Here is a 138,111-nt window from a genome sequence, read left to right on the forward strand (position 1 = left end):
GCTGCTGAGGTCTTAGGAGGAATTCTGGCCATAGGGAAGCCAGTACCAAGTGAGAATATGCAGCCAACCTCCGATATCTCTTGTTTGGAAAACAGCAGAGTGGTTAGCAGAGATGATGCACCAGGCAAGCAGAGATGAGGGGTGGGCCTAAGACTGAGAACCTAAAAGAAAAAAGTCCTAGTCTTAAAAGACCTCACGCACTAGCCATATCTTGTTTCCCAACAGTGTATCAGGGACTTGCAGCCAAGTCGGTAGCTGTGGTGGTGAGGACTGTTATCAGGGTAGGTTTAGGGTACTACTGAGAAGCTATGACCACTTTGGTACAAGGATGGGGTCAATAAGAGCCTCTCCTAGAGAGGGAACCCCTAGGGCTGTGGGGCCCAGAGTGAGAAGATAGGGAATAAGGTTAACCTTATGGGCACATGCTCACACAAATGCATACACACACTCAATGGTGGTGGTATTTTGATGTGCACACCCACACATTGACTTGCCTGCAGGTTAGGATCAGGTCAAGATGGACCCCACTTACTGCCCTTGACAGTGTAGTCTGAGTTTTTCCTATACTGGCTGGAGCGCCTCCAAAGCCTGGTCCCTCTGTCAGCAGGGAGTTGACTCCCCTGAGGTCAGGCCTGGCAGAAGCCTAATAGATTCCTAAGGTCTCACAGCATACTTGCCTCTGGACATTGACTGCTCACTGGGGAGCCTTGGTGACCTCAGAGCTTGGATATTCCCAGGAGCCCTCTGAAGGTTGTTCCCAGAGCATCTGAGACTCTAGCTTCCTAGAGGCAGCTGTGACACAGAGTCACACTCTACACAGAACACGTGGACTGGGCCCTCAGCAGCTCATGCCCTCTACAGTCCTGGTCCCTTCAAGGACACCCTCCTTAGGTACCCACCTCCTCTCTGGACCTCCATTTTCCTTTGAGCCCCTAATTCCCTGGGCCCCATTTTTGATTACTAGTACTCATAAGAATTAGGCAGGAGAACCTCAATTCTTCCAATGCCCAGGCCCCCTTCCTCTGATAGGACATTGTCCCCAGGTTCCCACAATCCCCCATATCTTAGCTCCCTTCAGAGTTGGCCTTGATCATACAGATATCTAAGAGCAAAATTATGGCAGCCTTTGGGGATCTGGACCATTGGGTGGTCAGTGGGTACTTTTGGGTAGGTGAGTACAGCTATTCCTTCTATCCTCATGAGGTCCCTCCCAGCAACATACCCTCCCCACAATCCTATGTGGGGGCTCCCATCTCAGGACCCCACAGTTCATTGTGCTTGGTCAGAAGACAACTAAATCTCAGGGATAGGGAAGAACTGGCCTGGCCAAAGTGGGCGGAGAAGAGAAAAGACCACCGGTGTTATTGCGTCTGGTCAGCAAGAACATCTCAGCTCATTGGCCCTGGAGCAGGCCAAGAACTGCCTATGCTCCTGCTCAGTGTCCAGTTCATCCCACTCCAGTGTGGCACTCCCTACCCCATCCCTAGACACTCCTTGTCCATCAACTCTTTGACCAATACTTCTACTGTGTCACCTGGGCAAAGCTTCTTGAGATTCCTTCTTTCCAAGAACACCTGATCCTTCCTGAAGTCTGGAACAAGCAGGTACTCACAAACTATTGTAGCCAACCTGGGCTCCTATTTATTTATTTATTTATCTATTTGTTTATTTGAGACAGTGTGTGTGTGTGTAGCCTTGGCTGTCCTGGAACTAGCTCTGTAAACCAGCTGGCCTCGAACTCACAGAGTTTCATCTGCCTCTACCTTCCGAGTTTAAAGGACTAAAGGTGTGCACCACATCCTCCCAGCATCCCTAATATTCTTAACTTGACCCACCATCTAAGCTGTTGCCCAGGCCGGCCTAGCCATGACCTTTCACCTCTATTCCTGGGCTCCAAGACAAGTTCCCCAAAGGCAGCAGGGTGCTGGAGCAGCAGCAGATGAGGGTTTTGCATGAAGCAATTATGAGAATATAGGTGAGATGGGAGAAGAAAGGGCAGGACATTGATGGGACAGAAAAGTGCAAATTGAGTGTGTCTGAGTGTGTGCTAGGCTCAGTGAAGGGTCCCTGCTGAGTACACTTGGGACCAGGTGGGCACACTTGCTTTCCAAAGGAGAGGGGATTTATCTGAATACATGAGCCTCTACTCTCGGTCCTGAGCCCTAAGACTCAGCCTGTGCTGATCCTGGACCTATTCTGGCTCCACACCCATTCTGGGCCTGCCAGGGAGAGACCAGCCAATCTCTGATGTCTAACGTGTTCAGGGCCACACCCCCAGCTGCTGTTACCTAGAAGGTATAAATAAACCTGCTTCAAAGCTCATGGCCTGAGAATTCACACCTGTTGCAGTCAGCCAGCTCCTGGATGAACACACACATCGTACCTTCCATTCCCACGTACACAGAAGAGGTGCGCCAGCTGGACCGGTACCACAGAAGGCTGTTGGCTGCTGGCCTGTGGAGGAACACTTGCCAGGTGGAGCAGAGGCTGGGCCGGACCTGAAGGAGGGGGAACAAGTCAGCCTAGAAGCGCAGAGCTTTGCTGTGACCAGGGAAGAGGATCATGCTCAGGAACTGCTGACTCCTGGCTACCAGGTAAGGTCAGCTCAACTTTTCACCTATACAGTCTCGGAGTGAGGCCCCTTTACGGAAGGTGGGGCCTGGTGCCAAGGAATCAATCATATGAACAGCGCAGGTCAGAGGAGGATAGACTTTGTCAGACCTGTCAAGGCTGCCTCCAGGAAGTGGTGACTTCGAATGCCAGAAGGCTGGAGCCCTCCTGATGTCACAGTGACGTCAGATGACTCACGTGGACCCAGTGATGACTCAGCAATCCTTGAGCCGTTTTACTTACTCACCCACTCACGGTTAACCAGTGAGGCAGGGAGAGGGTTTATCTCTGCCATGACTGCTGGGCTCCATGGGTTATAAGGACAATGCTTGTGCTGTGATCAGGATGCCTGTGGCTCCTGAAGTGGCAGCCTTGCCCAGGGGAGGTCAGTGTGTTTCTAGCATTCCTCCCAGGGAAGTAGGAGAAGGGGTCAAAGAAGGCCTGAATCTTCCACATCCCACTGGACAGGAATCTGTATGATTCTGATATTGGCAGAACAGGGCAGGTGTGTGTGTGTGTCTGTCTGTCTGTCCGTCTCTCTGACTGCACAAGAGTGTGAGTGGGCATGTCTGAAGCAGCCTCATTCCTCTGGCCATTGACTAAGGATCATTTATAACCCCTGGCACTTGTTTCTGGGTTCTGGCACTTGTCCTTATCCCTACCAAACAAGATAGCCCTAGATTCCAGGCTGCAGCTGTTAGAAACTCAGGCCTCTGTTTCTCAGAGCTTTATGGGCCCACGTGTTCTCCCAACCACCCCAGAATCCTTATATATCTGCTGGCAACTCAGACACTGCCATACAAATCAGGGACCCACACTGGGACCAAGTTCAACCCCCCACTCCTTGTTCCAGAGCCACAGGTAGCTCATGAACCTGCCAGGGCCCAGTGTCCAGTTGGGTCTGGTACAGAAGCCCCTAGCTAAGTCACTCTACTTTGGAGATGACTTCTCCATATGGGACCTGTTAGTGTTCTTTGGTATGGGTTCAGCCTTGTAGAGCATAGACATAAATGGTAGCCGTAGTGGGCGACTCTCATCAACATGGGTAAGGATGGGCAACAGGTGTCCAGCCACCATGTTGGCCATCCCTAGCACATGGCCTCTATTGAAACCCATCTAGACTGTTCATGCCTGGCATACCGTGGGATTGTTGACCTTGTAATGAATGGAGCAGGCTAAGTTACAGATTGGCCATGGGTGGGATTTTGGAGGTGCCTTTAGGTAGATAGTGTCCTTCATTGGAATCTTTGGGTCTGATGCAGGGGAAGAGAAGAGGTTGGTGTGACAGACTGACTTTCCAGGAAAAGGGCAGCTCGTGACGGCCTGTCTCTATTCCACAGCTCAGAATCATGTCATCAGGCCGGCGGGTGTGGTATACAGCTCACCGCCAGAGCAGCTCCACAGCCACGGTGCCCAGGTCGCCCGGCCCAGTTGGGAGCCCCAGGTCGCCCGGCCCAGTTGGGAGCCCCAGGTCGCCCGGCCCAGTTGGGAGCCCCAGGTCGCCCGGCCCAGTTGGGAGCCCCAGGTCGCCCGGCCCAGTTGGGAGCCCCAGGTCGCCCGGCCCAGTTGGGAGCCCCAGGTCGCCCGGCCCAGTTGGGAGCCCCAGGTCGCCCGGCCCAGTTGGGAGCCCCAGGTCGCCCGGCCCAGTTGGGAGCCCCAGGACCCCCAGTACTCCTGGCTCAGAGAAGGTGGCCTCCCCACTGGAGTGTTCCATCTGCTTCTCAGGCTATGACAACATCTTCAAGACACCCAAGGAGCTCTCCTGTACTCATGTCTTCTGCCTTGAGTGTTTGGCTAGGCTGGCAGCTGCCCAGCCTGCAGGCCGTCCTGGCAGAGAAGCTGTACCCTGCCCATTCTGCCGGCAGCCCACCACTGTACCTGCTGCTGGGGCTCCTGCGCTGCGTACCAGCCGTCAGCTGCAGGCCAAGATGCCAGTGCACTTGCAGAGAGAGGAGCCCGTGTGGCTTGAGGGCACCAAACTGTGTTGCCGCCCCTTGTCCACCACTTCTGGCCAAGGGGCCAGTGACTTTGTGTGTGTGGATGTAGGCCTGAGCAAACCAGCGGAACCCACACTGCCTGCACCTATCCAGGACCCCCCTGAACCCAGGCGAGGCTGGCTGGCCCGCTGCTGGACACGGTTTGGAGACTGGCGTCAGGTAGCACTAGTTTCTGTGTTGTTGCTGTTGCTATTTTGTGTGGTCCTCTGGCCTGTGCACTGTGCATTCAAAACTGGAAATCTGCGCTGCATTAACCGGCCATCTGTAATCACTGCTGCTGTCACTTCGACTACTGACACGCTCTTTTTTGGGCTCCTAGCCAACAAATAGGGTCAACACTTTGTCCAGGCCAACTGTCCTGCTTGCTCCATGGATGGATCCTGACCTAACAAGGTCAAGGACACAGCAGCTTTGGGAGTTGGTTTCCCAGAACCAAAGACATGTATGTGTCCCTCACTCTCTAGGGCTAGGTGCCAATAGGAAGAAAAAGGTCTTCAAAGCCTCTAAGAAATACAGGCATCGGGCTGGAGAGATGGCTCAGTGGTTAAGAGCGTTGCCTGCTCTTCCAAAGGTCCTGAGTTCAATTCCCAGCAACCACATGGTGGCTCACAACTATCTGAAATGAGGTCTGGTGCCCTCTTCTGGCCTTCAGGCATACACGCAGAAAGAATATTGTATACATAATAAATAAATAAATATTTAAAAAAAATAAAAGAAATACAGGCATCTAAGGGCTCCAGAAACTGCCTTCTGACCCTGTCTTACAGATGGGGAAAGGAACCTTCCTGGACACACCGAAGTCCCCAAAAGGCAGAAGTTTGCCATCCTTTCCTTTTTTAAATTAAATTTATTTATTTTATACCCTGACTGAAGTTTCCTCCCCCGCTCCTTTCTTTCTCAAGACATTTTACCAGGGTCTTTCCTAGTTCCTTTCTTTGGGAAGGGCTGGACCCTTCCACTCAGTGGGGACGCTGAGCAGCTAGTTCTCTTAATAAGAGTGACAGTGGAAAGGTAGGGCACCTCTGCCCATTCACAGCAGGGACGTGTCTTCTGTCTCTGGCCATTATGAACAGTACATTTCAAAATAAATTATTTTGTATAAATACTGTTTCTCTGTGTGCCTCTTCTTCATCCCCCACCATTCAGGTTTGTCCTGTTAGTCTCCCACTCCATATTCCCACAATCCAACCTCCACCCAGGTGACCTGACTGGATCGCAGTAGGACCAAAGCTGGGAGGGGGCAGGAGCCAGCATTCATCCTTACTGGCTTCAGAAGGGCAAGGACAACTCTTGACTTGGCTGCTACCCAACACCGTGAAGCTGAGAACCTATAGTGATCCGAAAACCTATAGACCATAGGACCCTTCCAGCAGACCCCAGCCTTCTTTGGGCAAGCCTGGATACTGAAACAGCAAAGTTTAATGTCATGAGGGTCACAGCCACCCAGGTTCTACCATTAGCCCTAGAAATTCTGTACTACAAGGTTGAGTATGACCAGGAGAGCCCAGGCCAGTTCCAGCTTGGGCAGGTCTCAGCCTCCTCACCTCTAACACCAAGGTCCAGCTACTTCCTCCTCTAACCAGCTGTGCTTTTGTTAGGGCAGAGAGGAGATTTACAGAGGTCCTAGAGAATCTGGATCCAGCTGCGGGGAGCAGGGGAATCCTAATACACCCCTGACCCCAATGCCAGTAGATACAGAACTGAGAACTTTACTGAAGATGCCAGAAAGCCACAGACCACCCGTGACGGGGAAAGGTTCTCCCGTGTCCCATGGGCTAGTGACATTGCATCCTGTCATCCATAGTGATGCACACATGTGGAGTCACACTCATGTCACTGGGAGGGCCAGGTATGTGAGAATTTCCATATGGTCACATGAGCATCTCACATGTCACATGCGCTGTCATTCCACAAGCCTTATGCCCTGTGACCAAAACAATGCTGAATCATCACACGGACCAGGTTAAAGGACAGGTCAAGTCAGGCTCAGACTATCCCTATCGTTGTCGCTAAGGTCACACACAGAACTACACAATGTCGGAAACTGTGGCACACACAGGTCCACATGTAGTCACTTATCACAATCCTGGAACCGGGCCAGGACCCTGGGATCGCCAAATGCTCCTCCCACGGCTGGCACCCAGGCTTGTCTGGATTGAGGAGCAGCTCCTGGGATGCTTTTCACAGCTTCAGTCATGGTCAGGCAGTAAATGGCACCCCGGGTTTCCCTAGCCCAGGTTATGATGGTCCTGATCCCCGTCGAGATCCCCAGGCACCCAAGATGCTGCGGGCGGCAGGTACCACTCGGGTTGGTGGCTGTGGCTGACCTCAAGCCGCCATTCAGATACTCTGGCTCCTCCCAGTGCTCACTCTGAGGCAGGGACCTGGTGCCGGTACACCTTTGCAGGCTAGCGCTTCCCCTCCCCACCCGTTCGCGCGGTCTCAGCTTCTGGTCTTCGGTTGCCGCTGCCGCATCAAGATGCAAGCTTTCCTGAAGCAGCCTCAATTTGAACCGGTGGCCGGCGCCCGCGGTGGTGGTCGTTGCTCGCCACCAACTGTGTATCGTTATTCCATAAGGCAATGTCTCAGTCCAAGCCTGGGTGTGGCCTAAATGGCGAGGTGTGTTTCAGTGGGTCCCAAAGGGAGGCAGGGAGAGGAGGAGTGCAGGGGTGGAGTCGGGGAGGAGGCGGGACCCAGAGAGGAAGGCGGCTCTTTGGGGAAGTGGCCAACTGGCAAAGGTGAGTCTGGAGGTGGATTCGTAGGGTGGAAGTGGGAATTGTGCCGTGCAGCTCAAGTGACTGCGTCCGCAGTCAACCGGAACATTAGACGATGCTGTTGGTCCTATGAGGGCCACTGGCGGCTTGTTGGACCTGTATGGATCCCGGTGGCCCATCCCCCGGACACATCTAAGATACACTACACACTACTTCTGACTCTGTTTCGCCGCTATGGACCAGGCTCATCTCCGGGAATCTTCAGGACGTCAGCGGGCTCCCGCAGGACTTTTCCAGCCAAAGTGGAGCCCGCTGAGGTACTACTACCAATGCTGGAGCCGCCTGCTCGGTTGTGGAGTTCACGGAAGAGAAACACGGATTGCTGGGACCCTCGTGGGTGGACATAGAGCTAAGCCAGAAATGATCACTTGGAGGGACTGATGATTCAAGACCAGAGTCAAATAGGAGAAGCAAGGAAATTCTAGGAGTGGGACAGAGACCCCAAGTGTTTTAGGTTCCCAGGGAAGGAAAGAAAGGGCAAGATGGGTAACATTGAGTTCTATTTGGGAAAAGTCACTCTTAGGGACTTCTGAGGAGCAACACTTTCCACTGCTTCCACCCACAATGCAGGCAGAGAGAATCTGTACTATTGAACACAAAAAGGATACCAAAGCTGATTTGGGTCAGGAAGGACATGGGAGGAGGGGAGAGCTAGGTCTGGAGTTGAGAACTTATTTTGGCTTCCCTTTCTATGATCAAATACCACGACAAAAAGCAACTTGGGGAGAAAAGGGTTTATTTCAGTTTACAGATTATGGTGCATTATGAAGGGAAGTCAGGGCAGGAACTCAAGGCAGGAACCTGGTGGCAGGAACAGCAGATCACAGAGGAATGCCGCTTACTGACTTGTTTCCTATGTGTAGGCAGAGACTGCGCCTTCATTTCCCAACTGCCCAGACCCAAATAATCACACAGAAACTGTATTAGTTACAACATTGTTTGGCCAATGGTTTGTACATATTTTTACTAGCTCTTATATCTTAATTTAACCTATTTCTATTAATCTCCTTTTTTCTGTCTAAATAAAAAGAAAGGTTTTAACTTTAACATAGCAAAATTACATATAACAAAACAGTTATCAAGCAAGAATTATAGTTACAATATTTAGTCTATTTATATTTGGTAAGTGAAGGAAAATACTCTGCTATTTATCCTATCTTTGTGAGTCTAAAGCTTTAAAGCTTTATGTTTAATTTATCTTTCATCATAACTAAGGAACACTAACTATAACCATCTTTTTTTTTTTTTTTTTTGGTTTTTCGAGACAGGATTTCTCTTTAGCTTTGGTGCCTGTCCTGGAACTAGCTCTTGTAGACCAGGCTGGCCTCGAACTCCCAGAGATCCGCCTGCCTCTGCCTCCCGAGTGCTGGGATTAAAGATGTGCGCCACCACCGCCCAGCCAACTATAACTATCTTAACTCCATCAAAGACCCTAGAAGGATATAATATTATCTAAGTAAACAGGAAGTGCATTGTAAACAACTTCCAAAGTTCTACAATTGGCAGAGACTTCTTGCTGCCTGGACAGTCACCCAAAATTCTTCTGTAACATTGGATCATCCATCTTCAGCCTACAGGCCCATAATATCTGGCAGACTTTTCAGTGAAGCAGGAAATTTGAAGACCTGTTTTGCCTTGTACTGGCCAAGTTCGTCAGTTTCTTTCTTTCTTTCTTTCTTTCTTTCTTTTTCTTTCTTCTGTTTTCTGTAGAATGTCTGGCAGGGTGTTTTTGGTTTGGGGGGGGGTTTGTGTGTGTGTGAAGCAGGAATCCTGAAGGACCGTCTTTTGGAAAGTTCAGCAGTCACTTTTTTGTGTGTCCTGCATGTCCAGTTCATACAGCATACCATCAAGCAGTTTCTTGCAAAATAGCTAGCCTTGTCATATTGAAGGCAAATTCCATAATGAGTTTTTTCAATCCCCATCAACCTCTCTGAAGTAACTGGTGCTGCCAGAAGCAGACATGTCTCACTGTCAAGAAAAGTCTAAGTTCTTAAAACCTTTTAAATGCCATATTCTGTAGGGCTTTGAAAGATTTGAAGAATACCTATCCATCTGAAATATATCTCTGTATATCTAGAAAACCTATCTAATATGACTACAAGTTTGACTATTATAGATAATTATCTATTTTTAATTATATGTATTTTTAATTATACATTATATTTTTAAATGAGCTGTATAAACATAATACCTTAAATAAGAGTAGAAATATACATATACAAAATTGATCTTAAATTTGTGTCAATAAACCAAAGTCCATACCAAGGTAAAGTGTTCATTCCTATATTATATCATACACCCCCCCTTTTTTTTAATCAATCCCCTTTAAACATTTATAAACAATCATTTTGGAAATTGGGGCATAGTTCTTTCCAAACTTCTTCCTGCTGTTTGTTGGGTAGTTTTAGGGTTCATGGAGACCTTTCAGGGGTCTTGTTCCATCAAACCATACTAGTCTAGAAGTAATCAGCAGGTTTTCCTCTTCTGCGGAAGCAAAAGCGGAACCACTTCTCCAAAGTAGCATATCCTTAAACTCAAATTTTGAAGTCAAGATACCTTTAAAATTGTTTCCCATGAATTAGACAGAAAGATTTCAATAATGACGACACAAGTCATTTTACTGCTCGTCAGCCAAAAAAAAATGAGGGCTAGGGTGTAGTGGCCTTTCATTTGTATTTTAATAAATAAAGCTTGCCTGAAGTTCAGAGAGTGAAACAGCCCCACTGGTCAGCAGTGGTAACACACACCTTTAATCCCAGTAGCCATACTAGTTACCATAGAATTTGAGCAGTGTATGTTCACCTTTAACCCCAGAATTATAGAGGATTATAAAGCAGGAGGAGACAGCTCTCAGACACAGTCTCATTCTGAGATTCTTGGAGACAGGATCACCATTTCCAACTGAGGTAGAGGTAAGAGCCAGTGGTTGGCCGGTTTGCTTTTCTGACCTTGAGATTGAGTATCTGTCTCTGAGTTTTTGTTAATTGTGCTTCACTGGGGTGCTGAGAGGAAGGACGTGAGTCCAAAAGACAAGAAGGCACGGAGGCTGAAGGGCTGAGCCTGAAGGACACTTAGACCTAAGAAATGAAGGGTTGGGTAGGCGGATTGTTGGGACATGGAGTCTGAAAGACAAAAAGCCTCACTTTTGGGGAATTCCCCCAGGTGATTGTCAGGCGAGAGCCAACTAGGAGGAGGGGTTCTCACCAATTGTTGCCAGCTAAACAATATATAAAAAGCAGTGAGAATAATAGGAATTGTTCATTTTTTAAGCTCTCAAGTAAGTGACTTTATTCCTGTCCATTATCACAGACATTTACAAAACCATAACGTGACTTCACCTTAAAAAATAATCTGTAAGAGCCGGGCGGTGGTGGCACACGCCTTTAATCCCAACACTCGGGAGGCAGAGGCAGGCGGATCTCTGTGAGTTCGAGGCCAGTCTGGTCTACAAGAGCTAGTTCCAGGACAGGAACCAAAAAGCTACGGAGAAACCCTGTCTCGAAAAATCCTTAAAAAAAAAAAAATCTGGAGGAATGGCTGGGGCTGGAGAGATGGCTCAGAGGTTAAGAGTACTGGTTGCTCTTTCAGAGGTCCTGAATTCAATTCCTAGCAATCACGTGGTGGCTCACAACCATCTTTAATGAGATCTGGTGCCCTCTTCTGGCAAGCAGGCAGAACACTGTATAGTAAATTCTTTTTTTCTCTGATTTTTTTATTACTTTATAAATAATAGGAATCAAAATTTCCACTTCCTACCCTCTTCCCACTTCCCTCCCACTCTCCAACTCCCCCTCCCCACTCTAAAAAAAGACATATAAATTGCATGTGGTAGCATATGCCTTTAATCCCAGCAATTGGGAGGCAGAGTCAAGTAGATCTCTGAGTTTGAAACCATCCTTGTCTATAGAATGAGTTCCAGGACAGCCAGAGCTATACAGAGAAACTCTGTCTTAAAAAAAACAAAACAAACATATAAAGCTATAAAGCAGTGATATACACAGCACAAAATAGTTCAGCCAGTTGCAGAAGCAACCTTTAATAATCAAAATGGAAAAGTGAAATAAAAGGATGTAGCAAAATTCCCAACCACTTCTACTTAAGACATTATGTAGTCAGGCACCAAACATAGTGGTGTGTGCCTTTAATCCCAGCACTTGGGAGGCAGAGGCAGGCCAATTTGGTCTATATAGTGAGATCCTGTCTTGAAAAAAACAAACATGTCATGTAGAATCTTACAATGCCCTATAGATTGATGCATACATGTGTATATGTGCATGTAGGTCTACATATGTGATACATTTTCTTTCCCACACATATTACACAGAAATTATTTGCAGTTCAGTTTAGGACATGCTTTTTTTTTTAGATTTATTTATTTTATGTAAGAGTCCTCTATCTTCATGTACGCCTTTATGCCAGCAGAGGGCATCAGATTGATCCCACTACAGATAGTTGTGAGCCACTATGTGGTTGCTGAGAACTGAATTCGGGATCTCTGGAAGAGCAGCCAGTGCTCTTAACCTCTTCTCTCCAGCCCTAATTTAACAATTCCACCTGGTTGATATGACGTCATGATACTGCTAGCTTACTACAAGACCTGTTTTGAGTACCAGCTGCACAAGACAGTTCCAACTTGGTTAGCTGAAATGGTGCACATCTTTTACAACATTCTGGCCAGACCTGCACAAAATGCTCAGAGACTATTTGCTATCTTACCAGACATTAATCTTGAAATTTAACCATCATTTTACTTTCACAGGATTCCCCCAGAAAGAACGTCACCCCCATGACAGCTGGAAGTAATTCTAGAGGACAATGCCCCCTCTCCCACTAAAGTTTGTCCTTGGGTTTTGGGACATCATTTAGGGGTTGATTATAATTAGTATACGGTTGAGGGTTGGGGGAGGAAATTTTACAAGCCTAGGGATCTTTTAGGGAAAAAAAAGAGGGATAATTGGATGATGGGATAATAGATAGATTGGTACTTGTGAGTTATTGTTTTTTAGACAATTATATTGGCATCGATTTTTGTATATTGATGCAAAGTTAAATTATATTGACTATTGTATGCATGCATGTTTCTACCTGTTTTAAACATTTTTTGTGTATTGATATATATTGTATTGATATATGTATATTTACCATATTGCAGTGTACATTTCTACCTCTGATTAAGATACTTATATATTGTTTATGTATTGATATATATTTACCATATTGCAATGTATATTTGTACATTGTTTACATTTGGAGGTCATTGTCCTCATTTATTGCACAGTTGTTTATTGTCTTAGTCTTTAAGTTAGGTATTGAGAATTATATAGATTAATAGTCATCTATGTTTGTCATTTATAATTAGACTAATCAGGTTCTTTAGATATATAGAGATTATATTCAGTATACATAGATAATCTTCAACCTCTTCAAAGAGCTGTAGAAAATGGCCTTTAATCTAACTCAGAGTTTTGTGGTAGAGAGACACAATCGCTCCTGGCAACACTGATCTACTCCCAAGAGAATGTTGAGCACCAAAGACACTCCACCTGGATCCTTTCTTCTTGGCAGAACTGGCCTTTGGGCAAAGAAATACCCATACCTCAACCACTGACAGAGATACAGAGTATCCGTAAATAGATAAAACAGGACTGTCATATCCTGTCAAGACAGGGTAAGATAGTTTTGAAAAGTTTCTTGCCTTTGAAAATGGTATGTCAGTTACGTTAGGCCTTAGCCAAAGTTGGTTGCTTCAACGCTGCAAATGTGACTTTGGGTGATTGCCCAGGTAGCTAGTTGTCTCTGTGATTTGTTGCATGTTTTGGAAGTTGTTTGATTGCACTTCCTAATTACTCAGGTAACATTATTTCCCTTCTCAGATCTTCGATGGGGTTGAAGACTATATAAATGTAGTTACTTTCCTCTCATGACTTGGCCAAGTTATTTATTATACAAGACTTAAGCTAGTTAGAATAGGATATTTGTACTTACTGTATATAATTTCGTAGTAGGTTTAGAACTCTCTTACTTAAACAAAAGGGGGAGCTGTTGCAGGAGCTCCTTCAGCCAACAGCCGCTGAGTAGGACAATTCTAAAGTGCTACGCCACTGAATCACATTCGGACCTGCTTTCTTCACAAAAGGTTGGTTTGGTGTGACTGAGATTCCCTTTTTAACTCCACACTGATGAGCAGCTTTCTGTAGTAGTTCTGTGAAGGGCTGACTATGGTGGTTCTCTTGAAATTTGGTAATAACTTACACATTCATGTCATGCTGGCGGAGTAACTCTTACTCTGAAAATGATTTAAGAAATTTCCTCACCCCATTTTGCTTCATGCCTTGGAGTGCCCAGCAGGTTACTCAAACTCATATTATTCGGATAATTCTTGGAAACACCATCCATATCTCCTGAGCCTAAAGAGTCATTCATGAGATTGGACTCTATTCCTCCTAATCCACCATGGGCCCATCTCACCCAGGGACTATTGGAAAATTAGGCCTGTTAGGCCCAGAAGGTACTGCATCCTAGAAGACCTATTTGATTCCCAGGAGACACTAAAGAATATGGTATTAAATTGGCATCTGTTGGGTTTGGCCAAGGTTTACCATCTGGACCCATGTTCATTCCATGCATTCCAGGGTCACCTGAAGTATTCAGTAGGACTCTCATCACATCTCCATACTTCTATGATCCTAAAGGCACCACCATTCCTCTTGGAGGAGTCAAACCCATGTTTGGATGTCCATGTCCTCCTGAGTGCTGGCATTAAAGGGAGGTTTTTTGTTTTTTTAAGTTTTATAGGGAGTTTTTGGAGTTTTAGAGACTTTTGGTATTTGGAGACGGAACTTTTATAAGTTTGAACATTTTATATCATATGTGTAGGTGCTACTACAACATGTCCCCTGGAACTGTAGTTACAGGCAGCTATGAGCCTTCTGACATGGGTGCTGGGCACCAGACTCCAGTCCTCTGGAAGACCAGCAAGTGCTCTTAATCACTGATCGATCTTTCCACCTAGCCCCTATTTTTGTTTTGTTTTGTTTTGTTTTTTGGTTTTTCGAGACAGGGTTTCTCTGTGGCTTTGGAGCCTGTTCTGCCTATTTTTGTTTTTAAATAGGGTCTCATTATGTAGTTCTAACTGTACTGGAACTCACCACATAGACCAGGCTAGCTTTGAACTCAAAAAGCTCTATCTATGCCTCCAAAGTGCTGGAATTAAAGGCATGTATCACTGTGCCCTAGGGTTTATGTGTTTGAACGTTTGCCTGCAAGTACACATGTACACTATAAGCATACCTGACGCCATCAATGATCCCCAGGAACTGGAGCCACCATGTGGGTGCTAGGAACCGAGCCCTGGTCCTGTGCAAATGCTCTCAACTGTTAGAAGTTGGAAGCCATCTCTCCAACTTCCTCCCAACCCCCAGCACCCTCCCCCTCTTTTTTTTTGGGTCAAGGACATTATAATATGTAGTCCTGGCTAGCCTGGAATTTGATGTTATAGACCAGGCTGGCCTTGAACCAACTGAGATCTGCCTACTTCTGCCTCCGGGAGAGTTGGGACTAAAGGTATGTGGTCCCCACTTTTGAATAAAGGATGTATATAGGCTTCTAGACTTAAGAAAGGCATGGCCCTTAACCTGCTGGGCACCCTCCTTACACAGTAAGCTTGATGAATATAGATTTCCCCTGCCCCTCACGCTTGAGGCTCCTTCTGTAATTATTAACATTCTACTGTTCTGTTTCCACCCTCAGATCCCACATCCTCACATAGCCACGGAGAGCAAGTTCACTGTTATTTTATCTTTCTCTCTTAGAACACATGCCTTTAGTCCCAGTACTCTGGAGCTGGAAGCAGAGGCAGGTGGATATCTGAGTTGGAAGCAGCCCAGTCTACAGAGTGAGTTCCAGTTCCAGGACAGTCCGGGATACACAAAGAAACGCTGTTCTCTCTTTTAAAAAATATTTATTCGCCGGGCGATGGTGGCGCACGCCTTTAATCCCAGCACTCAGGAGGCAGAGGCAGGCGGATCTCTGTGAGTTCGAGACCAGCCTGGTCTACAGAGCTAGTTCCAGGACAGGCTCCAAAGCCACAGAGAAACCCTGTCTTGAAAAACCAAAAATAAATAAATAAATAGAAATAAAATATTTATTTATTATGTATACAATATTCTGAATATTCTGTCTGTATGTATGCCTTCAGGTCAGAAGAGGGCTGTGGTTGCTGGGAATTGAATCAAAAAAAAAAAAAGTAGTGGCTGCTTCAGAGAACCTGGGTTCAATTCCCAACACCCAGAGGGGGGCAGGTGTGGTGGCACACACCTTTAATTCCAGCACTTGAGAAGTAGAGGTAGAAGGACAGCCAGGCTGTTCCATAGAGAAACCTTGTTTTCCAGTCACAGAAATTACTTCTTGGACAACCCCCCATCTCCTGGTCTTCCAGGCTGGCTTTCCGTTTTAGTCTCCTTTACTTCCCACATGCTATGGATAGGTATATACTCTTCCGTTCTCTGCAGGGTCTCAAGTTCTCTCATCCAGCCCCCTTTAGACCGTTCAAATGCCCCTTCCAACCTGCTCACGCCCCACCTTGCCATGGAGGACCCCACCTTACTAAGTGGTGGTTTGAATAAGAACAGCCCCACAAGTTCATACAGTTGAGTGCTCAGTCATGAGGGGTGGCACTGAGGACTGGTGTGGCCCAAACCAAGGGCTCTCTTCCTGCTCTTTGTGGATCCAGACACAGGACTCTCAGGTACTTCTCCAGCACCATGTCCACCTGCATGCCACCATGCTCCCTGCTGTGGTGATAATGGACTAAACCTCTGAAACTGCAAGCCAGCCCCCTCTGCTTTCTCTAAGAGGTGCAGAGACTGGGCAGTGGTGGTTCATGCCTTTATTCCCAGGACAAGGCAAAGCTTTGAGTTTGAGGCCAGCCGGGTCTACGGAGTGAAGAGACAGGCGAACAAGGGTTGCCATGGTCATGATGTTTTTTCACAACAACAGAACATGGACTAAGACAGGGGTGTCCCAGTAACACAAAACCAGAATAGCATAGTTTTAAACTCACAAGTTCAATGAACCGCCGGGCCAGCTGTACAACCATTTTTCTTCTTGCTCTCAGGGGAAGCCTCAACATTTTGAAGAGTTCCTACTTATGTCTTTTTTGGGGTGCCAATGATCGTTTATAATTTCCTTCTCAGGACTTCCTAGTTAGTGTCTTCTACCATACACACATCTGAACCAGATAAAGGGGCTGCCTGCCTAGCTCATATATTTCCACCAAGGTATTCTCATCCCGACTGGTTTTGTCCTCAGTGCAACCACTAGCTCCCTTCTTTATAATCAGATTGGTACATGCACACACAGAGACACACTGTAGCCTTGTTGCCCAAGGACAGTGGCTTTTTAGTTAGCTTTCATATTCCCCTCCTCCTTCCAAAAGTATGCGTGTTCACCATATAAGACACCTCAGCCAAAAGGAACCATGGACTCCCAGCTCAGGTTCTACTTTCTCCATCAGGCTAGTACAAACACAGCCCCTATTTTAAAGTTTTCACACTTTATTTTATGGTATTTGACACAGACACATACTGGAGTTAGTAACAAGATACCATGCAGCTCCCTCCAGCCTTGGACCACCACAGGAGGAAAAAGGTCGGGCTGCCCCATCCCAGATCTGTCTGGTCTTTCTTCCAACATGATTGTGCTGGACATTAAGGACAGGGAGTGAAGAAACAGATGGTTGCTGCAGTTTAAGGCAATTTTGGCTCTATAGCCACCTCCGCTACCCCCGTACATGCCCTTGGCTGGACACTGGGCAGAAAAGTCACTCAGATGAGGGTTGTCCTCACATTGGACCGATTAATGGTTGGTGTGAGTTAAAACAGGAATGACAGTACTTCCACATCAGAAACCAAGTAAAATCAAGGCTTGAAGAATATGGTTAGAAGTCTGGCTTAGATGTCCTTCGAGAGACAGGTGCAGCTGGCTGCTCAGGCAGGGAAGCATGGAGGTCAACGTCCCACAGTGACTCATTCCTGCCTAGGGGCTCCTAAGTGGTCTGGTATTTGGGGAAAGGTTGGCTACGTCCAAGAGCGGCTGGATAGGTGGGTAGGGCAAACCGAAAGCCAGTCAAGACAACTTAGATGGAGCTTGGCTTATTTCCAGCACCCTGGGACAGGCAGACACATTTGTGGAAGTAAAATGACGCCCCAATATTACAATTTTTCTAAACCACAGCATTGGTACAGGAAGCACTAGGGGTCCAGGCTAGCCTGAGATGAGGCTGGTCCTGGGCACATGCGGGGGAGCAGCATAAGTGGAAACCGACAAAAGGTCCAGTGGTGCTTGCTCTAATGAAGGGCCTCTTCAGCTCCAACAGCCCCTCCTGCTCAGGGACACAGTTCTCATTCAATAAAGCATTAATAACACAGGAGTAGGGTTTGCCAATGGGCTAGGAGACCCACAAGACCAATACAAACAGACAGGTAGGTACGTACAGTGCAAGGGGCCGAGACATGGTACCTTAGGCAGAGGAGTGTGTCCTAAGGCTGCCTCCAAAGCCCTGGGCTCTTAGTTGCCATGGTCTACGTATGAGTCCCTCAGCACCACTTTTGCTTCCGCAGCACAGCTGCCTGGACGGAAAAAGAAGCCAGGCCAGCAGTCCTTCTGGCCAACGTGCAGGCAAGAAAATCATATAAAAAAAAAGCAACAAGTTTACAAAAATAAAAAAATAATTACAGTACGGAGAGTGGGAGCTCTGGTAGCTCAGGGAGTGGGGCAGGGCCTCAGCTCTGGTTTGGTGACAGCGTCTTCCAGTAGGTGTAGCTGGCGATGGCCTACCACCACGTCCCGCAGACAGCCTACAAAACCTGTGCCATAGGCCTTGGGGAGAGCCTGTCCCACAGGCAGCTTCTGGAGGCCTCCTACAGGACAGACAGTAGATCAGTAGGCAGTGATGCCAACATATGGGGCCCCCCAGCACCTGAATACAAGTGGGGGTGCCACACATGAACACAGATCCCTATGGCCTAAGATCTGCAGAGTTAACACAGAAAAAGGTGCTACATTGCCCTGGCTAGCCCATCTGTTATCCAGATGGGGTTGATATGGGTGTCAGCTCTAGGATAGTCTATCCCTTATATAGTTGGAGACCCTTGGGTATCTCCTCCCCTGTCACCTCCAAACACTCACCAAGCCACAGGGCTCCATCTGTGTCCAGTTGTGTGGCACCCAATGGGGAAGAGCCAGTCACAGGGGCCTCGTTGCCCACCTGAAGAGAACCTTCCCTCTGTTCCCTAGGGGATAGGTGGGGCAAAGCTGTTAAGAGCCCCCTCCCTCCCTCCCTTCTCTAGGACCCAGGCCCCACATTTTCTCTATCACATGCCTTGTAGATACCACACTCTGGAAATGACATGTATATTCTCCCAGGCTCCCAGGAGACAGTGGTTGATTGCTTCTCCTGCGTCTGTTTGTAGCTCCCCCTTCCCCTTCTCACTAGTCAGGCTACTAGTGACCATGAGTGACTGGGTATCACTACCCACTGTTATTCTCAGTGGGCTCCACTGACCTGTGAGCCCTGACTCGAAGCCATCGGTTGGTGTTGACCTTCACAGTGGAGCGCAGCACAACTGGCTGGGAACCTAAGTCATAGCTTAGCTGCAGGTATCCGTCCACAATGGCCAGAGCCACATAGTCCGCACGTTCTGTGGCTTTGCCACTCCACAGTACCAGCCCCTGTGTGGCCTCGGTGCGCAAGCTCAGTTCAAAGTGGTTGCTCTGTAGGGCCTTCTCACTGAAAAGTGAAAGGACGGGTCAGAGGCTTCCAGGAGGGTGATTGGTAGGTAATGGAGGTGGGGTAGGTGTGGGTGTTGTTACAGCACAAAAGCTTGAGCTACTACCATGGAGATCAGAAGCTGGTGATCAGACCCAGGCAGCTGGGTGGGCAGGGGGGCAACACCAACAGTGAGACAAAGGAGAGAGGGAAGACACGATCAACTAGACAAAGTTGATCGGAGAGGTGGCAGACAAGAGGCAGGCACATGGCAAGGTAATGTGCTGGGTCTCTCAGGTACTGCCATGTGCTTACCTGAAAAGGGCCCCGGAATCCAGAGTTTCAGGGCTTAGAAGCAGGAAGAGAGGGAAGCAGTAAGCAGGAGACAAGACAGGCTGAATGCAGGCCAAAATTCCCTTTGTCAACATGTGCAGGTGACAGGAAGAGCAAGCATGACTCCAGGGGACCAATGGCCTTTCCCACAAAGGGTTTTGGCAGTGACCCTTATGTAACACTTATGTTGGGCACATGCCCTAGTGGGTAGTTCAAGGAGAGAAGCATTGGTGATATGGGATGGACATGAAGGGTCTTCTGATGGCAGCAGTCGTGGAGATGCCCTAGCACATATATGATCGTGTCTGTCTCACACACACACACACACCCCACCCACATTTGCATACATGTGCACATATCTACACAAACTCACATTTACATTTGCACGTTGCACACACATACAGGCATATATAGATATAATACGAACATATATACCCACAAATTAGATATACACCCAAGTACATAACTACACATAGAAACGTGTATACATATATATATATATACAAGCACAAAATCACACTTGTACTGGAGCCTACGTTGTAGGTGATGGCCCTTGGCAGGTATATCCTAGGAAGAGGACTGACCATTTCCAAGGTAGGAAGCTGGGCCTGACGGTATATAAACAGGCCCCAACCCCATCTTCCATCCACGGTAGAAATTCCACCTTTACTGGGGCTCAAGATTGTAATGCTGGGAGCAAAGCATGGATATGAGTGAGTGCCAAGGTATGAGTGGAGCCAAGGGCCTACTTACGGTGGAATCTCATTGGTCAGCTCGCTTGCAAACAAAGAGACAGAGATAGTGAGAATGAAGGGGGTAGGGTAGATCCTGGGCCTTCCCTCCTGGCCAGAGCTGAGAGGGGTATGGAGAATCTAACACCTCTACCCGGAATGGCATGCACGAACAGGACCAGACAAGACAGCCGAGGGCGGAGGGAGTGCCTGGCTCCTGACTGCATGTTACCTCTCAGTCACGGCATTGAGGTATTCGACGTAGGTCCGCCCGTCAAAGGCCAGCGTTTCTAGGTCCCCCACTGACTTCTCAACTAGCCCTGGGAGACAGATGGGATGAAATGGGCCTCAGATGAGATCTCCAGGCCATGTCAAGTCTCAGCCCTGGGCTGCCAGTGCTCACCCTTCTCGCAGTGCAGCCCAGAGAAGCCCCCAGAACACAGGCATTCGTAAGTGGCTTCCCTCGGGATACATGAACCCCCATTAAGGCAGGGGTTGCCCGAGGCCTGGGTACAAGGGTGGTCTGTAAAAGGGGAGACGTCCACGGCCTGCAATACATGCTCCCGAGTCAGCAGCTGGTGGCCACTTAGAGACACCTGAGGAGGAGAGGGAGTGCCGTTATCTATCACATCTGCTCCTTTCTCTGATGAGACAGCCCTCACCCAGGACAGAATCCACATATAGAGTGGCCCTCCTCTGTTGCACCGTGGAGAACCCTGGCTGGTACTCGCCCCCATACCAGCTGGATGGCTCCATCGAAGCCAGAAGACACTGCAGCTCCCCGGGCCAGCTTGCTGAAGTCAGGAGCTCCTCCGACATAGAGGGGCTCCTTGAGGTTGAGCATGGTATGAGGCACCTATAGGAGGCATGGGGTAAAAGGTCACGAATGATCCACCCACTGGGCCAGAGTAGGCCAAGCCCCAGGTCAATACGCCCATTTTCTTGATGCCCCACATCTACCCCCTCACTATCTAGGAGGCAGCATTAATCACACAGAAATGGCAGATGTGAATCTTAGTGGGAAAGTGCTACTCTAGGAATGGGTACAAGAGATGGTGAGTTGGGTAAGAGGCCAACAGTACCTTGCGGGATTTCTGACATCCGGAGAGCAGGTGGGGGGGTTGCAGAGCAAGAGCCAGAGAGCAGTGGGGGCAGAAAGGAGACAGATTGAAGCACAGGGCAGACAGAGAAAACAGTTATGTGAGACGTGGCTATCGGGGGCTACGAGCCCCGAGGGAGGAGGAAGGGAGGTGGTGGCGATAGGGTGTGGGAGGTCTGGGCCTTCCTCATGCACTGGATACTCACCGGAGACTCCCCTAGCACACGGGGCCCATCACCCACTCGAAGGGCACCCTTGCGGCCATTTCGTTCCAGGGATACCCTGATCCAGGTGCCCAGGGCTATCGGCTCCTTGCTTCTGCAAAGAGGTATGGATAGGTTCTGGGCTCTGCTCACATCCCTAATATACACACTGACATCCCAGCCTCAGGGTAGTCTTTTAGGTCCTCCCTGTGATCTATGCAGATGGTTCAGAGACAACCTTGGCTAATGCCCAGTCTAGTTACCATATATATGCCCACCTGATGACCGCAGCCCCCTTGCCGAGGTCATAGCGGAACTCCAGGTGCTGGTTATGCAGGGCCAGGGACACAAAGTCCCCTTTGCCATCTGTCTTTTGCCCATTGTAGAGGAGCAAGCCACTGGCCCCACGAGCCAAGAACACCACCTCCAGCGCCATCTTCTCCCTGGGGTCATGTGGGGTTGTGAGAGGGTATCACTGTCTCCTCATCAGGCTGGCTCCCTTCCCTTAACCTTCCTGCCCTACTAACCCCAGGTCTCTCTCGAAGGTGTGCAAGCCTTTTAGTTCCAGGTAGGAGAAGCCACTAAAGTCAGCCAGGAAGGGCCGGGAGTCAGCACCAGTCTCCAGGACTATAAAGGGCCAAACAGATGTCAGACAGGATTTCAGGCTCTGGTTTCCCTACTAACTGGATGGTACACCTGACCCCAAATCAACCCAGGAATTGACCGTCATCTTTCCCCAGCATCTCCTTGACCTTACCCGTCTGGCAGAAGGCACCTCTGCGTCCCAGGGGGCACTCACACTTGGCCCCGCCCCTGGAAAGCACACGACAAGGAGCTGCCCCGTGGCATGGGTTTGGCTGGCAGGGGTTCTTTTCATCTGCACAAGTCGGGCCTGAAGGGAGATTGGGTAGGGGTTCCAGGGAAACATGAGACTCCTCCCACAACACCTAGATACCTGCCCAGGTACCAAGCTAATTCTCACCAAAGCGGTCAGGTGGGCACTGGCAGAGGAACATGCCAGCCTCCAGTGCCTGGCACATAGCCCTGCCATGGCAGGGGTTAGGCAAGCAGGGATGGTCTCCACATTCTCCCACACCCGAGCTTAAGACCACGGCTTCCTGCCAGTTGCCAAGCTCTAGCTGCTGGTTGTTGATGTCCAGTACACGGATGCATCCTTTCAGGCCGATGCCCACAGAGGTCCGGTCAAGCACCCTGACACCAGGAGGGGTCAGAGTCAGAGGCAGCCCTTCATTATCAGCTGTAATACTAACACGCTCCCTAAACTAGGGCTAGGGATTGGGGGTGCCCCTACGCCTACTGTGTTCACAGGGTGGTCATTTCCATAAACAAGACAGAATCAGGAGGTAGGGGTGAGGGTCAAGTGTCAGGGGTAGCCATCTTCAGAGGTTCTGTCAAAGGCTTGCTACCACAGATAGCACAGCAGGAACCAGTGGAGGGTCAGAGGCTGGGTTGAGGTCAAAGTTAGAGCTACAATCCACCCCATTCCTGTTACCCAGAGCCAGAGACCAGGGGCCCCGTCAGTCCCAGCCTATTCCTGCTCACATGGTAGCCTGTTCTTCCGGGACACCACCCACATAGAGGTACGTGTCCAAGTTGAGGCCATCAGTGCCACTGGGACTTTCGCCCACAACAGGAGTCTCGCCATCCACAGAAAGTGTGCCCTGCCGCCAATGCCGTGACAATTCTAGGCGGTGCCATCGTCCTGGTTCCACCGGCACTGAGCTGGTTAATATTCCTGGCCCTGACCCTGTGTCAAACCTGGGCATGGGAACAGGTGCTTAGGATGTTGGTCCAGGCCTACGTCACTTCACCCAAGACTTCACACCCTGTAGATTCAGGTCTGAATTGCTCTCGGCCACCTACAGAAGCCATGCCCACCTGAACTGTACATGCCCATCCAGCAGAGCCAGAGCCAGGAAGTCCTTGCCGTGTGCATTGCCGTTGTAGAGGAGCAGTCCCTCAGTCTCCAGCGCCCGGAATTCCAGTGCCAGGCGCAGCGTGTGGTAGGCCCGGAGGGTGGGGAAGGCCAAGAAGGAGTGGCCCTCGAAAGCAGGAACAGAGGGGAATTGTACTGCAGGGAACAGATAGAGCTGAGCTAGAGGAGTGCCTGACACTCTGCTTCACCCTCTAGCCTAATCCCCGAGCCCTCCAGCATTGAGTAGCCTTACCCTCCTCACAGACAGTGCCACCCCTGCCTGCAGTGCAGCTGCAGGTGAAGCCCTTGCCAGAATCCTGGTCCTGGCAGGTGCCTCCGTGGAGGCAAGGTTGGGAATCACAGGGCTTGTGTGGGGGCTGTTGAGGGCCTGGGGTCCGAGGTCGGTGAGTGCTGGGGGCAACTGTAGGAGGTCGGCGTGTGGTTAGTGGTGCTGTGGTTCTGCCAACAGGCCAGCTGGTGTGACTGGGGTAGACTCGTGGGGTGACGGAGGCAAACAGTCGGCTCACGGTGGTGGCTCTGGCCGTGGCAGCTCCCGTAAAGAAGGTGGGAAACCAGTCTGCAGGGAGGATAAATGTTAGGTAGGTGTGAAGAGCACACTGAGGTACGGAGGCTAGAGAAGGCAGGACAGGCACTCACCAAAGTCTAGGAACCGCACGTGATCCTGCAGAGGCCTCCTCACTGCCAGGGCCCATGGTCTGGATACTTGGATCTGTCGGAGCAGGGCCTGGCCCACATCTGGTGCCTGGAAGGTTGTGGCTAAGAAGAACAGGGCCCTGAGCATGGCCTGGCTCCACGTAGCCCATACCCAACACCTCCCATGAGGTCAACAGGGGCTTACTAGGATCAAAGTGAACGTCCACAATGGCACGGACTAATTTGCCAGGCCCCAGGTCCCGTAGGTGGACACTCCAGAAGTCCTTCTTGACATCTGAATTCCGGAACAGGTGGTCCAGCTGTAAACAGGTAATGGGTGAGGGCAGTAGGCACTGTCTAAACTCAATTACGATCGATTCAGTTCAGTCAGTCATCCGGGTCTGTCCTAAATGGATACCCCACAAACCCTCATACCGTGCTTTCAATGCTCCTTGCGGTCTCCCCAAACAACTCTGACTTGGGGTCAGCCATCTCAGGTGTGTAGAACAGCTCCTGTCCCTCGACCCCCTCAAGCTCCAGCACTCCCTGGAATGCCTTGGTAGCTGTGGGGGAGGGGCAGTGAGGCCCTGCCAATACCATCTAGCCTCCTAGGCAGCCACAGAAGCAAGCTCCACAGCAAGCCACGTGGGGTGCAAAGCAGGGTTGTTAGTCAAATGATCATGGGGTTAGTGAGTGGGGACCCCAGGGTAGGGCTGGTGTCAGTTACCAGGCAATTCCTAGGAGCAGGCGCCCCAAGCTGGCTTGCAAGGAGAAAGATGGGTTAGGTATAGGGTCCTTGGCATAATCTCATAGTCAGTGGTTGAGACCAGAACGCACATGTGTGCCAAATCTCCAAACCCCCCCCCCACACACACACACTCAAGTGCTGAAGCCAGAATATTATAACCTGTTGTCACAAGATGAAGACTGTACTCCTGGTATGTCTGCACCATCCCAAGCTCACCCCCTTCCCCGTTCTCCACTTACCAGGACAGTTGGAGCCTTCTGAGTCCAGTGAGGGTGTCTTGCCATCTGAACAGCAGCCCAAAGGTGAATTGTAGCAGGAAGCCCTCTCAATTGGTGGCCCATGGGTCACCACAATGTTGCCCACAGGGGGCTCGAGTCCTGGGGAAATGTAGTCTAAGCACGGCCCTGGGTAGGAGCCACTCGTGGGCTCTACCCCACATCACCCTCAGACCTGCCCACACGCCCCTGAGGCCCTGCTCACCCCCAGACCCGCCCCCACTGGCCTCCTCATCTCCGCTCAGCTCCTCATCGCCACTCCCATTGGCGCTGCCAGATTCACTGAAGATTGATGTGGTGAGACCGGTTACATCGGTGGATGCTAATGGAGGCACAGTCAGCACAGGCCATGGAGTGCTCCTGGGGATGCTGACTGTGGTCTGAGGTCGTGATGTGGGTAGTGGGGTGGGCCAATCACGGGTGGTACTACTGGGAGCCAGAGGAAGGCCGCTGTTGGGGGATGGAAGTGCCTGGCTCAGGACATGCCTCGGGGTAGTCATAGATGCAGACGCTGGGGGAGTTTCAGGAGCAATGATCTCTGTAAACAGAGGGATGTTAGGAGCTGGAGTCAGGACAGTCAAGTCCTGGTTTGTTCTAGGTAGTTGCTCCAGGTCCTTACCCTGGCACGGGCCAAGACTCTGGGTGAAGATGTCCAGACCCTGACGACAGGCAATAGTTTTCAACTGGCACTCGTTGCCATATGTGACACCATCTGATCCACAGACCTGGGGTGCAGGGAAAGGATGCTCGGGAAAGGTCTCCTCACCCCCACCGCTCTCCACATATTTCAGTCCTTACCTTGGTAGAGTTAGCCTCTGGGCACGTGAGGGTTGGGCAGACACAGTGGGCAAACCCGGCCTCCTCTACGCAAGAGGCACCAAACTCACAGTGCATCTCCACACAAGTCACAGGTGTCGTGGAATCTGCGGTAGGCAGAAAAGATCCCTTCCAACTCAGAAACTCCCACCCTCAGCATAGGAAGTCCTGGGGTCAGCACCAGTCCTGGTCCTCACCTGCTTCACAGCCAGTCTGGCCCAGGGCTTGACCATCTGGACATTGCCCACACTTGGGACCAGCCACACCAGGCCTACAGGAACACAGTCCAGTCATCTGCTCACAGTCATCTCTCACAGCACCCCGAGGGTCACAGCTGCAGGCTGGGGCAGTGAGAGGGAAGAATCTACAGTTTAGTAGCCCCCCTCACACCTGCCGCCCCACAGCCCTACCAGGTATTGGTCAGGCCAAGATATGAGCAGCAATGGGGTGGACAGGCAGGAGTGCTTGGGGCTCTGTTACTCACGAGTGCAACCACTGTGACCATCAGTGACAATGCCACGGAAGTTCCAGAAGCCAGGCTCACAGCGATCACACCTGAGGCCTCCCACACCTGGTCGGCAGGAGCACTGGCCTGTGGCTGGGTCACAGGTGCCACTGTAGGAGCCATGTGGGTTGCAATGGCAGGTGCCTACAAGAGGAGAAAGCAGCGGTCAGGGAAGACGTTCAGCTCTGTCAGACCATGGTCAGACTAGGTTCAGGTACTCACTGGGACAGCCAGCAAAGCCTACACCCTGGGCAGCAGTGACATTGTCTTGGCAGCAGCCATAGGGGGTTTGGGCACAGTGGGGAAGGGCCATAGGTAGCAGTGGAGCCAAGGTAGGACCTGAGGAGAGGTGTACAGAATTCAGATTTGATGTAGTGCTAGATGTTTATCCTAAACTCAATTATTTTGTCTCAGTGATTCCTGCCAAACGAGTCATCCTTCTTGACATCAATTCCCACTGGGAACCCAAAATCTGGGGCTGTCATAGGTGAAATCAGCATATCACATATAAAGACAAAGTAAATGTAGAACCCGAAACCCACAAAACGTAAGAAGCCACATACATACCCCCATGCACACATACATTACTGGAGTCTCAAACACATAATAAAGATATAAGAGTACATAGAAATGAAGACACATTTATACGCATTCACTATATTCCTCAAAACATTATTCCTGTGCATATACACGTGTGTATATGCACAAACATAAATCAGCACAGTCTCCCTCCCTCCCTTCCTTCCTTCCTTCCTTCCTTCCTTCCTTCCTTCCTTCCTTCCTTCCTTCCTTCCTTCCCTCCCTCCCTCCCTCCCTCCCTCCCTCCCTCCCTCCCTCCCTCCCTCCCTCCATTTCTACACAGGAGTTCTCTGTGTAGCCCTGGCTGTCCTGGAACTCACTCTGTAGGCTAGCCTGGAACTCAGAAATCTCAAAGGCAAGCACCCTTCCCAGCCTGTCTTCAATCTCTTTTCTATAAGAACGAAAGTGCCTAGTGGTAACTCTCTAATTCCCTGTGGCCTCACATTTAGAATCCTAATCTGGCTCACAGAAAGTGTTTGGTGCACACCTTTAATTCTAGTATCCAAGGAGCAGAAAGCAGGCAGATCTATGAATTCAAGGCCAGCCTGGTCTACATAACTAGTTCCAGAACAGCTAAGGCTATCTATGTAGAGAGACTCTGCCTCAAAATAAATAGATAAATAAATAACAGCAAAAAGAAAACCAAAATAAATAAATAATTAAAAAACAAAAGACAAAGCTACCGTCATCATCAACAAGAATAATACAAGTCACCACAGAACGTGAGCATGCCCATTGCCTTAAGTCTCTGTCACGCACCATAGAACATGTACACACAGTGAAACAGAAGCACAAATGCATAGAACATGCCATTACATGCCGAATGTGTTTGGCACAGCTACTCACCACGGCAGGCTCCCTGAGCAGTAACATACAGTTCTTGCTGTGATTCACACCTGGCCTTCTTCAGGTCACACTCAGTGTTATAGGTGATCCCATCTGAGCCACACACCTAGAGGAATGGGGTCAATGAGGGCAGCCTTGACCCCCTCCTCAGTGCATCCACCCTGGAGCCATGGAAAGCTGTGTTACTCACTGGGCTTCTAAGAACACTCTGGCAGCTGAAGTCGCAGACACATGGCCCATCCTCCGAGTCCTCATCCCAGATACCACCACGCTGCCGGCACAGCTCCTGCTCACACTCATTGTCTTCCCCAGAACCGGAGCCCCCTGAGCCACACTCAGCTGCAGGAAATAAGAGCAGTCACCTATGAGGTCTCCATCAGAGACTGAGGTCTAGGGGTTCACACTAGTCACCTGAGCTTACCCTGCTCACATGGCCCTGCACGGGCCTCTTCTATTTGTACCTGCTGCTGACAGGCAGCTTCTCGTAGCTCACAGGCACTGGGGTAGGTGACGCCATCACTGCCGCACACAGGGCCGGGTGGGGGGTGCTCACAACGGGGACACACACACTGTCCAGCTGAGCACACAGCCCCAAAGGCACAAACTGTATCTCCACAGGTCTCTACAGGAGACGGTAAAAACAGGAGTAAGCGTGAGTCCCTGATGGATGGAATCATGGGAGCTTATCCCTTCTGGCCCCACTCACGGCAGTGTCCGGCTGAGGCCACATGTAAGCTGATCTGGTGTGTACAGGCGTGGACATGCAGCTCACATTCACTAGCATAGGTGTGTCCATCGGAACCACATACAGGCTGGGCTGAGGCCACACACTCAGAGGGGCACACACAGCGTCCAGTCTCCATCTCGCACAGGGATCCAAAACGGCACTGCCCGCATCGGTCTGGGGAGGAAGCTCTATCACCACGTTGACCAAAAGCCTCTTCCCAACCCAACCCACTTGCCCACCACTGACCACAGGGTCCTTTGCGGGCCACCCGGATTTCCCTCCTGAGGGCACAGGCCATGGATTCCAGCTCGCACACGCTGCCGTAAGTGACATTGTCGCTGCCACACACAGGATCATAGATACCGGAGCACACCTGCTGGCACTCGCACACAGCTTCCCCGTTCTTCACCGTGCATACTGCCCCAAATGCACACTGCACTCCATGGCATGGGGATGGAGTCTGGTCTGGGGAGGAGGTGGTACTCAGTCCACATTCTTCTCCAGATGTGGACAAAGCCCACTCCCATGCAATAGCCCCTCTTCAGGGTGGGAATGGTGGAGGAAGACCTAGATGCACAGGACACAGCAGAGAAAGGGACAGACACACAACAGAGATGGATGGGGACATATGAGTTTCTGACTGTCCATAGCAGGTCACTGACCCTGGACCACCAGCAGCCCTGGGATATCATGCACATGGGGTTGAAACTTTTCCCCCATGGATGGGAAAACCCTGTACCCCACAATCACAGACTACACAGGGAAGAGGGTGTCTGTCAACTTGCTCTGAGGACCAGAAGGCCAGGCAGTAGCAAGCCACTCCCCCCAGCCGCGCCGGGGGCAGACCTCAGGCTGTGGGCTCCTGGCGGGCAGGCGCGTCACCTCATCCTGCCAGCAGATCAGGCTGGAAGACACAAGAGTCGGAGCCGAGAGGGAAGGAAGGACCAAGAAGAGACAGATGCAGAAAGAAAGATGGACAGAAGACTGACCAAGACAGACAGCAGAGGCAGGCAGGGCCATATAAGCCCACAGCCCCAATGGGACCTGCGGGCCACTGCCCAATTTCCTCTACCCTCTCCACTGGTCCCTCAAGTACCAAATTACAATCAACATCTACAAGGCTTGGGACTGCACTGTGTTCCCAGAACAAGGAATCTCCAGCACCACATCCACTCCTGCCCACCCAAGACTGATGATAACGGACCAGAGGACCTGCTGGTGTAGCAAGGCCAAGTGCACACTGCCTTTGTCCCATCTCTTAGGTTCCCCGGTTCCCCTCCTCACAGCCTCCACATGCCAGCAACCCCCCCACAAGTGACCCCAGCCCAGGACTCCAGGAGGTACATGACAAGGAATGGACATGGTGTATGATTGGGGACAAGGAATGATGCAAGACCAGCTACTCCCAGCTGGATCCCAAGTTGCTCACCACACGGGCCCTGGTGCTTGGGGGGAATGGCATGCTGTTGCCGACACTCAGCCTGTTGGCGCCAGCAGTCATTGTCATATGTGTGGCCATCCTGAGCACACACGGGCCTGTAAGCCCCATCACAGATGACACGATCACAGGAGCAGTGAGGACGGCCACGGCGGGACAGGCATACAGAGTTGAACTGGCAGGTCTCTGGGCACTGGTCTGGGAACGGGAAAGGAGATCACATCGGCCAGAGTATCACGCCAACTGTCTACTATGTACAGAGTCCTCACGGGCACCTGACATGGTGAGTAGGGACATGGAGTATGCAGGAGTGAGCCCTAATGAGGCACAGTGGCAGGGCTGGATCAGTCCCCTGGGAGCACGAACCTCGAGTCTGGCACTGGCCAGAGCGTACTTTCTGGAGGAGCAGGCCACGGGTTGCACCAATACGGCCCATGACACAGTCATTTTCATAGGTGACTCCATCATCTCCACAGATAGGTGTGTGCTTGGCAGGGCAACTCTCTGGCCGCAGAAGCATCTCTGGGAGCCGTGTACGCGGGTTCACACGGCAGATGTGGTTCGGGTCTGACAAGCTGTCCTGGCAGGGGTCTAGGGTCCGAAGGTAGAAATGAGGGGCTGTCACCAGCGCACATAGGAGAGTCATGTATGGGAGAAGCAATGCATAGTGCTTTGCTTACCACAAGGGCCATCAAACTTCTTGAAGATGTGCTCCTGGCGGGCACAAGCATGGCGTAGCAGCTGGCACTCACTAGGGTAGTCAATACCATCACTGCCACACACAGTCCCAACAGGGGCCCCAAAGCAGGAAGTGGGACACAGGCATGAGGCAGTCTGTCCATCGGCTGAGGGTACACAGGTACTACCGAAACTGCAGGTCACATTGGCACAGGGGTTCCGGGACCCTGTGGGTTTACAGGTGATGTCATGTTGATTTTCCACTGCCCTCCCCCACGCCCACACTCACTTACCGCATGGTCCTTGGCGAAGCAGGCGAATGCGCCGTTGCTGGTTGCACTGTGCGCGCTGTAGCTCACACTCATTGCTATAGGTGGAGGCATCCGAGCCACACACAGGAGCCACAGTAGTGGGGCAGACATTCTTCTTGCACACACAGGAGGCCTGGCCTGGATCCTCGACACTGGGCTCACATACAGCACCAAAGCCACATAACATTCCCCTGCATACTGAGTTTAGATCAGAGGAAGGATATTCAGAGGCAGGCTGGCCAGAAGTCACTGCTAGGTCCACACACCCATGAGTCCTCGAATCACAGTCTGCTTGTGCCCAAATCTCATGGGAAGATCCATATTTAATTATTCACATGGCTAATCTCACCCCAAACACATAAGCACCTACATCCTACAATTGACAGAAGCCAACGCACATGCTCAACCTGGAAGGCTCCTAGAACTTTCCTTTATGGGAGAACAGTTTCCCTCACCCCACACTCTACCACTGTAGAGTTCACATCCTGACGCTAGGACAAAGCATTCACTTCCAGCACACTAGACACACCATAGAAGGGCCCCAGCTGTGCATGCCTTAGCTCCACCCACAGCGCTCAGCTCCAACGGAGGCAGGTTCCTGAGGCTGAGCTGGAAGGGTCTTGAAGGATCTGTGTGAGGACATATACTGAGGTGTCTATGAAGTCTCAAAGAGCCCTGCCACTGTTAACTCGAGGAGACCGAGAGGCGTGAATAAAGGAAGCTGGCTGTGGGTGTTACATCTGTCTGTTTGTACTCACAAAACTCAGACTAACCTCATCTTACGTTTCTTTCTGAGGGGTTGCTTCTGTATCCACCTGACACCTCCCAGGAAGGACCACCTTCACAATCTTCTGAGGACTCCCAGCCTCTTTCACTTTCCTCCAGGACTCAAGGGCACTTGGAGTCTGGAACCTTGCTCCACATAGACCCTTTCCTCTTTTCATTGCTCCCTCCTAGACCACCTCTCTAGTAGGTCTCTCTTGCCTCCAGAAGTAGTGTCCTGCCTGCCTGCCCCAACCTGTACTCTGTTTCTATCTTTTCTCCCTCAAACTCTTTTCTATGCTTATTCCCCTCACCTTCCAAGGCCCCCATAGTCAGCTTCTCCCATTTATAATAATCCTATAAAACTTCCCACCCAGACTCAAGTTGGAGTGGCATAGGTCTCTCTGGAAGCACACCTTCTGTCCTTCTGGGCCCTTACTTCAAAAAAAAAAAAAGTCCTCATTCAAGTCCTGAGTCTTGTCCCAATGCAACCACTCTCTATATTCAGCTTCACACACCTATTCACACAGGAGTTTCCTAACATTGTAGTCTCAGGGTTGCAAATGTCCAGATCACATATTGTTGCTGAACCTCTACAACAAGCAGCCTATGAAGTTGGCTCAGGGGAAGAGCTAGGTGTTGTTCACTAAGCCTACAAGAAAAGTGGATACTGGTGTATTCAAAGTTCAGATACCCACTGGAGAAGCCTTCCTAAGGACAGCATTGGGGCTGAAATCCTCTGAGAAGATGAACCATGACCTGGGTAGACCTGTTAAGGGCTACAACTACCTACCTATATCTACTAAGTGTTTAATTTGGTATAATTATCATGACCTCACATCATGCTCAGAAATGAACCAGAAGCAGTCTTGGATATCTTCTAGGACGGCAGGGTACACTGGGGGCTAGAGCCAGCCACTGTCATAGCAATGGCTTACCCAGCCTCTCTTGATTGTTTGAGTAGCTTTGCCTCTACCAGAGAAGAAGGGTGAAATTACAGGAACCTCTACCTGCCTTCCCTAGGACCTGCTTTGTGTTTGGTTTACCCTCCTTAGCTCTTAGAGCCAGGTGTTCCCACACTGCGGCCCCTTTCCTTTCTGTAAATGGGGACAATAAAATAAGTATTTACTCCCAGAGCTAGAGATTTGCCAATATCTGCAAAACTTAAGAGAGGGGGCCCCGAACAAGTACAGGGAAGAGCATACAGTAACAGAGTTGTTAGTACCAACAGCCTTCCCCGTCTTGGCTCAAAATAAACATATATTATGTGCACCAGCGGTCTCTTTTCATGGCTGGCCAATACTTCTCTCCCTATTACCATCCTCACATTGGGCTTTCTCTAACTCAAGTCTTCTGGAGGTCTCATACAAAATTCAACAAGCACTTTCTGAGGAAGAGCTTTCTGGCTGTACTTTTTGACTGTTGACCAAGGTGCCCCCTAGGTTCGGTCTCTGGGTCTGTGCCTGCACCCAGTTCCTTGGATGACTGATAGTTTCTATACTTCTTGGACCACTCTATCAGGTTATCTGGCCTAGTCAATCTCCCCCAGGTCTCAAACCCACAGCCAATGGTAGCTATTCATTCCTTCATTCACAAGACCCACAGTTAACTCTACAAGTATAAGATTCTGCCTCAACAAAACAACAATAGGAAAGAATGATCCCTTAAGCCAAGGCGATACCTGTTTTATTGAAATTTATGTGCATTTCTTCCCCACAGCATTAAGAGTTCACACACAATTTTTTTTTTCCCTGACACAGGTTTCTCTTTACAGCCCTGGCTATCCTGGACCTTGTTCTGTAGGCCAGGCTGGTCTCACACTCAGTGATCCACCTGTCTTTGCCTCTTGAATGTTTGGATTAAAAATGAACATTAATCCTAGCACTTGGAGGCAGAGGCAGGAGAACCTCTGAGTTGGAGGCCAGCCTGGTCTACAGAGCAAGTTCCTGGACAGCCAGGGCTGTTGCACAGAAAAATTCAGTCTTAGAGGAAAAAAAACAATAGCGCACACCACCACATATGGCCAAGACAAGTTTTTTCTTTTTGTTGTTGTTTTTTGTTTTTGAGAAAGTATTTCTCTGTGAAGCCTTGGCAGTCCTGGAATTTGCTCTGTAGACCAGGCTGGCCTTGAACTCAAGAGATTTACCTGTCTCTGCCTCCAGAGTGCTGGGATTAAAGGTGTGAGCTACTACCACCTGGCTCCCAAAACAAGTTTCTTAACTAAATGTTAGAACAGTCCCAATCTGAGACGACCTACATACAGGTACGGATGAAGTGATTTACACACATGCACATTACTATAGCAGGCAGTGCTGTTTTAATAGCTCTGGACCTCAGGTACCACAAGTGTCATCGTGCAATTCCACACACGTATCAGGAAAGGAAGCAGAGGCTCAGTGAGATTTTCTGACAAAGTCATATCCCTAATAAACACCAGAGTTTAACTCAGTCCTCATCTGTGCTCCTGGTCCCTTTCCCACATGGTCTCTCATAAATACAGGTGGACACCTGGACACCTATGATTCAGCAGTCTCTAATGGGGCATATCGGAGTCCCCCAAGTGTCCTCCTTAGCACCTGTGGAACTTCTCCATGGCCTCCTAGATTTCCATCCAGGCATCTTTCCATGTGGTGCTGGAGGCGTCCTGTACTTTTTATATCTACCACAGTGGTAGAGAGTAAATTTAACTTCGCTCCTAGTCTTTGGTAGGTTGGAGATGGAACAGATGGATGCCCATGAGCCATGGCCTGTGTCTAAAGTGTACAAAGTAAATGCTGGATATCAATAAGGGGCCTGCACGTACCATTGTGGGGAATGCAGTTTATGTAAGGGAAAGAAGACATCTGGCAGTTTGGGGCTTTCAGAAGAAGCTGAAATCACCAAGGAAGATCTCGTCCCTCCTGAGCCTACCTTGAATGTAGACAGCGCTAGGCCTCTTGCCCCTAGTCGATAACACTCAGACCTAACCTCATGCACCATACTGAAGGACACATTGTACCTACTAGCAGCCCTCCCCACTGGTAGTGATGTGGTCCGCTTTTAAAAATGAGGAGAAAAAAAAAAGGAGAAAAAATAAATAAATAAAAATGAGGAGAAGTGAGAGTTACTTCCTCCTGCTTCCCAGTCCAACAGGCAGCCTGCCCACTCACCCACCAACCTCTAATAGATGGCCTTTCCCCATTTGGCCATCAAAAGGGAGGAGAGACCCTCTGATATCCTGCAGCTGTATCAAGTTCCAACTTTTGGATGCCTGGGCTCCCCATTCCCAGGGAAACTGCCTACCTGGTTTTACATGTGGTTGAGGCCCTCAGAGAGCTCTGACTTCCCAGTATAGGACAGAAGGAGGGAGGCCCTGCCAGCGCCAGGATACCTCCACTACTCTCAAGACCCAGGAAGTGACCCTGACTATGTAACCCAGGGCTGCTTCCTAGAAAGAGAACAGGTCTATTCTCAGAATGACACCCACACCCCAATCCTAGGATTCCTTGATGTTCCCATAACCCATATTCTTGTCAAAAGAGAAACCATGGCTGGGCGTGGTAGCATGTGCCTTTAATCCCAGGACTTGAGAGGCATAGGCAGGTAGACGTCATGAATATGAGGCTAGCCTGGTCTACAAAGTGAGTTCCATGACAGCCAGGGCTATTTAGAGATTCTGTCTTAGCCGCTGACCTCAAATCAAAAACTCCAGAAACCATGGCTTTGTCATACATGAGATAACACCAGACATATGATTTCAATAAAAACTAGTGGGGTGCCCAGGCAGCACAGTTGATGGGGTGGCAGGCAACAAGGACAGAGCTGGGAACTGTACCCCACTTGCAGTAAGGAGCCAGGCTGGGCCAGCTGAGATACAGTCTATCCCTACTAGTCTCTGCTTTCTTTGTAACATGGTCAATTCCTCTTCTCTTTATCATTAGCTTAGTTACAGAAGCCCACGTATTAGCAGCCCCTCTGGGAGGGCTGGCCCCAGCCCACAACGCCCTAAGAAAGGTCAGCCTGCCCCTTCTACCATTCGCTTCCTCCCCCACCCCAGGGGCAAACCTAGGCCCTTCAGCACTAGAACAGCTGTCACTGGCTTTACTGAGCCCTCCCCCCCACTACCCAACCCACTTTCCCTTCTGTGCTTCTCTCTGTTTCCAGCCCCACCCTTTCCTGAATAGGAAAAAAGACAAAGGAAAGAAATCCCTCCACAAACAGACTGACTTCAGCAGAGCTCCATCCAGACCTCACACAAATCCTCTGACATCATCCCTCCACTCGTAGGTTCTAAGACTGGCCCTGCTCAGGAGTATTGGCCATCACCTAAAGGCCCCCGTGGAGTCCCTGGAAGGGATCCAGGTTCCCTTGTCCAGCTTCCCGCTCCAGTTACACCTGGTGTACACACTAAAAGACAGCCCTAATCCCGGCAACCCTGTCCATTTTCACCCCCATTATCAGTATGCCAACCACCTGCCCCACCACTGCTACTCACCATCAGGAGGCATAGGAGGCGCTGCTGTGAAGTGGGTTCCAGGTTTGTCTAGAAGGGGAAAAAAAAGTTAAGCTTCTTTGAGCAGGTACAGTGCCCACTCACTCCTCAAGGTTCTAGTTATAATCACCAACGCTCAGAAGGTCACTGACCAATGCAGAACAGACAGAAAGGCCCTGGACTTCTCTCTGCCCCTTGAACTTCACAGTCACCTGCTTTCTCTGGGTAAATCCAGTTCTTGCCCCTACTCCCAATCCCAGCACTGTTGCATCTTTGCCTACTCCCACAGTTTTCTTCAACTCAGGTCGAAGGTCTGCACCATCAGAAGTCTAAGACTAGGTTATAAGAGGCCCTGGAATTTAGTGTGACCTATCCAGTATCCAGAAGGAAAAGGTACCCCATCTGCAACAACCCCTGAATTTGATATGACCCTGCCTGCCCTGAAACCCTTGGTAACTGAGATGAGGGGCTCAGTGAGCAGAACAGGGGTACATCCAGCAGCCACGTACAGTTGCTGAGGAAAAGTAGCACTGCAAAGCCCAGCGTGGAAGTAGCCAACAAGATCAAGCAGATGTTGCAGGGGATCATGAAGTACCGAACCAGCAGGGAAGCACCAGGCTGCTGCCTGGGTCTGTGTTCCAGTGGTAGAGGAGGCATGATACAGCTCTAGCCCACTTCCTGGGTGTGGGGGTCCTTATGGAGTGCCCTTAGGCCTCTTCGGAGCTACTCCCCCCATGCTGGGTGCCCTGGAGCAGCAGATGGCAGCTGTGATCTCAAAGTTTAGCCAGTTATGGCTGGGGGAGCACCAGGCCCTCCCCAGTCCTCCAGGATCATGGTGGGAGATAAGCAGAATTCTCTCCAAGTAGAAATCCCAAATGTGAGCTCAGAAGCAGGCAAACGAAGATGGAGAGCCAAGGCAACCCCTGTTGGCTACAATTCTTCCGCCCACTAGCCAGTGCTGTCCTCTGTAGCCTCTGGAGTCTGAAATGCAGGGAAGGCCCCAGAGACCACGGGTGCCGGTGCAGGGCCTGTCTGCTCCTGCCTAGCAGAGGCGGGAGCACGATGGCAGCAGCGGGAGGAGCAACCGCTTGGCTTTGAAGCGAGAATAAAGAATCGCGGAGGCGCCTGCCCACCTCCAGTAGCAGTAGCAGTGGTGGTGGTGGCGGCGGCGGCGGCGGCAGCAGCAGCAGTAGCAACAGCAACAGCAGCAGCAGCAGCGGCAGCAGCAGCGGCAGCAGCAGCGGCGGCGGCTCTTGTCCTCACTGGGTTGGGGCAGTGAATGAGGGGCGAGGGAAGCCGAGGGGGCGGGGGCGGTGAGCAGAGACAAAGGAAGATGTCTCTGGGGACTTTAGCGTCCACAGGGAGTCGCAGTTGGGAGCAAAAAGGCTGGGGTGGATTAAGACCAGGATGCAAGATGTACAAACGGGCCAGAGCAGCTTAGGGTAGAGGTAGAAGCTTGGAGAGGGTTGATGGTGGTGGTGGTGGTGGTAAGAGGGCAGAGACCAAGGGAGGGGCAAGTGATGGGAGGGCAATGGGTCTGGAAATCGGAGAACAAGGGAGAAGTAGGAAAGCGCTAAGTGTTTTCATAGGGGAGCAGAGGCTGGGCCTGGAGAGGAGGCAGTTGCTCGGCCCCCATCCCATGACGGTTACAGAGGAAGGTGGGCAGCAGGCAGCCAAGTGGGAGGGTCAGCTGAGGCTGCTGTGCTGGCAGACACAGTCCTCCCTTATCACTCTTTATGCCTGGCTGGGTTGAGAGGTCTGCTTGTGTTTATGCATGCATTGTGCTAAAGCCTGTTGTTTCTGATCCTGCAGGCTCTGTCCTGGCATGGAGGCGGGGGTCCCCCAAGTGACGTGTAAGGTGCTCAGGTGGGTTACAAGCTGGAGAGTGAGGTGATGGGTTCAGAAATCATCCCACCTACCTTTCCCCTTGTAATTGAAGGTAACATCTTAAGCCACCCATTCACTCAGCTCCCCAGCAATGAGAAAACATGCAAATAAGTCCATGCAAATGGCTGTGGAATTCCTGCCATCCCCAAGCTACTGTGCAGACTCCAGCAGGGTCATGTGGGGCAAAGGGTTTGGGATAGGTTCTATGAGGGAGCTCCTTTCCTGGCCTGTGTGGGAAAAGATCCCCAGCTGTCTACAAGCTTGGGGAGTACCCAGGTTCTGCACCATCCCCACTTGCTATAGCCCCCCCTGCTAAGTCTTCATCTCAGCTGAAATCACACCAACAAACACCTGGGTTACACTAACTGGAACACAGTATTCACAACTCTAGTCAGGCTCCTGTACCTGCTGTCAGCAAGTCCCACTTTTCGGCCAACCAGCCTTTCCTGGGGCACTAAGACCCTACATTCATTCACATGTTGACAGGAAAAGGCCCTACTTCTATATTACCTACAGCTGAAATCTCTCCCAAGACCCCCCTGGCCAGACACTTGGCACTCCCACTGTGCCCACACCCTTTTGATTTGCCAGACAGGTTTCTCTACCCCAGTTGATAACTGTATCTTTCCATCCTCTGGCCAGGCACAAAATGCGATCCTCCACTGGGTCATTCATTTGTCACCCATGATAAGAGGTTTTCCATCCTTTGTGGCCCCCAATTCAATCTTCTAATGAACTCTTGAAGGAAACTCCACTCCCAGACGGCCTCACCCTCTCCACAGGGGAGCTCTGGCTCCTACTGGACCTTGGCCGGTGACACAGAGGTAGTCTCTGTGATGCTAGCTCCCCGGGTACCGGTTTGGCCTAGAAAGCCAGGGGAACTTCGAATCGGAGAGCCCAGTACAGCCCATACACATCTTCGGTTTGCTTCCCCGCCCCATAGAAAGTGCCAGAGAACAAGCACCCTAGGCAATCAATGCCCAACAGGCCACACGACACTGCTGGGTATGTTTCAGCCCTGGGATGTCCCAAGTGTGCCCTCTGCAGCAACCACAGGAACCAGGGTCTTGGAGGGCTGGGTCCTACTAGTAGTAGGAACTCCAGCAAGAGCTGGCAGAAGAAGCCTCAAGTGACCTTGGGAAATTTGCTGTAATCTTTGCCTGCCCCCTTTCACCAAGCAGAAACCCTGAGATCTGCCACTAAAGAGATCTCAATAATTTTTTCAGTGCTCATCTGGGGCTCTAGTCAGTCCTGGGCAACACGGGAATGGGGCTTGAGGTTTATTGGGCCTAGCCATGGGAAAGGGAACTAGGCAGGCTGCCTGGCCCCACCAAACCCCAGTCAGTGTCTGAGCCCCCTGCAGGGGCAGGATGCCTTCAAAAAACAAAGAGCCTTTGAGGCTCTAGGCCAGTGGGGGGAGGGGAGCACAGGCTACTGGAGTTATTTTGGGATCTTTAGACAAAATCATTCAGCCTAGACTGAACCAGCAGTCTCATGCCCAGGAATGAACAGGATGCTGATCCAGGCTTACCCCTCTGGGCTAACACCCTACCAACATGAAACCACATATATGAGCCAAGACACTAAGTACTCCCGCCTTCCAGCAGTCACTCAAACATGCATGCAGGAATGGCATCCCCCACCTGTCAACATACACACTAGACATTCTTTGTGTAGCACAAAGCTTGTCCCTCATTCCCAGGCATAATGGGTGTGGCACTATGCTCTGGTACTTCTCAGGACCAGAGGAGGTTGGGGGATGGGGCCTGGAGAGGGTACAGAGTCCAGCGGTTAGCTCACTGGTCCCATTCTCATGCAGATAACCCCTTCGCCCTTCCTAGATAGCCTTCAACTCCCTTAGAAAATGTTAGAAAAAGAGTTTGAAGTTGGCTGGCAGAGAGGAGCCCACGGAAAAAGCTGCCTATCCGGACATTCAGCACACATTCATTCCCCAACGCACAGGTCTCATCCAGCCAGTAGACATGCCCCACCCTCTGACCTCTGGTCAGCCGGGGTGAGGCTCACACTCTCTTTGGTGGTGAGGAGTTCTTGGCAGGTATTGCTCAGGTTAATAGAGGTACTTGATGGAATCAGTTCTGGCTGCCCAGTGAGGCAGGGCAGTACCGCCCTAGATCTCTGGTGTTTGGTCTTTTCTCTCTTCTCTCCTCCCCTCAGCCTTAGACAAATAAGCACTTTACAGCAGGACAGAGGCACTCGGCCCTGCTTCTCCAGAGTTTCTCTTGCCAGCTTCAGGCCTAGGTCAGATCTGTCTGTACCCACCCAGCCACCCACCTGGACAGTTATCCTGCTCTGCAGGGTATTTGGATTAAATTAAAATTTGGAATACAATAGTGTTAGGAATATGCTCCCAACCTAACAAATAGGGCTGTCTTTTAGGGTAGCCAAGATGCTGCCAGATTGCTGCCCCTTCTCTACTCCTTGGCTAGCTAGGCTCCTCAACCTAGGGCCGTTCAGACAAACTAATCAACGCATCTCTATCTCTCTGAGAAAGCTAGGTGTGTCTGTCTGGCTTCTGGAAGACATCATGGCAGTTTCAAATGAAGTCAGATGGGTGAAGTGAAACCTACACATCGACCAGGTAATGAGTGGAGCCACAGTCACTGGGTCAGAGTCCTTAACGCTGATCCTCAACCTTTCAGATTTGAGAAATTCCACCACGGACCTGGGAATTTTCCAGAATGACCAAGAGCAGGCAGCTGAGCAGGCACTGGTAGAAAGGCAGTGAGGGTAAGAACGGTCATGCTGTCCCTCCTGTTCCTTAGCTGTACCCAAGCCCAGCTTTGCCAGGCCCTACCTATCTCCAGGAGGAAAAAGGAAGGAGCTAGGTGACACCCACATGTGATCAGTGCTTGGTGAGTCAGGAGACTTTGCCCCCTGCTCAATATTCCAGCTGTGCTGAGTTGGATTAGTGGCAGACAGGAGAGGGGATCAACACAGCAGGGGTCCTACGGCCCAGGGGTACAGGTTTAGTTCTAGATGGGCAGCCAATGAGGATGAGAAGGAAAGGCAGTAAGGAGGGGGAGGATAGAGGACTAGAAGTGGAGGAAGGAAGAAGCAGAGACAGATCCAGAGAGAAAGGAGGCTGGGACAAGCAATAAGGAACTTGGGATCAGCAGATAGTTAGGAAGGCCAGCAAGGAATGGGATTAGCTTGCTCTCTCGGCCAGGGGACAGGCTGAGTAGTGGGTACTCTCCTTTCCTCACACTCACAGCTCTTTCCCAGGTGGCAGCAACCACCTTTCATTCTTGGGAAGCCACCAAGCAGATGCCCCATGAACCCTATAGGGAATGGTTGTAAAATGGTGACTGGACATGTACAAGAAGGAACCGATGGAATTAATGATGAAAAACATCCTTATACCTGACGGCTTCCTTTTCTGAGTAGGGGATAGATATCTCAACCCTTCTACCAATATCGTGCCTGTGCTCTGTTTCTCCATATATGCTGGAACCTCCAGTTGTGGGTACAGGCACCTGCACAGGCAGATGCTAGCCTACATTTTCTGGGACTTAGGGCATGGTGGTCAAGGGCGCTCAAACTTACCTCAGGCTAGCAACAGATAGAGGTCAGAGGGGCTGGCTGTGTCAGCCTCAGGGTCTGACAGGCTTGTAAAGGTCAAAGACAAAGTTCCCTGATCTACTGTCCTCACAGCAGCTCACCAAACACATCCCTCATTTTTTTTTTAATTTTTCAAGACAAGGTTGGTTTCTCTGTGTAATAGTCCTAGCTGTCCTGGAACTCAATTTGTAGACCAGATCAGCCTTCCTTTGCTTCCCAAGTGCTGGGATTGCGTTTGACCGCTCAGCTCCCATCCCTCAGTTTAAATGTTTACAATACACGTCAGCCACTCCTAGAGGTGACCCGGGCCCTCCTGCACAGCTGGACCCAACAGAACCCATAGCAAGCAGAGGTTGAGATTCACACGCACTTTAGGACAGCAATAGGGACCTGACCACTTCGACTAAACCCAGAAAAACCAAGATAGTGAAACCACCCCACCCCCCAGCTGCCGGCCTAGGCATACATATGTATATAAAGTTCGCACAGTTGGAAACAGCCTGGTGAGGACAGAGCATCCCTGTCTTCCTTGCCTCCAGGCCTGGGAGGGGCCATCTCTATTCCTTAGTAAATTGCCCCTGCAGGGGGTCTTCCTCAGAGGAAATTCTCAGGACCTGTGCAGAGGATGGGAGGGGTGAGATCCCTTGATTCCCAGATCCCCCACCAGCTGTCTTAGCTTCCAGTGGCCTCCTCCTGAACCCCTCTTCTAGCTGGTAACTGCCCCAGATGGGCAGGATTACTATGAGCTGTTGTGGTAGCCCCTAGTCCAGTCTACCAGGGCTTCAACGGGTTAGGATTCTATGTCCACCCTGCGGTAAAGAGCTAACCTGAGTCTCACAGGAGGAGAAAAAAAAATAGCTGTTTTCTACCATTATGTGACTTCAGCCTCTTGGGCATAGCAACCAGGCATAGGAAACAACAGAGTCCTTATCAATCAGTGATCCAGGACCCTCTTGAATCTGTGGTCCTCAGTGTATCCTCCACCTCCTCTTTGAATACCTCCACCCTATTCGCTCCTACTTTACCTTGTAGGAAACCAATGAGTAACCACAGACCTGAACTGGGGTGGGGGTAGGCTTAGACTTGGGTCAGTGTCCGGTCTCTCAACTCCTCCGGTCTGCAATGGGAGTCCCATGCACACAGGATTGCTATAAGGGGCTCAAGCAGGTAGGAACAGAATTTGCTTTGTCCAGAAAGATCCATGTAACAGACATGTTTCAAAACACCCCTCCCCATTTCTAATTGACAAGGAAGATGGGGGTGGGCATTTTCTCTGGGTAGGGATGAGTCTGGAAAAAGCCAGGAGTAAATTCCATCAGCTTCATCTTGCCTATTGCCTGCCCAAAGGGAGGCCATCTCCACAGAACCAATAGTGTCCTGACTGTCACCCACTGATTCCAGCAAGCAAAGTCCACCCCCCACAAGGCTGCCTCAGTGAGCCCAAAGATGAGACAAGTCTATTCCTGCTGCCAACTTCTTACTAGACCTCCCTGATGTGGAAGAGAGGAGGCCCTTCCGGAACTACCTGGGCAGGCCCTTCTCTCTGGGCAAAAAGCAGTTGGGGTAGCAAGTAACCTCCAGCTCTAGCAGCCTCCAGCCTGGACATGCCTGGGGGAGGGGCCCTCAAAGGACTGTGGGTGGGGCTGTGGAGTGGTAGAGAACCTGGAGTCCAAAGGGAGGGCCACCTCCCCCCTCAGCAAAAGGAATGTGGGGGAGGTGAGGGGAAAAAAGTGGCAACGGGAGTCTAAGCCTGGCCTGGAGGGCAGTCCTCCCAACAGTCTAGGGACCTTCGCAATATCCTAGGCAACCCAAGGACCAGCAGCCAGCCTTAGTTGGTTAGACTGCTCCTGTCTACTATCTTGGGACCTAGAGCTCCTCTACTGTATCTTCCTGAGAACCCTGGATAGCAGAGACATAGGGGGCAGAACCAATCTGGCCGGCCCAGGACAAGGGAGTCACCAAGACCCCAGTTTCAGAATTGAGAAGGGCCAGGCTGGTCAGATGCCAGGCTCACTCAACCAGGGCCCCCTGCCCTGTACTTGTGCCAGGTTTTGGCTAGAACAGACAATACTGTCTTTCTCTGCTCCTGGCTTTTAATAGGGAAGTGTAGGTCCCCAGCCAGGCTTTTGTCTCTCCTGGAGGCCTCTGGGAGGTGCCAAACAACCTTCTCGAGACGGGGTGAGGACAGTGGTATGCCTATGTTCAGTGCCCTTAGCTTTGTCAGAGTGAGAGGTCCCTTTCCAGAAGGAGCAGCAGCCACTCTTGCCCAAAGGTGATGCAAAGGGAGGGGCACATACCTGCCCCAGTTATGCCAGGAATGTGGCTTCCCAGGCGGAGGACCAGAGGAGCCTTTCTGGGGGGTGGGGGAGGTGCTGGCTGGCTGGGGGGGGAGTGTTCCAAGAGTGAACAGGAAGTTAGAAGTGGCCCAGATTTCACCCAGTTCCCAGCGTGGGATGGTGCAGGTGTAGGGGACCTGCAGGCAGACTGGGAAGTTAGATTGGAGGGACGGGCTTGTTTCTAAGTATGAGAACCTCGGATGAGGCTCAGAAGCCTCATCACCTACAGATCAGGAAATGGACCCAGTTTTGGAGGAGTAGGCAAGAAGCTGTCTCATTTCCATCCTATACCCTAAGCCCTGATGGCTCTTTGGGAGTTCTGACATTGTCTTAGCACCCAACTTATCCGATTGCACTCTGGTCTGCTTCCAAGACAGATTTAAGACACCATTTCAAGCTTCTTTCAGTGGTGTACAAGCTCCTTGCTCTGCCCCACCCTACCTTCCACACACCTTCACACACACACACACACACACACACACACTAAGCATCCCTAAGTGTCAGCCACATACAAGTGCACAGGAAGGGAGGCCTTCTTCTTCCTAGCTGTACTGCTCTACACTGGGCTCTGCCAGCAACAAACCAGAGTGCAGCATGGGCATAGCTGGCTTTGGTGAGATGCTAAACCTTGTTCTGCCTCTCCGGACCTCTGAACTCAGGGAAGTCCTCAGTTACTGACCACTAGATCCACCCAGCTATTAATAATTCACCCTCTTGATCTTGATTCTTCTCAGCCCCCTACTCAACCCAAAGTTGACATATCTACGTTTGGCCTCACATATAAATCCTCCCCCTGCCTTTCCTGCCCCCCATTTCCCCAAAACACAAACTTCCACATTAATGCTTGAATCTCTGGTTCTTGTCTAGATAGGGTCCTCACAGCAAGAGCCCAGGAGCTGGCCATACCTGGCTGAGAGGCTACAGGGTTTTCAATTCTGGCCCTGCCCCTCTTACACCCAAGGCCAGCAAGGAGACAGGATTCTAGAGACATCTCTCAAGAGCCCAAACAGTATCAAAGCAGAAAGACAGATGATAAGTCTTCAGGGCTCGCAAATCACATCACATCAGAGGACCAGAAGTCATGACCATTGCCACGGCTCTGAGAGAAGGAAGTTTCTGTCCCCAGCCCTACATCCCTTTCCAGGCAGCCATGAGGGAACAGACAGGATGTGGTAGCAATGAGAGAAAAAAAGTCTTCTTTACCACATTTCCCTTCAAGGGTCTCAGTCACCAATTGGGGCTGTCCTGAGGAGAGAGGGGAGACCTGGGTGGTAGTGTGATTCTAGTCACCTTCTAGAAGATGGCAGCCTAACCCCACAGAGTTGTTCTTCCACAAACTGTGGGTCTCTGGAACACACAGGCCAGCCCTTCACCTTCCAAATCCCCACACAGGGGTTTACTCAAATGTATGGATCAAGATAGAAGTTTGGACTCCTATAAGGATAAGACAGGTGGGTCCCAGCTTGTTTCATAGCAAAGGGCCTTTCACGGGGAATGTGGAGTGTTGAGGAAAAATTGAGAGAACAGAGATACCTGTCTCTTTGCAGGGCAGCGGCTTGCTTACGGTTCCAAGACCAAACAAAGACAGCTAATATCAGAAGTTAGGGTGTCTAATCTGTGTAGCTAGAGATGTAGCCAGGAGCAATATTACATCATCAAAGCTAGGCAGCAGAATGGTTACTCTCCTGCCCATGGCAAGCTGTCCTCTGTAGTGTGTGCCCCCCCCAAATATCCCATAAAATTTCTGTCACGATCAGCAAGCCACTGGCTCTTAAAGGTACACCCTCACCTGCACGCACCTTCTACACAGAACTCCACCTCTTCCAGGTTCCTCAAAGTGATCCGCATAAGACTGGAGTTGAGCATCAGTTCATTCTTGTGGGCTGGCCACAGGTAGGGTGGTGCTGGGTTCACAAAAAAGATTCTAGTGTCCCCAGTGGATACCTGGTTGTCACAGATAAGGGGGTCTCCGAAGCCACCAATCACCACCTTGTTGCCACCATCTAGCAGACTCTCCTGGGCCACCACATCTTTGCCTTTCAAGTACCGCCACACTCGAACCTGAATGGACATGGGAGGTAAAGGTATTGGTCCTATAGGGACAGGGTGCCATACTAGACACCTGAGCCCTTTCTCTTCTTCTGGTCTCACTTTTTCAAACCATTGCCCACAGTGGACTCCAGCCTTGGGCAGAGATGTTCAAAGTTCTGTGAGTCAGCCCCTCAGTCAAGGCTGCAGGGAAGTACACACCTACTGGATACAGGACACATAAGAAGGTATACCACCTAACCTATATTCCCACCCCAGATCTAACCGGCCCAAGTCCAACTACAAGGGTCCATCTCAGCCAGGGCTTGTCTGGCACGCAGTACCAACATTCTAGACCTGCTAGCTCACTACCACTCAGGACTAGACACTTCAGATGGAGGGACTTACTTAAGAGTAAGATCCCAGTTGGGATCTTCACAACCCTGTGTGTGGGCTGACACCTCCCCCAGGAAGTAAAGGCCCACTTCTTTGCTCCACAGTCTGCCTGAGTCTGTACAGCCAAGGCAGCTCTGAACCACAAAGTCAAGTTTGGGCAATGCAAGTCGGCCCCACCCTCCACCTTCTTCTTTGGGGCCCTGAGGGCACCCCCTCTGACAGACATGGCTGGAGGATGTATGTAGCCAGCAGCACCCATAGGACAAGTCCAGGAGCCCAGACAGTTTTTGGAAAGGAATTCTAGGAAGGGGTCCCTTCTTCAGGTTCTGTGGGGGTTTAGGCTCCTGGAATGGAGCGAGCAAAACGACAATGGACAACCTGTCCACCTGCCTAGCTACTGCTAGGCACCTTAGAACCGCAGCACCTACAGGACTTGAAGAACCTCATTTACCTGCCACCCCCCAAGACCCCCCCCCCCGCAGTAAACTATTGAGGGAGATAATTCAAATGGGGGGGGAGCTCAGTTTTCACACCTCCCCCACCCCAGCCACACCCATGAGCAGCGGGGAGGAAGTCGGGAAAATCCTGCAGGGACTTGGCAAAGTGCCTTGGCAGTGAGAGGAGGGGGCCCAGCCGGGGGAGCCCATGAACACACGCTACTCTGAAGGAAGTCACCGTCCTTCCCATCCCCAAAGAGCAAGAACAATCCTATTTCTAGTGAAGTGATTTGAGGAGCTAGGAGAACCAGCAACGGATGTTCTGAGGGTACCCATTATACCTATTCCAAGGTGCTCTCAAATCCAGCTTTAGTGGAATTAGAGCTGACTCTTCTACTGTATGGTAGGGAAACCCAGGTCTTCCGAGAGAACGGGGCACCTGCCCCTGCTCCTTGTGCATGGGAGACTCAGTTGTAACCCATCTCTGCTCTTGCTCCACCGAAACCCAGTCACTGCAGCACCTTACGCAGACTCCTCGGACTTGTGGATTAGACGACGCACCCCTTCCTTTCCGCGGACCACCCCTTCTCTCCCTCGTGGAGGCCTCATCACAGTCTGTCCCCAACTCACACCTCCCCAAACCCTGTATCTTCCCTTTAGCGAGGGTGTACACTTGTTTCCCACAAGAGGGGCTTTGGACAAGGGTGGGGGGGGCAGCCACTACTGCAACTGGGGCCTGGGCACCTTGAGAAGAACCAAAACGGCCCCGCAGTAACTTTCGCCCTGAGCTGCAGAGTTTTCCGGGACCTGGTGCCCCACCCGCAGACTTGGCTGTAGCCAAGGGAGCTCAAGCTGGGGCTACAGGAGCGTTCTGGTCTCGTTTTCCACGGCTTGGGGCCGGGGTCCCAGCAGGGCGGCCGGCACGCGAAGGGCGGGCCTCGGGGCTGGAAACCACGGGGATAAGGGCCCCCGGCTGGGATTCCAGAGGGCTGGGGTCTCGTGGGGTCTTGCCGGGGCCCACCTTGCACGAGTACGTGTGCTGCACCGGGTCCACGTTGAGGATCTCCTCCACAGTGCCGGTGAGCACCACATTCGCCTCCTCCTCGCGCCGCTCCAAGGCGCGCTCCGGGCACGTCCCGCTGGCGCCGGGCAGGGTGCGCTCGGCCACCACCATGAACAACAGCAGTGGGAGCAGCGGGGCCGGGCAACACAGCCGCAGGCTGGCCATGGCGCAGCCGAGAACGGCGGAAGGCGGCCGGGAGAGCGCGCGGGCTGGACCGTTCAGGGGGCAGGACAGAACTGGACCGCAGCTAGGCGGAGGAGGTGGGAGGGCGGACGGCGTGGGGGCGGGCCAGGGGCGGGAATTGAGCAGCACCGCCCCTCCCCCTGGGAGCTCAGCCCGCCTCTGCTCCCTACGACCCGCGCGGGCAGCGAACAAAGCCCGGAGACTGCGGCGCCGAGCTGAGGCGGGGGCCCCGGCTGGGTGGGTGGTGGGCCGCCCTGGGGGGAGGGGAAGGTGGGGCGCCGGACGCCCCTCCCCCCATCCGCCCAAACTGTCCTTCCACCAGGAAATGCAGCTGAAATCAGGTTAATGTATAATCTAGGAGCTACGTGCCGGGACTTCCAAGGGGCGCGCCGGGAGCGGCCGGACTCTCTGGATGGGAAAGGCTACCGGAACTGGACCTCCGGTTCCCCTTGGGTCGGTCAAACAGCAGGATTGCTCACAGCTCCCGCAGCAGTATGGGGCCTTCTATAGGCTTTAAGGTGGCCCAGTAGGGCTACACCCCCTGCCGGTGGCCGATCGGCGGTGACTGGTCTGAATTCCGCTCAGACCCGCCTACCTGCCTTGGCTGGGTAGGACAGTGGCCCCTTGTCGACCAGTGGCTACCTTCTCTTGTCTTGCTGCGGAGCCTACCGCGGCCCCGCCTCCCTCACCACCACGCCCCCGCCCCCCCCCCCCCCCATCCCCGGGTACCAGCGTATCTCCAAGTTGGCCTGGCTAGGTAGGTACACCGTATAAACTGAGGCCCAGAGGAGCCAAGCTAGCTCCGGATCTACAGAAGGTTGAAGGAAAAAGAGAAGACTGCTTTGTCTTCGCAACACTGGGATTACTGTGCCTGGACCCCAGGCCTTTGAACCAGAAGCCAGAGTGAAGTGTGGGTGGCAGAAGCTCTTCCTTCTGAGAAAGACTCTACCACTAGGACCCTGGCAGCCTTCAAGGAAGATGGTGGTCAGTGAAGATTTGAGGTCACATCTACACAGTGGACAACAGCATTGCTAGATCTGGGGTCACTCAACCAGAAGTGGGGGCTTCTGAGTCTCCACTTAAATTCTCTGTAAAGGTCTGAAGGTTCAAAGTGTTAGGCCCCCAGGGCCATAGAGATACTTGTCCTGACTTGTTGTGCCTTAGGCTGCCTCAAAGCCCGAGTAAGTAGATAGAGTAGGAAAAGACAAGAGATAGAAATATCAGGCAGGAAGGGGATGAAACGTTTCCAAATTGTGTGCCTCCTATCTGAGATATGATTTCCTTTGTGGGCATGTGAGCCCTCAGTTCCAGGTACCTCCCAGTTGTGGCCTCTTTGTAGCCCAGAAGAGGAGTATTTACTAGCCAGCAGTTGCTGCCCTAAACAGCAAGTGACTGACGGAATGAGAGTGAAGCCCTGTCCTGCCCTTCTGTGAACTAGTGCAGGGGGGACTAGGAGCCCCCACAGAATCACCCTCCTCCTTTGCAGCCCACCCAGGCAGGTCCAAGAACATTCCCTCACTATTCCCAAGGTATCTGGGGAGCAACTAGTCCCATTAGGTTACTGGTAGGACCTACCCAGACCTGTCCCTGAGCCAGATACAGAGATGGGGACCAGTTGTTGAGCGGCTGAGCCTCAGAACTGGGTCCCAGAAAAAGTCTCGTTCTCTAGGCGTGAATTACCCAAAGGGTTTGGAAGGTAATTCTCTTAGGAGGCTTTAACTGTAAAATCCTTGTCCCTAACTTGGCAACCCAAAGCCTTGTCACAATGGATGGACCTGGGTTCTTTTACTTGACCTCAGCAGGGTTGTAGAAGGGCAGCCACAGATGGGCATTTCTGAAGGAGGACAAGCAAACAGGAGGCAGAACTTTACATTGGATCACTTTTAATTACCAACATTGGCTCTGGATAGAGGCCTTAGGCATAGCATTCCCCTCCCCGCAGGCGCAAATTCATGAGCACTGTGCACTGGGGCTTTAGGCCGTACTCCCCCAGGGGCTCTCTGTCCTCCATGGGTCTTCCCTCAAAGCTCAGCCAGAATTGGTCTTCCTGTACTTGCTCCTTCTGGGACACCTCCCTCTTAAGCTCTGCTACTGTCTGTGTCAGCCGGACCTCATAAATGGTGCTGCGGCCCCTGTCATTCTTCACCAGGATGCTCAGAGGGTTGTTGCAATTCTGCACCAACAGCATGACTGTGCTGCCAGGGACCAGGCCCTGGCTGATGAGAGTACCGCTGTCTTGCAGCACCTGGCCACTTTGGTTGGCCAGGCGCTGCTGGAAAGCTGCCACACCAGTCTTCCGAGCAATTTGCCTCTTCAGTTCCGACACTGTTGCGGAGTCAGTCAGGGACACCAGGAACTCTTCACTCAGCGTCTTCACCTTCAGGTTCCAGATCTGCAGGAATCACATGGTTTTAGCAGTGGTTCCCAACCTTCCTGATGCTGCTACCCTTTAATATAGTTCGTCATGTTCTGGTAATCCCTAACCATAAAATTATTTTCATTGCTACCTCATAACCAATTTTGCTATTGTTATGAATCATAATGGATATATCTGATATGCAGGGTATCTTATATGCAACCCCTCTTGAAAGGGTCATTTGACCCCAATGGGGTCTCAACCCACAGGTTGAGAAGCACTGGTTTAGAGTCTCATCTGGCACCAGTACCGGGAGTTACTACATTCAAAGCACTGGTCACAGGACCAGTTCCCATAGCCCACCCCCATCTAAAGGGCCAGCCTCCCAGAGCCATCACGTTTCAGTTCACCCACCAAGATATCCTTCTGGGTCAAGCCCTAAGGGATCTAGTCCCTCCCAAGTAGTGATCTTTGAGCAAATATGGCTCAAATTGTGACTATTTTGCCTCTGGAAGATCCTATCAAGGAATGAAGGAAAGTCAACAAAAATCGAGTCCATCTGCCTCTGTCCCAAATCGGACTCACCATGGCTGTAGGCTTTAGCACTAGGCCCCCTTGCAGGAACTGATGCTTGTCTCAGCTTCTGGCTGCTCCCTGGCACAGCCAGAGGCTGGGTCAGCTCTTTTAAGTGTGTGAACTGTGGGTGTCAAGAGGCGGAGTCTCCGGAAGTCAGAGCGGCTTTCTGTTTCGGTTTCCGTTTCTCAAGGCATACCTTAAATGAGTGGAAAAAACAAAACTGAATGAAAACTCTGGCTGGGAATGAAAGGGACTGGCTCTCAAGGGTCTGCCTGTGCATTTTGAAACTCCCTAAATATCCAGCATTTCAGGTCCTTTACAAGGCACGTAGAAGTTGTGACAGGAACTAATGAGAGAAAACTTATTTTCCATTTATCAGCATCTTGTAAAATGTCACAATAATTAATTCAGAAACTGCACAAAGTAGTGGCAATCAGAACTACCCAAAGACAATAACTGTTGGTTATTAGTTTAGGACAATATTTATCAGAGTGTGTCAGGCGGGGGCAGGGGTTGTTCATAGGAAGCATTTTATTGTTCTTGATGTTGTTATTTTCAGGACAGGGTTTCTTTGTGTTGCTCTGGCTGTCCTAGAACTCGCTCTGTAGACCAGGCTGGTCTCGAACTCACAGAGATCTGCCTCCTGAATGCTGTGATTAAAGGTGTGCACCACAGCCACCACCACCACCCAGCTAGTAGGAAACATTTCTATCCTAGAAGAGTTTATTAAGGCATTATTATGTACATAAAGAGGCATTGATACTATGAAACTGGCCTTAAGATCCTCCTGTCTTTCCTGCCCAAATTCTGAGATAACAGTTGTGCATTTTCTGTGCCAGTTTTTGGGGATGGAACCCAAAGCTTCGTGCGTGCTAAGTAAGTACTCTAACAACTGAGTTATATACTTAGTCCTCAGATTATTTTTTAAGGTTTATTTTTAACTATGTGGCTATGGGATGGGGGTTTGTATATGTTTGTGTATATGTGAGTGCAGGTGCCCTTAGAGTCTAGAAGAAAGAATCGGATATATAAATTTTGTTTATATATTTATTTTACATGGATGTATGAATACATGTGCTCGTACACCTGGAGATCAGAGATTAATATTGTGTCTTCTTCAGTCACTTCCCACATGGCCATCTCCCCAGCCCAATATCAAACATTTTTAAAGGAGTAGGATCTTATTTTTCTTTCCAGTGACTATACGAACAAAGACAACCCATTTCACAAGCTAAACTTAACCATCAGTAGGGCAACCAGAGAGAGGATGGGGTTCCCTCTTTGTTCCCTGCTTGTCTAGTCTCTGCTAGGCAGAGGCCAGGAGGATTCCACATAGACCCCTTCCTAAGGCTCAGCATAAACCCACAGTTGAGAACGTGACAGTCCAGCCTTGCTGTAAACCCCCAAGGCATGAGTGGGTGGTGGTGTGTGTGTGTCATGTTGGACATCTGTTCTCCATGCATCTCCAGTCGTGGAAGGAGTGACTTTCGAGGTATGGTTCAGCTCTGTGGTCATATAAGGTCTTCCGTACTGAGAAGCAGAATTGACCAGACTAGGATTGGCCTCAGAGAAAAAGGCAGCTTCTGGAAAGGTACCTAGTATGGTCCTTTTCAGGGATTCTGAAACAGTCATTGGTTAGAGGCCACCTTCCAGCCATCAACCCCACACACTAGGTGAATGAATACTTTTTCAGCACCGCTGGCTTACTCTATTATCCAGAAAAGCTCCTCAAGGTTCCCCAGATCCATCCTGGCCCCAGAAGCCCCTGTCCTGCAATCCCTAGAATACCCTTTCCCTTCTTCACTGTGTTCCCTTTCTAGAATGCTCTGGGAGTGTCATTCCCTCTTCCTGGCCTCTTGAAAACTTCCTTCCCTCTGAAGAACCAATTGTGAAGGCTTTGGAACCACCCAATAGAGGGCGTTTTCTCTAACCCAACAAACCAGTCGCTTATTTTCTCTGATTTACTAAGACAGATTTGAGACGGAAGTAGGGTGTCTGGCGTCCACTGTGGTCTCAGGCCACCTCCATTGGATGAATACATGCAGGCAGCTGCCAAGCTATGCTGCAATTCATAACCTGAGGTGTGTGATGTCTGGTCTGTATGTCCTGCAGTGTAATTCAGAATGAAAATAATAGCAACCATGAAGATAATAATGGCCCTGTTTTCTCATTCTCCTTTGGGAAATAAAAACAGAAAGATTTTAAATTTGCTGTAATTTTTTTTTTCAGGTGGGTGTTTTGAGACAGGGTATCACAATGTAGCTCTGGCTGTCCCAGAACTCCCTCTATTGGCCAGCTGGCTTCGGACTTACAGAGATCTGCTTGCCTGTGTCTCCTGAGTGGCTGGGATTAAAGGCATGAGCAACTATGTCCAGCTTGCCCTCATTTTTTTTTTAAGTTCTTTGCTGGATTTAGTTAGTAGTGGGCTAGTCTAGAATATATCATTAGCTCTGTGACATCATCCTGGTCTGTGTCACAACTGATATCTTTATCTTTACGTTATATGAAGTTGTCCTTCCTCTTGCCCTGCCATATAAGCTGACGTCATCTATCAGGTAGTTGACAGGGACCAGCTGACCTCCCTCTAGTCTCAGTGGCTGGTGTTGGTCCATCTACCCATGTTTGTCCCTAAGTGTCTGTGTTTCAGAATCCTTGTTGGAAACTGCTTTGCACATGAGCATTGCAGCTGAGTAGACAAGGGGCCGGCTTGAAACTGCTGGAGCCTTGGGTGGGACCGGGAGGAGGTACAATGGGTTCAGGCTTCACAGTCCTGAGAATTTGTCTTCTAGCCTTTGGAGAAATTTCCTTCTAGATTTCCTATGAGGCCATCATGAATAGCATCCCTTATCCACCGGGTGCTTCCTCTCTGAAGGGAAGTAAGCCAGGAGCCTCCACCCGGCTCACACTGCGCCCTCTAACCAGAGGGCTCCTTTTGGTGCTCTTCCCTTGCAGTAGTGGACTTTGGCGGCCGGTTCACCTTTGTCACTGGTCAGGCGGGGGGAGGGGGAGGGGTGGGGAGGTGGTTGAGGGGTTGGCTGCTGCACGTAACGCCAGAGAGGCCGGCCACAGGCCGGGCCAGAGCCTGGCCCTCCTATTGGCTGAGAGGAGTGTGGGAACTGAAACCAAGTAGAATTCACAGGCCCCGCCGCTCCCCTGCCTTTTTAAAGCCCTCAATGCACAGGCTCCAGGTTCAAGTTTGTAGGAGTGCATTACGCCGGTGGACATTCCAGGAAAGCCGAACACTTGCTTCACCCCTCGCAGGAGCTCTGACCAGCCCTAGGTGGATCCAAGACGAGTCGGACAGCGCATCCCAAAACCCGCAAGGTTGAACGTGGGACAACTAAATACCACACTTAGCCGCTGCTCCACCTAATAGACCTCCAAGCTGGTCGTGGAGAAGTGGCGACTAGCGCGCATCAACGCGAGCCTGGTTCAGCTCCAGACCATCATCCTGAACGCGCATGGGAAAGACGTGAGCCAGGCTGGGATGAAGCACCAGTTCTCTAGACTTATTGTGGTCCTCAGATCCTAAGATCTAGAGTGCAGGATACCTCTGGCTTGCCTCCCATCCTGCGTTCCTGCTCCAGAGCTTCCAGCACACAAAACTAGAGACGGCTGACAGAGACATCTGCAGAACCTACATGGCCCAGTGACAGACAGGTGGGAGGTGAGAGGTGTGTAAGTGAGGGGTGTGTAGGATCGCCACTGCAGGAACCGATTCCTGCTTCTGACCCTGTAGCAGCGGCGCTCCGCCCACTCTGAGATTCTGGGCAAGTACTGGGCTGTTTTCAAAGAGTGCTTCTCCAAGATGAATTGTTTCCTCACCGGCTGTGAGGGTGTCCCAGCCGGCGTGTGCCCCCACTTACTTGACCACCTGGTGGCCTGCCAGCACCAGTTGGAACTCAGGTCACTCGGTGGGCCCTCACGGTGTTGCTTACCTTGGTGTACTTGTGGAAACTTTGACTAGAGCTGACTCCAGTAACCTCCTGTTGCTTGCAGAACAGATCCTCGGGGCCAGGATTGATCATGTGTGACAGGGACTTCAGGCTTGATGCTTACACTGTACCAAAGAATATTTACAGAGTCATGTGTGGTTTTGTTTTGTTTCATCTTGTGATCCGTGTGGTTCAGTCGTACCACTTCCTAGCTCCAGCAGCCCTGACCTGGTTTGTTTCTCAAGCCCCACTAACTGCATCCAGTTTGGGCATATATGGATGTACCCGGGTACTCCAGGGTTGGCTTTGCCTTGTTTGATGGTAGAGTGTGCAACTCCCTCAGCTATAATAGGTGCCCCAAGAGGGGCAGCCAGGAAGATGACAGTCACCAAGCTTTGCAGAATGTGTCTCTGTGAGGGAAAATTACCGGGGAAAGGATTTTTTGCTAATTAAACAAAAGTGTGTGAGCCAGTCATGGTGACGCACACCTTTATTCCCAGCACTCAAGAGGCAGAGGCAGGAGGATCTCTATGAGTTCGAGGCCAGCCTGGGCTACAGAATGAGTTCCAGGACAGTCAAAGATACACAGAGAAACCCTGTCTTGAAAACAAACAAACAAAAAAAGTAGCCGGGTGGTGGTGGCGCACGCCTTTAATCCCAGCACTTGGGAGACAGAGGCAGGCAGATCTCTGTGAGTTTGAGACCAGCCTGGTCTACAAGAACTAGTTCCAGGACAGGCTCCAAAACCACAGAGAAGGGCTGGAGAGATGGCTCAGAGGTTAAGAGCATTGTCTGCTCTTCCAAAGGTCCTGAGTTCAATTCCCAGCAACCACATGGTGGCTCACAACCATCTGTAATGAGGTCTGGTGCCCTCTTCTGGCCTGCAGACATACACACAGACAGAATATTGTATACATAATAAATAAATATTAAAAAAAACCACAGAGAAACCCTGTCTCGAAAAACCTAAAAGAAAAAAAAAGTGTGTGTGTGTTACACATGTGAGTATGCTAGTATGTATCCATGGACACACATGCAGAAGACAGAGAATGACATTGAATGTCTTCTATGGTTCTCTAGATTATGCCTTGAACTGAAAGAGAGTCATGTTTGCTAGGCTGGCTGGCCTGCAAACTCTCAGAATGTTAATCTCTGTCCCCCATCCCTGGGCTAGGGTTCTAGGCAGTGCAGTAAAGTATGGCTTTTTATATGGATGTTAGGGGTTTGAACTCAGTTTTCCTTGCTCGTAGAACAAGTACTGGACCATCTCCTTCATCCTGGTGCTTCTGGACATGGTGGCACAAGCCTTTAATCCACACTTGGGAAGCAGAGGCAGGTGGATCACTGTGATTTTGAGGTTAGCCTGGTCTACATAGTGAGTTTCAGGTCAGTGAATTCCAGGCCAGCCAGGGATACACAGTGAGACCTGTCTTTAAAAAGAAGAAGAAGAAGAATTGTCTCACTCTTCTCTAGACCCTGGAAGGTGATCTGTGTTAAGTTGTGCTGCCCTTGGTAGAGGGCTGACCTCATCTTCCTTGAAACCACAATTTTGGCCATTTGGATTCCATTTTATTCTCATGGTTAAGCACAAAGATACCAGCTTCTAGCCAGGTTGAGTTACCCCTCTCCCAGCTTAAGTTCCCCTGCCTGCAATACAGGTGGGGATCCCCGGCTTGACACACTGTTAAGGTCGCCTCATTCCTAGACTCAGGAGATACTCTTGAGGTGTCAAGAATGTACTGCACACTCAGTGGAAGAGGACTGGGTTCCTCTGAGCATTATCTTGATCACTGGCACCAAGTCTAGAGAATTCACTGGACACTCACCTCACTCCACAAATTCAGCATTCTACTGCCTGTGTCTCTTCCACCTGCAGAGCTGATGCTGAGTGCTGTGACTTCCTTGTGTAAGGGGATGGCCCCATCACAAATTCAGCCCACAGAGTATCTTGTGAGCCATATGGAAGCTGCATCTAGGCTACCATGAAGTAAGGCAAGGAACTCTACAACAGGTTGATCTGTCAACTCCTCCAAGGCTGTCTCTGGATCTTCTTGTGCTGAACTGTACACCTGGGAGAAATCTGTAAGTCTTTGTCTTGTCACCCCTGTTTGCACCACTGCTTTCCATCTTCCTGAATTTCCAGGGGCTGGAGCCTGTGATCCTGAACAGCAGGTTCCATGTAGAACAGGTGTTGTACCCTTTAGACTTGAGCGAAGGGGACAATGGTACTAAGGAACTAAATGGAAGATATTCTTGGCAGAAAAGTTTGTGCGAGTCAGGCGATAGTGGTGCATGTCTTTAACACCAGCACCCAGGAGGTAGAAGTAGACAGATCTCTGATTCTAGACCAGCCTGGTCGATAGAGTGAGTTCCAGGGCAGCCAGGGCTACACAGAAAAACCCTGTAATGAGAGAAAAGAAATGTCTGCGTGAGGGGTAGGGAACTGCTCAGTTTAGAAAAATATACAGGGAAGGGGAAGTGAGGGCCTGCTGAGATCAGTCCTTATGGGGAGTACTTTCTGTGTGGCTAGAGGGAGAAGTATCACCTGAGAGAGCCCTAGGAGGTCATATTGGTCTTATTAGCCCCCTTCCAGAAGAGAATTCTGGAAAGAGCGCTAATTCTAACCAGACCCTGGCCTTCCTGCCCTACTTCTTGTCCTCTGTAGTTTGTTCAGGATACCCTTACCAGAGGGATCAGCTGATGCTGGGCATGGTAGTAACAGGTCTCCAGATCTTAGCACAACTGATGCCATGATGAAAGGACCATTCAGGCCATGAAACCCAGCAAGACCGCACCCATCAAAGTCCATAGGTTTTGGGAAGCTGCTGGAGTCCCTAAATCTACTAAACTTGGCTTTTGACTTCCCTAGTTTGGCTTCTGACTGAGGTATGTTAACCCACGATGTGATTTTTGTGCTTAAAAGCTCAATCTGAGAAAGATTTGGGCCAGGTGTGCTTTCAGTCCCAGCACTCAGAAGGCAGAAGCAGACAAATCTTTGTGAGTTCAAGGTCAGCCTGGTCTACAGAGAGAGGGGGGGGGGGAAGAGAGAGAGAGAGAGAGAGAGAGAGAGAGAGAGAGAGAGAGAGAGAGAGAAAGAGAAAGAGAGAGAAGGAAGGAAGGAAGTTAGTTGGGCGTGCACTGGGGTCCTGAATACCCAGTGTAGTTGCCGGCCAGCTAATAAAGACTTTCTATTGCCTTGAACATGTGTTTTAGTAGTTCTCTCTGGTAGACACCTCACAGCAACAAAGGGGTGACCTACACCTTTGATTCCAGAATCTTTTTACAGAGAGCATAACAGACTAGAGGCCTCCTATCAATATCAATGACAATGAATATAAGATGAAACCATACCAAGTCCTGCCCTGAAAGACTCTGTGTAAGAATTGAGCCAGGCTGGGCCTTTAATCCCAGTGCTCGAGAGGCAGAGGCAGGCAGATCTCTGTGAGTTCCAGGCCAGCCTGGTCTACAAAGTGAATTCCAGGACAGCCATGGCAGTTAAAGAGAAACACTGTTCCCAAAAACAAACAACAAAACTGCCAGCTGAGCCACTCCTTGATAGGTCCAATCAGGAACTGTGAGATCCTAAGTGTTTTTCATTTTTAGCAACTTAGTTTTTGTTATGTAGCAATGAAAATAATTTCAATATAATTCATTCAGAAACTGTAAAGAGCAGAAGTTGTACACACCAATATAGTCCTTGAGGCTAGATTACATGCCTAAAATCACCAGAGGTCGTGGGATGTGAAAGAAGTCAGAGTGGCTGGATCTGAGATAATTAGAGAATACAGATGAAGGGACCGCTAATGACAGGAGGATGAACACTTTCTGCATCTATGGCTACCACAGAGATGCCTGTGGCATCCAGACTGACTTTAACACCCGGTTGGAGGTTCAGATGCACTTTCTGGGTTGCTGTTAGCAGAGGGCCTGATTATTGAGCATCAGGTGAGAGGGTGACAGCTTGAAGTCCTATGCTTCATCCTCATCACATCTTGCTAAGCACTCACAAGATGAAGTACAAACCCGAGTCAACAGGAAACTTACCATTCACCACTTGTAGAATAGGAGAGTGGATGTACTGGTTAAAAGAAGGAGTTTCAGGTGGCCCACACCTTTAATCTCAGCACTCGGGAGGCAGAGGCAGGAGGATCTTTGTGAGTTCGAGGCCAGCCTGATCTACAAGAGCTAGTTCCAGGATGGGCTCCAAAGCTACAGAGAAACCCTGTCTCTAAAAACAAAAAACAAAAATATCAAACAAACAAACAAATAAACAACAACAACAAAACAAAACAAAAAAGAAGGAGAAGGAGTTTCAGGCTGGGCAGTTGTGGTACACTCCTTTATCCTTTAATCCCAGCATTCAGGAGGCAGAGGCAGGTGGGTCTCTGAGAGTTCAAGGCCAGCCTGGTCTGGTCTACGAAGGGAGGTCCAGGGCAGCCGTGATGGTTACACAGAGAAACACTGACTCAAAAAAAAATACAACAACAACAACAAACAAACAAAAAATACCCTCCAAACAAAAAAACCATACCAAAACAAACAAACAAACAAAAAAGGAGTTTTAGCCAGGTATGGTGGTGTACTCCTTTGATTCCAGCAACTGGGGGGGGGGGGCAGAGGCAGGAAGATATCTAGGTTTGAGGCCAGCCTGGTCTACATAGTGAGCTTCAGGACAGCCAGGACTATGTAGAGAGGCCCTGTCCACCTCCCGCCCCAAAGGAATTTAGCTGGTTGTGTTGGGACATGCCTTTAATTCTAGCACTTGGCAGGTGGAGGCAGGTGGATCTCTGTAAACCTAGTCTACTTAATGAGTTCCAGGCTAGCCTGAGCTATATAGTGAAACTGTGTCTCTAAAACCAAAACCAAAACCAAACGGAAGGAAGGAAGGAAGGAAGAAGTAAGAGCTACAGCTATGGGTGGGGGCACATATTTTTTGTTTATATTGCCCTTCTTTTTGAGACAGAGTCTCACTATGTAGCTCTGACTTTTCTGGACACTAGCCTACTAGAGCATATGCCTCAGGCAGGCTATATCCTTCTCCTCCATTCCCTCTTAAAAGCTGTTAGACTAGTATCCCTAAAGCTAGCCAAATGGTCTACTTCCTTATTTGGCCACCTCTTCCTCCTGAGGCTGACTACTAAAGTCTAGCCATCAGAAGCCCCCTTTGGCTCACCTAATTAAGATGCCCAGTTAAAATCAAACACCTCATCCTAGCTTGGGGTTCCCCCTTTACCTTTATGAACTGCCATTTTCCTGTTCACCACGTCTGTCTCCCCTCTATCCAGAGGCAGTACTTTGTCCCTCTGGGACAAATACCCCTTTCCCCTTTTTCTTATCCCTATCTCCTTCTCCCTTGTCCCCTATCTCCTTTACCACCACATCCTAGCCCATTCTCACACAGATCTCCCCTTCTTCTCTTAAAAATTCTACCTGCAAGATCATTTGCTGCTGATTTTCTGCCTGAGTCAGAAAGCAGGCACTTTAACTTTTCTTTCCTGCTTAATAAAGGATCTCTCTGTGAAAACAGGTGTTTTGGTGTGGTTTGTGCTTTATCTGTGGTCTGGAAGGGAGTCCCTGCTGTGTAGGAGTCCCCTTCACTTCCTGCCTCTACCTCCAAGCTCTAAGAGTGGTGTGCACCACAACACTTGTATTTCATGGCACGCATATGTAATCCTAGTTCTTAGGAGGCTGATGCAGGAGGCACTTAGTTCTGAGGCTTTGACTACATTGCGGATCTTGACTCAAATAAATAAATAAATAAATAAAGTTGCTTTCCAAAAGATATTTTAAACAATGAAAAGATAAACTACAGACTAGGAAAAAATTTGCGAAACACATATAATGCTATAGTTTAGGTATGAAATGGGTTCTGTTGTCTCTTTTACCTGTGTTGGCTTTATCTCTCTGACTGTGACATTACCGAAAGGCAGTGAAACATTTAAGAGAGGGCCACTATTGTGAAATGTTTGCTTCTAGATTGAAACATTCTTGGTTGTTCAGGGAAGTTTTTTAAACAGGAAGGCAAACAACTAAAAATTGATGTGGGATGTCCTGTATCTGTGTTTCTTTTATTGGCTGATGAATAAAGCTGTTTGGCCAATGGCTTAGCAGAGTAAAGTCAGGCAGAAAATCCAAAAAGAGATATAGAGAGAGAATAGGTGGAGTCAAAAAGATGCCATGTAGCTGTTGAAGGAGAAAGGTGCCAGAACGTTACCAGTAAGCCACAACCTCACGGCAATATATAGATTAATAGAAATGTGTTAATTTAATTTAAGATGTAAGAGCTAGCCAGGAATATGCCTGAGCCATTGGCCAAATAATGTTGCAATTAATATAGTTTCTGTGAGATTATTCAGGTCTGGGTGGCCAGGAGACAAAAGCGTAGTCTCAGTCTACACAAAATAGCTTTAGGAAGTCCCTGAAACTGACCAGATTTACTAGGCCAGAGTAAGCAATCAAAGTTGAGTCCCCCTCAGAGGTAGTAGAGCCAAGCTGCAAAGAAGATGCTCAGCAAGCTGAGCTGCAAAAGAAGTCTCTCAGACCAAACCAGTTGCTGAGAAGAAGCAGAAGTCAGCCAAGCTGTTTGGAAGAGGTTTAGGTCATCTGAGGCACCTGGAAAGGACACTCTCCAAATTGTTAGGCTGTCTGCTGGGTGTGCAGTATACTCCAGGTGCTTAGCTTTGTGAGCTGTCATTCATGCTGGGGGTGGGCTTTGCTAATGCAGCTAACGTCTTTGAGTCATTTCTGCTCCTGTAAGTGATCTCAATAAAACTCACTGATTCACCAAGGTGGACTTTGGTGGTATCTGCCCTTTGGTCTGTCACAGGTTCCATATCTGGGGTGAGTAGAAGTGTGTCGTGTCTCCCCAGGAAAAGTTTTGTCTCACAACAGCCAGTTTGTTAGCTCAGTGGGTAAGGATGATTGCCCCCAAGCCTGATGACCTGAGTTTTGTCCCTGGCATCCAGATGGTTAGAGGGAACCAATCCCATGAGTTTCCCTCTGACTTCCATTCACATGCATGCACTGGCATGTACATGCCCACACATACATACAAAATAAATAAGCAGGGCTGGAGAGATGGCTCAGAGGTTAAGAGCGTTGTCCAAAGGTCCTGAGTTCAATTCCCAGCAACCACATGGTGGCTCTCAACCATCTGTAATGAGGTCTGGTGCCCTCTTCTGGCCTGCAGGCATATACACAGACAGAATATTGTATACATAATAAATAAATAAAATAAAATATTTTTTAAAAAAATAAAAAAATAAATAAGCATAAAAACTGTGGGCATGGGGCTGGAGAGATGGCTCAGAGGCTAAGAGTACTAATTGCCCTTCCAGAGGTCCTGAGTTCAATTCCCAGCAACCACATGGTGGCTCACAACCATCTGTAATAAGATCTGATACCCTCTTCTGACCTGCAGAACACTGTATACATAATAAATAAATCTTAGTCAGGGTTTCCATTGCTGTGACAAAACACCATGGCCAAACGCAAGCTGTGGGGGAAAGGGTTTATTCAGTTTACACTTCCACAGCGCTTCATCATTGAAGGAAGCCAGGGCAGGAGCTCAAATAGAGCAGGATCTTGGAGGCAGGAGCTGATGCAGAGGCCAGGGGTGGCGCCTCTTACTGTTTACTCAAGCTGCTTGCTGACTTGCTCAACCTGCTTTCTTTTTTTCTTTCTTTTCCTTTTCTTTCCTTCCTTCCTTTTCTTTTTCTTTTTTTGCATATGTGCTGCCAGAGAAAGCGCACAACCTTTCCTATAGAACCCAGGACTACCAGCCAAGGATGGAACCACCCATGTGGGCTGGCCCCTCCCTGATCAATGACTAATTAGGAAATGAAGGTATTTTCTCAATCCAGTTTTCATCCTTTTAGATAACTCCAGTTTGTGTGTCAAGCTGACATAAGACCAGCCAGAATAATGGTACCACACCCACATTTAACCTCAGCATTTAGAAGGCAGAGGCAGGCAAATCTCTGTGAATTCGCCAGCCTGAGACCCTCTCTTTAGAAACTATAGAATTTGGGGCTAGAGAGATGGCTCAGTGGTTAAGAGCTCTGCTGCTCTTCCAGAGAATCTAGGTTCAATACCCACATGGCAGCTCACACCTGTCTGTAACTCCAGTTCCAAGGCTTCTGACACTCTCACACAGACCCAAATGCAGGCAAAACACCAATGAACATAAAATAATAATAAAAAAGGAACTATAGAATTTTATTTACTCTTTTTTAAAGACATGGGGCACTGTATAGCCCAGACTGGCCTGGAACTTGTTAGGTAGATCAAGTCAGACCTCAAAAATCACAGAGATCTGCCTGTCTCTGCCTTCTGAGTGCTGGGCCATTATACCTAGTCTGTCATGACCGCCTCGTCCAGCAAGGATGAGGCAACACCGGAACTCTTCTTACAGGCAGTTTTATTCAGGACTTTTGACAATCGAAGAAATCTCTCTCTCTCCCTGGGCAAACCTCCCCCAGCCCTTAAGTAGGCCTGGGCTACCAACCCTAGATAGCCACGTGGGCGCCGTTCATTGGTACACTCACGCAAGCAGGTGGTGATCATCGGGTGGTGATCACAAGCTCTCTACACTAGTCCCCAATTTTTAAACATGATAAATATAAACCAACTGTAGGGGTTCACATTTGTGATTTCAGAACTCAAGAGTCTGAGGCAGCAAGATTCCCTTGAGTTTGAGGCTATTGTCCACAATGTGAGACCCTGTCTCAAAAACAACTTTGATAAATGCAATAGTGTGGACGAACCTAAAAACAAGCAAAACCTACTCTTTCACACAGTATAAGCACATATATACTGTATATGAAGTAGAATAAGGTATAAAAGACCTGCTATCCGCTACCAGCTTACTGATTTACCTAGTGATTTACTTAAAGCACTGCCTGTACTGCGTATTTGCTGAGAATGACCTCACTTGACAGAATGACTTGAAGAAACAGCCGAAGCAATAGACTGTTGTGTCTTTAACAACCTGCTGTCAGTACGCTTCTGTAAAATCTTGCTTGTAGCTGGCCAGGCAATTGGTGGCACATGCCTTTAATTCCAGTACTTGGGAGGCAGAGGCAGGTGGATCTCTGTGAGTTTGAGGCCAGCTTGGTTTACAGAGGAAGTTCTAGGACACGCTCCAAAGCTACATAACCCTGTCTCAAAACAACAACAACAAACAAAAAACGAAACAAAACGAAATTTTGCCTACTTGTTTGCCCTGTGCTGCAGGTTTAGACTATAAAATAAGAGTGAATGCAAACTGATAGGAGACTTTCCAGGAGCTAGCACAGCTTCAGTCTACTGGTGGGTACATCTCTCTTTTCCAGGAGCTAGCACGGCTTCAGTCTACTGGTGGGTACATCTCTCTTCTCCTTTCATTGATGACAGAGTGCTTATTCCAGAAAGATGACCTCAACGTATGATTCCATTTACATAAAATTCTGGACAAGGTGACCCACTTCATAGTGACAGAAAATTGGCAATGGTGCCTTAAGGGGAGGGAAGGGGAGAGAAGAATCATTAGGGCAGAAATCAGCTCTGGGTGACAGGCTATTGGCTGTCTGGGAGATTGACATCTTAGCTGAATACCTGTGTAAAAATCTAGTAGCGTATACTTTAAACATGATGTGTTAAGCTTAGTAAGACTATTTTATTTAATTCATTATGTATTGTAATTTTTAAAAACTTAATTGAAAAAAATTTTTTTTGATACAGGATCTCATTATGTATAGCCTTGGTTGGCCTGAAACTGGCTATGTAGACCAAACTGACCTCAAAATCATAGAAATCCACCTGTCTCTGACTCCTGACTGCTGGGATTAAACACATTTACATAAACCTATTTTAAAAAGAAAGGCAGATATCCTTGCCTATACAGGGTCTTGAAGTCAATCTGGTACTTTTAGTCTTAGCACTCTGTGGGTAGACGTGAGAGGATCTCTGGTTTCAAGGCCAATCTGGTCTAAATGGCAAGGACAGGTTGGATTGCATAGAGAGTCCCTGTCTGAAAGCAAACAAACAAACAAAACAAAAAAAATCAAGAGAACCCAAAATATCAACAAAAGCAGAGACTGGAGAAATGACTCAGTGGTTTTCCAGAGGACCTGAGCAGAACCCACTTGGGCAGGCCCTTGACTCCAGCTCTAAGGAGCCAGTGACCTCTTCTGGCCTCTGTGGGAACATGCACACAAAAATAAATCTTAAAAAAAAAAAATCAAAACCACATTTATTTATTTTCTTATCTCTTTATTTGTGCACGCACATGTGTGTGTTTGCGTGTAGGCAAGAAGACAACAACTTGCAGGAAGGAACTGAATCTTCCCTTTGTGCACATGTGTCCCAGGAATCAAACTCAGGTTGTAAAACTTGGCAACGAATACCTCTTGAGCCATCTTGCAGGCCCAGCCCTTACTTTTGAGACCTGTCTTCTAGTCAATGTCTTGAAAGAAGCTGTGTAGCTTCATAAAAAGCCTTTTAGAAAACCCCTGAGAAACCCCTATCCTACTCTATTTCTGTCTTGGAAGAGTGGGAACCATACTAGGGACCACAGACCATGAGGCCCCTAGAACCTTCTGTCTTGTTTAGAGTAGAATTTTGGTGCCCTCTTGTGGCCCAAAGGGGCATTTCAGGCAAAGCTTTGTCCTTTTCTGTTTGGTCTTCTGCAGGAAGCTTTTTTCTTCCTGTACAGAGACCCTGAAGGCCCTCCTTCCTTTTGCCAACTAACCTCTTGTGCCTACTGAGTGGGCTTCTGTCACTATACATAACTACAGCATCTACAAGATAGCTATGTAGTGAACATGTTATCTTCCTGCCTAGCATGAGATGAGTTACAGATCCTTTCCCTTCGACAAATATCTGTTCCCGCCATCTCACCAAGAAGGTTTACAGTTAGGCGTGAGTGGAAGAATGGGCTTTTTCTTTCCTTCCTTCCTCCCCCTTTTTTTTTCTGAGACAGGGTTTTGCTGCAGTTTTGGAGCCTTTCCTGGCCAGGTTGGGAATGGGCTTTTTCTGAAGGCTGAGTCAATCAAGTGAAGCTTGTTACTCAAACCCTGTTTTCTTGGCCCCACACTAAGACCCTTTTCTATCCTAGTCCTGTACTCCAGAGTTGTCTTCTCTCAGGAAGTCCACGTAATGCTTGACTGCCATTTCTCTGGGCACACTCAGATTTGTGCATCTCCTGAACTACTATGAGGTAACACTGCTATCTTTGCAGGACACGATGCTGGGTGTCCTAGTCCCAGGTGGGAACAAAACATGCGCTGTGACTCACCAATACCAAGTGTCTGGGGAAAGCAAGGCAAACATATTTCCATGAGTTTTGAATCAGGCAAAGAAGTCTTTCCCTTTTTTGTAGACAGGTTCCTATGTAGCCCAAGTAGACCTAGAAGTTGGTATGTAATTGAGGGTGCCCTTGAACTCCTGATCTTTGTGTTTCTATCTGCCTAGTGGGATTGCTGGTATGCACAACCTCATCTAGGGCAATATTTTATGTTAATAATAATAATTATTATTATTTTATTTTCAAGACAGAGTTTCTCTGTGTGACAGCTCTGGCTGTCCTGGAACTTACTTTGTAGACCAGGCTAGCTTGAACTCACAGAGATCTGCCTGCTTCTGCCTCTGGAGTGCTGGAATTAAAGGTGTGCGCCACCATGCCCAGTTTAGAACAATAATTTTTTTTTAGATTTATTTATTATATATACAGTGTTCTGTCTGTATGTATGCGTGTAAGCCAGAAGAGGACACCAGACCTCATTACATATGGTTGTGAGCTACTATGTGGTTGCTGGGAATTGAACTCATGACTTCTGGAAGAGCAGGCAGTGCTTTTAACTGCTGAACCATCTCTCCAGCCCCCGAACAATATATTTTTTTAAAGAGGATAGGAGGTATCCAGGAATAGTAGCACATGCTTGTAACCCTAGAGATTTGGAAGCTGACATAAAAGAATTGCAAATTTAAGACTTTAATCCCAGCACTTGGGAGGCAGAGGCAGACAAATCTCTGTGAGTTTGAGGCCAGCCTGGTCTACAGAGCTAGCTGTAGGACAGCCAAGACTATACAAAGAAACCCCGTCTCAAAAAACAAATTGCAAGCTGGGCGGTGGTGGCGCACGCCTTTAATCCCAGCACTCGGGAGGCAGAGACAGGCGGATCTCTGTGAGTTCGAGGCCAGCCTGGTCTACAAGAGCTAGTTCCAGGACAGGAACCAAAAGCTACGGAGAAACCCTGTCTCGAAAAATCAAAAAAACAAAAACAAAAACAAAAAAACAAATTGCAAATTTGATGCTAGCTTTGCTGTTATGTGTTAGCTATGTAGAAGTTACCTTTTCTGTGTCTCATGCCCTTCAGAAAGAAGGGTCTTCTAGTGACTGTTTTGGGATGGACAGGTGATCAGGGGCCTAGCAAGGAGAGGCTGGTTGCTCCACCTGTTTTGTTTTTTTTTTTTTTGAGTCAGGGTTTCTCTGTGTAGCCTTGGCTGTCCTGAAACTCGCTCTGTAGACCAGGCTGGCCTTGAACCCTCACAAAGATCCACCTGCCTCTGCCTCCCAAATGCTGTGATTGAAGGCATGCGCCACCACTGCCTGGCTTGCCCATATCTTCTTGAGGTAGAATGGCCATCCTGTCTTAGCACTACCCACCAAACATCCTTCTTCCCCCCAGCCCCCAGACAGGGTTTCTCTGTAGCTTTTGGAGCCTGTCCTGAACTAGCTCTTGTAGACCAGGCTGGCCTCGAACTCACAGAGATCTGCTTGCCTCTGCCTCCCGAGTGCTGGGATTAAAGGCGTGCGCCCCCACCGCCTGGCCAAATACCCTTTTTTCTTTCCACCGACTAAACTCTGTTCCTTTGACCCTGATCAACCTTTTTTTGAGGCCAAGAAGCCATGCCAATCTGGGGAACCCTTCACAAGAGCAATGAATGCACCATTTTCCTCTAGTTTCACTGGCAGGCTTAGCAACTTAGGAGCCTTGGATGTCAGATCTAGGTTGGCAATATTGTCTGCAAGGTTGTGTTAGACACTGGGTTGTAGGTGGGGTGGAGGCACAGATCTTCTTGGGAAGGGAGACCTGTGCTGTGCTGGTCATAAGGCAGTCGTAAGGCAGTCGTCTCTAGTTGGAATCTGATGTGATCTTAGCTGATGCCAGCCCCCAGTGCAGGCCCTACACCAGGAAAATGTCCTTCATATTGCTGAAGGCCCCTCAAATGCCATCTATTTGTGGCTTGGCTCTGAGACTGGCACGAGTCATAAGTGATCCCAGGGACAGGTTATTTTTAGCGGAAGGGGCGGGGCTTGCATTAAGAAGCCTAGCACCATGCTGCCTGGGGACAGGCCTCTAGATGCATACTTCCACTGCCCCAGCTGGCTGCCGAGAATCAGGTAGGATACACTTAGCACTTTGGTTCTGTCTAGGGGTCCTAGTGGCAGGAAAGCTTTGCCATGGCCTCTCCAGGGACTCAAGAGGGGAGAAGGGCTGGTAGTTAGGAAGTCCTCAGTGTTTTTTCTCACTTAGGATTGTTCCAGTCATAGTCCAGGAATTGTCCCACTCCCTCATTCTAGACATTGCTGACCAAGGCCCCAAGAGTAGCCCCTTTAGGGGACAGAGGCTGGAGGCCTTGGCTGGCTCTGGTTATCTTGGTTCACTGAGATATGGCAAAATGGGGCTTTGGATAGTCAGGCAGGACTAGATGGGAGTACAGACCCTGAGAACTGCCAGAGCAGATTGCTGGGGTTCAGAGGGGCTCACATAAGTTGTGTGACCTCTGGCCTAGGCTCCTCTTACAAACTTTTGAGCAGGTTCTGACCAGTACCAACATGACCTTGGTAGGCTCAGAAAACCTGTTCCAGCCAAGGCTGGTGGAAGGTCATCATCCAGAAGGCTAGTCACTTACAGATACTATAGATTCTCTTCTGTGGTTAGCTGCCAATAGTGGTGGCTGGGGAGGCTAGAAATGACCATCAGAGGGAATTGATCTCTGATGGATGGTCTTTGATGCAGACCACAGTGACAGAGTTGAGAAGGGAAGTCAATCCCATTGAAAGATCTGAGAGATGTGGGGGAACACTATTCAAACACGACTAACACTGATCTTTAGTTTATTTCACTAATATATCTTAAATATATAATATAATAACATATAATAAAATAACATTTCATTTTAGGACTGTGACAATGTGTCATGGTAGAGTTATTTGGAGTTGAATTGAAAATAGGGGAAACTGAAGTAGATTTCTAACTCAAAGAATGAATTAGAAGAATCTGGAAGAAGCGGAGTCTGTCTTGTGGTTCCTCTAGACGGAAATGGACTACCAGGGCGGGGGCAGGTCCTACGAGGTCAGGCAAGGTGGTAGCAGTGTGTACTACTTAGTGCATGGAGCCTGGATTTGTGAAGACCCTGTCTGGCCCACAGTCTTGCTGTCACTCCAGCACCTCTGCTGATGTGCAATGGACAACTTCCAGTATAGTGTCCAGCTCAGTGATCGAGAGTGGGCTGAGTTTTCTGCCACTGCTGATGAGTGTGGCCTCTTGCAGGCTGGCCTGGCCTCTGGTGACGAGCTCTTGTCCAGTGACATTGACCAAGGGGACAGCAGCGGAAGCAGCCCCCCTGGGCCCCCACCCCTCTTCACTGGGCAGCTGGCTCCCCAGGGGAGGGGACAGCAGGGCTGTGAACTGGAGGACGTGGCTACTCAGCAGCTGGTCAGCAGGTCTCAGTGTGAGCCTGTCCTGGCTCTAGAAGCCAGTCATCAGGTAGCCAGCACGTCCACACAGTCAGAAGCTCTACTGTTCCTCAGCTCAGACAGCGTCTGTCCTGGCCAGGCCTCGTCCTTCCCTGGGTCAACAATTTCCAGGGACAAGATGCAGAGGCTTTTGCAGGGCCCTGCTCCCAGATCTCCTGGTGAGCCCTCTCACAGTCCTGAGTCCCCTGGCCACAGTGCCATCCCTCAGAGTCCCACAGACAACCTTGAAGCTCCATTGCGGAACCCTGGTCGTAAGAAGAGGCGTGCCGTGGGTGCCAAGGGGGTCAAGTGCTCTGGATCTCTGGGCTCTCCTGCTGCTCAGATGAGCTCCCCACAACTTACGGAGACCAGGCCCAAGGAGGTTCTTGTGTCTGGGACATTAATGGCAAAAGACCAGCAGGATAAGCCACAGTCAGACCCTGTAGGTGCTTCTAAACTTGGCTCTAGCATCCCTGAACAGATGGCCAGACAAGAGTCAGGCTTGGATCCATCTACACCTGTTCTAATAACTGAACAAGATACACACCAGACCAGAAAGACACCCAGCGCTGAGCTACACATGACATCCAAGCCTCAGCCAGATGTCTCCATCGCCACACCAAATACGTCTCTCTCTACACATGCCTGTAAGCCTCAACCCTGCACGGCTTTGTCTAAACCTGCCTCCAAGCCTCAATTTGACATAGTTTTGTCTATACCTGTCTCCACACCTGACATGACTTTGTCCACACTTGCCTCCAAATGTCAACCTAATACAAAACAGTCTACACCTGCCTCTGCCCCTGACACGGCTCTGTGCACCCCTGCCTCCATCTTTCAACCGGACAAAACTGAGTCTGCCCCTGATTGCATACCTGGACTGTGTGAGGACCTATCCACAGAAGGCTCAGAAATCAAGGCAGAAGTTTATCCCTCTGTGCCTGCCCCAGCGGTCTGTACAGATCTGCCTCATTCTGTTTCAAAGACTGAGTCTGAAGAGAGTGTGTCTATCCCTGCTACGCCTTCCTTATCCTCTGTTTCCCAGGCTGAAGCTGCCATGGTGGATACAGATGTGACTGTGTCTCCTGGAGGATACTTTGAGAAGCCAGTAGAGCAGCTCTCAGCAGGGTCCTCAGAATATTCCTCAGGGGAGCCTCGTCTAGGTCCTGCCCAAGCCCCCAAGAAGAAGAAAGTACGATTCTCCATGGCTGCACCTACCCACGAAGAATCAGGATCAGTCGAGCCTACAGGCCCACCCTTCTTAACCCCAGACTGGCCCTCAGCTCCTAGGACAGCAGCAGGGAGCCGTGGGGGGTCTGCAGCCTGGGATGCTGTGGCTGTTGGGCCCCGACTCCCCCAACCTCGGATCCTCAAGCACCTGCCTCCTCCTCCATCCTCTGTCTCAGCAGAACCTGAGCCTGGAAGATGCTATGCAGTGACTCTCCCTGAGGCCTATGAGTTCTTCTTCTGTGATACCATTGAAGAGGAAGATGAAGATGTAGAGAACGAGACAGCAGCCAGCCAAGCCCTGGATGACGTCCAGTGGCCTGACTCATGCGAGTTCTTTTTTCAGGACAGCAGAACCCAAAGGTCAAGTCGTCAGAGGGGACGCTCCCCAGTCCCACCCCCAAGGGCAGAGGCTGTGGCACTTGCTCCCCCTGGAGATTTAGTGCCTATCTCCATTCCTGAGGTCTATGAACACTTCTTTACAGAGGAAGGATTTGGGAACAGTCAGGCACCGGCCACCCGTGTCCAAGTGCAGACCTCAGAGCTCTTCAGGGAAGTAGGGCCTGAGGCATATTCCATGCCTGTGCCAGCTACGGAAGAACCTCTTAGCTTGGCAATCAGAGAAGCAGGTAGGTGCTGATCCAGGTCCTGGAAACATACTGTCCAGGGAATTAGGCCAAGAGGCTATGGGAGAGAAGCAGGAATGATCCTGATCACCTGTCTGTGTGGATGTGTTTGTATGTATGCTCTTGCATGCTCTGGGATCTGCATGAGGAAGGTTAAGTTCCTAAGCTACCCCAGGACACAGTCCAGATGGGACAGCTTGGCTTTGACACTCCAGTCCTAGGTGCCGTCAGGAACCTTCCTCCAGCTCCTACGGGCGCAGGTAATAGGGGCACATTCCCACTCAGGCCAGGCTGTATTAGGCACTGTGGAAAAATATCTCCTCTCCCCTCTGGAAACTATTTCACAAACCAGAAAACAGAAGACCCTAAAGGCAAAGCACCCAAATTGTTCTGATTCAACTATGATACATAGTATCCAGTGCCTTAAAGAAGAGAAGTCATGTGGAAGATCTGACTCAACGCATTTCTCTAGGACAGATGGTATTTTATGTCACACGTATCTCAGAGAGGAGCATCTAATGTCCTTTTCTTTCCTAGGGGAGCTACGGAATCCCCTTACTTCCTTTACATTCAGCCAGAATGACATGTGCCTAGTGTTTGTTGCCTTTGCCACTTGGGCTGTGAGAACCTCTGATCTACATGCTCCAGATGCTTGGAAAACAGGTTTGGAGGTTCTCGGGGCAGGGGGTATGATGTTTAGAAGACCTAGGGGCTATGGTTGTTTACCACATCTGCTGGGCCAGCAGGGATAAGGGTACTTGGGAGGTTCAGGCTCTCTTTGACCTTGCTTTTGTCATTGCTAACCTACTTCCAACATACTGTCCTTTGAAGGCTAGGTTATGTAGGCAGAAGGTAGCGAGAGCCAGAGCTGGCACTCAGGATATCTTGTGTCTCTCTTACAGTCTTGCTGGCCAACATTGGCACCATCTCTGCTATCCGCTACTTCCGCCGCCAGGTTGGGAGAGGGCATAATGGCAGACCAAGACCCAGTTCCAACTCAAGCCCAAGCTGCTAGGAGCCAGGCTGGCCTGGTGAGGTGTGCGGCACTGGGATGAACCCAGGTGACAAGGACAAGATGTTGTTCTTCTCCCCACCTTTGAACTCTGTCTTCTTTGGCATCTAGGAAGGAGCCAGTGTCCTTGGTGCTGACTGACTTGGACTCAACCTGAGGGTCCAGCCAGTGGCTAAGGCCAAGGCCATTTTCCAAACCTGAGAGGGTAGAGGTTCAGAACTGTGGGCTGAGCCAGGATCTGGGTAATAGGGCACCAGATATGCAAGTAAAAACCACAGGGCACATAGCTATATTTGAATTTACATGAAGTTCTTGAGGTGTACTTGTATGAAGAAATTATTTGTTGTTACCTGAAATCCAACTTAATTGGGCATCCTATCTTTTGTCTAGTCATAAATAAGGAATGGGCAGCAGAAGGGGACTCTACAATAAGTGTAAAATCAGAAAGGCCCCTCTGGGTCTGGGCCAAGAGGCTACTAAGTGCTTTCAAAGCTAGAGGGAAGCAGTCCAAGAACTCTGCCCTATTGAAGGCAGGCTTGGCTGGCAAGGTCCTCCAAGGCCCTGATCCCTGAGGCACTGCAGCCACAGCTTGCCTAGGCCTGGCCTGAGTCAATGACTAGGTTCTAGGACAGTGGTTCTTAACTTTCCTACTGCTGTGACCCTTTAATACAGCTCCTCACGCTGTGGTGACCCCCAACCATAAAACTATTTTTTGTTGTGACTTCATGCCTGTAATTTTGCTACTGTTATGAATTGTAATGTAAATATTTTTGGAGCTAGAGGGTTCCCAAGGGGATTGCAACTCACAGGTGGAGAACCACTGTTCTAGGGGATACCTCCGGGGATGGTTTCTGAGACCCTTGCAATATGGGATCTGTGGGGCAGGGCTGGATCTTCTCCAAGAGCCCTGGATACGATATACACAGAATCTGATAGTATCCTATGGAAGGATTGTCTTCTGATACTACAGGGAGCTTGAATGATGCCAAGGCTGAGAGAAGTTATAGAGTGGGGATGTAGGTGAAGGAACTGAGGTGGCACAGTGAAGACAGCACACGAAGGTCTTTAGGATGGTGGGGTACTCTGGCTGCTCAGAGGGAAACGCAGGGACACAGAACCAATAAAGTCTTTTTCTTGTTTATAGTGTTAATCTTTCTGACCAGCCTTACCCTACACACCCAGCATTACTAGGTCTTTTGATACTCCTGCTCCTTGTGATGGCTCCTGACCTCTGACCCTCGTGTCCTCTGACGTCACATGCTGAGTTTGACAACCTGACGTTTCTGGTGCTCTGTGTTTCACACTCATGCAGTTCCCCAGTTATAAGACCCGCTCCAGTACTTTCATTCTTTCTTCCCTAAAGATATAATCCCTGGGGTATCCAGGATCTCACTGATGTCCCTCACTGATTTGTTCTCTTAGTTGCTCTAGCTGCTAAAGCTGATGAGTTAGAGCCTGGTGAGAGGTGCTTCTATCCTCAGCGTTCTAGAAACTCTCTTATCCTGCTGGGGTGAGGCCCTGGTGGATCTAATGTAGGTCACAGGACTGGTATGGCTGCATACCCTTGTCCAGGTTGGCGTTGGCTGGTTATGTTTCCGAGAAGCAGCCCACCTGGGGCTCATTAGATCCACTGAATGAGTCCCATCTCCACTGGAGTCTTCCTGAGTTGTGGCCACTTCTGGGGGGAGGGAGAGGAAGTCTTGTTCCAGTTGGGAGCCTCTTCATCTAGTAGGGATGTCAGAGACAAATCAGGGATCCGCCTTTAGGAAGTAGCACCCCTTCCCTGAAGGAGAGAAGACCCTCACTCACCTGGGGGAGGTGGCAGGGAACTAGGTGTACTTTCTCTGGCAGGGGTGACCTGGGAGCCCCAAAACACAAGTCTTAAAGCCAGCACAGATCATCCTCTTTGATCGGCCAGACTCTTGCCACTTTCTTCTCTTACTTTCTAGCTTCCTGTCCTACCTCACCGTCTCTGTCCCTGGTTTCTCCTTGGAGTCCTAGAACCCTCTATCCAACATCCCCTGATCCTGAGGCCCCCACACCAGAGTGGAGGATGTGACTTACAAGCTGAGGGAGGTCTGAAGGCCATGGCCCTCTGTTCTTGATGGAACCCCGGTGTTTCTGGGAAGCTCTGGGTTGCAGGGCACCTTTCTTGGAGAGCAAATGGGAGCCCAGAGGCCTAGGAGAGCTGGAGATTCCAGAGCTGGAGTCAGAGACAGGCACAGACACGGAGACTGAGGGGAACGGGCTTGATAGCTCAGGTCCAGGAGATGTCTGCATCGCACAGAAGAACTGCTGGGAAAATGTGGGTTTCCTGAAGCCCTGGTCTGGGACCACTGTGAAGCCTAGGGATCCCTTGCCCAGAAACACTCCCCCATTCATAGACTTCAGGCTTCTGACATCTCCTGATCTCACTGTAGCATATCCACCTAGTAGGGCACTGACCTCATCTAGGCCTTGGAGGTCCGTAATCTTGCGGTGAGATGTAGCTGGTGGTGTGTAGGGATCAGCATAGAGCGGGGACTGTGGAATATCTGAAGAGTGGTCCTGAGCCTCTGAGCTGCTGTCTAAGTCCAGCTCACTCACCTACAAGAAGGAGATACATGGGTTCCCTCAGTTAGATGCAGCAAGAACTTCTGTCTTCAGAACACGAGGTCTCTGTGTGTTCCATCTGGACAAGCAAGGAAGAAGAAGCAGAAGGGATAGTGGCCTGGGTTCAGGGTACGTAGTGGGCTCACCTTGGTTAGGTCCAGGTGCAGGGGCAGTGGGACAGCTGAGCCAGATACTTCCCTTCGAACTTTGCCCCTGGGAGACTGGCTACTGCCACTGTGCCTCAGCTCTGTCTTCTTTCGACCAGTGCTGACACAGTTAGAGTTGGTTTGGTTCTGTGGATACCAAGAACCATCCAGAAAGATCTCCAGGGCTTCTTTCCCACATACTCTTCTTCTTTTTTTTTTTTTTTTTTTTTTTTGGATTTTCGAGACAGGGTTTCTCTGTAGCTTTTTTTGGTTCCTGTCCTGGAACTAGCTCTTCTAGACTAGGTCGGCCTCGAAATCACAGAGATCCACCTGCTCTGCCTCCCGAGTGCTGGGATTAAAGGCGTGCGCCACCACCGCCCGGCCCCACACACTCTTCTATGGGCTGTATGAAGGTCCCTCCAGTTCAAGTGCCCTCCCTGCCGAACTATGGTCCAGGGTCACTGAGGGACAGTGGGGCCTGTGTTTTCTTAACCCCATCCCCTGTCATTCCTTTAGGTACTTACAGGTACAGGCTGTGCAGGGAAGCCTATAGTGGTTGGCACTGAGGATTCAGGGAGGGATTGGCTGGTGGGGAGCACTGGACACTCTAATTTCCAGCTGGTCCGTCCATTGGAAGAAAGTGAACCTCGGCCTCTACTCATGGCCTAAGCAGCAGAGGTAAGATGAGTGGCTGGATCTGTCTCCTTATCTTGGACCTACCCTTTTCCTCCCTCTCACTGACCCCTCACCTTAGTGGGTCCATGTAGTCCTGGGAAATTCTCTGGGCCAGGCAGCAGGTGGGCCCCATCCCTGTGCGAGACAGTCCGGAGGCACAGCAGCCATTGACTGTAATCCTCGTAACTGGCACACACCACACGGATGGTGTTGATGAGGCGGCCTAGCACACAGACATGTGAGCTAAGGTCTGGCAGGACCTTACCCCACAGAGACCCCAGCAAAGAGTTGAGGCATCTACCATCCTCACCCCTACTAGAAGCCCAGTCGGGCAGTGGGTAAGATTCTGGGTAGGCCCCTACCTTCGATGAGAAAGGAGCGGATCTCCTTTTCCTTCTCTTCTAGGTTGATGTGGATTGCACTTAGCGGAAGCTCCCCCTGTAGTGTGAGGACCAGGTATTTATCTGTGTCATCTCAGCCTCTTCCTGGCCCTATCCTTCCATCCTGCCCTCTAGAGCTGGGCTGGAAACTCAGGCCACCTAACACTGAGGATGCCACTCAGAAAGGCTAGGCAGCTTTGTTTGTTCTGGGACATCTCCACTTTACTTCCTGTTGGTTCTTCACCAGCCTATGTCAGCTATGAGTACCTGTCAGGGAAGTCCCCTTGGTGTGTTTTTAAGTGACTGTGAATACACACCAGTCATGATTTGGTCCCCACATACACACACACACACACACACACACACACACACACACACACCGCACAATGCACAGAAGGTGCTCAGAGACAAGGGGAATCATGCACCATGAATTCTAAGAAGTAGCATGTTCTATTCCACCCACTCCAGGGTTAGTGATATCTCTCCAGGATGAGAAGGGCTGTAGAGGGTGGAGACTCCTCTTCTGTGCCAGAGTAGAGACCAGATTGACCAGGGCAGTGGGGCCAGATGGGTGGAGCACTGTGCTCTGTCCCAACAAGCCCTGAAATACAGGTTTCTGAGTCTTCACTCCCACCCCACAAAGGGCACCTTTCGGGACAGGTATATATGGAGAGTGCCAACCTTAAAGGTAAGTCCATCTGGGTCCTCAGAGAAGATGGCCAGGGATGCTGGGTATAGTACCAGAATCCGGTCCCACTGCTCCTGTAAAGGGTCAAAGGATAGAGTGGGGTTGGACACCTAGAGTCCAGCCTTCTCTGCTCCTGTATCCTTCCCTCTCATTGCACCTCATGTCTTTTCCCACCCACCTGAGAGGGTAGATGCTGCAGCTTGACCCTTGAGGCACAGATCGCGCTGCCCATGGATTCACACCCAGATACTCTCCATAGCCGTGTCCAGGGGAGTTCATCCCCTAGGGAACTCTGGGGAGGAGGAAGGAGTAAGTCACAGGCGGGCCAGAGGGTCTGAACTGGGGAAGGGCTTACAGTTTCCTGCTACTGACCTGTGGGGGGCTTGAGTGGCAGCGTTGCAGACCCCCCAAGAGAGCCATTTGCTTTTCCAGATGGTAAAGCCAGTGGCTGAGCTCAGCTTCACTGTGGCAGAGGACAAGGAGCGGGGCAGGCAGTGGGCCTGGGGGCAGAAGAGTCAAGTGGGCTAGGGACAAAGCTTAGAGCTCCCAGAAGCCCCAGGTAGTCTCCTCCCAGGTCCAGGGGTCCTGGTCCAGTGGGGGCCAGGCCAGCACTCTCCACACACCTGTAATCTGGAAGGCATGCTCTCTGGACCCATCAATCCTGCAGATGCTCAGTTCTGTCAGCGGGAGCAGCCCCTGCCAGAGGACAGTATAGGAGGGACTGCAGGGACTCCTAAGAACAGAGCCAGCACCGCCCTCTGTCTTTACCACTCACCTGGAATGTAAGTCCTTCAGAACCATGGGCTTGGAAGTACAGGTGGGAGGGGAACAGCTCTAGATAGCAGTCGCTGATGTCCTAGGGGAGAGCGGGGTCACTTGTCTCAGAGGGTGGGGGCCACTCGTCTCAGAGGGTGGGGGAATAGCCCTGGGGTAGTATGAAAGTTGCTCCCCAAGCATTCCCCAACCTGCTGTGGCTCCTACCTGGCTGTGCTGGAACCGCAGCTGAACCTTGGAATAGTGCACAACTTTGCCTAGGTTCCTCACAGGTGTCCTCCGCCACCCCTTTTTGAAAACACTCAGGAATGGCTGTTCCAGATTTTCTGGCTGATTTTCCAGGCCCGGGATGTCCTAGAGGAGCAGGGCTTAGGAGAGGGACCAGATGGGGCCAGATCCCCAGGCAATATACACACGGCTGCTGCATATAGTTCTGATCTGTCCATGCATGGTCACAGAATACATTCATCAAGAACATTCACATACATGCATACCCCATACACACCTAAGCCTCTTCACATGAAAAGTGGAATGTGTAACACCACACGTATACATATGACTCCCCACAGTCAGAGCTATCTGCTCTGTGGTACAGACTGAGGTTGGTACATAGTGGGTTCAATCCTTATCTTCGTTACCTCCTATGCTATGCAACTTGACTTTGGTCATTCAACACCCCTGGATTTGTCAAAGAGTTTGAGGTATATTATGAGGATGAGATAATGCTTAAAGCCTTCTCAAATGTCCAGTGACAACTGGCAATGTTTTATTTTACCTGGTTCTATGAAAACAAACAAACAAACAAACAAACAAACAAGAGTTCTAGCTTGTGGTATTTGCTAGTTTCTTTGCTGTAAATATTCCCTATACTGCCCAAATTGAGTTGTCAACATGATGTCTGTAAACTTGGAACTGGAAAGAGATACTAGCCAGCTTTTGTGAGTCTTTGCTGATGTCCCAGCTTACTATGTACACAGTATCTATCTCACAGTAGAGGGCAAAGCATTGACAATGGTCTGAGGACTGAATTTGGGGACCAGTCCTTTCCTTCATTTTTCCATTACTTAAGGCACATGTGTGTCTCACCTTTGCATGTGTAATTCTCTGCGGTGACTACTCAACCTTAAATCCTCATTCTACCCCCTTCAGCAGGGCTTTGCTCAGATTTTACCTTCTTTCTCAATGCCCTAAAATTTCAGCCTTGGGTTTTTCATTTAATACTGGCTTATTGTTTTTTCCTTCCTTCCTTCCTTCCTTCCTTCCTTCCTTCCTTCCTTCCTTCCTTCCTTCCTTCCTCCCTCCCTCTTTCTTTTTTGGTTTGTTTTTCGAGACAGGGTTTCTCTGCGTAGCTTTGGATCCTGTCCTGGAACTCACTTTGTAGATCAGGCTGGCCTCGAACTCACAGAGATCCGCCTGCCTCTGCCTCCCAAGTGCTGGATTAAAGGCGTGTGCCACCACCACATGACTTAGTCTAGCTTACTCTATCTTCTTTTGTTTGACTTTGACATAGGAATGGAAAAAGGTGAGGACAGAAGTAGCGTTGTATTTTGTTTACTGCTAATTCCACAAAGCCTAGGAGATGCCCTGGGATGTGCTGGGAGGCAGGAGAGAGGCTTAGGAGAGGGCTTATGTTGCCTTTGGGAGCTGCCCAGGATCACCTGCACGGGCTGCTTCACACTGGCCAAGCTGAACTACCTCCAGTGCCGGCCTAGGAATGTGAACAGACACAAACAGCTTCCATCCTCCCTGACTCTGGGTGGGGCCTCCTGCATCTACACCCACAGCGGAAACCACTGAGAAATAGGCCATGAATAGGAAGGGCTATGAAGCTGGCCCTGGTGCCTTGGAACTCTGCCCCCAGGAGGGCTTAGCTTGGTGCTGTGACAGGGCCAGCTCTAACTCAGATGCAGAATCTACCTAGGGTCCATAGCCTATGTACAGTGTACAAAAGGAGTAGTTCCATGCCTGGCCAGAACTTCTTCCCCTTCTACCACCTCCTTTCCAGCTATTGTGTCCTGGCTAGGGTCAACTATCCATCCCAGAATTCTGTCCAAGAGGGTCTGACTAGAGGGAGTCAGGGTCTTCGATGTGGCCATAGGGAGGAATGCCACCCTCAGTCACTTCAGGCTCCATCTTCCTCTCTACCTCTTTGAGGCAGCAAGGTTTCTAAAGGTGACACCTGCTTGCAGAGAGCTCTGGAACCTCAGGGACCAGGAGGGGCTGTGATACAATTTTTCTAGCTTCCTGGGAGCCAGTGAGAAAGGTATGCTTTGGGAGTTTACATCATTTGCAGCACCTGAGAATACAGGATGGGAGACTTGCTCCAGCCCTGGTAGAGACTGCACATAGAGCCTGGCTCACTGGGGTGGGTGTGGTTCTCCAAGACCAGCACAGTAGGAGGTGTTCCTGTCAGACCTGCAGCCCAGGCTCCTCCCAAGTATTGCCAGAGAGTTGGGAAAAGGGGAGGGGAAAGGTATCTTTTCTAAGCAGACCCACAGAATGGTTAGCCCTCTGATGAAGAGGTCTATCGGTAGCTGGTTCACTGCTGTATGGGGATGGGTGCCTGCCTATATGGCAACGTGGTAGCTGTAGGCTGCAGATAACCAGAAACAGCTAGGGGTGGGTAACCCTTGGGAACTGAGGCCTGAAGTATGATATTTACCAGAAGCCCCCGCACAATTGTTGGGCCCACCAAGACCCAGGTTGGGGTAGGGAAGGTTGAGGGTGGTCCCTGTGCCCCTGGATGTACAACAGCCCCGGCAGGCTCTGCCTGCTCACCACTGACTCAGTGCCCGTCTTGGTTTCACTCTCAGCCTAGACTTTTGAGTGAGCTTCCCAGGGAGGGGCAGTGTCAACTTCCTCATCTTGTTTTGTATCTGAATCCCTTCAAACTGGCCAGGGAGGACCCTGAGTTGCTGGAAGATGCGATTCTCACATTATCACTCACACTGTGGCACACACACTCATACAGAAGAAGCACAAATTGTACTCAGACTTCAGGCCCAGTGCCATACCGCTCCTGCCAGACACGCCCCTCCGCTCACCGTCCCGGGGATGTAGTGGAAGATCTTGTTAGCCGCGGTGTCCCCATCGGGCCTAGCCTCGGTGCCAAACAGGCCGGCCAGCTTCCTGGAGCTGTCCTCTCTGGGAACAAGGGAAACCGGAGGCCAAGGCTTGGCGCAGGTAGCAGGTCCAGGGAGACCCTGTTCCCTTGAGGCCAGGCCACACCTCTCACCTGTTTCCCTTGAGCGAGGGCTTTCTGGAAAATGAGGCTCGTAGCCTCCTGGGAGTCTGAGGGACGCAGTGGCTGTTCCCCATGGATGGCAGCTGCTAGCTTGGGCTGCGCAGGTCGACAGGTATGAGTGAGTCCTCGGTCCTGTCTGCTAACACCTCCCGCCAGTGGGCGTGACCATAAGACAGTCTTGCCCCTACCCTGGGGCAGGAGGAGTCTTCTCTCTGGGCTCAGGTTGGGCCCTTTCTGAAGGAAACCTTCCAGTGAGGGCCCAGGTTTTCTAGGCCCTAGGTAGGCAGATTGGTGTGGGGCAGTCATTTCCTGACTGGACTAGGACCCTAATCTCAACAGTCTGTGTAGGCCTGGCTAGGAGGGCCTGGTCTGTACACACGCCATCTACCTGTGTTCAGACGGTAAGTGCCTGGATGATGGAGTTCTATGAGCACAGGGATCCTTCCTCTCAGTTGCCCCGCCCCTGCCAGGGCATATACATCCTGTTTCCACATGAATCCCAGCTGGTCTGAGTCACTGGTGACTGTAGGGGGAGTGTGCTCACTTTCAGCTACTCCATATAAAGGGAGGCCAGAACCCTCCCCCAGCTTCTCTCCTGCCTGGGCCAACCCCCACCCAGACCCAAGTCAGGGTTCCTAAAGCTTAACCAAATGCAGGAAAGGGGCCACATGCCCCCCAGGTTCTCAAGACAGATAAGATAAAGTAAGGGGTCCATCTTTCTCATGCACCCCATAGCCCTAGGGCATAGGAGCCTCAGAACTAGGGTAAACAGACTGTCTCTATCAACAAACAGAGACACCCGTCTCTGCTCCATTTGGATGAAAAAGTGCCATTGTGCAGCCCCAGACATTAATGTAGCTTCTGAGTCTGGCCGCACACTTGCCTATAGACCTTTGCCTTGATGTCCAGACAAAAGCTAAAGGTGTGTTGCGGGCCCACAAGCAGAGGATACAAAAGGGGCCAGAGATGGACATTCAGTCTCAGGCCCATGGAGCCCAAAAAAACATGTTTATTGTTCAAGTTGGCTCATATTGCTGTGTGGGATCTAAGTGCATGTTGTGTGCCCAGTTCCACAGAAGATCCAGAAAAGACATCACACTGTATACACAAGACACGGGGAAGATGTCTGCTTTGTGCCCTTCAGGAACAGTGCCTGGTAGAGACAGATAAGTGCTATGTGCAAAGCGTCGGCCAGGGGCTGCATCTTCTTAGAAAGCCCTGGCCTCTTCTCCTGTTGGGACAGCTGCTCTGCCCCCTACTGTTTGTAAGCCCAGCTATGCTGTTCGTCCTCCCCCAGCGTTCCCTGCTGCTCCAGGAAGGGAGCCAGGAAAGAGGACTCCAAAGGGCTTCTTGGTCCCCACATGCAGGAGAGCTGACACGTGAGAGTAAATGTGTGAACTGGTAGCTGCAGCACTTCTCATCCATCAATAAATAGTGAACCAATAAATTAGTGAGTAAACAAACAGCACACACAAATAAATGAACAATGACGGTGAATACAGAAACCAAGACAGGAGAAACAGGAAATCCCTGGTGGGGTATGTGATCTGCCCTAACACTTGGTGGAGGAGACAGAGGTGGAAGGGCTACCCCATAGGGTTTAAGGCATGTGGGACGCTGCAGGACCTCTGCGCAGTCTGACGTGTGTCAGAGGCTGGTAGAGGACACAGACAGCGTGGGTGAGGACGGCGGTGGGAAGTTGAGCAGCTCCAGCACTGCCACACCCACACTGCTGCGTCTTGTGAACATGCAGGATGCCGCCACCCACTTGTTGGTCCTTGGGTTGTACTTCTCTATGGAGTTGAGGCTGGAGCTGCCATCATTGCCCCCTACAGCGTAGAGCCATCCGTCCATGGCCACCAGGTCATGTGTGCTCCTGGGGGTTGGGTAGGCAAGAGTAAGCCCAAGGGGCAGGTCGTAAGAGACAAGCCAAATGAGTGGGGTGCAAATGGAGGAACCACGGGGACAGGGCTAGGAAAGGAGCCCCAGGTGCCCAGGAGGAACCCATGGACCTGCTGCACTGCTGAGGTGCTGTGTACACCACCCCTGGAGCAAGGCTCCTGGAATAAACCAGACGTAGTGGCAGAACCACTCACCACCCACCCCTGGCCTTATACACCTGCGGATATTCATGGGTGCCACACTCTCCCAGGCACCAGCCTTGGTGCTATATCTCTCCACTGAGTTGAGGCAGCTTGTGCCATCGTTGCCCCCTGCCACATATAGGGCACCCTCCAGCACTGCCACTCCTGCAGAGCTGCGGCGGCTCAGCATGGAGGCCACAGGTGTCCATGAATTCACCTGTAGAGACAAAGGGACAGGCTGGAGGCAGACCCAACAAAGCACTCACCCCTGCCACAACACAGACTCTACCCTTGGCTGGGTATCTGAGGGTCAGGGGTAGGGTATAGAAAGTAGAACCTTGGATGGCACAGGTGACCAGAAGATGGGATTATGCCCCTTGCCACCCAGCATTTGAGAGGAGGAAACTGGGATAGGGGTGCGTTATGCACCTGGGGCTCGTACTTCTCCACGGTGGCCAGGTGTGATGAGCTGTCATAACCACCCACGGCGTACAGGTTCCCATCTGTGGGAAGGCAATAGACCCACGAAGCTCCTGCAGGTGTAGGGGCTTTGGGGGTGAGTGGGAAGGGGTAGGCAGGAAAGTGGTAACCACAGGAAGCAGGTCCTGTCACCCACCAAGTGTGGCCACACGCACATATCGTCTCCGGGTGCTCATGGCAGCAATGGATGTCCATGTTCCCGTCAGTGGATCATACCGTTCAGCACTGTGGGCACCAGAATGATGTTCAACCACAGCAAAGTGACCCTTTCCCAGGACCTGTCTCCCTGCCATCACCCCCCTCCCCCACCCAGGCTGTGGTTGAAATCCTGTGCTGGGCATCACAGACTATGAATGGATAGCAAGGTGTGCTGGGTGGGCACAGGCTACTGGCTGCTTGGACTTGAAGGGACGGACACAGAGAGTCAAAGGAACGGAATGATTGATACCAAGGCCCTACTGATGCTGTGGTCTGAGGTGAAGAGGCCTTGGGGACCAGGTAGCCTAGATTAGGCAGGACCTCACTCTCTTGGTCAGATGTGACTTCAGTGAAGTCAGCCTCATCTGCTGCTGCTGAGCCAACCCTTCAAGGCCACTGGGGCCCTAACCCAAACTACTACCTGTTGAGGCAGGAAGCCCCATCATAGCCGCCGGCTGCATACAGAAGCCCATGCAGAGCAGCTACACCCAGGCAGCTTCGCCTTGTGCCCATGGACACCTCGGGCTGCCATGTGTTTGTCACAGGGTCATAGGACTCCACTGTCGCCAGGTCTGAGGTTCCATCATAGCTAGGAGAAGAACCCGCTACTGATCAAGGATGGCCTGGCAGGCATGTGACAAACCCTTGACCCATGTCCAGCCTCTGTGCTTACCCGCCCACAGCATACAGTCGGTTCCCAATAGCGGCGACTCCTACACGGGCCCGCCGTGTGGACATGGAGGCCACCACGTGCCAGCGGTCAGTTCGAGTGTCATACGCTTCGCAGTCTCCATGGATGGCAAACAAGCTCCCACCACCTGGAAGTGGGTGGCAGAGTAAGAAAAGGGGCTCAGGAAGGCAGGGCAAGGGGCTCTAGTTCAACCCAAGTGCAAAGCCATGAAGGCTCCAGGGGTGGGAGGAGAGGGGTACTGGGTCACACTGGTGCACCCCATACAATAATAGGGTCTTTGACACACACAGGTCATAAGTGTAATGGATTTTGTTTGTTCAGAGTTGGGGTAGATGACCTAGGGCAAGAATGGGAAGGAGAAGGGGTTCAGCATACCAACGGCAAAGAGCACAGGACCAGCACCCTCACAGCGACGGGGTCTTGTGCGGCTAGTACCCAGAATACCCCTCTGCTCAGGCAGCAGGTGGAACTTAAGAGCCTCAATGAGCAGATCCTTGCAGTCAGGATGATGCCTCACAAGGCTTTCAGCATCGACGTGGCCCAATAGGAAGTCTCGGCTCAGCAGAGGCAGCCGTACACACTTCATCAGCTAGGGCAGGAGGTGCCAGGTAAGGCAAGACCCTAGGGAATACTTGTCCCAGGGCTAAGACCCACTCAAGTGCCTATAGCACTTGTATGATTAGTATGAGACAGGTGCCTATTATCACCCCAAAGGAGCCCCTGAATGGAAGATGGAAGGAAATATGATTACACCTTAGCCACCTGCATTCCCTCCTAGACACCATGGGAGCTTCAGGACCTGGCCTCACCCTTGGTACATGCTGCCTCCGAGTGTCTACATCATGTTTGACCCAGCTCAGGACTGCACGATAGACATCTTCCTCTGAGGGCACGTTCAGGCTATCACTAGAGACCAATTCCAGGACCTAGGGGTGAAAGGTCCTCAGACCTGACATCTGGGTAGGAGAGGGCCCAGAAAACCATGAAAGTGTTCGAGAGTATCAGACAGTGGGCATGTGCATGTGCGCCCACAACACACGCACTTAATGTTCTTAGAGCAGAGGACCAAGCAGAATCAAGATTCGCAGATTTTTGGCTCCAGTAGTGGTGGTGATGGGTAGAGGGGTGAGGGGTGTCCTAGGCCCTGAGTAGACTCAGGTACATAGAATCAGAGACTGGGGAATCATGGTCCTGGGGTGTGGTAAAAACAGGAATCTAAGGCAAATAATTGGGTGGAGTCAGAAGATGGTGAGAGGGTTGTGGGGAGATGGGCAGGGAATGGATCATAGGGTGAAACTTCCACCAGAAACTTGAGAATAAGGCTTGCAGAACACTGGCTGCTAGGGTCTGGGCTGGGGCAATGCAGGGTATGGGCTGGGCCCAAACTGGCATGTTACCTGCGTCAGTGGTTACCTGCTTCAGTGGCAACAGCATGAACTCCTCAGTCTTGGCCACATCCACGAAGTGCTGCAGCACGTACCTGTGTGCTGCCTTGAGCAGGTCACTGCATGAATGCGTGTCTGCAAATCCTCGGATGCCCAAGCAGTTGGAGGGGTCAAGCTGGCTCAGGAGGAACTTGCAGCAGGCATCTCGAACACCATTCAACTGTAGAAGGCTGGCAGCTGGGAGCAGAGTCTGGGGCACGAAGATGGGTCAGGCAGGAGGGGCCAGAGGAGCACAGAGTAACTGGAGATCGAGGAGAGGCATGGGGAGGCCAGGCTACACAGATCTAGGGCTGGAAACCCCAGAAGTGTATGGGTGTGGGAATGGCATGCCTCACCTGTACATTCCCCTCGCCCACCACGATCTCAGCTGTGTATGCAAACTGCACCAGTTGGTCTAAGGCCTGCGGGTCAATGTCATGCAGCGTCACATGTGTCTGGCGGCTCTCACTCATTTCATCTGTGAGGACAGTGAGTCAGGCAGCCTGCCCTGGGAGATGTGCAGAGAGCCCCCTAAGGCTGCCCAGACTGAGGTATGTGGTACTTGCTTGTGAACATAGCGTGGAAGTAGGGGCTGCAGGAGGCCAACACCACCTTATGAGCACGGATCTCCTTGGCTGCCACATGCAGGACGATGTCACACAAGAGGCCACGCTGCCGCATGCGGCTCATAGCCACAAAAGCGTCATGGTAGTGCCGCTTCGAGTTGTGTGCCACACTGTGACCCTCTCGGCTCAGGAGCTGCATCGCACCTTCCATGGGGGCTGCAGGCCGGGCCTGCCTGGGCCGAGCTCGCTCTGCCTCAGGGCTGCAGGCCGCAGGGCTAGGTCAGTGTTTAAACACTGTGAGGAGCCACTCACCCACCCTTGAGAACTTGGGGCACAGCCAAGGTAGCTGCGGTCTATCCCCAGCAGTCCAGTCACCAGGGACCAGTAGTCCTCAAGGACCATCCTGTCACTCACTGAACCTTCCAGGGCTCTCTCCTGTCAAGGAACCTCCCTAGAGCCAGAACAGATACTTTTCTAAACATAAGCCTGCTCCCAACTGGCGCTTGCCCCTCTTCCTCTGCTCACTACCTCTCCTAGGGCTCCATGCTCCTCTTCTAGTTCCCCTGAGAAGCAGGCATTTCCCAGGGAGCGTGTCCTCAGCACTCATGGTGAGCGCAGTAGGCGCTGGAAGAGTAGTTGGCCAACGCTGTCCCTCGGAAGTGAATCCTCGGGTCCCACTCACCAGGTTGACCTCACCCGGCCCTGGGAGCAGCCCCTTCTGTCCCATTCTGCAGATCTGCTTGCCGGTCGCCATCCCTCCCTCCATCCCTCCACCCCACTCACGCCGGCGGCTGGGGCGGCGGGGGCGCCTCAGGCCCGGGCCCCGGGCTGCTGTGCTCTGGGCTCTGCGTCCTGCCAGCAGGCCGCTCCCCACGGGGCTGCATAACTTCAGCAGCCAAACCCTCGGCGGACTACTGAACGCAGTGTGACTGATTCGGACCGCAGGAAGACTCCTTGGCCGCAGCGTCCACTCTGGCGCCCGCCCGGCTCCGCAGCCCCTGTTTCTCGGCGCCGCCCGCCCTGCTTCAAGCAAGGTTGCAGGACCTGCCCCCCACAACCCCCCTGTAGATGTCAGCGTTGCGCAGCCAACCTCCCTCCACTAAGGAGCCCCACTCTAAGGAGCTCCCAACCGGCGGCTGGCCCCTGGGTTAGCTTCAAGTTCCGGTATCCCAGCACTCACTTGCTCGATATTGTTGTCGCGCTGGATTCAAGCCCTCGAGTCTTAAGGTCAGGCTTCCCTTTCACAAGCGTGCGGAAAGGTAACTTCTTTCATGCTTCAACGTTCCTACACATACATATTTGAGCGTTAGATGAACGGGGTCTGCCAGGGTCTGCTAGGTGTTGTGTTATATCCATCGAGATGGATACAGCATTCTTTTTTTAAAATACTTATTTATTTATTATGTATACAATATTCTGTCTGTCTGTATGCCTGCAGGCCAGAAGAGGGCACCAGACCCCATTACAGATGGTTGTGAGCCATCATGTGGTTGCTGGGAATTGAACTCAGGACCTTTGGAAGAGCAGACAATGCTCTTAACCTCTGAGCCATCTCTCCAGCCCCCACAGCATTCTTTCTTGTCACACTCAGGCTCTCCAAGAAATTAGGTGTCCTCTGACTTAAAAAATAATAATTTATGTGTATGGGTGTTTTGCTTGTTTGTATGTTATATAAACTATCTGCGTGCAATGCCTACGGAGACCAGAGAGAGCATCAGATCTTGTACTCTGTCACAGACAGTTGTGAACCACCCTGTGGATGCTGGGAATTGAACCTGGGTCCTCTGAAAGAGCGGTCTAGTGCTCTTAAGTCCGAGCCATCTCTCCAGCCCCTCATTTGTTTGTTTATTTATTCAAGACGGTCTCTTTGTGTAGCTCTGGCTGTCCTAGAACTAGCTCTGTAGACCAGGCTGGCCTGGAATTCAGAGATTCACCTGCCTTTGCCTCCTGAGTGCTGAGATTAAAGGCGGCACCACCATTGCCCGGCCATCCCCTGGATTAAAATTTAAAAAAAAAAATTGGAGGCGGGGGCTGGGCCACACAGAGAAACCCTGTCTAGAAAAAACAAATATTTATTCGTGTGTGTGTGTGTGTGTGTGTGTGTGTGTGTGTGTGTAGACGGGGTGGGTGGGAGGGAGAGATTGTGATTTTAAATACATCATTCCTATACAGTATTTATGGAGGCCAGAAGAGGACATCATCAGGTTTCTTTAAACTGGAGCTGTAGGTAGTTGTGAGCCACCACGTGGGTGCTGGAAATCGAACCTGGGTCCTCTGCAAAAGTAGTCATGGCTCTTAATTGCTGAGCCATCTCTCCAGCCCCTCTTCTGATTTCTGATGAACTGACTGTGTCTGTGTTGCCTTTTATGCCCGCCTTTGTTTTTAATCTCACTAGAGCCACTTCTTTTTTTTTAAATAATTTTTAAACTTTTTACATAATAATCCCATTTCCTCCCCTCTCCCCTCCTCCTGCTCCCCCCACCCCCATCCACTCTTCAGAGAGGGTGAGGCCTCCCATGGGCAGTCAACAAAGTCAGTCAGTCACATTTCATCGAGGCAGGACCAAGGCCCTCCCTCCTGTATGTAGGCAAAGTATTCCTTCATAGGAAACGGGCTCCAAAAAGTCAGTTCATGCACTAGGGATAAATACTGGTCCCACTGCCAGCGGCCCCACAAACTGCCCAAGGCGCAGGACTGTCACCCACATTTTCAGTTCTAAGCAGGTTCTCCAGCTGTTGGTCTGGAGTCAGTGAGCTCCCAATAGCTCGGGTGAGCTCACTGACTCCGGACCAACAGCTTTTGTTATTGACTTCTAAGCCCCGTTTGTAAGCCCTGCTGTCAGAGGCACTGCACTGAACACACAGTACAGATGAGCTGAAGGCAGGGCTGTCCGAATTTCCAGCTTTTTGTTTCCCGAGTGGGAACCAATGTTACTGCGTTTTATGGAAGGAACTGAGCTGTGAGTGCCGGTCAGCCTGCACTCCGTGGATTTGTGCAGAAGTTTAGCACACCTGCTGCGCCGAGAGGACGAAGGCAGCCTCCCGCCTGGAGATGCCAGCAGCACCACACGAGAACCCTAAAGCCACCAGCATGGTGAGGCGGGCGGGGCTCGCGAGAGGAAGTGTGGCGGCGCGCGGCATTCTGGGTCCGGAAGAGAGACGCACGCTGCTTTGAACAACATGGCTACGTCGCGCGCTCCCAAGAGGTGAGTTGAGTAACTGGGCTGCCGGACCCCGGCAGGCGCTCGCTCCTAGGGTTCTGTTCCTAAGTGAGGCTGGAGAGCTGGCCGAGGTGGTGACCTGATATAACCCGCAGGCGACTTGAGGAGCTGACAGTAGACGAGTTCTTGGCTTCTGGCTTTGAGTCCGAGTCCGAGTCCGAGTCGGAGCCGGAGGACGTCAGGGAGGTTGCGGCGCGGGAGACGAAAAGGGGAAGAGCTCTCCCTATCCGGGAGCAGCAGGACACCCGCACCCCATCCAGGTGAGAACCTGCCCCACCCCGGCCTCGCCACGGCGATCTTTGGTTCCGCACTGTTAGCAGAACCGTGGGTCAGCCGTCTCTACGCCGACGTGCGTTGACCGACAGTGTTGAAGGCTTTCTTTTTTTAAACCAAGAAAAACACTTGGTACTGGATAAGCCAGTGGTTATCATGTGTTGGAGAAAACGTGCTATGAGTGGAAGGGAAAACCGGATGTAGCAGGACGTGTTTGCAGGAGTTGGGGACAGAACTTGATATTAAACTGCAAAGGACTTAAAATGGACAGCCTTTGAGGAATTAGAGCGTGGTTGTGGCAGAACAGCAGACCCTGGAAAGTAGCCAGCGATGAGCTCAGAGTGACAGCGAGGGAACCTGATTCTGTAAGATCTCTTAGTAAAATGGGAAGCTGTCTCAGGGTTGAGCAGTGAAATGAAATTCGTCACAGTACAAAAGGGGATCTCGGGTTGTTGTGGGTTGCCCGGAAGTGCACACATGGTTTGGAGGTGTTACTGTAGGGGAGCTGATGACAGTTTACAACAATGGGGTGAGAGTGGTGGGTTCGAGGCTAGTCTGGGAGAGCCCCAATTCTATGCTGAATTTGAAATGATTGTGTCAAAACACTGTCAGAGGTGCTGTGTGTGTTAGTATGGAAGACAGATGAACCTGATGATTTATCTTAGGAAAATTCTCCTGCTTGTCATTGGTATCTACTGTGAAGGGAACATACTAATATGGTCTCATTGAGGCAGCAAGCAAGCTGGCTATGTGGAAGGACAAAAAACTCCTTCCGTTTGGTTTTTCACTGGCCTTACTGACTCCCACTTTCTTAGCTCACATAAGGGGTGTGCTTCTGAACACAAAGATCAGCTCTCTCGACTGAAGGACAGAGACCCTGAGTTCTACAAGTTCCTGCAGGAGAATGACCAGAGTCTACTGGATTTCAATGACTCAGACAGTTCTGAGGAGGAGGAGGAGCAATTCCACTCCCTGCCAGACATGCTGGAGGTGAAACCTGGCAGACCTGGGCGGTGGGGCACCTGTGACTTCTATACCCTGCTCCAAATCTGTCTTCTTGTATCTGGTACAGGAAGCAAGTGAAACTGAGGAGGATGGAGAAGAGGACGGTGACACATCCCCCAGAGAACTGCAAAGGAAGAAGAATGAGCCTATACCGGTGACCCTTGCAATGGTGGAGAAATGGAAGCAGGGGGCCATGGTGAGAGGCAATATAAGCTGGGTGGCTGGATTTCCACAGGCAGGAGTCTCTGTCCTTGCCTCGTTTGAGGTATCATTGTGTAGATGAAAAGAGTGTGTTTCTGGGAACTAGACAGTAAAGGTCTTTCTGAGTGCCAGGGTCTTCCAGCTGCATCTCCTTAGTTACAGTGCATAGTCCTGCCTCCTTTCTTCTTTTTGATCTCTCTGTTAGAATCCTGGCCATTGTGGGGTGAGCATAGAGTTTGTTTCCTTTCCTTTTCTATTGTTGTAATGGGATATCACATACTGGGCAATTTTTGTTGTTGTAATTTTTATTTACTTAATGTGTATTTCACCTGCATATATGCTGGTGTACCACATGGATAGATAACATATGGTTGTGAACTACCATGTGGGTGCTGGAAATTGAACCTCGGTCATCTGAAAGAACAGTCAGTACTCTTAACTGCCAAACCATCTCTCCAGCCCCAGACTGGGTAATTTGTAAGGAAACTTAATTGGCTCACATTGCTGGAGGTTGACAGGTCTGAGCATGGTGATGGTCTTTGGTAAAGGCCTCGTGCTGTGATACTTATTCCGATATCTGTGTTCTGGGTTGTTAGATATCAAGCTTAGGAACTTGTACATTCTAGGCCAGTGTGCTATCGTGAGCCCTATGTCTTTTTTATTTTTAGAGACAGGGTTTCTCTATAACAGCCCTGACTGTCCTGGAACTCTCTTTGTAGACCAGGCTGGCCTCAAACTCACAGAGTTCGAACTCACCTGACTTTGCCTCCCAAGTACTGGGATTAAAGACCCACCACCACTCCCAATTCCTGTCTTTTTTGTTGTTTTGTTTTTGGTTTTTGAGACAGGGTCTCATTATGCAGTTCTGGCTGACCTGGAGCTACGTAGATCTGTCTCTGTCTCCTGAGCATGGGGATTAAAGGTGTGCACCACCACACTTGTCTCCTATGTTTGTCTTAAAAGCCTACTAATGCCATTGTAGAGTCCTGAAGCCCATCATTTCATGTACTTCCAAATACCACCATATAAATTTGGATATTAAATTTCTACTACATGAACTTTTAGGGACATGGTTGGACTTTTAGCATTATTTGTTCACTGGGAAATAGGAAATGAAGTCAGTGTCCTTTCAATAATTTCACATTTAATTTAGAGCTTTTGGGTTTTTTTCAACAAGATATCTCTTTGTGGTCGTGTGTGTCGTTCCCCCTCCCCCCCTCAGGGTTTCGCTGTAGTTCTAGAGCCTGTCCTGGCTCTTGTCCTGGCTAGCCTTGAACTCACAGAGATCCGCCTGCCTCTGCCTCTGCCTCCCGAGTGCTGGAATTAAAGGCGTGTGCCACCACCACCCGGCTAAGATATCTCTTTGTAACCCTGGTGGCTGACTTTGAACAGTTTGGCCTTAAACTTGCAGTAATCTTCATGCCTTTGTTTTTCCAGTGCTGGTATAAATTATGAGCTATCATGCTTGCTCTCATGTTGGTTTCTCTGGGGACGGGAGTGGAAAGGGAGAATTCCCATATACTGTCTTGAGCAGATCTGTAATACAGGAGACAGACTGCCTATTCAAGGGGGTTATATTTCAATTCCTTTTTGTTGTTGGCTTGTGGTTCAGTGGTCTTAGCCCCACTATTGCCCTTGGCCTGGGATTGTCGGTTAGGAACACCTTTTCAACTTGGAACAGGTTCCTGGAGCCAGGTACTGTGTGCTGCTCTCCTAGTGATCTCCATCTCTTGCCCCTTCAGCACCACCTTACTCCCAAGCTGTTCCATGAAGTTGTGCAGGCATTCCGAGCAGCTGTAGCCACCACCCAAGGAGAGCAGGAAGCTACTGAGATTTGCAGGTTCCAGGTCACAGATAGTGCTGGTGAGCTGGGGCGAGGGCACTGTCTTGGGCTCCATTGTAGCACCTTTGTTTGTTAGATGGGTGAATGACACTTTTGTTCCTTTCAGTGTTCAACGCTCTGGTTACTTTCTGCATTAGAGACCTCTTTGGTTGCCTTCAGAAGCTGCTGTTTGGAAAGGCACCAAAGGATAGCAACAGGTGAGGGGGTGAACTCTGGCCAAGCTGGCGGCCTTTTCTAGGGGCGGGTGTTGCTTGCAGGTGTCTGTCTGGGCTGTGCTCAAGAAAGTCCTGGCAAGTCCCTGCATCTACCAGCTGTAAGGAGTGTCTCAGCTTTTGTGTATGGGACCAGGTTATATGCCCTGTACCTGGGCAGACTTGTGTCTGATTGCAGTAATGGGGTGGGTGTGGTCCCTACAGGATGCTGCTGCCATCTAGTAGCCCACTCTGGGGGAAGCTCCGTTTGGATGTCAAAACATACCTGAGTGCAGTTATACAGGTACTATTCTGGTGGGTAAAGAATCCCAGGAGGGCCGGGCGATGGTGGCGCACGCCTTTAATCCCAGCACTCGGGAGGCAGAGGCAGGCGGATCTCTGTGAGTTCGAGACCAGCCTGGTCTACAGAGCTAGTTTCAGGACAGGCTCCAAAGCCACAAAGAAACCCTGTCTCGGAAAACAAAACACAAAACAAAACAAAAAGAATCCCAGGAGGAGCTGGGTGGTGGTGGTGCACGTTTTTAATCCCAGCACTTGGGAGGCAGAGATAGGTGGAGCTTAGTGAGTTTGAGGCCAGCCTGGTCACAGAGCAATGCTACACAGAGAAGCTCTGTCTCAAAAAACCAAGGGGAAAAAGAACAGAATCCTCCGAGGCTTGGTCATGCCTGGCAATTCGAAGGAGTTTGGGCCTCACCGTTTTCTTCTGGTTTTTCAGCTGGTAGCCTGTTTGACTGAAGCCACGGTGTCTGCAGCTGTCCTGCAGCATGTCAGCAGCTTGGTTCCTTACTACCTGACTTTCCCTAAGCAGTGCCGAATGTTACTCAAGGTGTGTTAGCCCATCCTGCTGTGTTGTTGTAGCTAGGGGGTGCATATGGCTGCCTTTCTTGTTCTACTTTGGCTAGAGGAGAGACAGCATTTATGCCTATACTTGTTTCTGCTGTTTTCTTTATACCCCACCAAGGGTCAGGGCAGCATACCTTAGTAATGTGAGACTAGGCTCCACTGAGGCATGCCAGCTAGTCGTGGAGGGTCCTAGGCCAGGAAAGGCGATGGTGTATCTCTTTTTCAGAGGATGGTGGTTCTGTGGAGCACGGGTGAAGAATCTCTGCGGGTCCTGGCCTTCCTGGTACTCATTAGAGTTTGCCGGCACAAGAAGGAATCCTTCCTTGGTCCCATCCTGAAGGTAGTGTGGGTCTTCTATCTGTTCATTAAGGTCTGTGTTGGGAATAAGCCTGAGTGCCTGGCAGACAGTCTTAAACCTGACACCAGACTCTGGGCTGATCACAGCTTTCTTACCAAGAAAATAGAATGGTGATGGGAACAGGAATTGAAGGTCTTTTGGGTTCCGCCTGGACTCTGATACACTAACTGGGAGCATTGGGAGAGGCAGGGGGACTTTTTTCCCCCAGAGATGAGATAGTTGTAGCTGGAAAATAGGATTAGATCTGACCAGAATCAGACCCTGCTGTCCAGCTCAAAGACCAGGGTGGCCCTCCTGCACATGGAGATCCCCTGGAGTCCCCAGTGTACATACTTAGCATGAAGCAGAACATATCCTCTATTTCCTAGGTCTTTAGTCCTGTTCTTGCCTACTCCTCAGCTTACTTCTCTCTTACACACCTTCCTCTCTTCTGAATATCTTAGTTTATATTCCTGAGGCTGGTGGGTGCAAGGGTGTATGCTGAGAAACATCAGAGTCTGGGAGTGCTGGGAACATACAGGAAAAGGAGTCTGCAGCTAAGTGGTCAGGCTGTTTGGGATAGCAGTTCTGGTGGAAAGCCGGAGCAGTGGTTGCTCAGGTGTGTCTTGTCTTTGGTTTGTCTGTCAGCAAATGTACATCATGTATGTGAGAAACTGCAAGTTCACGTCTCCTAGTACCCTGCCCCTCATAAGCTTCATGCAGCGGACACTGACCGAACTGCTTGCCCTGGACCCCAGCGTCTCCTATCAACACGCCTTTCTTTACATTCGCCAGCTTGCAGTCCACTTGCGTAATGCCATGACCACAGGCAAGAAGGTACATAGTCAGGCCCTTCCAAACTAGTAGCCCCCTGGGGTACGCTGGATGCCACCTTCTGTGAGGTAAATAGTTCATCTCATCTGGGGAGATGCTTTGGGTGATTCTGGCAGGGAAGAATGGGCCTTAAAGTTGGACTCCATTTTCACCAGGAGACATACCAGTCTGTGTACAACTGGCAGTATGTGCACTGCCTCTACTTATGGTGCCGAGTCCTGAGTACCCTTGGTTCCAGCGAGGTTCTACAGCCCCTAATCTACCCGCTCTCACAGATCATCATTGGCTGCATCAAGTGAGTTCAAGGGCGGGTCTGTGTTAGATTGTCCTGGGGGTTGGGAGCAGTGCTCTTGGTATAGGGTAGAGGTTTCTAATCGGTCAGCTTCAGTGGGTCACATTATATAAAGAATTTTTGGGGGGCAGGCAGACCTTAAATATTAGAGCCTTTGTGTCTGGGTTTTGGTGGTTTCTTCTCCTTTTTTTTTTTTTTTCCCCCAGACAGGGTTTCTCTGTTGCTTTGGAGCCTGTCCTGGAACTAGCTCTGGTAGCCCAGGCTAGCCTCAAACTCACAGAGATCCGCCTGCCTCTGCCTCCCAAGTACTGGGATTAAAGGCGTGTGCCACCACCACCTGGCAGGTTTTGGTGATTTCTGTGGAAGGGTCTGAAAAGATGAACTGGTTGTAGATTTTAGGCAGTCAACCTCCACTTAGGTAAGTAGGTTAGCTGCCCACAATGCAACACCCATGTATTCCCAGGCCTGCTTGGGCTCCTGTGCATTCAGATCTATTTCTTAGAGCTTTTGGTATGCTGTGAATATGCTGTATACTGCTCTGGCCAGGAGGGGGCCTCTGTGTCCTCTTGAACTTTCTTCTGGACACTGAAGACCAGGATAGGAAGGGAAAGGGGAAGGTGGTGCAAGAAAAGAAACTCAAGCAGAGGGTGGAGAAGAAATGGAGGCAGGAGTGAATGAAACTAAGTTAAAGCTGGTGGTGTCTCTCAGTCCCTTAGCTGAGCAGTGGGGCAGTACCCAAGTCCAAGCATTTTGCTGGGTTTGGTGACTATAAATTACTATTCCTCATGGATACTACCCTGAGTACTTACCCTGGAGGGGTGACTGTGACCCTCCTGTATTTGGAGCTTGTGAATAGGGAGTGATCAGAAGCGGTGGGCAGCCGATGCTGGTGACTAGGATCCTGTTCTTTGTTGTTTCAGGTTGTTGCCCACTGCCCGTTTCTATCCATTGCGCATGCATTGTGTGCGTGCCCTGACGCTGCTGTCCCAGGCCATCGGCACCTTTATCCCTGTTCTGCCCTTCATTCTCGAGGTGACTGTGCTAGGCATGACTTGGGTTGGGTTCACAAATGTTTCTTGGAAACCATTTCTCCTCTGAGTCTGCCAGTTGTGCCAGTACAGATTTTGACTGTAACCCTGTGGCCCCTTTGCCTTGGCAGTCATTGCAGATCTCCTGCATTTAGTCCATCAGAGTCTCAGACTTACATGACGCCTTTCTTGTTTTCCTGGATATCCCTCATTCTGACCTCTACTTTGGTTCACTGTACCTGGCTTTGGGCTCTTCACACTAGATGCAGGTTTCCTGAGAAAGTGAACCACAAAGGTTGAAATCAAGCTCTCTGCCCTCAGGGTATCACTGTCTGTTCTTTACCTTGTGGGTAGGATAAAAGGGGGTATCGAGACCAGCCCTATATATTAGTCAGCACCTTTTGCTCAGATTAGAGAACCGGCATTTCCCACCCCCAGTTGTCATTATGTGTAGCTGATTCAGCTGCCAGCAACGAGTTCTCTTGTCAGGGGCTTTAGAACTTTCTCTCTGTATGCTTTTTCATGTACCTTGTGCCTTTTTGATTTACCTGCTCTGCGTGTGGGGTCTCCTAGTAACTGGGGAGGTATCTTTGGCTCAAGAGGCCATGCTAGGTTACCACTATCCTCCTTTCTTGGGAAGGTCAAAGTCCATAGCCTACAAAGACTAGTGAGGTGTGGGATACACAGTCCCTCCCCTGAGACCTGTCTCTGTATCTCTTTGTTGCTAGTTGTACCCACAGTGCCTGGCATGCAGCTACTTCAGGCCCAGGCCTGTATACCCACTACCTCCAAAGGTGGTTCAGTGTACATAGGAGTCCTATAGTTGCCTGTCAAGAGGCTCAGGGCTCTGGAAAGTGGACAGGGTCTGGAGGCACCTGTGGGCTTTGAGGCTGTCTTTAGTTGTACATCCTTGTCTTGAGGGATTTCATTGTGTTGAACTGAAACCCTGTGGATAGATTTTCCAGCAGGTGGACTTCAATAGGCGTCCAGGCCGCATGAGCTCCAAGCCCATCAACTTCTCTGTGATCTTGAAACTGTCCAGTACCAACCTGCAGGAGAAAGCATACAGGGTGAGGCTGGCTGAAGGACTTCTGGGAAAGGCCTGAGGCTTTCTTTTAGTTGGCTCACAAGGACTTTAGAAGCTACTGAAGTACAAGGAAGGGGTTACTATTGTGCAGCATTTGTGATTTCTTTTGAGACAGGATCTCTCTATTATGTAGTCCTTGTCTTCCTGGAACTTACTATGTAGATTAGGCTGGCCTTGGACTCAGAGAGATCCACCTCTCAAGAATGGGGATTGAGGGGTTTCTGTAGTCATAGATCAATGGTTCTGTAATCCTAGGCCCTGTGAATCTGGGTGTGTCTTGGGAAGGCTCTGAGTACCGTTTTATAGCTCCCATCTTAGAGATTGAGCAGGGTGAAATATAAGATCATGGACTTCAGGGTTCCACCATCTGATGAGATTGTGCCACCCCCTCAGGATGGCCTTCTGGAACAGCTGTATGACCTTATCCTGGAATATCTGCACAGCCAGGCCCATTGCATTGCCTTCCCAGAGTTGGTGCTGCCCACTGTCCTACAGGTATGTGCTCAATACCTGACTCCCACTTCCCTGGCCTTGGCATCCTCTTTGTGGCTAAATTGGACAATCTCTTAGTAGCTTTGTCTTCATTGTATAGAAGAACAAAAGGGATGCTTCCTTGTTCTAGTTCTACAAGACCAGAAACAAAATCATGCTTATCCAGCTGCCTGGCAGCCAGATCCATCGGGGTCATTACAAGGGAAAATGGTCGTTTGGCTTGGTAGTTTGAAGAGGTTCTCTCTGGGGACTGTGGAGTTAACTTGTTTGTGAAGGATTGGGCCAGACCTGGGTAACTTAACCAGGATCTCAAGAATTTATAGGCCCTCCCCCAGCCTGCCTGGAGCCTATCGTGGTCCAGGGCTACCTGTGGAAGTCTACAGCCTGGGTTGGTCTGGGGGTAAAATGTAGTTCTCCCTCTTTTCAGCTCTTTTTGTGCCCCTCATGAGAGTCTTGTTTGCTCTCTGCTCAGCTGTTTCCATCTTAGGCATTTCTCATAGGAGGGAGCTGTTGCTGGCAGGGGATTAGCTCTATTACTCATGGGCTTGTTGGGGTGGGTGTGCTGCTCATACTGAGCTATACCTGGCTCAGGCTCATATAGACACGGGTACATGTGTGAAGGCAGAAGTTACATGTACAGCTGTATACATGTGCTTGGTTACTGTTGGTTGTATAATGTGGCAGTGGCCTCCCCCATGTTGTCTTTGCTGGTGATGTCAGGTAGTCAGGATACCTTTATTTTTGTGCTAAAGGTCGTAGGTATATGGTCGGGTCAGCAGATGTTTTTCAGTTAAGATCCAAATAGCAAAACAGTTTATGGTTTTGTCTTCTCACAGCTCTTCTCAGGCTGCTGCAAGAGTACATGAGTAAAAGAGCAAGGCCTTATGCCTGTGAGACCTAGTTAGAAGATTGGCAGTAGGCCCTCAAGTCTCCTTGTGATTGCCACATGGCTTTTCCACTGTCTGGACCCCCTCTGGGGTGGGGAGAAGTCCTGTCACTGGAGCTGAACTTCACTCTTCCTTTCTGCAGCTGAAATCTTTTCTCCGGGAGTGCAAAGTAGCTAACTACTGCCGGCAGGTGCGCCAGCTGCTGGAGAAGGTGCAAGAGAACGCAGAACATATCCGAAGCCTTCGCCAGAGAGTGACCTTCAGTGTTTCTGACCACCTGGCAGTGGTGGGTTGGGACTTGGCATCTGGACTGCCTGAGGTCACCAGTTAGGGTGTGGTAGATGTTTGAGGATTTTCCAAGATGAGCATGGCCTTGAATTTACCCAATCCTTAGGATGCTTGGGAGAAGCAGGCCCGCGAAGAGGGGACCCCTCTCACCAGGTACTACAGCCACTGGAGGAAGCTGAGGGACCGTGAGATCCAGCTGGAGATCAGTGGCAAAGAACGGGTATGGCTGGGATCTGGGAAGTTGGCCTAGTAGAAAGTGGCCAGGCAGGTTACTTGTAAAGGGGTCTGGGCTGAAGGAGTGAAGTTTGGGACAGTGAGTTTGAGTGCAGCCTGGCTGTGGGTGGCACCCGAGGGGGGGCTGATGTGAGTTAAGCTCTGCTCAGTTCTCTGTGCTTCTCCCTCCCCAATCTGTTTTTCTGTTTCTGATCCTTGAAGCTAGAAGACCTGAACTTCCCAGAGATCAAGAGGCGGAGAGTGGAAGACAGGAAGGATGAAGATAGGAAGGAATTAAAAGACCTGTTTGAGTTGGACAGTTCTGAGGGAGAGGACAGCACAGACTTCTCTCAGAGAGGTAAGGCCTGAGGTGGGAGTCCTTAAGAGCTGTGTGTCAGCGGAGGTATTTCATGACTGGCTGGCTGGCTGGCACACTGTTTTTTGTTATTTTGTTTTGTTTTAAATTTTTATGTCTATGTGTGTTTTGCTTACATGTATGTCTGTGTATAACATGTATAACATGTGTGCCTGGTGCCCATGGAGGTCAGAAGAAAGTGTTAGATCCTCTGGGACTGGAGTTAGACACAGTTGTGAGCCACCATATGGGTGCTGGGAGTCAAACCCAGGTCTTTAAACCAATGAGCTGTCTCTCTAGCCTTCATACCTGTTTCTTTTTCTTCTCTCTCTCTCTCTCTCTCTCTCTCTCTCTCTCTCTCTCTCTCTCTCTCTCTCTCTCTCTCACACACACACACACACACACACACACACACACACACACACACACATATATAAAATTTGAGTCAGGGTTTCTCTGTGTAGTCTTGGCTATCCTGGAACTTGTGCTGTAGTCCAGACTAGCATTGAACTCACAGAGATCTGCCTGTCTCTGCCTCCCAAGTGCTGGGATTCAAGGCGTGCACCACCATTGTCCTATCTACACCTGTTCTACCACTCATTGGTGCCTTTCTTCTGTTTGAGCTGGGGATTCATTATTGGTAATTGCCACCATGCTGGGGCCTCCATATGGGTGACAGAAAGGGCTAGTGGTCCTCTTGCTGCTGCTGAGACCTGTGGCCCTAGTGGGTGTCTGTTGTGTGTGTGTGCACATGATTCTTTATGTACAGGAATACCCGGGCTCCTGGGAGCTCACCAAGGAGTGGAAGAGGAAGACCAGGAGGAAGATGACGAAGAAGTGGGTGCCAGCAGTTCAGAGGGTAAGTTGTTTCTGTTGTGAAACAGACTGGCCCTACAGTCTGTCTGGAAGTGAAGCCTGAGAAGACCTAAGCCAGGTCTGTGCCCCTCCCTGGGGTACCAGTTATTCTATACTCAAAAGACTCTGACAGCAAGCTATAGCACACTGATAAATTAATTAATTTAATTAGTAATGAATAAGTAATTGCTAAGGCTGGCTTCTTCATGATATAGCAGAATGTACATACTTCTTTCTCTGTAGATGGAGACCCGGACACAGGGGTGGACCCAAGTGAACTGTGGCAGCTGGCTCAGGGACCACAGGATGAGCTGGAGGATCTTCAGCTTTCGGAAGAGGACTGAGGGCCTCCTGACAAGTCTTGGAGGCTTGAGGCCAACAATTGTGCAGCAAGAGGGCAGTAGACAGGGCTTTATTGTTACAGCACAACAGAACAAGTGTGCTAAGCACACATTTAGACCCTGAAAGGGAACTGGTTCTGCATAACCTTCTGTTGCCCCAGCAGGAGGCTGACCCTGACCTGCAGAGTAGTCCCAGTTCAGGGGAGGGGGGGGAGAGGGAGGGAGGCTCCATGGCCTCTCTACTTTATCTGTCTTTGGTTTGTCTGCAGACCTCTACAGTTACTCCTAGAAGGTCTTTGTAAATTCATTTCTTTCTTCTTAAGCCACATGTTTTCCTTTTAAAATATTCTTGGTGTTTTTTGCATCTAAAACCAAAAGAAAAAGTACCCTGGAGGATGGGCATCAGGGAGTGTATAATGGTTGCCTGCTAGATCATTAGAGAAGCTGAGAAGGATCTGGGGCCCCTGGGAGCAGAGCTGTGGTCCCTGACCCATTCTCCTGCTTGGGTGAGGCTCGGCCTGTGGGCAGGTGGGCCCCCTCATATGGAGATGTGGTGGTTGCTGGAGACAGGAGTTGCTGTCCTGGGCTGAGCTCAGGGGCTTGCAGGCTTGTTGACTGCAATGGAAGGGCCACAGGGAAACTGGCCATGTAGAAGACACGGCCCAGGCGCTTGGCAACCTACAAAGAGATGAAGCTGGGTCAATACCTGCCAGATAAAGGGGACTGGGAGACCATCTCCAGTCACAAAGAACCCTTCCGCCCTCTCTAGATTGATGAGAACACTTACTTGTGCTCTGATCTTAAGGGCAGGCCCTAGCTTCAGTCCCATAGTGTTCAGAAGGTGTTCTTCTGTCAGTAGAGGCAAAGTCTCTCCATCTATTCCTTGTTCTCTGAATACCTGGGGATAAGAAAAGCCCACAGAATAGAGTATGTCTTGCATGAAAAATGACTCAGCAAAAGGATTGGTTCTTTCATGTTGTTTATGGGACATTGCTCGGGACAGGGCCTCCTGGCCTAGTTCCAGGGACCTGCCGCTCCCCTCACCCTGGCATACTCGCCACAGCCAGACAGGCCCCCCACGAAGTTGCAGACATCATCTACAGTCCATTTGTTGACATCCTCAGGGGCTGTGGTTTCATCATTGTAGAGTCCCCCCATGGTGCCTGGAGATGGAAAGGATGTTACTAGGGCCTGGGCTTTTCCCTTGCATCCCCCCATGGTCTGACCTTTCTCTTAATTTTTTAAAGCTCTTGGTTCAGTGACAAAGGATTTTTCTCCCCGTGGTACCCCCTATTAGTGGGTGGCTAGGGTTGCCCACCTGTGTGGAAGTAGGGGCTGACTGCCCCACTGGGGAATCCCAGGGGCAGTGGAGGGGGCATCGACCCTGAGAGAGGCCTCTTTCCTTCTGCTCTGGTCCCTCCTGCTGGTACTTGTCTGGGAGTAGAGGCCTCGCCTCTGGCAGCTGCTGTCTCAAGGTCCTCTCCATCTGAATCCTTGGATGGCTCCTCGGAGACATCTTGAGCCCAGAGGCCAGCCCCTGTCCTATCCTTGGGTTCACTGAGCTGGGCTGAGGCAGCACCAAGACTCCCCTTTTGAGGCTGGTTTTGGGCAGAGTCCTTGGTTGGGGTAGGGGGGCCTGGGCCTGGGGGTCCCTGGGGTGGCAGGGCCAGTAGTGGTGTTGAGCTGTGTTTCAAAACCAGCATGGAGCCACGTCGCTGGAGCTCATCTGGACCCTCAGGGATATGCAAGGCCACCTCTGTCTCCAGCTGTTGTGGGCGGTGAGAGCTGCCCAGTTCTTTCTGCCTAAGCAACTCCGACATCTCCAGCCTGGACCGAAAGGGCAGACAGCAGGAGTCAGCATGGGCATGCTTAAAATGACTCTCACTGGTCTTCAAGGTTCTTACCGAGCTAAGCTCTGTTTCCGTAGAAGCTCCTGCTGCCGAGCTAAAATCTCAGTCTGGGCAGAGGGCAGGAAGCTATAACCTGGGAGAAAAGAACAGGCCATTCTTGCTGGACCCTCTGCACCTAAAGAGGGCTCTACAACGACACAAAGGGCTTAATATCCGCCTTTTTCTCACCTGGGGTCTGACACAGAGCTGTGGGCACCCCAAAAAATGGTGGTCGGAGATGGGAGCCCAGGGCGATGTGGGAGGCATTCTGGGGTGACAGCAAAGGGGGTGGCTGTGACAGCTCCCTGTGGACAGCAGAATAGTAAACACAGGCCCAGTTCCGACTGTGCACCCCTCCCCCTTTAGTGTAACCGCCTCCGGGTGCACCCCCTGCCGCCGCCTCTAATTGCCGACCCCACGGGCGGTCGTTGAGTCCCTGGTTTTGGCTTCGGGTCGTGCACTGCCCCCCGTCCAAGCTGGCGGCGCCAATTAATCTCCCCGGCGGCGCAGAGGCGCTGACCCTGTGGGCGGAGGCGGCTGCAGCGGTAATTACTGGGTGGGGGAGCACCTCTCATCCTGAGCCGTCCTGCGCAGGCGGGAGGGGCACACGATGGGGTAATTAGCCACAGTCCTGAGACGGAAGGCAGCCGCAGATGCTGCGGTCTGTGGCCAGTGGGGAGGAATGGGGAGTGTTTAGAAAACCTGGGGCTCCTGCCCAGAGCTCTCCTTGGTTCCACTAGTCCGCTGTGGAGGTAGTATGTACTTTGAACAGCTCTGATGTCTCTAGAGTTGTAACCCCAGCCCCCTCTGCACTTAGCTCTTCAAATTCCAGATAGTAAATGGCTTACTCTTTGCCTTCCTCAAGACATCACCACTATCCTAGGGCACCTTTACTAGGCTGGTCCCCAATTGCTCAACAAGGAAATTGAAACGGTCCTTTCTGTATATTCTTCCCCAGAAATATTTTCTTGCTCACAACAGCTGGTGTTAGGAGTCTCCTGCACTGGACCTTGAACACGGTGCCCACACAAACGTGATAAGGTCCAGGATGTGGCCTTGACCTTCTCAACTAACCAGCCTAGAGACTATGGGGCCTTGCTGAAACACCACCTTAGTACCTTTCAGAGAAGGACGGGGCAGTAGCTGGAACTGTTCCCTCCCGGTGCTGAAATAGGCCTTGCTTCCGACGATGACCTGTTGCAGATGAGGGCAGGTGTACTTCCAAGCTGCTAGGACTCCTCAAAGTTGCTGCTGCCACTTCTTGCCGAACCCTTAGCAGATCTGGGAAGGGAGGCAACAGCAGTAACTCAGATGCTAAGCTCCCCCAGGAGTTCCCCTTGGTTATGGGGCATTGACCCAGTGAAGCCTAGAACAGAACGGGAGGAGGAGTCTCTCATGTCCTGAGCTCTGTTTTGTGTCACTGGGGCTGGAGGAGGATCAGCAGGGACACAGTTTGCTCCAGGACCTATGTGGTGCAGCTGGGCAAGTGAACTTGAAAAGGGGTCTGATTGGTCAGTAATCAAAATGAGCTGGGGGAGAAGAGCTCCGAGCTAGATAGCTTGGTGTTTTGAGTATTTGCTCTAGCCTCTATCACAAAGATGGGCTGTGCAAAGGTCAGAGTTTAAGGACACAAGGCTGTTCCAGGTCAGTGGGAGAAAAGTTGGGAGGGGACCTCAAACAGAAGGCTGCCTAGGTGACTCCTTTATAGACAAGAGGCAAGAATAGGTAAGAAGAACTTGTCACTCCCATTAAGCAATAATAGTACACATGGCCATGATGGTAGACAACTATTAAATGTGGGGGCACTCCTAGCCCATTTAGTCCCCCTAGTTCAAGCTCTACTTCTCTGCTGCTCCCCTGCTACCTGTTTATAAATTACCGGGCCTGAAGCCAGCTCCAGAGCCCAATAAGCCACCCCCCCCATCCACGCCCCCGCCATCCTCTGTACAGTGGTGATTGACAACCAGCTTGCCTATACACCCTCTCCTGCACAGGCCAGCAGCAGAGCTGGGAAAAGCAATTAAAAAGAAGGATTTTTAAATTATTAACATTTAGTGAATTATTTAGGTCCTTGGTGCCTGAGTTGCCCTGGGGGACAGTACCTTCTGTAAGAATCGGAAATTCTGCTCCCTTCCCTGAGCCCCCAGCCACTTCTGCCAGAAAAGATTCTCTGGTGTTGCAGCTGAATAGGGTGTCTTACTATTCCTAGGTAGCAGGAGTAGTGCCTCAGGCTTGGCTTCTTTCAAGCAATCTGAGCACTAGTGACCATATCCCACCTGTGACAACCCCCTCCTTCCTGCCATGCCTGCCCCACAACAACAGCAGCCTTGAGACAGTTTGACCACAGATTCATGGTATTGCACTGACTACTTGGAGTGGAGGAGAACCTAGCATATGCCACAGAACCCACATCTCTCCTATGTCCCTCCCTCACCTGTGCCTTCCTCTCCCACTCAGGGATGAACAGTGAAGGGTTGGCATATTCGAGGTGGGAATGCTGAGGGTGGTGGTGGCACATACCATGGCTGGGGATACCCAGGTGGTAGAGACGTTGAGTTTCCTCAAAGGGGCCAGCCTCACTCAGGGCTGACATGAGCCGATGATAGTGATCCTCAGGGGCCATTGTAGACTCCAGCTCTGGAAGCAGCAGAGTCTCTATTGAAAGGAGCACATGGTGAGTGCAAGTCAAGGCCTCCTCTCTTGGTTTCTACCCAAGGTCTGGCAAACCCTTCAGGATGCAGAAACTCATGGCTCCCTCCCCTTTCTATGACCTGCCTCCTTTTCCGGAGTTAGACTCTCACCTTGTGGGGACTTGCTTCGCACCTTCTTCTCTGAAGAACAGTCACTAGTAATGTAGGAGGAGCAGCCCAGTCTCTTGCCCAACAGTTCACCTGTAGAGGATGGAGTGAGCCCCACCCAGTGCCTCATGACTTGGAGGGAAAGCCACCTGAACCTTAGCTCAGCTTGGAACCCCAACCACTACCACGTTCTCCCTGGCAGTTAAGACCTTGCCCAACCTGGTATCGCAGGCCAGAGGACACCATGACAGGTGGATGTGGAGCATAGCAAAGACACAAAGCAGTTCTGATGCTTGCCCTGGGCATGTAGATAGAAGTAATGAGAAGTTCACACAAATATTTCACCAGGCAGTCTCCTGTGAGTTCATGTTCTTCCTCAGCCCCACCTTGGGGGAACTGAGTGGCTTGCCTTTGCCGCTTTGGATAGGGTTGGATACTGTGCAGGTGTAGGGGAGGCAAGTACAGAAGTCATGCTTCAAATCTCAGCCTACTTTATTCTGGGTCTTCCCAGCCCTCCACCAGAAACTCCATTTCTTCCTCTAGTAACTTCTCTACTACACTTATGACACAGAAAGGAAGCCGTTGTCTCTCCTTGGCAGTATGTGCCCGCCTACTCATCCAGGTTCTGGGCTCTTGAGGGACTCCTGAACAACTCACCCCATAGTACATAGCCTATATGTGCTATGTCTGCACCAGGCTAGGCCCAGCCTCGGCTTCCAGTATCCCCTGTAGGATCCAGTGATCATACCCAACTTGCCAAACCTTAGGCATTAGTTGACCCAATTCCAGACCATTCTAAACACTACTACCCAGGTTCCTTCTGCGCTCCTGCCCTAAGGCTAGGGTATTTGCTGAACAGCCCATGCCATCTTGGTTCCAGGTTAAATGTTGCTTTCTTTGCCCTCCTTATCCTCACCAGCTAGAAGAATGTGGAGGAACAATTCCTTGGGTGAACCAAAAATCTCCATGATGCCCAGCAAGTCCCACCCTTCCCCAAAGCTCTAACCATTAGCACCAGAGCTGAATTCCAGTTTTAAAAATTTCCTAAATCTGTCATTCTTATCAAACTGGGGAAGTGTGGCAGCAAAAAATGCCAATCAATCATTACATTATGGCTGACAGAATGGTGCTAATAACTTATTGATCTCAACTACCTCACTGCCACTGGTCTAGCTGGCCATCACAGGCTCTTCCTCAAAGAGAGGGACAGCACCCATTGTTTGAACAAGAGTTCCATCCATAATCTCTCAAGACAGATGGATCCAGCAGGCAGATGAAGGGTATCTGGCTGCACTTGGGGCCACCAATAATGTATCAGAGACAGGTGGGCAGGAGAGGCAGCAGCTGATCTAGGCAGGGAGGAGGGTCACTTAGGTCTCTGTGGCCTGGTCTCACTCTGTACATGTCGTTCTTATGCCAACCCACACATCCCCTTAAGGGTCAGGCAAGGGCTCTTTTCACAGCATTCTGTCCCTACTTTAACAATGGCTACCTGCAAAGCTCAGAGAGACAGAGAGAGAGAGGTGTGTGTGTGTGTGTCTTTCTATTCCTGAAGTTTGGATAATAACCTGGTGGAGACGATCATGGAGTAAAGGCATCTCAAATAAGACCCAGTCCCGTGGCAGACTTAATGAAGTCACATTCACTCCCAGCACACCAGGGTGCTGCTAACACAGCAGTATAACTATGGGAAGATGCACAGACATATAACTTCCTGCAACCCCTATAGTCCTCTCTTGTCCAGGAGGCAGTGGGAGAGTGAACCCCTACAGAGAAAGAAAGCACCTAGGAAATAGGGACAAGACCCTAAGAGAATGCCTAAGTGAAGCAATACACACTCACATAGTTGTGCCACTATGAACCCCTGTGTGCAGTGCAAAAGGAAGAGTGGCCAGATAGATGAGTAAAATCACAGATATATATGGATATATATATGTAGTACACAGACACCACAACAAGTATTATGATGGCCCTGGCTGGGAGGAAGTGTGTGCATGTGCACACACACACCCACACCTAAGGAGGTCTCTCTCCATGTACAGGAACAGGGGAGGACCTGTGAGCTCAGAACATGACAATCATTATAGACTTCTTTGACTTTACCCAATCAATGGGGCAATTAGATTTTATAAGGCGCTTGCTCAGCTGTTTCCACCCGGCTGGGCCTTCATCAGGTCCCCAGCTGTTCCAGAAGCAACCCCCTACCAGCCCACAAAGCCATTCAAGCACACGGGGCTTTGATAAAGATGTCCACTGTGGTGGACCACACCCACCCACCCACCCAGTCTTTCCAAGCACCGCAGCCACACCAGACACTTCCCTAGGAGCCAGGAGAGAAAGGTCCCTCAAAGCCCCTGAATCTCAGGTGTGCCCTCACTGCAGCCTTATGGCCTGCTTTTCTGAGGAGTGCCACGATCTCTGCCAGTTGCCTCTCTGAACTCCTGTGGCTTCCAGTAGTCAGTTTTCATGGTGGTTCTGGGAACCCTAGCATTCTTTGCTCACCTTGCTCAGGTTCAGCACCCCTGGAAGGCAGAACTCGGGTTGTACATGTTCTGTGGGTAGGAGAAGTGAGCATTCTTCTGACACACGAGTCATTCTACAGCGGGCAGTTCTGAGCTTAGGAGAGGCTTACATGGTATCTGCCCCTTTGAGGAAGGGTTGGTGGGTCTTGGCCACTCGAAACCCACTCCACCAAAAGCAATAATGGAGCAGTCTCTGCTGTAGCCATGTCTGCCTGGCTGTCTGGGATTAACACAATTACCATCACATGTAGCCCCAGGGGAAAGCCAGTCTCACAACCCACCCCCCTTGCTGGCCTCTGGCTGCCAGCCAAAGTGCTCAGGGCCTAGAGCTGCTGATTAGAGACTTGGGGAGGACAGTCTCTAGTCAGGATAGCTGTGGCCCCAGAGCCCCTCTCTACCATTGGGATCTCTTGGATTCCTCACCTGCAGGTCCAAGGCCAATCTCCACGTTGCCTCTCTGGAAGTCACAGTGGCTTGGATGCTCAGGCATAACAAGGTGGTGGCTTTGATGTACGCTGGATATAAGGGTGGGGAGATCGTTGTCTTGGCTGCAGAAGAGCAAGACAGACCAAGCTATGAGCTGCTTCATTAGTTGGAAATCTGGCATTGTCGGTATGAGGGTACATGACTTGTGGACAGTATGCACTAAGTATGCAAAGCCATCTGCACACCCCTGTGTGAGACCACTGACAGCACACATGTGTATGCCCTCTAAGCAGACCAAAGGGAAGTCAGGACCTGGTACTTAGACCTAATTGCAGTTCTAAGACAACCCCTTCAGCTATCCTTCTTACAGAGAAAAGTGTGTCCTGATTTGCCCTGGAGAGCAGCCTGAAGAGAGAGTAAGCTGCCATATATACCGCCAGCTCTGGCAGCAAGAACATGGAACATACTCCCTAGTTCCTAGTTCTTTTAAATAAGGAAACTGAAGTTCTGACCAGAGCTCTATAGTTGACAAGACTCATGCTCATTAGCAGAGAGCCACCACCAGGCGTGGGTAGGTCTGGAACTTCTACACAGGACCTTTTGACTCGGTATAACAGCATTTAACTGTGTTTGTCATTCCTGCTGAGTCAGCTGAGTCCTCATCCACAGAGCCCCATAGAGGAGAGGATATATAAGTAGGAATTCCTTACCCTGGAGTTCTGTAAGCATCAGTAGAGAAGGAAGACACAGGAAGCCAAAGTCAGGGCAGGAGCAGTGGTGCCCAGTGCTCAGCCCTCCATGGCTCACCTGTTACAGAGCAGCCTCAGATCCTGGCAGTGCCTCTACAAAGTGACCTAGGAATCAACTCTGAACCTCATTAAATAGCTCCCAGCCCCTGACCATGGTGACTGTAGCTGGGCTAATCCAGGGCTGGCACCTAAGCAGATCAGTTTCATCAGCAGACACCCAAGAGGGCCCCAGCCTAGAGGCCCAGATGTGTTCTTCCCATCTCAGCACTGCAGACCCAGAGGGCAGGTGGGGGTGTAAGTACGTTATAGGATTAATTGGCATGAAGCTCATCCCCTGCATCCTCATCAGTGTGGGGGTGTCAGAGAGAATTGCTATCTCAGCATGAGGGGGGTGTTATGGGCTGACTAGGCACAGACTGGAACAGCTACAGACTGGTCCCCATGGGGATTTCCTTCTAGTTAGGAGGTAAATCAGTTTCTAGGAGCTCCAGGGAGTGGGCAGAAGCCTGTTCTCTGTGAGCACAGCCTGGCCCACAGAAGGAAAGTGAGGTTTCCTGCCTGGACCTGTATCTGGAAAAGTCTGGTGACAATATCAGAGTCACTAGGTACTGGATAGCATGATTCCATGGAGTGATAGCAGGTCAGAACAGGACTTGAATTTAGCATCCACCTCCCATTCTACCTTGGTAGTTTGTTCTGTGTTCTCAAAGATGATGCAGTTCTGAAAACCAGTTCCTATAGCTTGGTCATTCACTGAACAAATTATGCTGATTTTATACACTGAAAAATTCCATGCATACATGGCCGAAATGCATTAATTATGCTCTTAGCGTCATGGTATGAGGTTCTTTTTTTTTTTTTTTTTTCGGTTTTTCGAGACAGGGTTTCTCTGTGGTTGGTATGAGGTTCTTGAAGCCACAACTCACCCTCTGCTTCCCACTGCATTCTACTACATGTTATGGACCAAGCCCTGGAGTACCTCAGGAGGTTGAGGCATGGATGAAGAGATGGATGGTCGTGGTAGAGCCAGAATACTGCAGGGGGAGGATCATGAGGAGGCCAGAAAGAGAAAAAGATTGGCCTAGCACACCTTCTGGGGTCTCCATCCTGTTCCTTTGGTCTTATGAAATCCAGACTTGTTCCCCTCCCTGTCAGTTTAGGGACCCTGAGGGTTCAGAGGCTATGCTGCTAAAGGCTTCACAGGCATTTGGGTGAGTTATGATTCTTGCTTGATCCAAGCAGACAGGTGGTTCCTTACATGGTTTGTCAGAGGACCAAAGACAGATGGACGATGGATTAGCGGAAACAAGTGAATAGACAAGTGGAGAGTGACCACAGAAATGGATTCATAGACAGGAAACAAGAGACAGAAGAACGAGTAGGCAAGCCAACAAGGCAAAACAAAGGGCCAGGAGGGGGTAGCACAAGCAGCTGGTCTTGGCCACCTGTGCCCCTTCCTGTCTAGACACTGGATCCACCAGTAGGTAAGTTGAAGGCTGTCAGTACTCCTAGCCTTCTTCCCCCTTCCGATAGAATCCTAACTCTTGGAACTAAGGGACTTCTTGAGGGGCACCAGGCTGCAGTTGTTGACACTGTGACGAACTTGTATGGACACATCCTCACTAAAGCTTTGTGAATGTGAGGAGGGTCACAGGAGGTAAGAACTCCTGGAGGAGAGGCATAAGCACCAGCTTCCCTACTGGTCTTGCTGACAAATCTATCCTGCAGCATGTATAGTAAAAAGTTGATGAAATGTCATCAGTGTTCATGATGGGTCATACAAATGATCAGTGGAGCTGGTAACTTCAAAATTAGGTAGAAATAAGTTTAAAGATTTTATTTATTGCAATGCAACCCCAGGATGCAGGCTTTGTCAATCACACAAATAATAACACATCTGAAAGAAGCCAGGACAGACATTCAAATGTGACTGGCCTGGAGCCTGGCCACAGAAGGCTAGTCTCTTCCTGAGGCCACATTCCACAGTTGGACTTTTCCTGATGTATGCCCTGTAGGTCCTGGGGTAAGACAGCGGGGCATGCTCACAGACCTATTCCTTGCTCCTCAGAAACTGGGAGACTGGATCTTCCCAACACTCCAGCTTCCTTATATGGTGACTTCATTTTCATCTTCTTGTGACATCTGTATTTGCAGCCCCCACCATGCTTCCATATTATGAATCTATGTGTTCCTAAGAAAACCCCTGACCTGATGGGCGAGGGTTTCTCCAGAAGGATCCTTTCAAAACATGCTTACTTGGCGAAAAGCTTTCTGTGCCTTCTTTCTTGAAGATAAAACCGAATAGGTCCAGCATTCAAGGCCCAGATCTTTAGCCTCCACCTGGCCAAACTGGCCTCTCATATCTCATTCTAACACAACTTTGCAGAATCCCTTTGCCCCAGTGAACTCTCATATATCCTTCAAGACGTCACTCATATACCACCATTCTCATCTCCTGGTCCGTTTCTGGTAGGTTAAGCAGAGAATATTACAGCCTCATCTCTGAGCAGATGGATACAAATGGACAGTCCCATCAGGGACAGCATATACGCAGACTCTAGAACCTCTCTTCTCAGAACCTCTGCCTGTGCTACTTGGCATGTGGGATGTGCTTGGTTAAGGTGGGATCCTGCCACCCAGTTTGCCACAACCCGGGTTGTGCAAAAAGACGTAGAAAACCTGGTGGATACTCAGCTCACATTGGTTTATATTGGTCAGAAAATGAATAAGACAGGTCCATCAGCAGAAGAGGGAGAAGAGACAGGTGGCATAGCATAAGCAGGGCCCGAGGGGAAGCACAGCAATAAAACTCCCTGCTGCCTGTGATGTGTGTGTAGAGCCTCACAGACTTGGACTCCTACCTGCAGGATGTTTCTCTGAAGGAGATATTCACATCCCAGTGAGTGTGGACTCTGAAAAGGGAAAAATAGAGGGTCAGCATGGCTCCGGGAATATACCTGGGCAGAAGGATATACATGAATCTGATTCTGGCATCCTGTTGTACCAGTAGTTAGGGCAGTGGCTAAGAGGCAATGCCCCATGCCAAGTTAAATGTGCTTCAGCTCCCACTCACCAGGTCAGAGTCAGCTTCTGGATTTACAACAGTCCTGACCTCACTTCACTTTGGGCACCTAAAGTAGCATGGCTGCATAGTCGGTGAGGGAATATAGTGCCCGGAGTCTTCCTATACATGGTGCTTATTCTACTGAAATCAAATTTCTAGTTGCCGGGGCTGTTTCAGCCGGTGTGAGATCACACAAGAAGAACCTCACAGCAGCCACTTGAAGGAGACTTGGATCATGAGCCCAGGTTGGTATAGGCTTCTGGGTCTCACTGCTACCAACCCATTTCCTAAAAGTGACCCCTGCAGAGAATCAAAGTGCCTGGATGAGATGTCAAGAAAGGTTCCTGCCTGTGCCTGATACAGTGTTTGCAGACCTTGACTGTGCTGTCCCACCCCCACCCCCATAGTAGCCTCCTAGCCTGGCTGTGGAATCAGTACCTTCTCTTCATGATATGGACGTGTGGATCATCCTCCTGCTTCAGGTCTGGCTGCTGCCTACAAGCTGGGCCACTTCCATCACTGTCACCGTCACTGGCTGAGAAACTGGGGGTTCTTTCTTTCTTTAGGGCATGTGTAGGGGGCAGAGTGACTGTTCTCTTGTCGGCCAAACGTCCCCGGTTCTGAGAAGGTGGGAAGAGGAGGGTTAGGTTAGGTCAGGCCTTCAGCCTCCAGAGTCCAGACCAAGGTGCAGAAGCTCCATTGCTATAGACCAGCACACAAGGATGATAGTGTGGGACCCACAGGCTCCAGTCCAGTTCTTCTCTGTAGGCACAGCCTCAGAGATGGCTCATCTTACATGGTAAGTCCCATCTTCCACTTCCTAGAGAATGCCTCTCAACCCCAGTTCATTTCATGGGACTGGAGCAGGGCAGAGTTCTAGCCCCATTCTCACTATCCATTGTCAAACAGAAACATCAATAAACTGTCTTTTTTTTTTAATTTCTTTCTCTCCACCCCAGCCCCCATTTCTGAGATACTGGGCATGCTAGGCAAGTGCTCTGCAGTCTGAACAGTGTCCAACTCTGGGTTCTGGGAGCCATAGTCTCTGCTGCATATGCCATCAGGAGTCTTCTGGGGCCTACATTTGGTTACTTTTCAGAGTAGGTAATAAGGACTCTGTAGTACCAAGTCAGTGGTGTGAATCACTACTGTTTGAGGACAGGCTCCAGGACAAGAGGGTTATTTCTATGGTCCCCTTTAAGATCTACTTGACTTTTGTCCTTCACTGTTCTAGGGACAGTAGAGTGAAGGTTAGGCTGAAAGGGTAAAGCCCTTTCTTACACTTGGGATTTATTCTACAGATGTTATACCTACAAGGCTTGTGTCCCAGGCCTCTGTCATCCCACAGGCTTGGGGAATCATTTCTATGAGCGCTTGCTTGTCTCTTGATAACAGAAACAAGTTTTTTTTCTTTCTTACATACAATGGGACACAGGGGCCATGAGATTGTCACTTGGAAAGAGCCAGAGCCAGTTGGCTATTGCCAGCCTCAACCCCACGACACAAACAGCAGGCACAGGGACCTACTTGCACCTTCCACACCCTAAGAGTACCGGGAGTTGGGTCTTGGGTGGTACCTGGGGGATGACCCATGAGAAATGGTACAAAGGACCCAGATGGCTGTCCCGATAATACCCAAGAACTGAGAATATAGCTTCCTTTGTGTACTGAAAATGTAAGCCAGCCCTACAGCTTAACATATTTGAAAACATCTGAAAACCTAACCAAGAGCTAGCCTGCTCATACAGTGGGAGGGGTGCCGTCACTCAGGGCCTCTGACTTATGCGCACACTGTTTTCAAGTACTGGAATATCTGCGATACTGATTCATACTTGTGATCCTGATTGTGGGGTACGGTGGGAAAGGTGGGGAAGTCTTTCTAAAAAGGAACCAGGAGTAGGAAAGTTGGCCTCAGCCCTGAGTTGTCTCCCACTCATGGTAGGGATTGGGAGGTCTAGATAAACAGCAGGCCCATTCCTTTCTTAGCTGCAGATTTCCCACTTGAAGTGAGGGAGGCACTGGGCTACTTGTCCCCCAGGCTTGTGGGAATGCTCAACGTGCTTTGGTTTGTAAGCAGCATGACTCCTCCCATCCAAACAGAAAATAGAACTCTGTAAATCTAATGAGGACCCCTCTCCCACCAGCTACCTGCAGACTTTGACCTCTGGTTCCAGCAGTTGGTGGAATGATGCCTGTATTTACCTACATGTTTTGTGAACCTCGTATGTTGGCCTGCATTAGATCTGGCAGGCTCTGCATGTGGTTCCGTTCATCTGCCCCAAATGCATGAGTTTGTGGTTTCCCAGCATGGCCCTCAGGGCCCATAAGGAACCAATAAGGATGCTCCACCACGAGCCCAAATGAAACAAATTTAAGGTGGACAATTGGGTCCTATCGTGGCATCTCTCTGCCTCACTCTGCCCCGGCAGACAGGATGTTGGGTGAAGCCAGGTACAGCTCTAGTTCAACATCAAGACACTTATTGCTCTCCCCCAGGTGCTCTTATTCCCTCTCCTGAGGTAATCTCTTTTTTCAAATGAATCTGTTAAATCCTTCTTGCATAAGGGCATGCATGCTTGATCCCTAATCTCTCTTGTTCTTCAAGTACTCGATACATTGTCTACCTTTGGTGGGATTCTGTAACCAGTCCCCAACTTTAGCTCACTAGATGCTTATACAGCCTGCTCTGACTAGGCTATCCCATCAGGACATTCAGACATTTAGTCATATACTTGGCAGGATTCCAACTCAGCACCCCAGAGACACAGGTTGCTCACCCTCAAGCCTGGGACTATCCCAGATCACAGTCAAAGCAAGTCAGATCTGCCAAGCCTCAGAATGAGCCCAGTCCCACAATCAGCATCACTCCCAGGTGTTCCAGATAATTTGGTGACCTTCAGATCTAGGCCAAGAGGAATGACATGATCCAGGAATAAGGCTATGCATTATTCCCACGATTTGAGTAACAACAGTTCCAATGATGGAAGAATTGGAAAGAAGTAACTCACTTGCTGTGAGTTTGAGGTCAGCCTGGTCTATAGAGTGAGTTCCAGGACAGTCAAGGTGGTTACAGAGAGAAAGCCTGTCTCAAAAAACCAAAACCAGAACCAAAACCAAAACCACAACAACAATTGCTGCTCTTGCAAAGGACCTGGGTTTTGTTCTAAGTATTCACATGGCGGCTTAATACCATACTCAATTCTAGTTCCAGGGTTTCTCTGGCTTCATAGGCACCAGGCATGCATGAAACAGACACACACATAAAACAAAAATAATTCTTAAACAACAGCTCACCCTGTATCCAACCCGGGATTCCTTTTCTTTCCCAGCTACAGTCTGGGAGGGTGCCAAGGAACCTACTGACCTATTTACTTTTCTCAGGTTCCTCTAGCACACCAGCAGGGTTGAGGTTAGGATGTTCATTCCCAGACAACATAGCCACCACTTTCGAAGCTGAAACCCAGCCCTTCTGCCCAACAATCTCCAGCTTATCTCATATCTCACCACGGGCGAGGATATTCTACAGCCTGGACAATCGCAGATCGGGGGGTGCACTTGCAGGATCCCCTTGGACATAAGCGTCTTCAGGCTTTTCCCTGCCAGGAGACCAAGCAGAACACGTGAGGGAGAGGCCAGGTGCATTTAGCATTAGCATGCTTTTCAGGGGGTATAGCTGCAAGGCCAGATTTCCCTCTTCCCCGCAAAAATTCATGAAATTGTGCATGAAATTCACAATGATCTCTTAAACCCACCGTGCCCAACTTCTCATCTGAAATTCTCTCTCACCTTTGTGGCAGCTGCTTGGGAAATGCGGGGTCTCTAAAACTCAAATTCCGAGCGAGTGCCCCTGCCTGACCAAGGGATTACTCCCCCCCCCCCCGTCCCCATTTTCGTTGCCCTTCTCTAGTGCTCCACCCTTTCCAAACCGGTCCCAAGGGAACTCATGACAGAGGCAGATGAGGTGAGAGGTGAGAAGGGGATCAGGCCTGCTTCTGCATTCCCTTCCTCGCAGGAAGAGATAGCTAATGGGAAGCGTGACCCCCTAAACCTTACGCATTCAGGTCTCTAACTTTTTAACTCCCGGCGCAGCGCTAGCGCTTATTGAACCCGGCTCAGGAGCCTCCATATCGTATCCAAACAGGCTTTGGCCGGCAGTATCGTCAACGTTGTCAGGTTCCGCTGCCCCCACCTGCTGACACAGCATCCACTAAATGCGCACTCCTACCCTTGCCTCAAGTGCACCCCACCACTCCTGTCAAGAACCGCTGGCTGGGCGCCTGTGGGGAAGAGGCTCCCCTCCCACTGGCCTCTCCCGAGTTCCCGTAAACTTCCCCTGCCTTCACGGCTCGCAGACCCAGAACCCTTTGACCTGGGCTGAAGAGATCAGGGAGGCTGAGAAACCTTTGCTGTGTCCACTAAGTCGCTCGTGCGTGGGTGGGTGGACAGAAGGGGCTGGCGAGGGGTGGTGGTGGAAAGAGAAGGGTATCCCCAGCACTAGCCCTGGAGCCACAGCGCCCCCTCTGGGCTAATGCTAGGTGTCCCAGGTGGCAGAATGAGGAACCTGGGGCACACAAGAGGAACAAGCGGCTCGAGCCCCCACCGTGACCGCACCTTTGTGGCGGATGCTGCGCTTCCAGTCCTTGGCGGTCTCGCGGCCGCTGACGAACTGGAACTCGTTGGGTGTGAGCCACTCGCCCCGGTGTCGGATGGACGGGCCCTTGCTGCCCTGGCAGAGTTTGCGTACGTAGAGCAGCGCGCGGTTGGCGCCGCACTCCACCTCGATACACGGCTCGCCGTTGTCTAGCAGCGGCTGGAAATCCGGTGCCGCCGCTGCAGTAGCTGAAAAGCGCTCGAAGGCCAGCGGGTCTCGGGGCAAGTAGAGATGAGGCGCGGCCTCGTGCAGGTTAAGGTAAGCGCGCGAGGGGCGGAGTGAAGGAGCCAGCAGCGCCTCGTAGCCCGAAGCTGAGGCGGGCAGAGAGGCGGCCGGGGGCAGGGCTGCTGCAGCGGGCAGAGGCGCCAAGTAGGCGGGCAGTGGTGGCAGCGGCAGTGTGGCCAGGGTCGGGTGGAAGGTGGCCAGGGCCAGGGCCAGGTCCTCGCGGCCCGGGAGTTCCTTTTTCACTGCTGGCATGGCACTCAGATGAAGGCTTTTTGTTGCCTGCGCGATTTATTTTGGTTGGAGTTGGGTCTTGGGCCGGGAAGTCCTGGATAGAGCCTGACTACGCACTCACTCGGCGGGCTACTGTGCCTCAGTGTTCGCAGCAGATGCAGCCCTCTTGCTGACCGCCGGGCCTCCCTGGACAGTTGTCTGGACGTTTAGCTGGGCCTTGATCGCCTGAGGCATGGTGCTCCTGGAACTGCCTAAGATCTTGGGCTGCTGCTCCTGGGTCCTAAGTCTCTGCAGAGCGGCAGAAGTCTAACTGCATTCGTGTCCAGGGCCAGTCCTTTCCTCAACACTAACCAGAGCTGGACTGATCCCGGCAGTGAGAAGTTGCAGAGTCGCCTGTCCTGTTCGTAGTCCAGCCTGGGATTCTTAGCCTCAGCCCCGCCTTTCCCCGCCCCCCAGCTGCCCCGCCGCACACTGCGTTTGCTGGAGGACTTGGAAGACCCGCCGCCGCCGCCGCCGCCGCCGCCTCCGTCGCCGCCGCCGTCGCCGCAGCCGCCGCCACAACTTGGCCCATTTAAACCGCCCTGGCGCGGCGGGCGGGCGCGGGCTCCGGTGGGGGGTGCGTGAAGGCCGACTGGACTCCGAAGACACGGAGGTCGCGGGACAAGGCTACAGCCCTGGCTTCTTCACAGTGGGGAAAATGAAAGGAGACCCTTGGGTGTGAGTGCTGAGTGCAAGACCCCAACTGTGGTCTAAAGGAATGTAGGGTAATCTGCAGGATAGGTGAGTGGGTTTCTGCTGAAATGGAGCTGGTATGATCTCATTTCCCCTTGAGTGTGAGCCTGCTCTCCTTCCCCTCAGATGGCCTTTATGTATCTGCAGGGGCTGGGTTGTGGATTGTGGAGTGTTTGAGTTCTGTTCGTAAGTAAGAATAGCAGTTCTCTGTCAGTTTTCTCTCACTACCCATTTCTCACCGAGTTGGTACATTGGATCACTTATTGCATATTCTCACTTTGTAGATGAGAACCTGAGACAGGTTAAGCAGTTTTTGAATGACACACAGCTGTTTTTACTATGATGCCTACTCCCAGGGCAAAAAGAGTCAGAGCCACGGAATGGAACAAGGAGGCATTCATAGAATCAGGGTGGGAGTAGGGGATGATGACAGTTGGCTTAACAAATGTGCACACCAACACATTTCTATCCCCAAGAGCTGCAAGTCTGGGAGAGAGGGACCTGTCACATCTCTGTTCACCTTGATACCTTGGAGGGAGCAGATTAGCTTCGTGTCTGGTTTCCGACCCCCTCCTTCATGTTTGTATGGAATCAAGATCAGAGTGAAGAGAAACTGAGATATCTTGTGACTTTGGTATTAGCTTGTGAGAGGGGCGTATCTGTTGTATGACATGTTGGGTACACTAGAAAGTGGGCCATTCCGGGCTCCCCAGTTTTCTGAAACGCACCTGGCATTCTCTGACTTTGTCCTGGGGGGCTGAGCTGGGTCACAAGTTTTTCTGTACAAATAACCTTCCTTCTTCAAGGTAGGGCTGAGGAGTGAGGAAGCTGCCTCTTGCCACCTCCCCTAGTGACCCAGCACTAGCTGGTATGGCCCACTTCGTCCATGATCCCTTCCCAGGTTGACTTGGAGAGTGAGCTCTGCACATGCTCTGCTTGCGTGAGGAATGTGCTAGGAGTCTGGACAGCCCTTGCACTCTTGAGTTTTTTCTTTTTTTGTTTTTTCAAGACAGGGTTTCTCTGTGTGTAGCACTGGCTGTCCTAGAACTCGCTCTGTAGACCAGGCTGGCCTCAAACTCACAGAGATCTTCCTGCCTCTGCCTCCTGAGGTCTGTGATTAAAAGCATGCACCACCACCACCCAGCCTTTGCACTCTCTTTAATAATACTATTCTCCATATAATGGTCTGTCGGTGCCTAAGGAGATAGACGGAAGTGGGTGACCACTTCTTTCTTCACCAACATTGGCTCCATTACCTTGCCCAGATCCTGGACACTAGTATGTCCCTGACAGACAATAGTCCTTCTTCTTCTCTCTCTCTATGGCCCGTGTCTTGTCTAAGGTATGATGCCTCCGTGTCTAATGCATATAGGTGCTGCCTGTAATTCTTTACCTTGAAGAGGCCATCATGTTGGTGAGTAGTTGTGGCACACATGGAGAGAACATTAGGGCTTCTGATTAAGGTCAAGGGTTGGACCTCATGTGTTCACTGCCTGAGCATAATCCCAATCTTGCTTCCAAAGACATTCCCTCAACCTAGGGTTTCTTATGTTAATCTGCATCTGTGTGCAGAGCTTTTGGCTTCAAGACCTTCTGTGGAATTGGGAAGCACGGGCTTGTATCTGAGAAGGCCACTACTGTGTGTGTGTGTGTTTGCCCATGCGTCGCTTCTAGCCCTGCTTACCATCTCTTATCATACTTATACATAGAAACCATTCAGAAGAAGTCAAGAGCCTCAGATCAGGAAGAGCAGAGGGCTGCCCGAAATACCCAGCCTAACTTCATGCCAGTTTGGTCATACCTGAAGTACTAGGATCTCTTCCTGAAAAGAAAGACCCTGGTTTAGGTCCAAGGCTGGAAGACCCTTCCCTTTGTCCATTGTGCCATTCCAGGGCTTGGCAAGGAAGTCTCATTACAATTATTCCTTTTCCTGAGATGAAGATCATTGTCCAGAGATCAGGCTTCCTCTTTGGGGATATTATACTTGCTATACCTGTATCCTAGGCTGAAACTCCTTGGCCACACCGTTCTCTGTATTTCTTAGACTGGAGCAGAGGCTAGAGGGAAATCATTTTTGCACTAGAATCATCCAGGCTGCCTACACCTATACTTCAGCCCCTCCTCCACTCAGGAGGCTCCACCCTCTGGCTTTGGCATGGCCTGGTCGCTGCTCCTGGGCCCCCTGTTTGGGGGCCCTCTGCTTCAGGCTGAGACTAGAGTGCCACTGCAGGAGGGGGAGGAGAGTCATAAATAACTCTAGTGGTTTTGACCTGAGATATATAGGAGGGGCTTGGTCTGGTCGCAGACCCCTCTGTCCCGTGAAGGCTTGCCTGTCAATTTAGATTGCCTCCTCTTAGAGTCCCTTTATTCATTTCTCCATCAATAATCTGTTTACTAAGCCCAGATGTGGTAGAATCTCTTGGAAGAGAAATGTGTGAGACCACAGATGTGATTAGAGGAGGTACTTTGAACAAAGTCTTAGTCCATCCCTTAGGCTGTCTGCCTGCTTATGGTAATGGGCTGCATGCCACGCATCCTCTTCCCTCCCAGGGTACAGAGCTATAGGTTTACAGTTGTAGGCTCAATCCTCAGTGGACACCAGGAAATGTATGCATGCTCGAAGCACAAAGTAGACATAGGTGGATTGCAATCTGCATCTACATTACTGACTCTGAAGTTCCTGAACTTGAATATGTAGGATGGTGCACAATGTATAGGAATGCCCTCAAGTGTCCATACAAAGCAGACACTTTCACCACAAACAGTGCAGACAGTCCACAGATAGACCAAAACCTGTACACAAAATACTGGACCTGCAGTCACTAGCACCAGACAGACTCTGTTCCACATGTTCTTCTGCTAGGTCGGCATAGTTGGTCCAAGTGTCTAGTTGGTAGTTCTCTGTTGGACTTCCTCGGTAGAGTTAACTTTCAGGGTCAGAGGTTAGTGGTAAATTATCTAGGGCTCCTTCAGACAGTTTTGCAAAGGGTCAGACCCTCCAGGAATGTATCTGTTTCTGGTCCTGGTCAGATACAGAGGAGCTGCCCTGCTGGGACACGCCTGGCTTGGGGCTTGCTATGAGCTGGCGATAGGCCATGTTATGTCTCTCAGGAGAAAGGAAGACATTTCTGAGGCTGGACTGTCTACTGACCCTAACCCTTTTCACTAAAGAAATGGAGATGAGCCTGAGTTCAGACTGGTACCACTCCTATGGATGTGTGGGCTGCACTGCCTTACCAGGTCCCAAACTGTCATGCAGTGACCCTAACACAACTCCTAGAGTCTGGTCTGGTATCATTTGCAGGGATTTTCTGTTACCATTTGGCCTGCATGCTCAGCCCTTGAGCAGCACAGAGATAGCTGGCCATCACAGGGATGGGTTGGTCCCTGCCTTATGGCAGCTTTCCCATTGTTGTGGTAGCTCCATTGCTTACCTGTTCCCTTCTTCTGCCACTTGTCCTGGTGGGATTTTAGGTATCTTCTTATCTCCAAAATATTATTAGAGTTTGGTTATAGGTACCGTTTTCATCAAAAAGATATACCTGAGAGAAAATTCTAGAATAGTCAGGGTTGACATTATTGCCATTATCAGAAACTACCTAGATTGGTAGTCTGGGGGTGTGTTGTGCTCTTATCGGAGGGCCTTGACAAGGTGGTACGTAGGCATGCAAGAATGTGGCTAAGGGGGGCTGGAGAGATGGCTCAGTGGTTAAGAGCACTGTCTGCTCTTCCAGAGCTCCTGAGTTCAATTCCCAGCAACCACATGGTGGCTCCAAACCATCTGTAAAGAGATCTGGCGCCCTCCTCTGGCGTGTGGAGGCAGAAAGTTGTATACATAATAAATAAATCTTAAAAAAAAAAAAGAATGTGGCTAGGGGCAAATCAGGTTGGCCTAAGATTTCTGCATCTCAAGTTCTAGGTGATTGACTGAAGTCTCTCGATGCTGACAAAGTTTCATCTATTCAGGCTTCCTGTGTGCCCTAAGTTTGTGTGGCAGTTTTGTTTTCTGGGTCTCTAGAAAACAGAACTTGGTACAAGGGAAACAATAGAACCTCAAGACATAAAACCAGCTAGAGTTGCCTGGTAACAACATTGGCTGAGTAATGTCTACTGAGCAGGAAGAAACTGATAGCTACCTGCAGGAAGGCAATACCAGCTCAGAGAGCCTGATAAAATGATCAATGTGCAATATCTCAGGGGCAGATTCCAGAACAACCAAGTTCACCCTGTGTGTCACATGCCCTTGCCTCAGTATGGCATATGTCATGGGGCAAGATTTAGTCACATGATATAGATCAGCAGTGTGCGGAAAAATCATATTGCAGAACAGTAATGGAGTCAGGATATGTAACATGGCATGACATAGAACATACTACCTTACATATAGTACCTGGAATGATGGTGGGAGCATCTAGGGATACTGGTGGGCTCCCACTGACAATGGGTACTTTTGGAGTGCACTGATGTCTTGGTATTCTGTGAGGAATATGTGGGCGTCAGAACCAAGTCACTCGGGTTCATTTCTTTTCCAGAGTTGTGCCAAGGGGTCACAATAGGCAATCCCTTGATACTGTTGGATAAGAATGGAAAAGAAAGTCTGTGCTATGTAACTCTGGAGTCATTCACTGTAACTTTTGTTAGTAGCCCCAGAAATGAGTGTGTGAATGCCCTGCACAAAATGTACACAGAAGCCTGTGGTCTGGTTTCCACCAGTTTACTATGGGCGGAAAGGCATACATGTTCACAGCACATGCTCAGATGTCTACATGGCCATGGTTTTAAATTAAGACTATTTCCCATGAGGCTCCCTTGGGTTCTCATCCTGAGGCCTGGCATGGCTACTTTCTTTGGGTGACGTTTTTGGGTAACCCTAACCTTGAATACAGTAGTGCCCAGTCTGGAGCTACCTATGCCCATTTTATTCTGAGCACCATTTAGCCCCTTAACAATGCAGGAGAACTCCAGAGCAGAGATTCCACTCCCCACCTAAGCCCCTGCTGCAGCACTGAGTTTAAGACTAATAAAACACTCACCTCAAAGAAGACAGCTTTATCTTGTCGATCGGAAGTCTGCCAGCCCAATTTATGATAGAACATAAGATCTCCAAATCTAAATTTACACACCATAATATAACAAGAGGTCAATGAGATTGAAAGTGGACCATTGAAGGCTTCCTCTGTAATACTGCACAGAAATCTTCAGATCCTGACTCCTGCTCAAAGAGAGTGATGGCCTGGCTGGAAGACAGTGGGAAGGACAGGTAAGGTTCTGTTGGAAAGGTGTGTACAGAAAAGGGTGAAAAGGAAGAGAGCTGACCTAGACTGTCCCTGTTTAGAATGATAACCATTCATGTTAAAGATGAAGATGACAATGGTGCTCACTCTGGGCTGGGAAGCCCATCCTTTTTGTCTCATACCTCCCTCATACAGGTAGCTCTAACTTAGAGATCAGGCTTTAATATCCTTCAGATTCTCAGCATTCATTTTCAAATGAGATTGCTGTGGGTTTAGGTTAGCTCCCTTGACTTTTTATGCCCTCTGCCACTAGGTGAGGGTTGTAGAGAGATGGCCCTGTCATGGGTGCCTAGCCATTAGGAGGCTGGGGCTTTGAGCTTTTGGCAGACCCTGACTGCAGGATTTATACAAATAAATGAAATAAAGAGTGCTGGCAGCCCTGATCTGATTACAGTCATTCATTTTCTGGTCGTTAATAATTTGTGCAATAAAGGATTGAGGCTGTTCCAGAGAGGGGGAGGCTGTGGCTCAGCCGTCCCTTGGCGCCAGCAGTGGGAGCTGGAAACATAAATTATTAGTTTCTTATCGCTTGGGCTGCCATAGCTCATGCTGCCATGGTCTGATGGGGGTTGGGAGAGGTCCTACTCAGAATCTGCTCTGAGCAACTGCCAGTACTGGAATCTCAGAACAGTGTCCTTTGTCACTTCAGCCAACACCTTAGTGCCCCAGGCTGTGACCCCAGAGTTAGAGGCTGTGCCTACTATGGGGTGGGGCTTGTTCCCTAAACCTCCAACCCTTGCTAAGTGAAAACAAACCTTTCATTTGTAAAACCCCAAACCCAGGTACACACCTGTTCTGAAAAAGACAGTATTTTGTCACCATGTTTTCATTAGAGAAGCTCACAGACCGCCTCTGTCCAAGTTGTCCAGCTATGTGACTTCACACTGGGGGAGGGGGCAGGCGACTTGGTGGTGGCTCAGAGCACCTGTACTTAATGCAGGTAATGTTTGTCCGCCTTCCTGGTCTGGAGGCATTGAGAAGTCTGCCCACCCTGGGATTGGTGCTGTTTGAGGGACTTAGTCACCCACGAAGAGCAGGTTCAAATAGCCTTTTGTGGTTCTGGTACCTTTCAAGAGTTCTATTCCTAGGCTTTTTGTTTGTGTTCTGAGTTGCAGGGGCTGAGATGGGTGAGGCCGAACTCAAATGTTATAGATCAGAGAGCTCTAGCCTAGGACATGACAAAAGTGTGGTGGGGCAGGATCCCAGTTTGCCTGGGGTTAATCTTTGTTTCCACCTTCAAACTATGGAAGAAGGGGGCTGAAACAAGGTTGAAAAGCCAGAAGTGGCTATGGAGAAAGAAAGGATGGTGATAACCTCAACTTCCTACCGGGGAATGTTGTTAGATCTAAACCCCTCTCTGTCTCCATCTTTTATTACCGGTGCTGGGAGTCACCCAAGCTCTGCCTTGCATTGGTAAGAATGGTGATATCTGGTGGCCAGTGTTGCACAGCACAGGGTCCTGGAGTTAACATGCCCAGGGCTGTTTGTCTTCCACTTTCTGGTTGTGTGGCTTTAGAAAGACATGCAAGCCTAACCCTGAGTTCTATCTGTAAAATGGGACTGACTATCAAAGGAGGCAAACCTGGTGTTTGGTGTACAGGTCTCAGATATTCCGGGATGTGTAGACAGCTCAGGAATACCCTCTGGGCCACGTGAGTTCTCATTTCTCACAGCTCAGCTTCAGAATGCTCTTACCATCACATTCCATCCTACCATCACATTCCATCAAGCCCTGGCCAAGTACCTAGCTGTTTGAATACAGTGCCAAGGACTCTTGTAACTTGTGTGTCTACAATCTTACCATTTTTATTGTTTCTGGTTCATCTCCCATTGACTGATTTTCCTTCTCCTTTTGATTTGTGTTTGCCTGTTGCCTCATCTGTCTGGTGAGTTTTGATTGGGAAATAGGAGCTATGGATTTTGTTTAGTGTGTACTATTTTTTTAAAAAATAAATTTTTACTTTGCTCTGGAGATTAAGAAGTTACTTTGAAACCATTTGATTCTGTTGTATTTTGCTTTTAAAGTCTTGCTGGGAGTTCAGAAGGGTATTTCATCTAGGATGAACTCTAGTTCACAGTGATAGTCCCACATCACTTTGTTAAGGGCCTGCTTTGTCCTTTTTGTGGGATAAAGTTCTACAGATTGTCTGTGGAAGCTGCGTAGTTCCTGACAGGACTCTTTTTTTTTTTTTTCCGAGACAGGGTTTCTCCATAGCTTTTGGTTCCTGTCCTGGAACTAGCTCTTGTAGACCAGGCTGGCCTCGAACTCACAGAGATCCTCCTGCCTCTGCCTCCCGAGTGCTGGGATTAAAGGCGTGCGCCACCACCGCCCGGCTCTCTTTTTTATTCTTATGTTTGATTGTCTCTGGGCCTTTTGTGTTGCCATCTCTGATCTTGACTTGTTGATGGTAGTGGGGCTCCCAGTTCTGTGTCTTGCCCCTTGAGAGACCTTCTAAACTATTCTGGGTCTTTCTTTTGGTACTATAATCCAGAGACTTTTGAGTCAGGGCTCAACATTTGTATTCCTTCTAGGGCTCCTTGTTCTTCCTGACTGTTATTTCTAATGTCACTATACACCAAGAGTACAACCTGACACAAAGGAGCTTCTTGGAAAGTACCTGCTTATACTACGTGGGTAATTCCTATGCTTCCTGGAATGTGTGGTGCAGCAGATCGCTAGCTCATCAGCTGTCTAGTTGTCTCTTGGTTAGGCAAATCTTACCCAAGTCTCATCCAAGGAGTGGGTCAGACGGACTCCACTGTCAGGGACAGCGCCTGTGGTGCCTCATCTTGGCACGTTCAGGCTGACCTGATGAGGGTTTGGTTTTATTGCCGAACCAGAAGGAGCATGTTTGCTGAAGCATACTAACCGTGATTGGGGCTGAGACTGCTTCATAATGAAAGCAGCAGACTCCTGTTGGCCCTGGACCAGGGTCCTATCTTTAAATGTAACCAGGAGTCCTTGTTGGCTCCTTGGGTTCCTTGCCTTCCAGTCATTGTCTTCGAAGTGTGCTGCATACAGGAGTCCTCTCTGAGATGTCACTGCTTATCAAAGAAAGTTCATGTTCCATCTCCCCTACTTACTGATTGATCAGCCCTTCTCGGGCCCTGCTGTTTCTCACTAACCTAATACAGTCTCAGTTTTGTTCTAGGCTGTTGACACTCCAATGGACTTCATCTGATCCCTTGACTGAAAGCAGAAGTAGGGGATCTGTGACACACAAGGTCTATTGGGCACCAAGGGTTCCTGATCTCAGAACTCCGAGGTCCACAGGCTCCAAACGGAACACAAGGGCCCTCTTAACTTTTAAGGATTCCTCTGTCTGCTTGTTTACCCAAAGACTCGGGTCTTTGCTACTCATCAAGGTGCCTGAGAGTTGCCTTCTTTTCTCCCTGGATACCAGCTGGGGCTTTTAGAGTGTTAGTCTTGCTTTGTGGCTTGACCCTCTTCTTTGGATGATTCAGCCTCCTCTCTGCATAGTCAACCTTTTCACTTTTCACCCTGTCTAGCCCCTCCATGACTACCATACCCATATATCTTTTTTTTAATTTTAAAAGATTTTAAAAAGTCTTTCTTTATGATGTATTCAGTCTTATTTTATGTGCAATGGTGTGAAGGTGTCAGGTTGCCCAGGAACTGGATTTGTAGATACTTCGGAACTGCCATGTGGGTGCTGGGAATTTGAACCTGTGTCCTCTGGAAGAGCAGTCAATGCTCTTAACTGCTGAGCCATCTCTCCAGTCCCCATACCCAAGTATCTTATATGGATTTTCTTCCAGGGTTGAACCCCCAGCCCTCACAAACATACACACATCCCAGAAGACCATAAAGGGCACATATATACAGATCCATTAATATGACCCTGATTGTGCATTAACACAAAAACAGTTCACCTGGATTTCCCTCTCTTATCTTGGAGATCCTGACTGGGGAGTTCCCACTCACACTCTGTGTGGTAGCCTTGAGTCTGATTTCATTTATCACTGACTGAGTATGAGTAATTTTATCATGAAACACACTTCAGGGTGATAGATGAGGGAGCCAGGGCAGATGATTGCCTGGCTATCTCTCTCTTTAAGAGGGATGCTCAGAGGGGGCCTCCTGACTTGTACAGAGGGAAGACAATGAAACAAGAGAGGGAGGATGAGGAGAAAGAGTTTCAATATGGTGGTTGGCAAGGCTTTGGACGTGGGGGAGAGAGAAGACATAGACCTGGCCTCCCTGATAGGATCCCAGAGGAGCATGTCATGAGTCAGGGCTCTGACTAGGTAGCAGACATGGCTATCTCAAAAATATGCCCAGGGCCGAGGTCCAGAGACAGAAGATGAGGGACAGACAGGTGTGTCTTTTATGCCCAGATAGAAAAAACATGAGGACGTTTTCACGTGTGTCTCTTTTTCTTTAGCTTCTTCACAAATTGGTGTGATAATGTCTGTTTCGCTAACTCATCAATCCTAGCCAAAGTCATATATGCTTAACCTTTGGATGCGCATGTGTGTGGTTCCTGGAGCCTCTTCCATTTATCCAATTAGGGAACCTGCCTATGGACAATGGCCATGGGGGCTAGCTTGTCCATCTTCCCCTAAGACCCAAACAACAGTGAACAGCAAGGGACTCAGCAGGCTCAAGGTCACATAATAACAAAGGAGCAATCTTCTAATCTGTTTCTGGCCGGTGAGTTTCCTGGAGTCTGGATGATTAAGTCGATCTTGTCTACCCATAGTAAAGTTTCTCAGGTGTGGTTCGCCAGCCCCAGTCCCATTTCTACCAAAGTAAAGCTTCTTAAGGCCAGCTCCATGCAGCCAGGACGTTGATCCCTTGGCTAGTCACAGGGTCAGACAGATTCAGTCCTGCAAGAGCAGTACTGCTGCGTCTTGTGTGTCTGGTGAGTGCCCGGTGGAGCTGATAGCCAACAGTGCTGTCATCTTGGTTGATGAGCCTCAGAAAGAAGGCTGGGAGTGGTGTAAGGGGATGCTGTTGCAGGAGTAGACCTGTTCTTAGGCATCTGGGCAGCTTTCCCTGAGGCTGCTGCTGCTTCAGCGGAGGTGCCAGGTGCATCTGGGAAGTCTGGGCCACTGCCTGCCCACAGCTGCCCTTTGCCTGCCTCAGTGGGTTACTCTCCAAGGCTCCCTTGTTGCCACAGCTGATTAACCCCTTCACCTCTGATTGCAGGGAGGTTGTTTGAGTGGGTATCAGGCAGACACCCTATGTACAGTTGCAGCCAGAGACCCCTGAAGAAGCTGTGGGTACATGGGTCCTTTTCACTGAGGACACTGCTACTCCTCCCTATAACCAGGGCTCCCCCTTTCTTACGTGACAGAAGGATTCAATGATTAACTGGTAACTCCTGGTTTCCACTTGAATTATTAATGAGCTGGACACCCCACTGATGTCCTCACATAAATACTGAAGCCAATGCCCACTGCCCTCTCAGGATATTGGGACTTCAGAGTTCATGACTTAGGTATAGCTTTTGTTACATTTTGCCTCCTGCTACAGGTTTTATGCCCCTTCCCCAAATGTCCTCTTCCCCCAAGCAAATTGTACTGGGAGGTGACTTGGTCTGTGGGGGAACTTGACCTCATGGTTTCCAGGGTCTAGAAGAGGGCATGTAGATGATGTATTCCATGGGTGAAGAATCAAGTCCAAACACAAACTCCAGAGAAATGTCCTAAAGCCCTTACCTCTCCTTGACCTTTGAGAGACTCATAGTAAGCTATACTTCTCTTGTCTACTACAAAGCCAGACTCAACTATTACACAGGCCCAGCATCCCCCACTTTTTAAATATTTTTGAGATAGGGTCTCTCTATGTAGTCCTGACTGTCCTGGCACCCCCTATGCAGACCAAGCTGGCCTCAAACACACAGAGATCCACCTGCCTCTGCCTCCTGAGTACTGGGATCAAAGGCATGTGCCAACACACCAGAACAAGACCAGCATTCTAATTATACACTTTTAAAAGTTACTCTAAATACTACTTATTTATTACATTTATTTATGTGTGTTTCAGGGAGGGGAGTGTGGTGGTGTGCATAAGTGCAGAAGCCAGAGGACAATTTTTGGAGTCTTATCATGTGAGTCTCAGAGATCAAACTCAGGTATACAGTCTTGGTGGCAAGCGCCCCTACCCACTGAACTATCTTTCCAGCCCTAAATTGCATCTTAAAATTATTTCTTGCTTATTTTGAAACTTCTGTATGGACCAGACTGGCTTTGAATTTATAGAGATTTGCCAATCTCTTTGTCTCAAGTGCTGGGATTAAAGTCATGTACCACCAAAAATAGCTCAAAAAACCAATTATAATGAGTTGGGCAGTGGTGGCACGCATCTTTAATCCCAACACTCCTGAGGCAGAGACAGGCAGATAGATCTCTGAGTTTCAGGCTAGTCTGATTTACAGAGTGTATTCCGACAGCCAGGGCTACACAGAGAAACCCTGTCTCAAACAAGCAAGCAAACAAACAAACAGATTATACTGTATAGAAGTTGTAGATTTCACCAGGGATAGAGAAAACAAGAAGTGTCAGTGAGGGTTCTCCAAGACTTGGGACTAGGTATCAGGGACTGAAGCATGTGTGACAGACTATGATTTCCAGTCTGACACTGGTGAGACATTTTGGCACTGGTATTTTCTGCATACTGGGGCATAGATTCTTGTGGTATTACTATTGCCCTCTGTAAGACAACCGCACACCATTCCACACTTCCATGCATTGCAGTTAGGTGAGAGCTGGGGTATGAAGGTGAGCGCAAGCTACATTTCCAGTGTGTTCCCAACTGTCTCTAATCCCAGAGGCCATCTCAGTTGAAGGGCAGGGATCTGGTTACCTAAGGACCCCTGCTTTTCTTAGCTAAAGGAACAGGATGATAAACAGGCTTCTGAATGCAGTAAACATTTTTGCTGAATACAACCGCCTTCTGCCACAGGAGACAACACAAACTGAAAAGTAGAGCAGATAGCCCTAAATCCAAATCAGGACAAACCCTCAGCCAAGGGCAGGCACTTGCTCTGAGGCCAGGAACTGAAGGTGAGCACTCAATACTCTGATATATTATTGGGACAGCTAGGCCAGTACCTGAAGTCTTTGCCAGAACTTCTGGACCTTGGGATTGACACCTTCATTGGCACTCAATCTGGACAGACTGTGCAGAACAACTGTTGTCGTCATCCAACCTTAATATCAAGTATGTAAAGAGGTCAGATTACTGGGGACAGGCTATACTGCTGCAGGTCATTCCTAGAACTAGTAAGAGTGTTTTGTTCAGGAGGGGTCTACTGATGTAAAAGGCTTCATGGAATATACTCCTAGAGAAGATATAGGATTCATACACTTAAAAGCTGCTGCCCTGGAGGCCTGACCAAGAAGTGAGGGAGCCAAAGTAGAGAAAGAGTCTGGGTTTGGGAAAGTTGATCCCTAGCCTCACTGTGTAGAAACAAGAATGTTCTAGGGTGGAGAGTTTGATGGAGGAAGGTCATTGGCTAATAAAGGAACTGCCTTGGCCCATTTTATTGGTTAGAACATAGGTAGGTGGAGTAAACAGAACAGAATGCTGGGAGGAAGAGGAAGTGAGCTCAGACTCCACAGCTCTCCTCTCTGGAGAAGATGCCTCAGAGAGACGCCATGCCCCAGCTCCGACCCAGGATGGACTTAGGCTAGAATCTTCCCGGTAAGACCGGTGCTCACAGATTATTAGAGATGGGTTGATCGGGATATCAGAATTAGCCAGTAAGGGCTAGAGCTAAAGGGCCAAGCAGTGATTAAAAGAATACAGTGTCTGTGTAATTATTTCGGGGCATAAGCTAGCTGAGCAGGCGGCTGGGGTGTTGGGGACGCAGCCCCGCCGCCGCTCCTAATTACTACAAGAGTTTGCTTTAGATGTAGGGAATGAAGATCCTTAAAAGTTCCCCTAAACAGCCTTCAGTGTGACTGAGTTGTCTGGGGTTTCCTATTAATGGTTCAGAGTGATGCAAAGTAACCAAAGTCATATTATGTATTTCTGGGCTGGGCAATTATTCTGTGTTTAATATTTTTACTTTTGTGCCAGTATGAGGCTCCAACTTCACCACACTCTCATCAACATAATAAAATTTCCTCTTAATTATACCCATTTGTATTAGTAGAAAGTTTGCCTAACACGAACTAAGTCCTGGGTTTGAACACCAATATGGCATAAAAATCAGGCATGGTGCTTGTTTGTAATCCTAGGAGTCCAGAGGTAGAGGTAGGAAGATAAAAAGATTGAGGCCATCTTTGATTTGATTTGAGGCTTGTCTGTAGTACATGAGACTCTAAATTACCCTAGCTATACCTACGAAAAAAGCCATTGCTTTTGCAGAAAAGCACGACTCCTTCGTGGGGCCTATGAGGTGAATGGGAGCAAGGTAAAAACCCAACATCTTTGCCTTCGACTTGTGTCTGTCACCTTTAATTCATGTCCCACTTCCATGTAACTCTGTACAGAGGCGTGTTAATCATTCCAGGAGTGTCTATCTAAAAACCAGTGGTAGATAATCAATCTCATTCCCTTTCAAGGCTGTATACGTAAAAAGAAGATTGAGACATCTTCCTGTCAGGTTTCACAATACACTCCTTTACAATGACTCCTAAAAGGCACCTGAAAAGTATTTTAATCATGTCTCAAACATGGAATCACCTTCACTTCCAGAAATAACAGATCACCCCATGATAAGAACACTACCCAACAAGAACAATCATCTCTCACTTTATTGTTCTTTTAAGAAATAGAAGAAGAGGCAGGAGGATCTCTGTGAGTTCGAGGCCAGCCTGGTCTACAAGAGCTAGTTCCAGGACAGGAACCAAAAGCTACGGAGAAACCCTGTCTCGAAAAATTAAAAAAAAAAGAAAAAAGAAATAGAAGACTTCTAGCCGGGTGATGGTACACCTTTAGTTCCAGTACTCAGGGGGCAGGGGCAGGTGGGTCTCTGAGTTGGAGGTCATCATGGTCTACAGAATGAGTTCCAGGAAAGCCCAGGCTACACAGAGAAACCCTGTCTGAAAAAGCAAAGTCAAGCAAAACAAAACAAAATAAAAAAACAAAAACATCATCAACCACAAAAAAACACCCTAAAAGCAAAACAAAACAAAAAAGATGGGAAAAGAAAGAAAGAAAAAGAAATAAGGACCATTTTTGTTTCTTTTGTTTTTTGTTTTTTTTTTTTTTGTAGTTGTTGTTTTTGTTTTTCAAGACCGGTCTCTCTGTAGGTTTGGAATCTGTCCTGGAACTAACTCTTGTAGACCAGGCTGGCTTCAAACTCACAGAGATCCACCTGCCTCTGCCTCTCGAGTGCTGGGATTAAAGACGTGCGCCACCACCGCTTGATGAAATAAAGACTTCTAGACTTCTACAAAAGCAGAACCTGACATAATGACCAACCAGATTATATATGAATAAAGATTGCTTAATTATGCATAACCTTTGTCCCCTGTCCTCTTGAAGACGTGCTAAAATGTTTATCCTTTTACGGAGATTTGAAAGTAAATGACCTTCAAAGGGAGTGACACTAATAGGAAGTGTGACCTTGTTGGAATAGGAAGTGTGTCACTGTGGAGGTGGGTTTTGAAGTCTCATATATCTGCTCAAGCCATGCCCAGTGAGTCAAAGCACATCCTGCAAGTCAAGATGTAAGACTTTGCTACTTCTCCAGCACCATGTCTGCCAGCTTGCCAGCATGCCACCATGTTACACCATGATGATAACTGACTAATCCTCTGAAAATGTAAGCCACCCCAATTAAATGCTTTTCCTCTGCAAGAGTTGCCATGGTCATAGCATCCCTTGACAGCAATAGAGACCCTAAGACACTTTTCAGCGTATGTTGATTAAAATCTTTTCCCAAGTTTTCAATATAATTCTTGTTTTATTGGTGAGTGGCTAGTTCTGACAAGAACTGACTGTTAGAAGCTCTGGAATTGGGCCTCTGACCTAAGACTGTGGTTTTAAAGATTTATTTATTTTTTAAGTATACAGCGTTCTTCCTGCATGTGTCCTTGCAGACCAGCAGAGGGCACCAGATTCATTACAGGTGGTTGTGAGTCACCATGTGGTTATGGTTGCTGGGACTTGAACTCAGGACCTCTGGAACAACAGTCAGTGCTCTTAATCACCGAGCCATCTCCCCAACCCAAGACTGGTTTTAATTTTAATTGGTGTGCTAAAGTACCTGAAAGGTTTTTATGTCTTTCTCTTCATCATTTGTAGTCGTCTAAAAGTGCTATTTACTGGTGAGATGGGGCTGGAACAAGCATCCCACCAGTGCAGAGTATTTCAAAGTAGCTTGGGAAGGCTGGGTCTATGGTTTGTGCCATTGAACAGGAAAAGAAGAAAAGTGACTGATACCAAAGCAGTACAGAGTATTACAAAGTAGCCTGGAAAGGCTGGGTCTATGCTTTTTGACATTGAACAAGCAAGGAAGAGAAGCGGCTGATAGCAAAGGCTCAACTTTCTTCAATACTGCTGTCCCAAGCTTAACTAAATTTTGGGAAATCGGCAGGCCAACAGATGGGTTAGGGTTATGGTTAGGGTTGGAGGTGTTAGGGTTATGCTGGCATTAGGGTTATGGTTAGAGTTAGTTTTAGGGGGTTAGGTGTAAGGGTTAGAGGGTGAGATTGTTATAAATTTAGATTGTTAGAGGGTTAGAGGTATAGTTAGAGCGTGGGGGTTATGATTAATGAGTTTTTTGTGTTAGGGTTATAGGGTTAGGGTCGGAGAGTTAGGGTAAAGATTAGAGGGTTATCAGGTAAGGGTATTAGGGTTAGAGTACTCAGGATTAGAGCAACATAATCTCATTTAATGTTAGGGTACTCTGGGTTCGAGTCAGGGTTAGGGTTCTCGTGTTCAGGATTAAGGTTCTCAGGTTTTGGGTTAGGGTACTTATGTTTAGGGTACTCAGGTTAGGATTTAGGGTTAGGGTTTAGGGATAGCATTAGGATTAAGTGGTTTGGGGCTAGTGCTAGGGATTTTGGGGTCCAGAATAGGAATAGAAGATTCAGTGATGAGCTGGGCGGTGGTGGCGCACGCCTTTAATCCCAGCACTCGGGAGGCAGAGGCAGGCGGATCTCTGTGAGTTCGAGACCAGCCTGGTCTACAGGAGCTAGTTCCAGGACAGGCTCCAAAACCACAGAGAAACCCTGTCTCGAAAAACAAAAACAAAAACAAAAGAAGAAGAAGAAGAAGAAGAAGAAGAAGAAGAAGAAGAAGAAGAAGATTCAGTGATGGAGGGTTTAATGTTATAGTGTTAGGGTTAGTGTTAGGTTTAGGGGGTTAGGGCTAAAGGAGTTTTGTTGCAGTGTTAGGGTTAGGTTTTAAAGTTCAGAGTTAGGAGTTAAGTTTAGGGTTGTGGTTAGAGTTTAGGGGTTATGGGTTATGGTTTGTTTGTTGGTTTGTTTTTTGGATTAGACTCTTATTCTTGGAAAGACAAAAAACAAAACAAAACAAAAAATAAAAATCCTTCCCCAGCCCTAATTTTGGGCCTAATTTATGGCAAGTTATATTTGGTCAAATGAAAAGCATTTTCCAGTTTATACTGAATGGCCATGCTGTTTGATCAACTATCACCTCTTCCTCTGAAGGGCTGGCTGTCTCTTGTTCAAATCTAATCTTTATCAACTCTGATGGTAGCCACAGATTTACTTCTCCTGTGGAAACAAAAGCAAAACCCCTTCCCCAACTTAATGCATATCCTGGTTTTTATTCTGTGGTCAACACATCTTTAAAGTATACCAGCTGACCTAATTCTGTAGTTTTTACTATTATCCATGTCTCTCTGCAGTTGTTGTTTCTTTCTCATTAGCATTTAGAAAATTCAAAGTTAATAAAGCATTATGCAATCTATTTCTGGGAGTCCTTATTACCCCTTTCTGTTTATTTAGCATAAACTTTAAAGTTCAGTTTGATCCTTCTATAACTACCTGCCCTTTAGAATTGTGTGGTATACCTGTAATATGCTTTATATTATAAAAAGCAAAAAACTCTTTCATTTTCTTAGATACATATGCTAAAGCATTGTCTGTCTTTATTTGTGCAGGTGTACCCATGATGACCATAACTTCAAGCAAATGTGTGATTGCCAAATCAGTGTTTTCCAAACTCAAAGCAGCTGGCCATTGAAAACCTGAATAGGTACATATTTCAGTTTTCCAAATGCTACAGAATGGAACACATCCATCTGCCAGATTTCATTCTTTTGAGTATCCTTTGGGTTACTTCCTGCAGGTAGTGGTGTTTGTTGTGTAAAGAACAAGTAGGGCATTGCCTTATAATTTCCTTGACTTATTGCCACATGATGAAAAAGTTGTTTTTTTTTTAAACTGTTGCTATTGACATGATTTTTTTAAAAAAAAAAATTCTTGGGATTCTCCTTGCAGCGGCGGCCTGAGCGCAGAGTCAGAGTGGCAGAGGCGGCGGCGCGGGTCGTGGCTGGACAGGCGTTCCGAAAGTTTCTCCCGCTCTTTGACAGAGTATTGATTGAAAGGAGTGCCCAAAACGGTGACCAAAGGTGGCATCATGCTTCCAGAAAAGGTGCAAGAGAAAGTACTGCAAGCAACGGTAGTGGCTGTGGGATCAGGCGCGAAAGGAAAGGGCGGAGAGATTCAACCAGTCAGCGTGAAAGTTGGAGACAAAGTTCTCCCAGAGTACGGAGGCACCAAAGTAGTTCTAGACGACAGGATTATTTCTTATTTAGAGAGCGTGACATTCTTGGAAAGTACGTGGACTGATCACTGTAGAAATGGTGTCACGTGAAGCTGCCCATGCCGCCGCCGACTTCTGAGCTCTTCATCATGTAAATAATTTCCGTGCCTCCTTTTGTAATAAACTGATGATGCCTCCACCGATGACATCGCCGTCTGCAGCTTAGTCTCGCTGTTCTGTCGTAACCCTTTCCAAATAAAATTATATAAACGAAAAAAATTCTGAGGCTTCCAGCACATTAGCACATTTCCAATCAATAATTGGTCGATTTCTGTATTACCTTGTGTTTGAGGACCTGGCAGACCATCTAGGATCAGATGTGTTTTGTGTGTATGGGAAGATTCCTATTCCTGATTATTTCTTGTAAATGAATAAATGATAAAGTCAATTCTGTACCATATGGTATAAACTCAGCAGTTTCAATACAAAAAACAACTCCTGCATACTGAGAACTAGTTACATTGTTGAGAGGCTCTGTAAATTCCATTAATACCATGGGAAAGGCATATATTCTGACTTTTGGACAGAATCATAAGGGCTTTGATATACCTACTTAAATTTTCTGATTTGTAACCCGCCTTTCTTGATTTATTTGCATCAGTATAGAATGTAGGTGGTGTGTCCCTTACAATGTGAGGAAGGATGCAGTTAGTTCTCTTTGTAAGTTGAATTCTCTTGTTTTTGGGATATTTGTTGTTAATCTCTCCCAAAAAGTTGCTACAAGCTTTTTGCCAGGGTTCACAATCTGCCCATAATTTGTAAATTTCATTATTATAAAAATACTATAATTTTTGCTTTGTCTATTTCTGCTAATTGATAAAGTCTCAATTTTCCTTTTATATTAACTCACAGACAAATTCCACATAATTTTTAATTTTATGCTCTGTTTATGTGTTAGAAAGATCCATTCTCAGATTCTATGCTCGCTCTGCATTAAAATTCCTGTAGGGGAATGCCTAGAGGGTAATATTACCAGAAGGCAGTCAAACTTCAGATCCTCACAATCCACATGTGCATTCTCTAATTTCTTTTCCACCAAAGCCTATTCTCTTTCAGCTTCAGCTGATAATTCTCTTAGATTATATAAGTCCTTGTCACCATTTAAGGTTTTGAACAAATTATTCCGTTCATTTGTTTTCTGTTTCAATAGTGGGCCTTAGGTAGGAAATGTCTCCTAGCAGTCTTTGAAAGTGATTAAGAGTCAGCAATCAGTCTCTTCTAATTTGCACCTTTTGGGGTCTAATTTTTGGTTGACCTGTTTTATATCCTTTCTGTGGAGGAACTGGTCAATGTAGTCCAATGTAGTCAACCTGCCACTAGTTTGTTGTCTGGTTACCCCAGGGAACGGTGCCATGTATGTGGCTCCATGTTGTTGGCTGGCTTGGCACTCAGCAGCAGCAGCAGCAGCATCCAGTTCAGCTGTGTTGAGCAGAAGTCCACGTTGTTGAGCCCATGCATAGACACCATCTCTGCCACCATGGCCACTTAGTTCATGGGCCCACTGGGCAATGATATGAATGATTGGGAAAAGAGGCTGACAGTCACAGAGTCATCCTATCTACTTGATAACTGAACTCCTCAGCTGAAGTCACATTTTGGTGAATATATATGGGATATAAGTATCTTCATACCTTTTGCCAATTT

At 49.7% G+C, this 138,111-nt stretch overlaps 8 protein-coding genes and 2 pseudogenes across 27 annotated transcripts; 4 read left to right on the forward strand and 6 right to left on the reverse strand.

The window, feature by feature from the left end:
- The first annotated feature begins 2,476 nt into the window (after nt 1-2,476).
- Nucleotides 2,477-5,054, forward strand: Rnf223 (ring finger protein 223). The gene is made up of 2 exons (XM_075945197.1): nt 2,477-2,594; nt 3,951-5,054. Exon 2 carries the CDS (start codon nt 3,960-3,962, stop codon nt 4,935-4,937), a length of 978 nt encoding a protein of 325 aa, XP_075801312.1. The 5' UTR covers nt 2,477-2,594; nt 3,951-3,959; the 3' UTR covers nt 4,938-5,054.
- An 8,583-nt stretch (nt 5,055-13,637) lies between these two features.
- LOC142833365 (single-stranded DNA-binding protein 2 pseudogene) lies at nt 13,638-14,107 on the reverse strand (annotated as a pseudogene).
- Nucleotides 14,108-16,917: 2,810 nt separating this feature from the next.
- On the reverse strand, nt 16,918-48,506 carry Agrn (agrin). 14 transcript variants are annotated; one of them, XM_075946819.1, is made up of 39 exons: nt 47,945-48,506; nt 45,862-46,123; nt 36,264-36,311; nt 31,010-31,225; nt 30,719-30,943; nt 30,405-30,629; nt 30,030-30,236; nt 28,847-29,065; nt 28,580-28,774; nt 28,295-28,495; nt 28,064-28,212; nt 27,874-27,979; nt 26,671-26,787; nt 26,428-26,592; nt 26,141-26,284; nt 25,926-26,050; nt 25,747-25,852; nt 25,333-25,665; nt 25,092-25,229; nt 24,540-24,667; nt 24,310-24,424; nt 24,108-24,227; nt 23,704-24,027; nt 23,414-23,630; nt 23,078-23,293; nt 22,497-22,726; nt 22,272-22,406; nt 22,042-22,141; nt 21,793-21,957; nt 21,518-21,629; nt 21,295-21,306; nt 20,952-21,068; nt 20,616-20,808; nt 20,445-20,532; nt 20,235-20,258; nt 19,464-19,496; nt 18,945-19,169; nt 18,569-18,672; nt 16,918-18,300 (listed from the first exon to the last, which is right to left on the reverse strand). In XM_075946819.1, exons 1-39 carry the CDS (start codon nt 48,149-48,151, stop codon nt 18,143-18,145), a joined length of 6,204 nt encoding a protein of 2,067 aa, XP_075802934.1. In that variant the 5' UTR covers nt 48,152-48,506; the 3' UTR covers nt 16,918-18,142. The 14 variants fall into 14 exon arrangements, 10 of the variants coding, with proteins under 10 accessions (XP_075802934.1, XP_075802929.1, XP_075802928.1 ...); XM_075946814.1 differs by having other exon boundaries at nt 23,414-23,606; nt 47,945-48,227; XM_075946813.1 differs by lacking the exon at nt 21,295-21,306 and having other exon boundaries at nt 47,945-48,227.
- A 1,529-nt stretch (nt 48,507-50,035) lies between these two features.
- Isg15 (ISG15 ubiquitin like modifier) lies at nt 50,036-51,221 on the reverse strand. Its single transcript, XM_075945456.1, has 2 exons — nt 51,111-51,221; nt 50,036-50,561 (listed from the first exon to the last, which is right to left on the reverse strand). The coding sequence occupies exons 1-2, from the start codon at nt 51,111-51,113 to the stop codon at nt 50,085-50,087; spliced, it is 480 nt and encodes a 159-aa protein (XP_075801571.1). The 5' UTR covers nt 51,114-51,221; the 3' UTR covers nt 50,036-50,084.
- A 2,991-nt stretch (nt 51,222-54,212) lies between these two features.
- Perm1 (PPARGC1 and ESRR induced regulator, muscle 1) lies at nt 54,213-73,762 on the forward strand. 3 transcript variants are annotated; one of them, XM_075944819.1, is made up of 5 exons: nt 54,213-54,775; nt 56,913-57,118; nt 69,204-71,614; nt 72,149-72,274; nt 72,514-73,762. In XM_075944819.1, exons 3-5 carry the CDS (start codon nt 69,487-69,489, stop codon nt 72,624-72,626), a joined length of 2,367 nt encoding a protein of 788 aa, XP_075800934.1. In that variant the 5' UTR covers nt 54,213-54,775; nt 56,913-57,118; nt 69,204-69,486; the 3' UTR covers nt 72,627-73,762. The 3 variants fall into 3 exon arrangements, with proteins under 3 accessions (XP_075800934.1, XP_075800935.1, XP_075800933.1); XM_075944820.1 differs by having other exon boundaries at nt 54,288-54,768; XM_075944818.1 differs by lacking the exons at nt 54,213-54,775; nt 56,913-57,118 and adding an exon at nt 68,322-68,420.
- Plekhn1 (pleckstrin homology domain containing N1) lies at nt 73,744-82,011 on the reverse strand. The gene is made up of 16 exons (XM_075944826.1): nt 81,114-82,011; nt 80,923-81,022; nt 78,086-78,232; nt 77,880-77,960; nt 77,728-77,800; nt 77,477-77,604; nt 77,283-77,396; nt 77,098-77,178; nt 76,399-76,474; nt 76,111-76,259; nt 75,886-76,026; nt 75,362-75,508; nt 75,069-75,209; nt 74,688-74,915; nt 74,433-74,481; nt 73,744-74,348 (listed from the first exon to the last, which is right to left on the reverse strand). The coding sequence occupies exons 1-16, from the start codon at nt 81,194-81,196 to the stop codon at nt 74,245-74,247; spliced, it is 1,842 nt and encodes a 613-aa protein (XP_075800941.1). The 5' UTR covers nt 81,197-82,011; the 3' UTR covers nt 73,744-74,244.
- Nucleotides 82,012-82,095: 84 nt separating this feature from the next.
- Nucleotides 82,096-87,467, reverse strand: Klhl17 (kelch like family member 17). 2 transcript variants are annotated; one of them, XM_075944824.1, is made up of 12 exons: nt 87,349-87,467; nt 86,566-86,825; nt 86,356-86,477; nt 85,989-86,210; nt 85,385-85,501; nt 84,951-85,164; nt 84,558-84,702; nt 84,306-84,473; nt 83,823-83,911; nt 83,636-83,709; nt 83,242-83,423; nt 82,096-82,998 (listed from the first exon to the last, which is right to left on the reverse strand). In XM_075944824.1, the coding sequence occupies exons 1-12, from the start codon at nt 87,447-87,449 to the stop codon at nt 82,770-82,772; spliced, it is 1,923 nt and encodes a 640-aa protein (XP_075800939.1). In that variant the 5' UTR covers nt 87,450-87,467; the 3' UTR covers nt 82,096-82,769. The 2 variants fall into 2 exon arrangements, with proteins under 2 accessions (XP_075800939.1, XP_075800940.1); XM_075944825.1 differs by lacking the exon at nt 85,385-85,501.
- On the forward strand, nt 87,364-101,515 carry Noc2l (NOC2 like nucleolar associated transcriptional repressor). Of its 3 annotated transcripts, none has more exons than XM_075944821.1 (20): nt 87,364-87,824; nt 89,515-89,770; nt 89,881-90,045; nt 90,874-91,048; nt 91,131-91,259; nt 93,007-93,127; nt 93,214-93,304; nt 93,524-93,602; nt 94,035-94,145; nt 94,389-94,502; nt 95,148-95,336; nt 95,489-95,628; nt 96,546-96,657; nt 97,610-97,723; nt 98,134-98,235; nt 99,262-99,405; nt 99,514-99,627; nt 99,843-99,978; nt 100,745-100,834; nt 101,074-101,515. In XM_075944821.1, the coding sequence occupies exons 2-20, from the start codon at nt 89,745-89,747 to the stop codon at nt 101,172-101,174; spliced, it is 2,253 nt and encodes a 750-aa protein (XP_075800936.1). In that variant the 5' UTR covers nt 87,364-87,824; nt 89,515-89,744; the 3' UTR covers nt 101,175-101,515. The 3 variants fall into 3 exon arrangements, with proteins under 3 accessions (XP_075800936.1, XP_075800937.1, XP_075800938.1); XM_075944822.1 differs by having other exon boundaries at nt 87,617-87,824; nt 89,468-89,770; XM_075944823.1 differs by lacking the exon at nt 87,364-87,824 and having other exon boundaries at nt 89,523-89,770; nt 101,074-101,188; nt 101,221-101,515.
- A 91-nt stretch (nt 101,516-101,606) lies between these two features.
- Nucleotides 101,607-118,137, reverse strand: Samd11 (sterile alpha motif domain containing 11). Of its 2 annotated transcripts, none has more exons than XM_075944815.1 (14): nt 117,231-118,137; nt 116,124-116,215; nt 113,058-113,239; nt 112,417-112,467; nt 108,804-108,928; nt 105,862-105,951; nt 105,581-105,715; nt 104,179-104,341; nt 103,250-103,365; nt 103,076-103,154; nt 102,490-102,998; nt 102,216-102,334; nt 101,959-102,069; nt 101,607-101,849 (listed from the first exon to the last, which is right to left on the reverse strand). In XM_075944815.1, exons 1-14 carry the CDS (start codon nt 117,745-117,747, stop codon nt 101,607-101,609), a joined length of 2,532 nt encoding a protein of 843 aa, XP_075800930.1. In that variant the 5' UTR covers nt 117,748-118,137. The 2 variants fall into 2 exon arrangements, with proteins under 2 accessions (XP_075800930.1, XP_075800931.1); XM_075944816.1 differs by having other exon boundaries at nt 105,581-105,697; nt 117,231-118,135.
- A 17,981-nt stretch (nt 118,138-136,118) lies between these two features.
- On the forward strand, nt 136,119-136,610 carry LOC142833366 (10 kDa heat shock protein, mitochondrial pseudogene; annotated as a pseudogene).
- The last annotated feature ends 1,501 nt before the right edge of the window (nt 136,611-138,111 follow it).

Source organism: Microtus pennsylvanicus, chromosome 13 (assembly GCF_037038515.1).
Source record: "Microtus pennsylvanicus isolate mMicPen1 chromosome 13, mMicPen1.hap1, whole genome shotgun sequence".
NCBI classification, from domain to species: domain Eukaryota; kingdom Metazoa; phylum Chordata; class Mammalia; order Rodentia; family Cricetidae; genus Microtus; species Microtus pennsylvanicus.

Bases quoted from the DNA above. Each gene is read 5' to 3' on its own strand.
- Plekhn1 (XM_075944826.1), bottom strand. From the start codon at position 81,196: ATGGGGAACAGCCACTGCGTCCCTCAGACTCCCAGGAGGCTACGAGCC. The intron at 75,210-75,361 runs GTGAGCCCACTA...TCCTTCTTGTAG, and splicing joins TGCACCTGGACCTAACCAAG to GTGAGTGAGCTGGACTTAGA. The intron at 74,349-74,432 runs GTGAGTGAGGGT...CATCCCTACTAG, and splicing joins TTCCCTGCCACCTCCCCCAG to ATGAAGAGGCTCCCAACTGG.
- Rnf223 (XM_075945197.1), top strand. From the start codon at position 3,960: ATGTCATCAGGCCGGCGGGTGTGGTATACAGCTCACCGCCAGAGCAGC.
- Agrn (XM_075946819.1), bottom strand. From the start codon at position 48,151: ATGGCCAGCCTGCGGCTGTGTTGCCCGGCCCCGCTGCTCCCACTGCTG. The intron at 25,666-25,746 runs GTAAGGACCTGG...CTCTGTTTACAG, and splicing joins GAGTCTTGGCCCGTGCCAGG to AGATCATTGCTCCTGAAACT. The intron at 18,673-18,944 runs GTCAGTGGAGCC...CCTATCCCCTAG, and splicing joins CTTCGAGTCAGGGCTCACAG to GGAACAGAGGGAAGGTTCTC.
- Noc2l (XM_075944821.1), top strand. From the start codon at position 89,745: ATGGCTACGTCGCGCGCTCCCAAGAG. The intron at 93,603-94,034 runs GTACTATTCTGG...CTGGTTTTTCAG, and splicing joins ACCTGAGTGCAGTTATACAG to CTGGTAGCCTGTTTGACTGA. The intron at 94,146-94,388 runs GTGTGTTAGCCC...TCTCTTTTTCAG, and splicing joins AGTGCCGAATGTTACTCAAG to AGGATGGTGGTTCTGTGGAG.
- Klhl17 (XM_075944824.1), bottom strand. From the start codon at position 87,449: ATGCAGCCCCGTGGGGAGCGGCCTGCTGGCAGGACGCAGAGCCCAGAG. The intron at 86,211-86,355 runs GTGAGGCATGCC...TTCGTGCCCCAG, and splicing joins TGGGCGAGGGGAATGTACAG to ACTCTGCTCCCAGCTGCCAG. The intron at 83,424-83,635 runs GTGCATAACGCA...TTGTCTCTACAG, and splicing joins TGGAGAAGTACGAGCCCCAG to GTGAATTCATGGACACCTGT.
- Perm1 (XM_075944819.1), top strand. From the start codon at position 69,487: ATGGACAACTTCCAGTATAGTGTCCAGCTCAGTGATCGAGAGTGGGCT. The intron at 71,615-72,148 runs GTAGGTGCTGAT...TTTCTTTCCTAG, and splicing joins CTTGGCAATCAGAGAAGCAG to GGGAGCTACGGAATCCCCTT. The intron at 72,275-72,513 runs GTTTGGAGGTTC...TCTCTCTTACAG, and splicing joins TCCAGATGCTTGGAAAACAG to TCTTGCTGGCCAACATTGGC.
- Samd11 (XM_075944815.1), bottom strand. From the start codon at position 117,747: ATGCCAGCAGTGAAAAAGGAACTCCCGGGCCGCGAGGACCTGGCCCTG. The intron at 116,216-117,230 runs GTGCGGTCACGG...GTCTCCTGGCAG, and splicing joins GCGCAGCATCCGCCACAAAG to GGAAAAGCCTGAAGACGCTT. The intron at 102,999-103,075 runs GTAAGAACCTTG...CTTTCGGTCCAG, and splicing joins CGGAAACAGAGCTTAGCTCG to GCTGGAGATGTCGGAGTTGC.